Below are 110,723 nucleotides of genomic sequence, written 5' to 3'. Positions count from 1 at the left end.
TTGGCTATCTTGCTGTTGTTTGTGTTTTGAAGAGGAAAAGATGGAGGAAGTGATCGATACCACAGACTAACAAACCAATCATTTACTGGGAGCGAAGCTGCATCTGAAGCACATGCTTGGTCTTTCAGTAACACAATAACAAAGATTTGGAGTTGAACACTTCAAACACATGCTCAGAGTGGCCACTTTGAGTTTAGCTTAGTTTTGTGAATGTGTGGCTTTTGTTTATGCACAATGGCATGTGTTAAGTATGTGTAAATGGATACAGTGCAAACTTTTTAAAGGAAGGAACAAAATGTTTCACTATATTTTAAGATATTTGTTCTGAGTATCTTAGAGGACACATCTTGTCTTTGCTGTAGGTTCTGCTTCAGTGTCTTCTCACTATTTATGTAATCCCAAATATTACACAAAGTTAAGATTAGATTAGGCCTATGTGGGGCAATACTATCTGTTGCAAGACCTCTAGCTAAAGACTGTGGATGTATGTTACGGGCTCATTGTCATGCTGCAAAGTTTTGAGATAAAGATTCTGCAGTTTCTCAGATTAAGACTGCTGTTTATAATCAGAATAAGGAACATAGCTATGTGACTAAAGTTCTATAATAGTGTAATAAATGTCAATTATTACAAAAATTCCATCATTTATATTGTCTTTTTTGTGTGTGTTTGTACAGTTACGGTTACAGACTCTTTCTCTACCAACCTACACTTTTGTAGTATAACCGTTTTGGCTAAAAAATGAACATGCAATAACCAGTAAAATATTTTTAATTTCAATATATTGCAATAATATTAGAAATAACTGCGTAATGTTAATATATGATTTGTTTCTTTCTTTTTTTGATGAATCTGCAAATCTCACTCATAATGTAAGGGCATGAAAGAGATACAGGAAGAGCCATAAAGAGAAGAGAAAGTAAGAGGAGAAGAGGGGAAGGGGAGGGCGCTTGCACAAAGGAGAAGCCTGGATTAAGTCATGAGTGGCAAGCGACATAGGTTGGATTTTTAACGAGTGAGATCACATCCTTTTCCCTAAACAGAGGAGGAACTCATCCTCGGGTGGACAGGACAGCCAAACTGAGCCCCACCACTGTCTGTTTGTCTATCTTTGTGTGTGTGTGTGTGCGCGCACGCAACAAACGGGACATCCATTACTGAGCTGAGACAGTGGCATGCAGCCCTGGCCCTGCACACAGGAGGCTCTACACATGTCAGCAAGCTGCACTACACTAAAGCACACGAGGGAGTGTGTGTGTGAGTGTGTATGTGTTTGGGTGATCCTGAGTAGGACATACTTTGCATCCATGACCGTGGGTTTTCTTTGAGTATGTTTCATACATTTGTAAGCATGCATTATAGCACAAGATTTCATAAATTAGCAAGTAGATGTGCTTTAATACAGTGATGTGTTCTTTAAGGTATGTGTGACTGCAATATTTTATACACAATAAAATAATTTATACACTATATGAACATGGCATCTACAGTTGGATTAGGACCAAAAAACATCATGTTTTTTTTTTTTTTAAAAAATGTCCCTTTTTGATGGTTTATGCATGCCATTCCTTCTCTTGGGCTTGACATTGATATAGAGATGTGGACATATAGGATACCTAGCGAGAGTGTTCATAGAAACAATAAAACTTTATAAAGGACTCATAAAACATGATGCAAGCCCTATGTCTGCTTCCCAGCCAAGTATGTTCCTGTAGACAACAATTTAACTTGTGTTTTCCCAGTTATTAACCAGAATAGACATGCACAATTCTCTCACAATTCTTTGGAAAACCAGTTCAGCTATAATTCATACTGGACTAGCACCAATGAATAATGGGGGCGGTCTACTGTGGGAAAGAAACCTAACCAAGCATCCGAAAAGTTCTGACTGATATTCGACCATTCACGTAACTGTTCCGACCTGGACCAACTGAATGTGCAAGACAGATTTCTGTGTCAGGTAGACATGCTAACGACAATGAGAACAATTTCATTATCTCAAATAATATGGCCTAACCATAGGAGCCATATGCGCACATTCTTACTCAGAACTCAAAAACAGAAGAAAACTATGAAAACCGGATAAATAAAATAAAGATCTTTGCATTCAGCAGCACCTGTGCCTATAACTCTCCTTTCTTGTGGGGATTCTATCAAAAATACTAAAGGATGCAGATTTTCAAATCTATGAGGAGTAAAGTCTTACTTTTGTCATTGAAAAAGACAGAAACTGCAAAGTACTGAACACACCATAAATGCAGGTTGAATGTTGATCGATATCATACATTTCAGGTACCAATATCTATTTTAAGAACCATGCTTGTTGATAAAAAGAATCAGACACTTCTCTCTCTTCTGATGTCATTACAAAGCCAATTCATCCTTCACTCTACCTCTAATACCAAACCAGACATAGACCTCAGTGTGCAGTAGTAAAACTCTGGGCTTTGGTGGGATGGTGCACAAATTGGAGATTGGAGAGGTTTCAAACTCTAGTCTGTAAATATGAAGTTAAAAAGAGATAGAGGTTAAAGGAAGAGATGGGGGATGAATAGAATAGAAAAATCACATTTGCAGCTTGTTATGGGAATTTTCTTCCCTTTTTCCTCCCTTCCTTCTCTCTCTCCACTCTCTCTCTCTACCCTCCCCTCCATCATCCCGCTCCAGACTGGGCTTTCACTTTGGGGGGCCCTCAGCTTCCCTCTCGGCTGATCAGGGAGCTTTCAAGGTACCCTGATGGATGCTAATGCCGGACTCTTTCAGATCGTTTTACAGCCGGAGCCTTTGATCTGCCAGCAGGCCTCTCTCCACGGGCTGCCTGTCCTGAGAAAATGTAAATCCCCGCCTTACAGACACCTGTGAAAAAAATACAGCAGAAAGGGGGACAGAAAAAGAAGTTACTCTAAAGAAAAGGGGGAAGAAAAGATACAGTATTGTGATGTTTGGAAAAAAGGGGGCATAGTTTAGATTGCAGCAGAGTGACAAAGAATGAGATGGAAATTGTGCGGAAATAAGAGCAAGTGGCAAAAAAGGGGACAGAACTGCAGAGTGGAGAAACTGAGGCAGCCATGGCAGCCAACAAAGAAGGAAAAGAGGAATGGGTACCAAAACAGAGAGACAGAAGGGACATGGATGGAGGTAATAGAAAGAAAGGCTACAACAGGCAAAAAAAAGAAGGAAAGTTAATCGAAGGACCCAGCATGAAGACAGGAGGAGAATGGCTGGGAGAGAGCAAAGCAAGATGAACATAGTGGACTAAAAGTCACTAAATACAGAGACAGATGGACAATTTAACTTGGGAAGAAAGAAAAAGAAAGAGAGAAAGCCAGCCCAGACAGACATACGAGGCCTGCTGTGCAGTACAAGGGGCGGATGTGTCTGTACAGTTGAAAATTTAGGACAGAAGAAGTGAAAAATAAAGTATGGTGAAGGGGACTCCAAACAGCAGTGAAAGAGGCCTCCCTTACCAGGAGCAGCAGCGCTCTGAATAGTGAGGCTGCTGCTAGACAGCTGGGTGCAGCTGATCTTTGGACAGACTGTGGAAGAGCGCTTGTCTTCCTGCAGCCAGCTGCTGTGCGCAGAAGCCCGCAGTGACAGCACAAGGCTCAGAATTGATTACCAGACCTGGCAGTTCAATGGGGTGGATGGATGGAGTGCAGTGAGGTTGACTTCTCTGAAGTAGTGTGCACTGTACAACAGCAGCAGCAACAAAGCACAGCTGCCACTAACTGTAACCTCTTCCAAGAAACAAACACAAAAACAGACGAAGCAAGAAGCAAAGTTGCTATTGTTGTGATCCTCTGTGTTCCCCTTCTTTCTTTCATTTTGTTTTTCTGTCCTTCTGCTCTATCAGCTACTTCTTTTCTTTTCTTCCCCAAGAGAATGGCAGAGGAAATGACTGTCTTGCAGATGAGATAAATTGCACTGAGAAATGCTGTTGGTCTCGCTATATGAGTAGGTACAGAGCTGCTGTACACTGTATAGATGGGGCTCTTCCTGTGTGAGACGCAGGCCTTGCACCTGCTAACCCTGTGCAACCTAGCGCTTTGTGTTTGTGCCTGACGCATTTATGTAATTTAGCAAGAGGAGGTATGAAAATAAAAAAAAATCTACCTCCTGATTTCTCTCATCAACAGTTGAGTTTCCTTTTGTGTCCACATACTACTTGCTACCCACACATTCCGCTAGCTTCCACCCCCCCCCCCACCACCACCACCACCTTCCTGCTGTCCTATCAAAACAGGAATGATGTCATTCTCCTTGTAGCACCGGATGAGAAGAAAACCAAGCCCAAGGTCCACAGTAGCAGCAGCATCCTCCGGTCTGCCTGTCTGTTCCTTGTCACTCAGTTTGTCTGTCTGTCCGTGTGCTTGATCAGAGCACATCCGGCCATCCTGACTCCTCTGTGACTCCCCCAGGCCCTCTGTGTCAGGAGGAAGGAAGGAAGGCCCTACGGTCACACAGGAGGAGGGAGGGTTTTTGAGAAAGAGAGGGAGGAAGTGTGAAAGGGTGTCTTAGCTGGAGCTGATCCACTCCATTGGAGCCTCTCACTATAGAAGGGCTGTTTGGACAGGGACAAGGCCAAGCACAAGTGTGCATGTGTGTATTTATGGCTATGGACCAAGATCATCACGGAGAGGGAAAGACAGCTATGTTATGCTGTATTTACTGATGGCTCAATTCAAAACATTCAGCACGTAATTCTAGCAGGCCTGTAGGCCTGTTAGGGACATTAGATGGTGTGTGTGTGTGTGATGTGTGTGACTTCTGAGTTCACTGTTCATCAGAGAGTGACAGATTAAGTCAGTGGAAATTTAACTTAGACATCATGTTCAGTGACTCCACCGAAAACAGCACTTCCATATAATGTCTACAGAGGCTTAAGCACAGAAAGTTTCATCATTTTAGTTTGTAAAACGGTTACCTGTGGTGATCTGAGAAAACAGGAGTTCATCTATGCAGCATGAGAACGACCTCGAGAATCAGCTTGCAGATTTTGCTTAGTGGTGTCATTTTCCAGACTGCAAGTGTTGCAATTGTGGTATTAATACATACTAAATAAGAATTTATTTTTAAAACTCAATAAATAAAAAAAAAAGAGAAGGAGAGGTGGTGGAAGACAGAAATGCTAAAACAGTGCTACCAATTGCCAGCAACTAATCTCTTTTACTTTTGGCTTTGTCACTGGAGAGCAAGGAGCGATTAAGTACTTTGGAGAATGTGTTGGAAAAAGACATTTCCTGGTGTGAGGAGAGGAAGACCATGCACAAAGGCCACCCCCACAATCCTGAAGGTGCTGCATGTGCTAGAACCCATTTACTGATTTGATTCTTTGAGAGTAACATAGGGGGTTGGGCTGGTAGGCACACAATAGATATATAAATGTGCATTTGATTGCATGAACTTTAATGGTTTCACCTGTGAGAAAAATGCAGTGTTTATATATAACAGTTGCAAACACAGCTTTAGACCATTTGAAACTAACATGGGAATGTATGACATCTTGAGTTTGCAGTTCATCAAGGAGAAAAAGAAAAAAACAGGCAGCAAGACAGCATTCTTTCGCTATGTTGAAAAAAGTGGCTCCAGTATTGTCTGCCAGTTACAGTTAAAACTTAAACCATGAATCAACACATCACTTCCTGTATTGGGTCATTATTGTTTTGTTTGACTTATAATTTTCTCTTTTTTCTGTGTATTCAGCTGATAAGACTTACAGTCGGGGCTTGAAAAGGCACACCCTTGCCTGCTCTTGTTCAGCTACTAAAAATAAGTGGTGAAGTAATGTGAAAAACACTGCTCTATTTACATTCTGGTAAGTTACAGCCTCTACACTGCCTGCTTGCCTGCCTGCAGTGTGGAATCTGGGCTAAATGACTGAAGGGGAAATTTCACTGCTTTTCTTCTGGCCAGGGGACAGGGAGAAATGGTGAGAAACCGTAGAGAAAATGAAACTAGGCAGGAGGGATGACTGAAGTCACCTCTTAAAGAAACATTTAACATAAAAGATTGCATTAGTTAAATAGAAATAAATCAAATCATGGAAGACAAACAGCTGTCAACACCATCAGACAGCATGTTTGTATGTGTTCTGTGACATCTCATTCCTTCCTAATAGCCAAAGGGAGGTGGGGGACAGCGATAAGAGACACTGCAGGGCGGATGGTGGATACAAATCTCTCTGGCTGAATTTATGAATGATTGGGATCAGAGGGGCACGTGGACAGATGTGCACGCTCAGCTCAGAGCCTGCCAGCCATCACGCATCCCCTCTGACGACAATGTTGTCCTCGATAGAGAGAGAGAGAGAGGGAAGAGACAGGCGGAAAGATAATGCCAAATGCCAAGAGGATCCACAAACACAGAGCACACACTCACTATACACAGCTGGCATGTTTTTATGACGTACATTAGGCGGAGGAAACACATTGGGTGTATTTTTCTCATCTGATTAACTCATAGATGTATGTGTCGATACCATTTACATGTTAATAGTTTTGATATTTACAAGATGACGTACAGGGAAACTTGTACATTTAACAGGTGGGGTTCTACTGCAGGATAGTGCAGGATGTTCCAGGATGTCTTGAGGGGTTGTTTTGTGCAGAGATCTATGAGAAGCAACACAAACAAGAACATAAAAAAGAAGACGATATGGAAAAAGAGAAGTGGAGTGGAGAAATGGACCAACAAGAATTTCCAAAGGTTCAAATTGAGGCAACTGAAGATGCTTTGCCACTCGGGAGAGACTATGACCAGGATGAATGAGAGCTTCCAGAGACAACAAGGAAGTTCAGGGCTTTAACTGAACGGATGGAAATATCACCTGTATCAGATTTGTAACTGCTGGGCGACCGTTCCTGCACCACTTTTTGGCTATGTACCTCCAGTGGAAAAACAGCAAGAGGAATCAACCCGTTAAGGGGAGGTGAACAGTCCCCATATTGCATAGACATGAATTCACACTGACATTACCTCCAGTTTGCTTGAGAATGGGGGTCATGCAATAATGTAGCAGGTGACAGATTAAATCTGTGTCATTGGTACACCAAATAAAATAAATACATATATGTTGTTTTGCACTTGCAAATGCAGTTATATTTGTCTGTGTGTGGCATCTGAGGTCACCAACATGTTGCTGAAAAAAATGTCACTTCAACTTCAAACTCACAGCGATTAATAGATTCTGCCATAATTATCAAAGGACTGCGAAGACTGCCAGCACGTTTAAGTCTTGTACACTAGTTAAGGATAGCACGTTATCGTAAAACAATAATCTAAATAAAACCTATGACTATAGCACATTTCTGCAACCTTTATCATTGTGTGGCATATGTAACATATAATATCATTTGCCACATATTTGTGTTACTGTTTTAGAGATTTTGTCCCCAAGATGGAGATTAATAACTCTTGTATGCATGTGAGTACCAAATCCTAATTGCTTAATATCTAGCATTTTTACATTAAATGTATATATTCACACACAGTTAATACATTCAAAGACAATGTGTAACCACATAACTGAAAAACATTTCCATCCAGCATGAAAATCTCCAACAATCTTGCTTTAAGCTGGAAACAATTTAGAAAGTCTTGGGTGAGTAAAATAATCACGTTACACAGCCTTCATTAAACCACTTAGGGACTGATGAAGGCAAAATGCTTTGATACAGATAACTAGTTCTGTGCCAATTTATATTTCATTCCATTCAGTGTACCATGCTTTCTGGATTTAATATAATTTGATAGCAGCTATAGTGGACACTGAACCAGCTGATGATGACAGAGAAAGGACTCAATCACCTACTGTATTTTGCTACTGCTCACCCTCCTTTCACCTCCGAAACCTCTGATGAGGAAAAAGAAGTAAAAGGAGCTTGTTTGCATCTTATCTGCAGGAAATAGCATTAGCCAAAATTGTACTCTTGGGTTGGTGCTTGAAAGGGATGGCATCGCTGCGGCCATCATTAGCCCTGTCCCCTGACGTGCGCCCTGTCTCTGATCCAAAGCCAGGGCTGGGCAGGAAGGCAGAAGGTGGGCAGCAGAGGCTTGGCAGTCCTGGGTGGGCTCCACCACTTGGGCCACACTAATGGGCTGGCAACCATCAACCTGGTATGTCGGTATGCAGGCCACCATGGCTTGTGCTGACGTCAGGGGATTTTAAATCGGCTGCAGTAACTGACTGATGAGTACAGCTACTCGGCCCACCTTGCCACACGTGCAGCTGCTGTCACTAAGCATCTTTTTTCATCTTCCCATCTTTGAAAGAAGTGGAGCCAACAGAGCATTAACTGTAGTTAGTTCTGCTTAGTCTAATGGCCTTATTACTGTGTTTTTTTGTGCCCATGTTTCCATGTTTTCTCCTTCTCACAGGGAGCAAAACAGACTCTCTCACATCCCACAATGCCCTGCACTGCTACCAATGAGAACCAAGTCTTTTCCCAGCAGTTTCCACAACGACAGCTATTTTTCCCATGCTTTCCCTTTAGAGAACCTATTTGGGGCATTTAAACTATCAAACCAGCTGAGAATTTAAAAAATCTCTTTGAGAATCTAAAAAATAAACAAAAAGTCAATTAATATATCAATATCCTTTCCACTCTTGTCTTTGTAGTGGCCTTTACCAAAGGTTTTTACACAACCTATATATTCAAGTGTTACATGAGGTTTCCTGTGCTTTCAGAAACAATGAAATAATTGAAAAGCAGCATTTACAGCCTCTTTTGTGACCAATGTGTCAGGGTGAATGGCTCATCTGGCCCTGAGGCAAACATGCAGCGTAACCATTCAGACTAACAACCTTGTCAGTGCGAGAGGGATATCACTATTGCTCTCTCCCATTTTACGATAGAAGTCACCAGTAGTGACACAGGGCAGTGGCCAGCATCACACCCTGAACAGAAAGCTGAAGTGTCAAGTGTCTACTGAACACTTGACTGGAACACTCAAGTTTCTCTTTTTGTACAGTCAGAAGGTTGTGATGTACGGTGGAGCGCAGGAGGCTGAACAAAAACAGGAAGAAGAGGAAATGTATATTCCATGAGAGCTCTTTGATACTATAACAAGACGAAATTGCAACAATGAGACGATAGGCTGTGACACCACACAGAGTTCTGGATTGCTTATCAGGGGACTACTATTAATACCAGTGAGACTTTGTCCCCATGTCCCTTGAGGGAGAAATACAGAGGAAGTCATCGATTCTTCCCACCATAATCTCTGGGAAGGACAGAACTTTGCCTTTTCCCTTTTGGGTGACGAGGGTTATTATTCTAAAATTTTGAAAGGGCCCACACAAGAGCTATTTAGAGAGTCAGATCCTCTGTAGCACCAACAAACCATCCTTGCTACAGTCTCTGATTCCCAAGACTGTGGCTTGATCTACGGTTGTTATTATTATTAGTTGTTCATCCTGTCTGCTGATCTGTCTAAACACAATTTATCGACACTGTACTCAGAGAAAAATCAACAGATTTGTTCGTTTGTTTACATGCCTAAACTTAGCTTTATGTTCATTGAACATGGCCCTCTAGTGGCAGGTTTTGGCAGGGATTATTTTTTAGAGGCGCAATCGCGAACTACACAGTAAAAATCACACAGGCAAATGTCAGGGTTGGTTTGTTTGTCAGAAAACTATAACTAACTTGCCAGACGTTGAACAAACCTCTGCCTCAAATCCTCCTTAGACTGGTGGTTTCTAAAGGGGTAGTGCCACGGACTCTAAAACACTTTACAGAAACCGAATCAGTTGAACCCAAGAGGCACTAAAATTGCCACACCATCTGAATGCATCAGGCAACTTCAAAGGATGTCTGTCTAACTTTGTGTTCACAGAGGACTGGTAGTGTCTCTAAACCACTTCCCAAATACTTGGAATGGGCTAAGAAATACCAGATGATGAATTACAAAGGTTTGCGGCACTAACAGAAGGGTGTGTAGGCAGACAGGAGAGAAAATGTTACTGCAGCACCAGGGTGGAGAGTCTGACACCTGCAGTCCCATGAAGACAAAAAAAACAAATACAAGACATTGCCTGGTTATAAAAAACAAGTTTATGCAAGTTTTACATGAGTTGATGCCGCCCTGCCATTATGCAAATAAGGGGCAAATTAAACAAACACGCTGCTTGCTTGTCAAGTTAGGAGAAGAAGCACAAAGAGAACTGACAGACTAATAAGAAGGACAGATAGATTAGGATGCCAGAGCAGCTGTTCGTGCTGTTCATGATGGCAAACATAGTGGGCTGGAGAATAAACTGTACAGTGGTTGTGACAGGACGAGGATGGGGGTGAAGTCAGGCAGCATCCGCATGTCTGTGTACTGCTGTGTGTGTTTAACATTCTTCCTTGCATGCCAAACCACTAGGACTGCCTTTATGGGTGTGGGTGTGTTTGAGTGGGTGGGTGGGTGGATCTGGAGCAGGTAAAACACGAAGAACATAAAGAAAACAAAGACCTAACCCAGAAGATTCATGCTTATTATATTATAAACAGCAAAACTGCCAATAGAGAGATTTTACCTATAAAAAAAATAAAGGCTTTTTAAAAGCAGCATATTTGGATAGAGTTAAATATAAGTAGGTTTGCCTTACAGGTTTACACTAAGCACTGGCAACACATTATTTATACAATTGTACAAAATGACTCAACAGAAGCACCACCTCTGTCCTACTCGTTCCAGGTTTGGTCAGATGTGAGCAGCAGAGCAACTGCACAGACCTAATCCGAACAGGCAAACTTTGTGAACAAAAGTGTTCTACTGCTGCTGCTCAAAAGCAAGCCAGATGTCAAAAGCATCCAGTCACCCTGTGAGCACCCACTTAAGCTGGGATTCCTCTTTCACACTGAACTACACTGTATGCATTTTTTTTCTTGGCTGACCTTGACCAAATACAGTACACTGTGAAGGAATGATGACTATTTACAGGATTTTTAAGCCACTGCAGAGTAGGGCCAGTGCATAAAAACTCCTACTTGTATGTTAATGCCTATTAATGAAATATTTACTAAAGTGACCAGAATATGGTTTATATAGTATGGTATTGGTTTTTTTTTTGTTTTGTTTTTCATGAATATTGCATGTGGCAAACTGTAAGATGGACATTTTGCAACCATTTTGCACACTCTAATCATCTATTACTTCTGCATTCCCCACTTTACTTTGCAGCTGTCTTTGCCATAACCTTACATTCCTACACTGTCCATAGCTGGTAGGGAGGGCAGTGCCACTTGTGACTTGTGGTGGCTTTCCCCATCATAGTTTGTGTTGTAAAAAGCATTATTAAAGTTACATTTAATACATATTTATTTCACTTATATTTTACCTTTACCTAATCTAAAGCATTTTTATAATACAGATAAGAACCTAAACATTTATATGCTTATCTCAAAAAATGTTAAAATTCAAAAAATCTCGTACTGAAATTTCTGCACGTGGTGCAAAAAACATTTAGTTAGAAATTTACAAAGCAAGTCACTCATTGTGAGCAAAGATGATAGAGGTAGAGAAACCACCTAAAGCTAACATTTACAGGAATCCATACTTGCATGGTTTCAATGGCAGAAAAAGACAAAAAAGTGGTATCACATCATTGTGATACTGAAAATGACAGTAACAAGGTCAATAATAGAATCCCTGCTGACCTTTACCTTTACTGAAAGCTACAGCTTTCTCAGGGACCTATACACCTGCAATGTGTCAAAATAGATGCATGTCACAAACATGAGCAGTGCGACTGTAACTAAACTGAGAAATGAATGTCAGCATCTCCTACTACAAGTTACATTTTATGCTTCATTTCTAAAGCAAGATCACATTGAGTGTAATGAGCAAGTATTTCCACAACCCAGAAACACCCATGACAGAAGAAAACTATCAACAAGCACAAGAAAGCTTTTGAGGCTCCTGCAGGAGACAGACAAGCCAGCGAGACTGGTTTCAATCAAAACAAAACTACAAGCCCAGCAGTGCTATGATCTATTGTTAACAGAGATGGTGGCATCTGGGGATAGCAGGGCTATCCACTGAGACAAACTACTCTGTGAGAAAGAGTGCTTCTTTTAAAGTTATTTCAACATCTGATTAATTCTTTCCTCTCTAATATATCATCTGTATCAATGTAACTGAAGTGTTTTCTGAGGATACACACATACTCCCAAGTTCCATCTGACATATGTCTGTTTACTGCAAATCTCATCATCTAGGCCTATTTGAATGGCTACTTTGGCTTGAGATTGAAACAGGTGAAAGCAGCCCATCTTCAAGGGCTGGAAATAAAGCCAAACACTGCAGTTCTTCAAATGGCCACTGGAGGATAACAGTTTTAGTGAGTTGTTGTGCTAAGTGTTCATTCCTTAACCTCAGCTCAACTAAATGTACAGGCTCTTTGACCATTTTTAGATTTGCTGAGTTGAAAGAATCAGCCGCTGTTGAGATGACTACTGCCTCTACACTAAGGTTTTTAACTGCTTTTCAGGATATCTATAAGTGACATCAAAGAGGCTTATCCATCCTTATATAGTCTGTTTGTAATTTGCCCACCACTAAACATTAACTAAACTATTCCTAATGCTAACCATGTAGTTCGATTGCCCTAACCTTACCAAACCATGTCACATTAACTACTCAGTCTCCTATATGCATACTCTCACATACTATGCTGATTTTGAAATAACTGACAATCGACCCATTCTGTTGCCTCTGCATGAGAGTGTGCTTTTGAAAACATGAAAAAACAACAGTGGAGTAACAGACCACGTCTATCAGCTGAAACAAGGTAATTTATCTTACCTGTGTTCCCCTCCTGAGTACATCACACTGACAAACTCCCACTCCTATAAGATACAGGAAAAAGGGGATATTGAGTAATGATGACATAAAATGAGATAGCACTGTGATGATGCTAATAATTGAAAATTCGTATTACTGACACTCAGGTTAAATATGCTCTGACGCACTTTCCACTGTCCTGTTGAATTGTGCATCTTTACACTTTTTTAGTTCAGTTGTTCTAGCAAAATGTCTTCCTCCCAAGTGCACTTCTTCTCACAACACTGGTTTCATGTAAAGGGATCACTGAAGCTGGGTTCATACATCACTCTGCTATTTTTCCTCCCCTCAACTCAATCAAGGCCTTATCACTCACCACAATGACTTAGATGAGAATAGCTGATTATTCCACAAAGGAGCCGATTGACTTTATGCTAAGTCTCCTTCCTATCAGGTGTAATCTCCTGCCTTCCTCATAGAGATCATCTTATGTGAGCAATGCAACAAAGCCTAAGGGCCTTTCACCATGGTGGGTCAGGGAGCTAGCTTCACTTCCGAAAGGTAATGCCCCACCCCTCCCCTCCCTCCGGAGTTCCTACAGAGCAAGGTTTAATTCACATAGGGGGAATGAAGGAGTGATGGAGCAGTGAAGGTGGAGAAGCTGTGGAAGTCATTGAAAAGTGAAGTTGTCAAAACACATATTTGCACACTGGGAATATAAAGCAGGTGAAAAACAAAGACGTTTGAATTAGATCCCTCGATCTTCAGAACTCAGGAAATGGGATCAGATGAATGAAGAGCAAGGCATCCAGGACTTAAGATCCTGTATTGTCTGAGATGGCTTTTTAAATATCTTTCTTTATCCATGCCTGTCTTTGAAACCTGAGCTTCTGGCACAGTGCAGCAGTTACCCACTTCCTGATAAACAAATCTAAAACAACTACACCAGGAATTTCAGTGGAACCCGACGTGACTGTATGCATTGTGCTGGAACTCTATCCAAACCAGTCTGATGACATCTGATAATATTTATTACAGTTGATGAATGACAAATCCCACAGCTCTAGCACAGGAGTTACAACTTCCCCTTTCTCTCTGAAAGCTGGTCTTTCCCTTTAGGTCTACATCTGAGTGTGCTGACTTGTGAATCAGTTTTAAGGTCTGCATTAACTCCTAAAATGACAGCAGCTGCTGGGAGAGGCCACACCAAGAGCGACCGAATGCTTCTGTGGAACGGGAATCTCCCACTCTGAACAATGCTACTCTCATTAGTTATTCAAACAGCCTTTTATGACCCCTCCTTCTCTGAAGCAGGAGATCAAAACAGCTGCGTTTTTATCAGGGTTTTAGAAAGTCACTCTGTGTATCTATTTGTGTGTAACACAATGTTAACAGTTCATCCAGGTGGGTGACAACAAAGAGACAAGGATGCAGGTACAATCCCAGACCTATTCTGGCTCCCTAATCTCTCCGTTTTGACACACACTTTGATTTGTGTATCTGTCCAAAGCCTGTGCAAATAGCCAATCCCATGTGAAGTAAAGACTGAAAGTAACTTTCAGTCAACACTTTGGTCTCCTCAGCATTTGTTCAGGGAGGTTCACCTATCTTTTCAACCCTAGGTTGATTGGGGGAAAAACAGTTGACTGGGAGACCACAGTGCTCCCACCGCTCCTTTGTTTGGGAATTGGGGCTTGCTTTATTTGTCTTCTGCTGGTATGATGAGGCAGATGTTTCTACACAGAGGTCACAAGACAGGTAAATAAATGAAAAGACACAATCACAAAGATGTTTCAGATCATGAAAGATAAAGGTAGGATAAAGAGAACATTCAATGAAGAAAAGAAAGGCGAGAGAATAACAAAAAGGAAAGAGAAGGTAAGAGCTGCATTCACTTAATGGCACAAAGCACTGGATTGCTGTGCTGTTTTTCAAGGTAGTATCACTTGGTCTTAAAGAGAAAGGGAGACTTTGTCTCTTTTTTGACTTCTTTATGATAAACTATTATATTTTGTTTAGATAACTTATTAAAAGAATTGAAAAGAATTAATTTCCAATTTATGTTCCGACACATCCCCACCCAAAAACCCACAAATCAGAAGAAGAATGTAGAATGGGAATAGCACGAATGGGTGAAATTTTAAGACTGAGGGTGGATGTTAAAAGTGACTTAGTTCTTATGAAAGAACCCCATAGTATCTTTTAATAAAACTAGAAATGTCACACTTTATTACAGTATTCATCACAAGTACAGCTACACTGTCAATGATCTAGACGAGGAGGAAATCTGGGGGTGCGGAAAGGTGAAAATGGATACGTCAGTGTTACAAATATACGTAAATCTCAATTAGGTTGACACACTGGGAAAGCATTTTATCCCAACATGAAGGACAGGTGTTAACATAAAGTCCTAAAGAGAGAAAGGCAGATGAGACGAGAGGAGTGTTTTGAAAAAGTGAGTTAAATAACATGGAGTTTATAGAGATAAAAGTAATAAATCAGATCTTATGTGACCCCACACATCGATTTGCCGTCTCTCTGCATCCCACAGCCATCCTTCACAGGCCCCACTTGAAAACATGAAGCCAGTGCTGACAGCTCAACCTGCTAACCTCTGTGACCTGTCTACCCTTCCCCCTGGATTGGGACACTGCTGAAGAGAGGAAGTGACATGGTCATGAAGGTGAAAGGTCGACTCAGGCGATGCATTTCAAATGGGAGTGAACAAGATGGATGGTGACAGCTGCAGTAGAAACAACATGTTTTTACTAGTCAAAGAATCTCAAATAGTTTTTGTTTCACCAAGTGCAACAAATATGACCTGTTGAAGCAGAGTCACAGTGATAACAGCATCAAGCAATTGAAGATAGGATGTACACCTGTGATCACACAAAGGTTTGTATGGATGATAAAGAATGGTTTACATCCACATATGTCCGCCTCATATTTTAAGGATTTTGGAGTAATTTCATTCGCAGAATCATCTGCACTTTAAATACTCCCAGTGAGAAGCATGCTTCCTTCACTTGGAGACTGTATTTATCTTTATGATAACATTATTTTTAGTATACATTTATTGACATTTAGGTGAAATTTTGTTATAATAATCTTCCAGAGTTTTGAACAATAATGTGTGAGGTCGCTGACACTGACCTTTGAACTAATAAGTGCATCTTTGAGGGATTTTGCCATGACAGTTGAAACATCAGGTGTGCTGGAACTGAGGAGGAATTACAGATTATGTCTAAATTTAATACCAAATAAAAGCAGTACCCATGCAGTAATGTCTGGTGATAAAAAAACAAAAAAACAAAAACAAAGCAGCCGTGTCACAAACTGTCATTTAATGGTCACTTGCGCTAGCTCCAAAAGCAAGTCAATCCCAAAAATATATGTTAAAATAAATATGTTAATTGATCTGGTTCTGGATAATTTCTGCATAGTTGACAACTGAAGAGGGGGATCATTTGTATGTAAATCATTCACTGTAACATTTTTAAGCTTAAAGGTATGCATAATTAAAGGTATGTTAGCAAGTGGTTTCAGTAGTTCTCACTACACGCCATCGCTTTGCCCATTTTTGCCTTGGATTGAGTTCACTTTTGCCAAAATGGTGATAGTTAAATTGAGCTTCAAAGGAACTCAAAAACAACTGGGTAATATAACAACATCTAAATGAGCGGTAACCAAGTACTGATGCCTGTAGAACACAATAACTGTGGGTGAATAGAGAGGAAGAGATGCTCTGCTCCAGTGTGTGAATGTGTCAAAGTCACTAAGAATAACATTATACGCATGTGAACAAACAGTGAATAAAGGACTACTAGGACATGTGAAAAAAACATGATCAGACACAGGAATGTGTCAAAGAGAGTACATTTGAGTATGTAAGTACATCTCTAGTAAATTAAATATGAGGAATGGTTAACAGTGTACGTGGGCTTTTTTCCAGAGATTGGGCATCATTAACGCCCAAAAGCATGCCTGCTATTCCTCTCTCTCTCTCTAACACACTGAATGATCAGAAGCTGAGTCTGGGGGCCACATTCTTGCCCTCTCCACACTCAACTGCCAACACAGCACGTGGCTTTGTGCTGGCTTCGCCGATGGTTCCTTTTAGGAGTCCTTAATGGGCCACACGCACAATGCTCTTTGTGTTATCGAGCAGGGAACCTCCACTCATGAAACTGGGGGTGTCACCAGAGTTCAGGTGAAGGACAGAAAGAGAAATCCACAGAAAGGGACACATGAATTGACAATATATTGGGCTGGAGTTCTACCCTATTGAATACACTCCTCCCATGTGTCACTCAGGGTGAAATGAGTAATGACATGTCAAAATATTCTTAATTAAAAAAATGAACTATTGTATACTTACAAACAGATATACATCCCCTGTATTACAAAAATACACTCTGACATTTATACACATGTATCCCCGCAAACACAGGCATGCACACACATGGATATGACCAGCAGTGGTGAACAGCTGCATGGGTCGTTCTGGATTGAGACCAGCCACCTCTTGGCCACAAAGGGCTGCTTGTGCCCTTGGCTTGCTAGAAACATAAAACACAAGAGATAAGACCAGACACTGTTTGCCAGGAGCAGCAGACCTCCCTAACAGGAACTGCAAGTGCAAGTGTTTGACACACACCTACCCACGCACACACACAAACACATAATCACACATACACACACTGGGATGCAGGGTAACACACAAATGTAAAGTGGATTACATTCAGTAAATAAATAAAAATGTGTTTATTTGTAAAACTCCACATATGTTGTTGACTTAATCTGACCACCTCAATAACAGTGCAACACACAATTTACTAACTTCTAAACAGGTGAATTAAAGCTTTATTAATTTTCAGCATAATTCAGTTGCCATTTGCTACTTGCTAAACTTGTTTATCCCTGAAGGGATTAAGAAACCTTTTAAGATGCATTTCACTATCATTTTCAAAACCAGAACTTGTTTTATCTTGGATCATTTTTCTTCACTTCCTTTTAAAAAAAGAGGTTTTAGTGGTCAGTGTCAGCAAACTTTATATTGTATTTGTTGTGTAAATGACTGATCACTCCTCGGAACTGAAACTGACTAAATGAGCTGGCTTTGTGAGCTGTTTTAGCATATATTAACATATATGTCTGACACTTGTGGCTGCAGTGGCAGAAAAGTTACATAAATTATAAAACATGCTGTGACAATAAACAAGCAACAAGTAATTTCCACGTGCTTTTGTCAGTAGCTAATAGAAGTGATGAAGAAAATGATGTGCTCGAATCGATTGTGTTTTGAATACAGCTAATATGTAGCCTGCTTTAAAAAACTATTCTATGTTGCTTGATTTCTGCTGAGTCATGGTTTGTCTAGTCACCACTTGCAGGCCCACACGGACACAGGGCCACACACACCATGACAGAGTAGAGTCTGTGTGGCTTGGATCAAGGTCCACTCACAGAAGGGGAGGAGGGAAATAAAAAAAAAACCCTAAACGTGACTGATGTCTTTGTCCTTACCACAGCCCTTCTTCTCTCTCTCTCTCTTCATCTGTCCATCCATCACTAGCCCTGTCTCCCTTTCTTTCTGTCACCTCCCCATCTCTGTCCATCTGTCACTATCAGCACAACCCTTATTGCTAACATATCTTTTTGTGGTCTGTCTAACCACCATATTTTCTCCTTTTGCTTTACGCAAAGCATGTTTCCTGATGTTTCACAAAATTAGTATCAATTCATAATCTCATGGGTGTTTCTACTGAGTGCATAAACAAATGTGGTTACCTATGTTTGAATGTGTCTACTGCATCAACAAATTTTGCATCTTTGTAAAGCCAGATGTGTGAAAAAGATATGGGTGAAGAGACACAGAGGTCAAGCAGTTTATTTTAATAATTTAAACTTCATTCATCAACTGTCCATACTGACCAGTGGGCCATGCAGCTGCAGCTCATTCATAACATCCACTAGCCACACACCACACACACACGCACACACACACACACAAGGATACAGTATCACAGCTAGGCAGAATTGGAGAAATCCGCACCAGGCAAGAGAAAAAAAGTCTATATTTTAGAGTATATTCAAACAGTCTCAATGAAATTTCAGGTTGTATGGCTTAGAATGAGGTTTAGGGGATTTTACCCAAGTGTTAAGAGGGTGGAAGCTTAAACATCTGTGTACGCAAATAAGAGCGAGAGGGCACTATAGTGTCTAAAACACCTGTGGGTCTGTCCCTTTTGGGAACATGCTCCACAGAATCGCAGATGAGCCTGCTGACATAAAAGGCAGGGATGGTCACACATGCATACACAAATGTAACTGTTAGTGGTGTCAAAAGTACACACATTTATTACTTAAGTGGAAGCATAGACACAGGGGTTTAAAAATACTTTAGTGAAAGTACAACATTTCTACTTATTCTATTGAAGTACAGAAGCAAGGGGTTTTTAAAGTATAAAAGTACAAAGTACAAAATATTTAAGGGCAAAACTAGGATGTGACAGCCTGTGTCACAGTGCCCTGTCTCACCTGACGTCTCACACATGACATGTCTGCTGCGTCTTCTTAACATAACAAGGTTTAACAAGGTGTAGTTTAATGTTAATCAGCCCGCCATTGATGGATGGACTTAGGTTAGCTAATTAATTAGCTAACTGCCAGCACACCGGCATCATGATTGAGGGGCATTATAAAAACACAGCGCCAAATGACTCCATCACTCTTCATCCACATCCTGAGTCCAGCAGTAAAGTCCTGTTTTTCCCGGTTGTTCTCATGGCCCAAAAATGTGTGTGTTGTTTAAAGTTGTTGTAATAACGGTAAGAGCTCTCACTCCTTCGATCATTCACGCTATTACATACCATTGACAGTAAAAACTATGGACAGAGCTTCCGTGACGTCACCCGTTTGTTTCTGAAGAGCCGTTTCGAGGCTCGGTTGGAGGTTTCGGGACGTGATGACCGCCGCCATGTTGGCAGCGTCACGTCCACCAAAAATCCAAATATGGACAAAGAGGGGGAGCACGAGCGGGGTTTAGGGGGGCGGGCGATCATGGAAGCAGGAAACTCACGCTGTGATACGTCAACTGTCTGTCACTCAAGTGGCGTAATTTTAAGTCCGAATACAATTGAAACGAGTGATTTGTAAAAAAATTCACCCCCCGTACAATTGACACTAGAAGAGAACCTATCATCTGAGACCAGAGTGGTTATTTGTAGCAGGCTGTAAACATGTATTTTCTGCTGTGAAGTCGGCCATTTTAACATGGGAGTCTATGGAAAATTACTCGCTTTTGGAGCCAGCCCCCAGCAGTTGCGGCATGAATTACAAGTTTTGACACTACCGCATTGGCTTCAACTTTGTGCCCCGAAGGTTGCCGCTTGTTACATACACACAAATACGCAATAATGCGAGCACTCGGGAGACAGTGGGACATCAATGTTATAAAGGATCTTTGGAGCACCGTGAGGAAAGATGATAGATGAACAATTAGTAGAAAGTACAGATATATGTGTGAAATGTAACAACAAGAAGTATATAAAAAAATAAATGGTGGAGTAAAGTAGAAATACCCCAAAATTCTACTTAGGTAAGGTAACTAAGTATTTGTACTTCGTTACTTGACACCACTGGTACTCAAAATACATGATGTTTTATCTTTGGTTCCTTTAAGGGCAAAATACTTCAGATGTTAAAAGATGTGACAAAAGTTTATTTTATGACCAAGACAGGATTGTGAATGATTCAGCCAGGGAACATGCAGAACATGTATCCATATAGGGTTATATTCACTTTATTGACTTAGAGCAAGACTCTCACAATGATGGACCGTCCAAAGGTTTATTCATACTCTACTTTCAAATTCTACTTATTCATGGTATGAAGGGAAGTTTGGACAATTTATATTAAAAAGGGAAGTTCAGAGAGGTGAACCAAAAGGCCACAATCTGCAGGACAAGCTCATGCTTCAAGTTTAACTTTATATTGGCCTAACGTGATATGATTGATCACTCATTTGGCATTTGACCAAAAAGACATCTAAAGTATAGCATCAGACAGAATAATAGAAGCGTGTTAAAAATAAAGAGCCATGATTTGATGATGACTGCCCAATAAGCATTATTGGCTGTGTGGAAAGAAGTTTGCTTTTTTTTTTTTTAATAAGTATTGCATGTTTAACAAACAGCAAGGATGTTTTCTAACAGTGCTGTTGTTTCAGCACTTGTGATAAAACAATAGATTTTAATTGGTTGTATACAGGTTTATGATGGAGGTTTTACACCTGCAATGTGTGGGTTGTGTTCAGGTGTGAATACAATAATACACTTGGGCGTGGACCAAAAGACCTTTAATCCTTTAAGAAGTGGTTGTCTTGCTCCCAAACAAAACACTGTAATGGTCTGTTTGTGTCAGGTATTGGCTGAGTTGAGCTGAACGGCTCCTGTCGCCACTGGCTCACCTGTTCTGCTCTGTCTTCCAGTCATTTTATGATTTAAATATCTTCAAACTGCTGGCATCTCCCAAAGCACTCATTATACAATGACAGTCAGTGCTAGGAAAGAGGGTAAAAGGATGTGTCAACACAAGGTCATAGATTGATGGGGTATAATACATTTGATTAGTGGTATTTTAAAGTCAGAAGTCAGAAAATTGCATCCTGAAGCTCTAATGGATAAATATTGTTGACAACTGCTTTAAGAGGACTGTGGCTGTAATTGAATGAAAATTCTTTTTGTGAGATCAATTCTCTGGCACAAAGGAGCAGCATTCTCACTGATTACACCTAATTCCTACATCACCTCCCGTGCCTTGAAAAATTCCACTGCCGCTTTCTATTTTGGATTGAGGTATTTGTTTTTCTCTTCATTCGGCCACTTGAAAAAGGTCCTGTGATTGAGCCTCTTGTGAAGAACTCTCTTTCACTCCCAGAGGGGTTTGACTAAACTTTAACTGTTGTCGGGCAAAATAAGTCCACATGACGAGAGGGGGACTGATTCCCATGTGATTGGTTGATAATTGCCTTGTTTGGAATGATGGAAAGATTCTTTGAAATCTGTGTCACCACTGTTCATGGGCTATTTACTGTACCTGAAAGGGGAAAGGCGGCATCACTGATTAACAGAAGCCAATATGTTAGAAGACTAACTCTCCCTTTGGTGAACCCTGATCCAGAAACAATACATTAACCACCTATCTTGTGTCGGGTTACTCACACACAGCTTCCCTGAGAAGAGATAGTAACCATGCAAGTCAAAGTATGCAGAAGTTAACACCCTTAGAACTGATAAGATTTCAGATGTTTCCATTTCAATGCTTTCGGGTTAGTCACATTTTCATTTAACTGCCATTGCTATGACTCATAATCTAAAGGGTGGGTCAGTTAAGATACAGTACTGTGTAGCTAACTGCCTACTAAACTGTGCCTGGTATTACCATGATATTGATAGCCACTGATCTGCAGCAAACAGGATGTTTCTTCGGGTTTGCCAGAAAAGGATGTGAAACAAAAGGTAAAGCGTGAGGTGTGGCGAACGGCAGTCTGCAGGTTTAGAACAGCTGAGTGCTCTTGCTTTGACTCAGCATGTTTATATATGCCACATTTCTGCTGCATCATGCACTGAGCCAGTATACTGTTACACAGTTATAGCTAAAAACAACTGAAGTAGCTATATTATGTTTTATTTTTTTCTTCATGAAAGAAAAAAAAATGAAATTCTTCTTCTTCTTCTTTTTTTTACTGGTCCTAATATTCTCTTTCTTAAAAGTGTGAGAATGCCCCTAAAACTAATCATGCAAGGCTACATATATCTCTACATGTTCTTAAAGTTCAGTTTAAGATATTAACTTGTTGATCTGAATCAGCGATGTTGTCTTCTGCTGCACTGCATATATGTGTCTAGTTTCTCTATTCATCCTGCTTGCCTCTACTGCTCTCAGCAGCAGCAGGCTCTAAGTCAGGCTCTTTCCGCTATGCCTTCCAGCAGCTGCAGCCAGTCTGACTAGCGCCCTCTATGAGCAACAAGCTTCTGCAAAACAGAAACCAGCAGAGCAGGGCAGGCAGCTGGACAGGGACAAGTGCAGCATGGCCCCATCCACAGCACAGTGGTGTGGCCCTCCGCCCACCCCCCGCCCCCACCGGAAACAGCTGTCCTGCTATTAGTCACCCTCCTTCACTGACACAAAGTTTCTACAATCATACTGTAAATCGCTTAAGAATGTTTTTGCATAATTAATTAGTATGAACAAAACAACTTAGCTTAGTGAGTAACAATGCATGCCTATGTGTAATCGGCATTAAAGTGGATTCCTTTTTTTTTGAGTCCTCTGTTTTATTGTGTATGCCAGGCATTCAGAAGTTAACCACAGATCAAACAGACAACAAAACAGCAGCATAGAGCAGTAGACCAAAGCAGTCCAGGAAGTGTTCAGGCCGGCAGCACACAGCGTTTAGACCAAGTCAATATGATAAAGTGTGAAAATCACAATTAAAAACTCAATAAAAACAGGAAAAAAAAACTTAATGAGACAACACCCCCATCTTTCCCATATTAAACAGCCTGTCATTTGAGCTGTGGCTCTGGTTTCTTTAATAGTGTCCTTTTAATAGTGTAAAAGGACTTAAAACTGCATCACATTATCCTTTGAGCTCTGAGCTTGAACAACCTTTAATTCTGCAAACTCTCTGCTTAATAAAACTGAATCTTTAAGGGGGTATAAACAACTGAAAAATATGAGGGTAAAGTAGGTGGGGAAATTTACTACATGAGTAATTCTGTATTAAATTACTCACAATGAAACCCAATTAAGGTATTTTGAAAAAGTTTATGCATGACATACCAGTACATGTGTTATGGGAATTTATGAGCTCATGTATCTGTAACACTAGCAGCAGTGTAACACGTACACCCCAGAAGAAGAACCACATTTGAAAAGATGAAAGGTTACATGCATATTTAAAGACTATGTGTTTATGTATGTATAGAACATCTTTCCTTTAAAAAACAAACAAACAAACAAACAGTTGCCTTAAAATACAAGGCTGGTAATTAAAATTTAGTACCTGAGTTGATACTAACTGTGGTGGCCTAATCTTATCAGCTCATTTGGAGAGAGGAAAAGAGAGGAGGGACGGCTGGTGTTATTTCCGTTGGCACTATTTCACATCAGTGTTTGCACTGCTTTGACCATGCCACCATTCCATATCAAACATGGCAGGGAAAGGTGAACACTTATCAGTGTGAATAAAGTGCTTTAAACTAGGAACGTGAGCACAAATCTGATAATAGAAAAGTTTAAAATCATTGCGTTAGATGTGGTTACTCATCAGGTAACATGTATTTTATGGATAACAAGCCTCTTTACTTGAGAGCGCTTGGGAATGCGGGGTCCATAGTTAATTTCACAAGGGCAGGTGGGGAGAAGGGGGAAGCACAGCAGGGTTTCATATCGTATGTCTATAATGTCTGTCTGACATTCCTGCTTCCCAAAGCCCAGTGTTCCCATCCATCTTCATGCACAACTGTCTGCCACCTATACCCACAACATGCACAATACTGCATTTCTTTCCCTACCTTAGTTTCTACCCATGCACATAAAAACTACATGTGCTTGCATTCACACACACACACACACACAAACACACACGAGAGAGCATAGTGCACAGATAAACCATGTAAAATAATACTAATGGCCAAAGTGCAGTGCCTCAACAGTATCACTGGCAGGGCCGGATATTGAACTGCTCACACACAATGTCATTCATTCAGTACTGATAACAAATTGCTGTAAAGTCACTCCTTATTTTAAATTGTTGTTAAATATACTTAACCCCCCCCCCCCCCCTCTATTTTCCCCTAAACCTCTGTTCACCCCAGTATGGCCTCATGAAGGCCCACACCTTACTTGTGGGCTTCCTGGCTACTGATTGCAGTCTCTGACTCACAAAAGGCTACAAAAAATGCTCCTGGTGTCTGTACCAGGTACCATCTGGGTCCGGTTACCCAGTAGAGAAGGATGTAGAGGAGGTGGGGGCAGAGGATGATGGCAGAGAGGAATGTGTTCCCTTCAAAAAAAATAAATATGGAGGCCACGAGGACCCACTAGGACAGCATTGTAAGCACATGACTTTGCTTTGATTAATGTGAGGCATACTTTCAATGACACAATCAATGTCTGGAACATTTTAACAGTGCCTGTTCTTGTTTCAGAAGTTAGTTGAGCAAAAATGTCAGTGGATAGATTCTTTAAAGGGTATATAGTTCATCTTTTTCATACTATTTTATGTTTTTAAGTTAATCCACCCACATATTGAGAAGCCAACCATTTAATAACTGAACGAATCACACCATAAATCAACAATGTTGGAGGAAGAATGTGATCTACTGATTTGAAAAACATCTGAACAATTGAACCTTGTTAACAATTTGCAGTGTTTGACAAAAAAAAATGTTCTTGGTGTATTATTCGCCACAGGGCTAACAGTGCTCAGCACTATCTTTTGAAATAAAGAAAGAAATCTGTCAGATATATCTTGTACAGAGAATGAGACAGCTCAACTGAGGAAAGCAAAACTTGTGACTAGGATGATAAAATAAACCAAACACACTTGCATTCTACCTCATTTCCAATGACAAGTGTGTCCCAATTAGATCAATAGCATCAATGTGCCGTTTTTTCTGAGTTTTGCCTGATTGCACATAAATACTTGAGTACTTTGTTCATGCTGCTTTATACTGCAAATTAAATTATTAATGGGCATAATGCATACAGTATACCACCACCCACCATTACTGGAGGAACCACACATGTAATGTGCTAAAACATGCACATGTTACATGATCCACTACACTATGTTAATGTGTGTGTGTGTGTGTGAGAGACAGAGTTACACTGACATGCAGACAGAGAGACAGAAAACAGACAGCACTTTCCTATAGTGTGTGCATTCTGTGTCAGCTGCAGCACCTTTATCTCCCAGTCATGCTGTCGGGTGACATTACTGTATGAAGGATGTCCTGGACAGAACTGATAACACATTCCCAATCATTGAGGTTATTTCCTCTACCCACAATGCATTTTAGCCAGCTGGTGAACTAGTTTGTGGGTTAGCAGTGGGGTCAGCCGGTGAGCCGTTACTGCTGGAAAGCTAGATGTTACATGATGAGTTGTTTGTATGTTTTAGGGTTAAGGTACAAATTAGCTAAATGATTTTCTATCACACTCCTCAATATTACTCATTACTAAGTCCTTACCTTTGTCAACTAGTTTTGTTTGTTAAGGGAGTCATTGGCAGTTGACCTATTCTCTTGTATTTGTGCAATGTGAAACCTCAAATCTGCCATATGGTAAAATGAGAATGGAGGTTACATTTACATTGTAAACAAGTTTTCTATTGTTGTGAAGCAGAGTACACTTCCTACCCTTTGCCCACCTGCTGAATTGCAGTTTGTCTCAGTCAGTCAAACACAGAACTGCCACAACACTTTTTAGGCCAGGGAGAGAGATATTGACATGCTTATCAATAACAGCATGTCTGTGTGCTTAAATTATGTAGTGCTAACTGGACTTACTGTACAGACATTAAGGCAGCACAGAGGGGCAGGGAAGGGTGTGTCTTTGAACCAAGCATGGCCAGATCGGCACTCAGTTAAAAGTTTGGAGTGGAACTGCTGCTGTTGGCTCTGAAAGCAGAAGCCCAGTTAGGGTGGCTGAAGATGATTCCCCTTTTGTTCCATCTCTGTCACCTAATCAATTTTCTTTGGCAAGTCCTAAATAAAGTCATATAGTGGTACTAATGCTTTAATATAACGCCATGTGTGGCACAGTTATAGCCCTCATGATTCCTACCCCCCCATCCCCCAGTCACCTACTCCCCCACCCCCTTTTTTATCCTTTATCCTAACGGGGCACAAAAGAGGGCAATGAAGATAAGCAAGGAAAAACATGTATAAAATGAAGGAGGCAGAGGCGAACGAAACCTGTAGTGAAAAGACAAAGAAAGCAAAGACATACAGTTGATGCACACTGGCATTAAAAAACTTTTGACATGAAGTAAAGTAGGAATAGAGTGAAGAAGAAGGAGGAGGTGAAGATGAGTGGAAGATGAATAAGAAGCAGAGGAAGAAGACAATGAAGAAGAATGGGTGAAAAGTAGCATCTGAAGAGGACTGCTGGGCTCAGCAAGTTAGTGATTACTGATTAGCCAGCTTGGTCCTGTAGGGAGGCCTGTCTGTCCTTGGCTTGGGAAAACAACATAAAAGGGAACCGGCTGTTTTGTGCCGGGACTTGAAAGCTTGGTAGCTATCGGGAGACATTAGCCTTATCAATAGCCGGTCACTAGAGCTGGGCTATATGAAGCAACAAGGGCACTGCTTTTCCAGGAGATAACCAACACATACTTCGGCCCACAGTTTCATGCAATGGGGCAACAGCCTGAGAGAGACACACTATATGACAGAAAGAAAGAGATGGTTATTGAAAAAGAATAAATCTAGTAAAGGTGGTGAGAATGTCTTTGCCAACTTGAGGCAGCAATGCCAGACAGCCAGACAGCCAGTAACTGTGTCCTGCTCAGTGCCCAAAAGGGTGGGGCAACCTGGCAGACGAGTAGTGTGCTGTACTCTATGTGCCTGATGCTCCAAATTATAAACCAAATTATCCTGTCTTATATTCCTACTGTCTTATATTGCATTTGAATGGAAGGAGAGGTTAACAAGTGCAGTGGCACCTTTCAATCATTGAAAAGAACACCTTGACACCTCGTGTTTGTGTGTGTGTTTAGCTGGTTTGTGGGAGAGTTTTCCATTGGGTCAAGTCCACTAGTCCAATCTATTGAACTTGGGTTTAGTGGAAAAAGTGAAGGGATGTTGAACTGTGACAATATGTTAAAACATCAAAGCATTTTTTGAAAAGAATCCTATTTTATCTGCATCACCACTGTAAACAACACATCACACCGCACACTTTTCTTGTTATGCCACTCCTCTACCCCTGCCTTTCCCAGTATGTTTGTGCTGATTGATTTTTGTGGGGTAAGGTCATTCTGAACAGCTGCTGGTAGACCCGCAATTCATTTAGAGTTCAAAGAGTGCTTAGTTCTGTCAGTGCTGTTACTGTTTGTACTTTACCTAATGACAACGTCATCAGGCACCCTGTCTTGTCAACAGTGTGGGTGGCAGGGCAGTATGTCGGCCTGTCATTCACTTTGTCAATCTGTTATCAGTCAGCTAATCAATGCTGTAAAGTCATAGAGTGTCTTTTTTAATCTTTACAAGGGGTATTTATATATTTTTACTGGGGAAAATAAATGATACTATAATCATTTATTTTATATGATCACAAAAAGTCTCACAATGCAATCTTTAAAAGGGGATGCTTTTTTTACCCTAGAAATCCATTCACAGCTCAGCTGTGTATTCAGACATGCATGAGGTATAAGCACAGTGTAGTCAGCAAGATCATAGACACAGTGAATGAAAGTTACCTCGCCGTAATGCACCTGTCATTATCTAAATTCTAGCCTTATCCTGCGTGTTCCTGCTATGTTTGTGATATTTGCAATGCACAAACATCTGGAACAAGGTTCAAAGCAACATCAACACTCCGGCACCACTTTTCTGCATTCGGCCGTATCTCTCTCTATTTAACAGGGGTTCTTGTTTTCTCTCTCGTCTTTGTCCCAGTTCTAACACTATAGCCAGCTTCAGATCTTGTTTTCCTCTCTCTCGCTTTCTCTCAGCTGACTAGCTGGCACACCTATCAAGAGGACAAAAAGTCCCTGAGTGAGAAAACAGAAGAAAATACATGCATGCATGCACATCAGAGCATTAGTGCACACACACATAATCAAATGCACAACACAACCATGCGTACTGGGATGCAAACACCTCAAACACACACACACACCAATACTGATGAATACACGTAGAGGGGTAAAGCTGCTGCACACACACAAGCACTCACTTCCAAAGTCCTCCAGCGTCATGCCTTCCCACCCCACACTTGATAAACCCTTGTGTGAGCCTGACAAAGCAGGAGAGGGCACTCAGCAGCCTTTGAACACTGGAGCAAGTTGCATAAGACAGCTCAGTGTACCAGTGGACTATATTCACACACAGTGAAGAGTGTAGAGTATTGTACCACACTGACTCTGTGATAAAACATTCAAGCAATTAGATCTAAATAGGTTGAATTGTTAAATTATTCATCCTGATTATTACAGGGGTTGATGTGTTTATGTGTGTCTATGTGAAATCTGAGGCTACAGCCAGCATTAATTACCCATGATCAGAGCTATTACCACCCACTAACCGGTGATGGGAATAACAGAGTTATAAATAAACAGAGTTACTTTTTCAGTAATGAGTAATGAAACGAATTACTGTTTTCAAAGTTACAACACCATTACTGTTACTGACAATAAATTGCAGCGTTACTGTTGAGCTCACTGAGCTCATCCAAGCAAGCTGTGTGAGAGCTGCAAAGTGTTTTCTGTGATGAGAGGGAAGGGCGAGAAAACAAGTAATGACTTGATAAAGTAGTGGATAATTTCATGGTAAACCAATCAGCAGAGTGGGGTGTTCAGACACATACACACACATTCACAGTCGCACGCATCAATGAAGAAGTCACACATGCTCCTATGGCAAGTCCAGCAAATCCAAAGGTAGTATTTTTATAAACTTAAGGAACAACCAATATTGCCCTGCAAGAATGTATATGTGACATTACATTATGTCCAGGAACAACATGTGTTTCCATGTTGGTTACAAGCAATTCAAATCTCATAGAGCACCTCTTATCGTCACACACTTCAACAAATTAGACACTGTTGATAGCAGCCCAAACCCAGGTGATAAATCTGCTAACAAAGGAGATGGAGCGACCACATCCAAGCAGATCAAGCTTGATTTTTCTGCTCCACAAAATCTTGTGACAGACAGAACTAAACAGACTGACGGTCAGGTATGTTGTGGAAACGTGCTGCTATTATAAAAAGTTCTAAACCAGTAATGATATACTGGTGAAATTTGATAGGAGCCTTGTCTCACATCATCTCACAGCAATAATAAAACAGTGTAGAATAGTGTACAGTAATTTCATTTTTTAAAACATATTTGAACATTTGTTAAAAGAGTGACACAACAGTAACTTTCCCTGATAATTAGTTATTTTTATAATAATGTAACTCAGTTACTAATTCAGTTACTCTTTGGGAGAAGTAACTAGCAGCGATAATTAGTTACTTGTTTGAAGTAACGTGCCCAACATTGCTGCTAACAGATGTTAGTGGGTTTTAATGGCCTTTATTGTCCACTGTGAAAGGGGCAAAAGGCAGATGTCTTTTGTCTTTGGTGGGAAAAGGTACAATCAGCATTCATACCCAGGTGAAAAACCTCTGTAGTAATCCCAGGTAAGTAAGCAGTGATAGAAACAGGACACCTGGGTGGACACAATAATTTGCAGCACATCTGTTTGTTCCATCTGTCTCAGCTATTGTTCATTCAACAGGTTTTTGCCTAATCTGCAGGCTCTCTACAATTTGTAGAGGTTATAAAAATGTTAAATATCTATAGCATATTTTCCACTACCAGTACCATTTGTGGGCACTTGGAATGGGGTAAATGATATTACACATACTACTTTATTTGTAAAATCAGTAATGAAATAAAGTGTAACATTTTTTTACTTCTAGTAACACCTGTCCCAATTTCCACATGAAAAATGTGAAGCAACAAAAATTGTGATGAGAGCAAAAATGCCAGGAAACTGCCTGGACATCAATTAAAGTCTGCCAATTAATGCTGAATTCTCTACATTTACATACATCTACAATTATCTACATTGCATCAAGCAATACAAATGAAACACAAATATTTCGACATTCTGTTGTACTGTTTGTGTCGAACAATAACAGATGATCACACAAGTAAAAGTTTAAATCAAGGAAACCACAACGTATAAATGGCATGGTTTACGCTGAAATACAGGTGCATGGTTAGGGCCACTTGAAGTGAATGCTAAGAGCTAGCAATCACTCTTTGTTAGTTGATTGCAGATTCAGTTATCAGATCTACAATGGATGGCAGAGGATGCTGGGACATGTTGCAGCCCCCTGTGACCATGAAGAGGGCTTTGTTTGAAGAAGAACAATGAATGAATGACATTGTCTTTGAGGTTTAAATGCAGAGTGTTAGCTGTAATTTTAGGGTATTATCAGCTATATCGGGTTAACGTTAAGGCATGTGTGACATTGGCGTCCCCCAGTCTGAGTGTTAAATGCATTTGATTATGTTAAATCTTATATGTTTTGAGATTTATGGGTAATATCCTCCCATTTTTGCACCAGTGTATATACCACAGGGAAATAATTTTTAATAGCTTGTGTCTGTTAGTGCTTAAAATTTCCCAAGACAACCTTTGCTACAAACAGGAGATGTGGTGTTTGAAATATCTCAACAGCAAGCACAGTAATACATTTGATTGTTGGCTTTATTACATATTGTCATTTTAACGTCTGCTTGGAACGACTGAATTCAGCCTTTGATGACACCAACCCAACCTGTGAAACACCAAAACCAAACTTTTATTTTTATTATTCCAAAGCATTTTAATAATCACGGTTTACTGGAGCATTCTGGCATTTGTACAGATTATGCTGGACTAGGTTGTTCGCATCCCATAAGGAATGAATGGAGAAGTTGTTTAAGTTCAAAGCACCAGTTTCCATCCCTGAAGAGGAAACCAGAGCGCTCTGTTTGTCATTGATGTCATCGCCAGCAAACCACACTTCAAACTGGTAATAAGGAAGCAGGGGTATTCACTCCAAAACACAGAGGGCCTTATTTGTTCAAGCTGCACACCCTGCATGTAGCTCAATACTTCTACCAATGCTGTGTGCTAACGGTTGCCACATCAGACTCTCAGTGGCCACAGTCACATATGACTACCATGCCTCACCATCTCACATCCACCTCACCTCACCTCTAATGGGCAGGGCAGTAAGTAAGTAGTGTGGAGAGGTTGAGGCAGGCTTCTGAAAAAAGGTTTCATGTGCACAGACAGTCCGTGGAAGGAGAACTGCTTTTACTGAAATGTGAATTAAGAAAGCATTGATAGCGATCTAGCTGTAATCTAACTGGTGCACTGGGGATGTGAGTATATGCATATGTGCTCATACAGTATGTGTGTATAAAGCTGGGGGTTTGTGGGAGCTCCGCACTAAGTAATTGAGACCGTATTTTCAAACAGCCAAGACCAGATCTTGAGTCAATCATGTCTGGCCCCATGGTTGGGGTAGACCAGGGTCTACATCATTGTTTGACAATGTGTATGCTGCAGATTGATTTTCTGGTTACAGTGGAAGGGGGCAAGCGGATGTGAAAGGGAGTTACAAGATTATGCATTAGAAGGGAGGAAGTATAGGAAAGCGTAGCATTTGGACCATGTGCTGTACCCTGCATTTTGTTCAGCTCTTATGGATAGCATGAAAACATACTGAGCATCCAAAATAGTCTATTCTAAGTATATGGACATAGAAGTAATGCACACACATTGACTGTACTGTATATCTGAGAATTTGACAAATAGAAACCACATCATTTAATACAATGCAAGGAGCTACACTGAGTGAGGCAGAGACAGAATATCAATCAGTGGTAGCCTGGTAAAACTGGGAATGATGGATGCCTTCATCTTCCATAAAAAAAGAAACAGCTGATCATACTTGGCACAGGGAAACAGCTAATATCTTATAACACATTTGTGATTATTTACTGTTAATCTGAAACAGATGCTTACAGATTTTGCCATCTGGAGATTTAAATAAGCTATTGGTCTCCAATGGCACACTGGTGAATTGACATGATTACCTTCAGTGTCCTTCTGGCGCCACTTAAAACACAATCATAGTGTTTGTTTGACTATTAAAGCACATGAGACACTAAACCTACTATGATCAACACCGAATGTTGAGAGAGGGTTGTCTGTGAACTGTTTAATCAATATAATAAAAGTGGTTTTGCTATGTTAAACTGAGAACATCCTATTACATAAATGACAGAAAAGATCAAATGCCACTGAATCGCAAACAAATACATGCCGTGTCCACTGTATAAACATTGTGTGTAAACATATTGATCTTTAGGAATCAGCCGTGTAAGTACCAGTACTATGATAATTTAATCTTTACAGCGTGGTGTGAGTCTCCTTAACCCTAAACACATCACATCACATTTACATGTTTTAAGTTGGGGTTTTCTGCACTGCCATAAAGTCTTTTTTTCAAGAAGCTGCTCACTCACAAACCAATGGAAGGAAGGAACGATGACCTTTAGCCAAAGGGTATACTGTTTGCATACAGTTTGTTTACATATAGTACTGTAGCTAAAACTATAGTAATATGGACACAAGATAATAGGCACACCTATGGTCACTGCTGGACTGAAGGTAATATTATAGATTATTATATTTCCAACTAACAACAAGGGCTAGTATTTTATAAAAATGGTTGTTATGATATTTCCATTAAGTTCTCTGAAAAAAAAAACACAGTCTGTGCAATTACAGTATGCATGCCTTCTTTGTCTCAGTAATTTCTCTTTGCATCTGTTTTTGTTTTGTTTTATTTTTTCTGATGCCATTTCCACAGCAAAAGGAAGTGAAGCGCTTGCTTTCTGTTGAGTTTCTGGAATGTCTGATGTAAGCACAAAATTAATAGCATGCAACAATAAAACTATGTCTTGAACAGTCATTGTGATTAATATTGTGAGTGATGTCTTTTTTACAAGATGTTAGTTGCACTGACAGCAGTACACAATGAACTTTAATTTTACTCTTAATATTAGCATGTCCATATACAGCGATATAATAATTTCACCTCTGCATTTTTAGTACTTACCACCTTTCTACCATCTGATGTCAAACCCATGATCAAAACAAACACACACACAACATGGTTTGAGTTTCACATCTTTAGGGATCATCCCACACTAGCTGGGAAATTGAATGTGGGTGGGTGGGAGTTTCATACTTCCTGTTAAACTGCTACTCTACCTGTAAACTCTTTTTTTGTTCCCTCCCGTCTTGGATCTCTGTCTTATTGTAAAGAAATGATTGACCTCAGTCAAAGCTGATAAAACATTCCCCACCTACAATTATTCTTGCAACACACATGAAGAATATGTTATTTGCTACAGGATGATCTCAGGAGTCACATAAAAGCTACATTAAATCCAGGCGTTGTATTGGATTTCAGCTTCTGGGTTAGAATTTGTGATTCTCTTTGCACTCCAGGAATGTACCACAGATGCAAGTACTCAATGGGGTAATGTATACAATATGAAACCAAAAGAAACAAACTTATTATACGAACCTGGTTACCGGTTTTACAGGAAGTTAATTAAATAAAACTACAAGCTCTAACACATGCAAGATGAGAATAAATGCACAAATGCATGAGTTCAAGTTTTCATAATGTCAAGTAACATATGAAAACTGTTTTCCTACACTGTGACGACAGATATTATACAAGAAAATACCATAACATCCTGAATGTGCTGCACACTCAAAATGTGGGTAGCTATACTAAAGGGAGGGGAGATCAAACGTAGTGGCCTGGGGTAGATTAGACCCAATTCCACTTTGTTACTAAGGTCTGCATTTACTTTCTGACATTTACCATAAAGTTAAAATCAGACATGGCCCTCGTGGAGGAGGCCCCTTATTTAAAGTCTCCTAAACCTATCAGCGGATGAAGAAAGGAAAGAGGCTGATTTCAGACAGCAAGAAAGACCATGTGAGCATCTGCCTTCTATTGCCGAGCTCAGCTTGTGTGTTCCACTTAGCCACTGGTACTTTGAGGAAATGCACAGCAGTGTTAACAAACCCCCAGACTCATGATGTCATTGAGGTTCTATCATTACAGACTGCAGATGATGCTATGTTGAGCTGTGTAAGTTCCCACGCTTTGTAAACTTTGCTTTAGAATAAGCCAATTCAGTTTCCAGCTTTTGCTTAAGTTGTGAAGAGGAGAAGAGTATGATTTATAAAGAAAAGTCTTTAGACAATCTTTAGACAAAACCCTTTTTTTTGCACTACTGCTGCTCTTGTGTAAAAATCTATTTTGCAGCGTATGTCTGAGAGCCTCTTCAGTCCTCTAAGTAGTTTCAAAGGTGAAAGCTAGTTTCAGTTGCTACTGCACAAGTGAAATCTTTGGTGACAGCTCATATTTCCGTTCACAAATGTTGTTCCTGCAATGGTAGTGACATGCCTTTTCTACTGCTACGTTCAAAAGACCAGTCCTAAACAGATGTCACTCTCTATTGCAATCACAACACAGTGCTTAAAATGTGATAAATGGATGAAAAGTTGTTTTTCATACAGCTGGCTATTACAAGTTTACAGTATACTGTGTAAGTGGGTGTTAACTTCCAGATAAGCTCAACTGTACCACACCATGCTCACAATGTGTACAAGCCGTTTTCTTGAAACATCTGAGCACTTGGAATTAATTCTACACTTAAGATAAAACATACAGGTAATCTGTTCCAAATAGGCCATCTGCTGTTCCCACAGCAAACAACAGAGTCTAATAACATGCTGCATCCAATCAGATTGTAGCGGAGTCAGACGAGATAAAGGCAAAGCAATAAAATGAAACAATCTGGTGCTTTGACACTACAAGCAAGAGAGCTTGCTTTTTCGCTGCTGGGCTGGGGGCAGGAATGTGCTCTTTGAACCAGCTTTATTTAACAGTGGAGCAGCATGCGCACAGCACGCCCTGAGTCTCCGAGCTGGCCCAGGGACTGTTTGCTCCTGGCGTGGGCACGTTAGATGCAGGGCCACTGGGTCAGGGAGCTGGCATCCTCACCCCTGGCACAAGTTGCTCCCCTCGGGGGCGTAGGGGTTGACACCGGGCCCATGGTGAGCACCAGACAGACAGGGGCCTACCAAACAGCTTGTGACCATAACCAACAGTGGCAGAGAACAATGAATGCAATTATTTACAAGAACACAGTCCAAGTCTCTTTTAGTCTCTCCCTATTACGCCTGTTTACTCTCACTCTCTTTTGCGGGGGCAGCATGGAGGGGCTGTGACCCTGTCGGTACAGTCGTCAGCAGGACCTTTTCATAGCGCCCAGGGCTACCCTGCTATTCATGCTCTCTTGCCATCAGGCCTGATAACTGCCCAGCTGCAGCCATTTTTCCAAGCAACTTTTGATGAAGGGTCAAAATGTGGTAGACGCATCAAACTGAGTCAGGATCTTTTATTAAGCTTCATGCAAAACCATAATAAAATGAATATGGTTGTCTTTAGGTAGATTAAGAAGGAATCTCTTACTATTGGTTTTAACTACTAAGGAACAGGCAGGTATAAACCAACAAGTTTCTGTCAGCACATGGCAGAGCAGCAGGGAAGAGGCTGGAAGAAAAAGAACACATCGTCTGGACATAACTTTTTTCGTTTGTCGTGTCTGAAACTATTGTGTGATTAGTCAGAATTTCGGAGTGGGCTTGGTGAATGTGAAGAAGCAGAAAAGCTTATTCAGGTGCACAGAATCCACACAGGTCAACCAATACTGTCTGCCAGTCCTATTGTTCAAATTATTATAATGCTACGAGCATGTACAAGCCTACTTCTCTGAACATTATTGGCTTGTTAACATTTCTCTGTTCTCGTAGAGTATGTACCAAGCTTAAAGCGGTACTGCCTAAGTACAAATACTATATATTCAGCATGTTGATGAAGATTCTCAGTCATCCAGGTCATAATACGTAGAGAAGACTGAAGAAAGGCATCTGGACTTGTAGACTTTTCTTGAAGACCTTTCGCTGCTCCTTCAAGCAGCTTCATCAGTTCTAAATGTTGGTAGAGAAACATCGTTTATATGTGGTGGCAGCAATGTCATATATGCAGTCCAGTGCAGTGAGAAATGCTCTGATCTCTACATTGGAGAAACTAAACAATCACTCTAGAAGAATGGCTCAGCACAGGAGAGCCACCTCCTCAGGACAAGACTCAGCTTTTCACCTCCACCTCAAAGAGAAAGGACACTCCTTTGAGGACAACAATGTCCACATCCTAGACAGAGAGCAAAGATGGTTTGAAAGAGGAGTCAAGGAAGCCATCTATGTTAAGCTGGAAAAACCTTCCCCTAACAGAGGTGGTGAACTCAGACATCATCTTTCTACCACATACAATGCAGTGCTTCCATCCATTCCCAGGAAGTTTCACTCCTAGCCTAAGAACAATTGGCTGTCAACCAGCCCCCCCCCCCCCTGTAGTCTCATAGTCATTAGCCAGTCATTAGACACACCTGGCACAGCCAGCCAGACCAACACAGGTAAGTAGGGAGACATTTAGTGCTATTGTTTGGGTGTTTCATCCAGATCCACCCACTGAGGTCTGCCACAACATATAAACCATGTTTTCCCACCAACATTTAGAATTGATGAAGCTGCTTGGATGAGCAGCGAAACATCTTCAAGAAAACTCAAGGATTCAAGAAAAAGTCCGGATGCCTTGCTTCAATCTTCTCTGCGTATATATTTAGCCACATAAAACAACTAAACAACATAACAATGTGTACCCGTGCCTGATGTAATGACTTTGTTGTGACTAAGACCCCCATGGAACAAGATGGCACCCCACCACCTCATCACTGCACTGAGTCTAGGTGATAAAACAACACACATTGAATGTGGAAGCTGCCGAAGAATAATAGCACCCAAGATAAGCGTAGGCTACCTACCCACTGAACATAAAAACACAAAGGCATACATGCAGTGTCACACATGTACTCTGAGAGGCACATACAGTAGACATAGAGACTTCCATTTTTCTTTTCCCCTGTGGCTCTTGGCTGTGGCCCTTAGGAGTCTCCAGATGAAGAGAGCATGGAGTGTGGCAGAGGGTCCTTCCATAAACAATAAACAACAGTTATCTTGTGTGCAGCCGTCTGTGTCAAGTGGCACATGAAGCCAAGCCCAGCATCTGAGAGGCGTCTGCTCCTCTTTCCGCCTTTGGTCTTGTCTCTTTCAATGGCTTATAAAAGTGTGGATGTGTGTGTACGCCCATGGGTGTGTGTCTGTGTTCAAGCACAGGGCTCCTCTGTATTGTATTCTGAGGCTGGCTGGAAGTAAAAGGCAGAATTAAGAGTGGCAGGGGTAAGAGAAAAGGGGGCTGCCAGCACACTGCAGAGCTGCAGGGAGCCCCCCCAGATCCCAGCTGCCCAGGACTGGCTGAGACCTTCAGGCAAGTGCCAGGCTTTCTTGGCCCTCATGGAGGAGGGCCAGAAAGAGTGGGAGGTACACATTAGAAAAAATGCCAAAAATAATGTCTGGGCCTATATAAAGAAGGCCTTGAGAGACACACAATGCTGACATATGCAAGAAAACTCAATGTATTGGCAGGTAGAAAACAAGGGTTTTTCAAGTTCTTTCACAGAGAACCAAAACAATGTTTTTCAAATAATAAAAAGTTATGTAAGGTGCTGGAACCTAAAACCAACTTCCCAACAACTTCCTGAACTGACCACTTGAATTGGTCTTCCAGTATTGGTGGCCTAAGAGCCTCTCTTTCCCTACTCACCTTGGCAACGCAGAGGTTTATCTGGAACTGTTTAATGCATTATTTGTCTAACAATCAAGGAAGTGAGTTTATTTTGCAGATAATTATAGCTTTTGTTGCATTGATGGCCAAGATAAGCCAGAGTTCCGAACCATTAACTGGTTGTGCTTGTTCTGGCAAATGCCAGAACAGAGTTTGTAATGCAGAAGACTCTGTAAGAGTACTGGAAACAAGCTAGGAGATCCTGACATTAGATCCTTCAACTGCACAACAATCACTCAATCAATAAAACAGTTGGGTTTTTCAGAGCTACACTTGCACTTCTTTAACTTAACATTGAACTCACAACAAAAGAACACTCACCAGCCTACAGTATCTCTTGCTTCACTCACATCAAATAACTTAAAAAATTGAGGCCATTAATATTACAATATTTGAACCATATGTAAAGGCGATGTCTGACCCGACTCCCACCACACTCTGAATGGAGTAATGTACAACTGTTCTGAGTGGAATGTGGGCTCTGAGAGTTGGGGCTCTACTGTAAGCAGTAATAATTACAGCTCTGCCTGTGGAAATCCCCCGGCTGGTCTAGACACTTTTGCCCTCTGAGCTGACCCAGGAACCGGCTGGGGTGCTAATCATGGCACTTGGCAGACAGCAACATTTTTCCATAGGTCCTCAGAGAAAGCCCTTCCTCTGCAGAGCCAGGTAATCACAACAAGAGCACATCCCGCCCAGGCGGCAGGCCAATGAATGCAGGCCTGCTTTGTCCACCCCAGGAGGAGTTGGGAGACTATTTCTGTGCTTGTGACAGAAACAAATGACCCCTGTATCACCCTGCCTGTCGGCCTGACTGCCTGCTAAGGGAGCTAATGTGGGTGGTGTTCATCATTGTGCGCTCTCACCCTGGGGCTAGTGACAGGAAGTGAACTACACTATGACAAGGGAGAAACCTATTTATGTCTGTGGGCTGTTTACTTATGAACACTATATAAGGGTGGTGGGAATACTGATGTGGTAATTGTTCAGAAATGGGAAAAGAAGGAAAAAGATTCATGAGTATAAAACTAATATATCAAAAATCCCCTAGTGGTCTCTGCTTCCCGTGTCGTGACGTACACTGCTGTAATTTCCATAGCCAGGCCTTTTCCTTTGGACACCTGGACTTTATGTATCATGTCCAGAGGGAGAGATTTGGATACATTTCATTACTACTGCTGACAAGCTGTTTTCTCTGACACCTTATTGCTGCTACAGTAGCTACATTGGGAGCTGATTGACAGGGATGTCAGAGACACTATTGTTGGTTCCATTCCATTAATATAGGAGAGTAGAACAACAACCCATATAACAAAATACATATATTATAATATTGTTTTAGGTTTTAGTAACAATCTGTAACAGAATAAAATCGACAGGTTCAGTTGAATGTTAAAGGCAAAGATGTTTGCAGAGCATTGTAGAACTTGTTTATTTCACTATGATGAGCTGAAACATTGGTTAATTTGGTTGACTGTCAACAGTTCCCACAGTCTAAACAGGAGGTCCCAATTTCAGTGGCCACCAAATAGTTTGGAGACATAAATGTGGAGGACTTAACAACAGATCTCATGCCAGACCGCCCTTCCTCCTCTCCATGACTCTGACTGATCTGCGTGATAAATGTATTTAAGCACACACCGACGGAAAATCTTATTTCCTCCCACGTTGAACCCTAGAGACAGACACAGAGCAGGTATAAAGTCCAGGTGGGCTCTGGCAAAGATGGCCAATAGTGTCTAATGTTTTTCACACTGTAGTGTTTCCATGAATCTACACACAGCTGGTCTTAACGCACAAGTAACCGGTAACCACAGTTATAAAAGATAAAGTGATTTGACTTACATTAAATACTGCCCATAGCTGGGCTTAGATCTCTCCTGGTCATATCAGCTGTGTTTATGATGTCACTCAGGTGTGTCCAGAAAGAGCCTAACCAAGAGGTCTGCCCCAACCGGCTGTTTGGTGTTGCTTCTCTTTGTTTTTCTGTACATTTTTCCTCTTGTCACCATAAATACTTTCTGATTAGCGTTGTATTTCAACATCTGGATGGCTCTCTGTGGTGAAATAAAAAACAAACAAAAAAAACAAACAAACAACAAAGACATCAAATTCAGAACACAGACACAGTGGGAATATCAAGAAACAATTATGCCTATTCATACACTGAAATGTTTCTTTTTAATGTGTGTGTGCCATTTCCGCCTGGGCATTTTTGTGTGAGCGTAATTGCCTCTGTGTACAACCTTTTCTTTTCCCTCAGCCCAGTGGACTCCTGATGCCCACAGTGATCTAGTCTGCCATAGCCAGACCCCACAGATATAGCCCACCCTGGCACTGGCAATAGCACAGGCAAGCTGACAATTATTATCTACCTCACTGCCCTTGCTAGCAAGCTGACGGGACGGGCAGCATTTGTCTGGCTGGAGTATACAGTATCTGTCTCTTTGACCCTACAGAGACAGACAGTATCTGTTTGTCTCTGTAGGGTCAATGAGTGCATCTTGACACCCCCATATCACACCACCACCACCACCACCACCTATATTTGACTGGTGAATAACATCTTTTTTATACATTTGAAAACATGTTAGATCAAGTCATGTGTGTAAGACACTGTAACTTTCTATAACTAAAAATCTGAAAAAAGTCAACAAAAAGTCACATTATAGACAGAGAATAAGATCTACACAGTGGCAGATGTGTGTTTGCAGGAAACCCCAATCTAACTGACAAGGCCTGTGGTGTGACTCATCCTGGGATTTTCTGATTATGTGGTTGCCTCCAAATCCTCCTCCACCTCCCTTCTCATTACTGACTGGTGTTCACCCACCAGAATACCTCACATTCAAAACCAATTCAAAAAAAATATTTCCCAAGTGTCCCAAGTGTTGATGAAGTTTAAAGAATTAAGTAGCTACTTCCTGAAATTGACTACAGATGTTTCAGCTGGATCTGGCATCAGTGAATATACAGTACCCTTATGACTTATTGAGAAGAGGCACACTAAACAGTCAAAAGAACTCCCTTTAAAATGTTACTAAAGACAAGCCAGCATCTTGGTGGCATTGTGGTGCTGAGTGCAAAGTAGCGTCAAGCGGTATGGGCGATACTACAGAGAAAACAATAAAATGCAGAATAATAACAGATAAGGCCTGTGATGCAGATGGCCCAAGACTGTTTTAGATAGACACCCTCCTCATCAGTCTGAAATTGCAGAGGTCTCTTGAAGGAGACATTACGAGAAATGGAGGATCAAAGAGAAAAGCCCTATGGACTTACATTACAGCCTACAGATGGTGCAAACTGATGTTTTGGTGTGGTGATGACTGTATACAGTAAATCATTCTCTCAGTCATGTGTGGAAATGGTTTTCTATTTATGCAAGCATTTTTCTGTTGTTTGCCATTTGCCCTTGTGTAACCTGTCCCTTGCTCCGCCCACTGGTATCTAACAGTTTGGGCCAAACTATTAATAACTTAAGAATGGACCAACACTCTTGACTTCTGAACTGGAAACATTTCTAAGTTAAAAATAAACACACTAGCTGCAAACACACTAAATGATCCCAACTGTTCTTTGAAACATGTTGCAAATAGTCTTTGGTGGCCCAGCCCTGACCCTCATTCATCTCAGTGAGATACAGTGGGCTAATTTGCGATCAAAGGCACTATATCCCACAGAAATGAAATGTATGCAAAAACACTACATACACAAAAACAGAGAGGTCAAGAAGCAGGCTAACCACAGTAGCAAGTTGACCACTTATCTACATGCCCATCCATCTGTGTATGCACCTAATTTGAAAGTGAATTCTAAGTAATGAGAGAGAGAGGAAGACATTTGTTTACAGCGAACAGTAAAAGAGGATCAATCTGCTCGACTAATTTCACTCTAGCAGAAAACAGCTGTGCAAAAATGTTGTTTGTAAGCTGAAGAAAAAGTGCACCCTACGCCCACCTGCCTGTAGCACACCAGACCTCTCCATGTGTTGCAGGTATTCATATTTTCAACAGAGAATTGCCACAATAAAATTGGAGGGTTAGTGATAAAAATTAAGTTCTTCAAACGACTACAGCACAATCATAACATGAAAATATTCTTTAAAACTCAGCACCCTTGATAACCCTTTTTGTCTCCATCTACAATCTGTAAGAGCTGAGACTTCAAAGCTTGGAACAGGGCCACATTCTCAATGTCCAAGTGACCACTTGCCTAAGCTTGGATGTGATCCTAGAAGTTTTTGACATCGATGTCAATGAGACAGGCAGGCTCATTCAGACAAACTTCTTCCTGGCTCAGTTCTCTTGTTCTCACAAAATCCAATACATTCATAACCAAACAGTGGTCAACAACACAAGAGGATCACGGACATAGAGGTTCTGTGATTCTTAAGTGGTGCCAAACGGCTTTCTCAACACTTAAGTTATTCAGTTACAATAAGTCAGTTCAACTGCAGCTGGGGATCATAATTCACAACTTTAGGCAACTATCATCCCTGTTGCACAGCCTTGTGAACTGAATACCCTGTAAAATATGAATCCCTCTTCTGATGGCTAATTATTTGTACAATTAATATGAGTTTCCAGCCACACCTCATGTGGTCTCTATTGTTACAGTAAGTTAATTCTTCTAACTTTACAGAGAATAAATTTGGTGCATCTCTAGTTAAATACAGTATATGACATTTTGCAGCAGTCTGTACTCATATCCAGCAAAACCTTCAGAAAAAAAACCCAAGGTCTAGACACACCACATGAGTACTACTCAGAGGAGCTTAACCTCCATTGTGATCCTTTTCTGCGATAAACCCCGGTGGTACACGGCTTGATAAGTTGATCAGCAGCTGATTCATTGTACTAAATTTGAGTAAAAATCAGACACAGACTTGTCTCTGATCAGTGACAGTTCACTACAAATCTATAAGCTTGCTGTGGCACAGCCCTTAGAAGCTTCCTTGTTTGTGACATACATACTGTAGTTCTCCAAGGCTACTTATCATATGATATAGATGTGATAAATATCTTTCAGAGTTCAAAATGTTCTGGTTTTACTTTATTCTACTGGGTATCTCGGGCTACTTTATCATCTCTTCTTTTAGTTCCACCTCTATTTTGCCTACATTAAATGTTTATTTATAATTAAGGCTAACTATTCTTGTCTAAATCTTACTAGAAATACTTGAAAACATCAAATCTTTGTCATTTAAGCTGTTATTGCTTTTTTACTTCCTCACTAATACTGATGTTCCCTTTTCTTTCTCTCTTTGTCTCACTTTCTCCCCTTTCCTGGACACACAACCTCTATTATCTGTCATTCTCATCTCTTCCTTTCGGCCTCTCACTGGTCCCTGGCAACATCCTGAATATTCATAACTGTCCTCTGATGAGCATGCTAAATGGGTGTCAAGATGATTTGGCCACATGACAGAATTGGATTGTCTTTGATAAGCCCCGACTTGAGCCAGAACAAGGCAGCAAGGAGGAAAAGAGCGACAGAGAGAAAAGAGACATTGACCCAGAGGGTTTTTTAGGTGCTTTGTTGAACCAATCAGAACTTGGGAGCATAGCCGTTGAAACTGGGACTGGGCAGCAATGGAAAGGTCAGTGGGGGGGCGGACCCCTGTGGTGGCCCTGGGGGTGAAAGTCATTGTCACCAGGCTTTAATGGGTCCCAAAATTCCTCAACTGACCAAAACCTGTGAACGATTGAGAAACGAAAAAGACATTTGTGATTCAAATAAGACCTCTGGGGGCTTCACTGTGAGGTCTGCAGTTGGAAAAGCTTCTCAGAGGAAACAAACACTCTGCCATTCCTGAAAGGATAAGCCAACCTGGTCTCCCCTTTATATTTGCTACAATTTCACATTTTCATAATTTTACATCACAAAACTGTGGGATTTAGCTTCATTTACTTTGACTTGGTAACAAAAGTAGCTTCTACTTGGGAAATAAATTATTTAATTCATTTGGCCATATGGCAAAGTAAATACTCTATCAGTCAAAGCTTGTGGGAAAAAGAACAGTAATATGAATTGATGTTTTTAATACAAAAAAGTTCTATTATTTCCAATATAAAATAAAAAATAAATATATTTGTTTTCAGGGATTCTGTATTTTATGAAGAGAAAGACCAATGTGGAATATCAGAATATTCCCCGTTTTTTTTTATTTATTTATTTACATATTATTGTAATATAGATATAAACCTCCCAATGCAATGTGCATCTGGTACTACTACATGGGTTTCTTAATGATGGATGAAATAATACATGGGTGCTTTTGTTCATCAAACCAAGAAGTTGCTATACTATTTCTTTTGTCAATCTTCCAGTGTCATATGGCCAGTCCTGTCAAACTATGAGCAGCTTTAACAGTGTACCAACATCTCTGACTACTGTCTCAAAGTCTGTTAACAACCAACAACATTTACCAGGGTGCATAGTAAACATGCATACACATGTCAGAAACCTCCCCCCCCCCCCCCCGTTAGGCTTTATCTGTCTTTTGTTATCAGTGCTTGGACTGGAGAATGGCAGGGGGTCACAAGGGTAAGACATTTTTTTTTCAGCATCTGCTTAAAGAAAGGGGGGCAGGAATGGAGGACAAGGGGCCTCTCCTTACTCAGCTTCTCAACCCTACACACACCCTGCCCCCCAACTCTGATATTTTTGGAAGTTTTTTTTTCCTTTATTTTGCCTTTTTTCCCTTTTCCCTTTCCTCTAAAAAACCCAAATAATGTGTGAGATGGATGAGTGAGCAGAAGCAACACCTCCCCCATCAATCTACACCCAGGGTTATAGGAAGGAGGTGGGGGGGCTGGGCTCCACAGCACCCACTGGACACACATGCACAATCCATTGCAATACATATCTACATAGCTGATATACACAGCAACCACAGATACCCTAAATGCAAATGCAGATGCATGTTCAAAGCATTTAGCCATGCAATGACCGATAAGCAACACTGTGAAAAACCCCAACCTCAGCATGTATACCCCTCCATACCACAAATTAAATTGTGCCATACCACAACACAATCCATTTACAACAGCAAACCAAAAAATGTAAAATTGCAATAACCTACACAGGAAAGAGAACAAGTGAAAGAAAAATAAAAAATAAAGAAAAAAAAGAGAAAAAGAAAGAGGAAGAAAAGAAAGAATAGCGAGAAAGAAAGAAGAGAGGCATGAGGGATAAGAAAGAAAGAAAGGAGTGTGGAGAAAGGAGACACCAAATGGTCCTGGTTAGTGGCTGCAGAACACAGAGAGATCTGAACAACAAAGTCTGTCTCTCCCTCTCCGAGAGCACTACCAGCACAAGGAGAGAATTCCAACAGAGTGTCGTCACTGTGAAAGGGGTAAAGGCAGGGAAGTGGTTTAAGAAGAAAAAAGAAAACCTTGGTTTAAGCCTGTGGGTATGTTTGTGGGTGGTGTTGTAAATATACATTCGGTATATACTGTATGTGTGTATGTATGTAGACACAGCAGGTGGGCTTTGGGAGGTCCTATGCTTGATGGTTGTATTGTACATATGTTAATTGTGCACTGAATTAGGCAATTTGGTGCAAAAATTATAAGCTGTTGCTATCCTTAGAAATGCAGAAAGATTTCATGCTATATAAAATAATTTATTATGTTATTTTGTTTAATAAAAGCTTGCACAAAATGTAGGTTATCCTTATTTAGCCAAACAAAATGATATAATTTAGATGCACCTAGTAAACTGCATGTTTGTGATCTGCAACAAGCTTCTCCACATTTTTCCTGGTTATCACATCAGCATGTCACACACTGGCCATGCACATGTTAGCATAACTGCAGGAGGACATACAACTACATTAAAACAATTTTATGTCAATCACCTTGCCACCAAATGTGACCACTACAGGTCATTTATTTGTGAGGATGTGCAGATAGTACAAAGACTTCTGCGCATACACATTGTCTTTGTTACTATAGGACAATGCAATAAGTTGACACATAATGAGGTGTCCATGTGGATATAGGAAGATATGTTTGTGCAAGCTGAAATGGATTCAACATGATGGAACATTGTGCACTAACTGCATGACAAACAGAAGAAAAATTCACCAAGGAACACTGGGAGTTCCAAATGTTTTAAAATGAGTCAGATCGAGCACACCTATATGCCTGCTTATTTGGATTGAGTCTTTTATTTTTTTCCTTTCTCAGGAAGAGTGGCTGCTGCTACTGCAATGTGTGTGTAAGTATAAACGGATGAATTACGATACATGACCCAAATGCACAAATGCACACATGTAGTTTACATGTTGGTGTGTGTGGCAGGCAGGCACATCCTCCAAAAAGCAGGAGCCTGGGTTCATTTGCAGCCACTAAACCTCAAAACTGTGGAGGTTCAATTTATCTGCATCAGACTCCAGACAGCTTGATCTTTGTTGCTGCTGCTGCTGCTGCTGTCCATTTTTGTTAGTGGATTGGTAAATGTCTGGTTTCACAAACTCTTCTACAGAAGAACTGTAGGTCTTTCAGTGTCCACATGACAAGATCAGTAATATAAGTAATATGTGTGAAGACAATGAAAACAACATGTCATTGATGAACTCACAAGAACGCTGTTAAGATATTTAAGTCTGAATTAAAGAAAAAGAAGGTGGCCACAATGACTTCAAACCAAGCTAAGAAAACCACTGACACAGTGGGAGAGAGAGATTGATAGAGATGAAGAATCAGAGTGAGAGAGATAGCTTAACTAGCAGCTGTGAACATTTTCCATTTGAAGTGAAACATTCCTGTGTGCTCGTGGACCTGCACACTCCAGCGGGCTTCCTCTCAGCTCCATGTGGTATTTGTCCCCAACTAAGATCCAGAGAGTGGGAGAGTGAGCTGCAAACTTTCCCAAGGATACCATCCAGCCACACGCCACTCTGGCCCTACCTCTCAGCAGAATTGCCTTGCTTTCCTCTCTTCCCGCTCTCCTCCTACACACCCTAACTACCTCTGCTGCCTCCTCACCACCAAAACATGATTTATATTTATATCAGAATTGACTCCTGATTAGAGATTCACTCTGTTCTACTACCGCCACCCATATCTAAACCAAGTAGCAACCTCCAGGCCTGTGAAGTAAGATCAATGTGAAAGTGTCAAAAATGACAATTCCCAAGAGACCTTTATATAATGTCCAGCTTTACAGCAGAAATAAACAGGACTACGGTCTGGTACAAAAAACGGTTTTGTTCTATAGATTAGTTCTCTTTTTATGACAATAACTGTATGGAGGTGATTTTATTTAACTTACTCATTGCCATTACATTAAGACTTAAAATTGTGCATAATTATGGGCATGAGTTCTTTGAGTTGCAGGACTGTGGCGATTCATAGAGCAAGATTCTTGCTTCTGATGTTTTCGCCATTAGTTGCCGGGACAGTTGCTGAACTTCGACTTCTGTTTGGATTTCAGAAGAAGTGGTGTAAAAATGTACCGCAGAAAAGTGAAACAGTCCAGCAGAAGCTTTGAAAGTAGACACAGTTGGCAGGGACCATCCAGAGCCTGCCCTGCCTCTTGAGCATCTCTGCTCCTCCACATTATGTGGCATTATGCAGGCTTTGAGTTTGTGAACAAGCAAGGGGAGAATAAAGGTAAAATGAAGAGAGTATCTTCAGTGGAGCATTATACCAGTCTCCATGTAAAACCAGCTTGTGTTGATGATGGCAACAATGAATGAGTGTTTTTTTTCACAAATTATTCACTATACAATTTAATTATTTCCATTGAAGACACTGCACACTTAAAGCTACCTTCACAAACTGGGTGCTGCACAATGCACCTGGTATGGGTGGGCATTTTAATAACTCAGCTTTCTCTCTGAATAGCATGCATGGAGAAATGTATTGCTTCAGTTGACTAAATTTATTATCAACACTGACGCAACATTCACATAAAAAATAGAAAATGGAAAATTACTTTTCTCCTCTCTCTGTCTCTCAGGATCTATTCCCTGCCTGAACTTCTCTTGGCCAAAACCGACTCACTAAACTCTCAGCATTTGTTTCTAAATGTTCGACATCCTTCTTTGTGCATTTCCTTCCAGGAGCACTCTGCTGTCTGATCCTACCTGTGCTGTATCCATATGCACACTAAATAGTCAGGACCTCTTTCTGCTCTCTTTATGTCTTTATGCCCATCAATAACTGCTCTGTGTGTGCGTCCCCTAAAACTTTTAGCTATGCTTGTGTGTCCTCAGGATCTTAGTTCTCCAGTTGTGTGTGGGGTAACATGATGCTTTGGCCTCAGCCAGTTGCCGCAGATGGCAAGGCACAACAGCTAAGCACAAGAGGGGAGTAAGGAGGAAGTGCTGTTATCTCCAGCTGGCTCAGTGGCTCAGCCAGAGCAGTCGGTAAGACGAGTGCAGAAACAGGAACACGTGGGTGTACATGCAGGCAGTACAGAGGCCCCTGAAGTCTGAGAGGACAAGTGTTAGGAGAGTGTGCATGTGTGTACATGCATGCTGCTTCTTCTTGGTACTGTGTGTGTATCCAAAGCTGCATGTGTGTTCACATGTAGGTGCGAGTGTGTGTGTGTGGCCTTTAATGCCCCTCAACGTAGTGGCCCACACATGATGTACTTGTAGCCCAGAGAATTTACTATGACCTTCATCTTGTTTGTTTGTGCAGCCTTCTGAGCCGCCGTGATGCTTGTGTTTGAGGCTGTGTTGTTTTAGTCCTGATTACCCAGCATTTAATGTCTAACTGTTACAGCAATTTGTAAACATCTGAGAACAGTCAACTGCCAGGAAATATCGCTACAACATCTATACTTTTCTTACTTTTTAAATGACTGGACAGTCTGAGCTGCATTTTTGTTTATGTTTTGAATATTATACACAATGGCATTAATGGGATGAGCGCAAATAGGATTCAAACCCTGGTAGGTAGCTTATTTGGATGCTTTAAATTATTGCCTGTCTGAAACTATGCCTCTTGTGGTCTCTGAGGGATTCAGACCTAAAGGAACAAGAGCCTCTGACAGTTAGGAAGATGCAGCCATGAGACCTCGCATACCAGTAAAACTAAAACAAGAACACGTTTCCCGTAACATGCAGCGATTCCCCCTCTCATTTTTAGTGTTTCTGTGTGTGCAGTGAATGTCTTTGTGTGGCCTTGTAGTGTTGCTGAGTTCACACACACTCACTAGTCTGCCTGGGAAACTTCTGTAACATACAGTTTTAAAGCTCCTTTGAAACTTATCATTGCATATATTTAAAAGTCTGTTTACAGATTTAGAGTAGTTGGGACTTTGCTACAGGCCTGTAAAGATATGACAACACATCATTTTCCAAGCACTCTTTTTCCAAGCAGACTCCTCTCTTTCCACATAAATCTTTCCATATTTACATCTCCATTTGTAAAGAGCCCAAGGCCAACATTCCCTTTCTCTCATTGTGTCATCCCACCCTTTCCTAAAAGTAGTTATTGTTGGCCCGTGGCATCATCACAGCCAAACAACAAAAGGGATTGTCTGCTACAACACAAAAAGCTGACATCATCCCTTCCGTGTCTCTTTTAATAGCTTTGTGATGTCCAAATTCAGCTGCACCTCTGCCACACTACATCTTTAAGAGACTAGAGCTCCTGTTAGGGAAGGCGCTGTTACATAACTGAGCCCCCTCCTTCCTACCACTACCCCCACCACCACCACATACCCCTGCCCCTTTCTTTGCACATGTTTCAGAGTGTGATTGCCATGAGTTCAACACTGAGAAGGGGGACAGAGGACCCTCTGAATGAGCAGATTTGGAGCGTGCGTAGTAGTGAGACCCTCACACCACATCATTCCTCCTCTCTCTGTGACCATCCACCCTCTCCCCCAGGCAGTCAGCTATCCTCAGTCCATGAACAATGGGACTGTTCAACCAAAATAGTACCTTGCTTTAGCCATGCTTCCTGCTTGTATCCTGGCCTTGCAATATTTCTTGTCCCTTATCTAAAGGGCATTCCAGTGGATTCCTTGGTTCAAATGATGACTAGGATTGGGTGTGAAGGCTAAAAGGCCTGTCCAGGCAAAAGCAGATAAAGGAGCGGTGAGAAGTAGCAGTACGGCTGTGAAGATAGGTAGACTCAGACTAACAGAGGTATCACACATTGCAGTCAAGCAAGTGCAAGCGTGTGGCCTAGAGGACATGTAAGTGTGTAGTGACTATTTCCTGTGTAGCTCACTGTTGGTTGAGAGCAACACATCCATACACTGACAAACTTCTCCTCAATCTCACAGCTGGCATAGACCCCTTTTGAGATTAGTCAACTTTAAAGAAATTAGAATAAAGACAACAGTGCATTGTGTTGCAGGAACAACGGACAAGCATGCTGTTAAAAACAGGCTATGTATGCCCACAGAAAAAACAAATGACACCTTTAAGTAAGCATGGTGACTGAAAATTCCCCTAAAATCCTAGGCCTCGGCAGAGTACACAAAGTAAAGAAAGTTCTGTAAGCATCATTACCATACACAACTTGAGAAACATTATTATTATTATTAACATGACTTTTTTAATTGATAATTCATTGACATTCAATGACATTGTAATTTGAATATTCATATTTTGTTTTTAGTAAATGTAAGTATCAATAGGTAATTATACAGTATATTTGTTATGTGTGATTATTATTATTATATGTGAATATTAGTACATAAACATTTTTTTTCTCCTTTGAAATCCTTCACAAAAACAAATTCTGGGTCAGGAGGATGACAATAATGATGAAAGATCATGTGAAGAAAAAGTTTTGTGCTCATTTATGATGAGTTACTTGGCTTTCATTCATAAACTTAACTGCAATCAGGCATGTTCACATAATAAAGCCCTAATTGGCACTGTTCATTCCAGTCAAACATGACCAAACTGATGGGAGCTCTAATCTCAATCACTGTAACAGCTTTTGAATGTTTATCAAAATAGAGCAACAAATAGCAGTTATAAAAACAAAAGTAAAAGCAGTATTGCAGTAGACAACTCTGCAAACATGGTATAAAAAGACCACATGAAGGACTGAGGGTAATATGACATTGCTCTCCAGATTTCTGAGAAAAACAACCCATCTCTTTTTCACTCTGAAGCTTTTGCAGTCTGAAGACAGACCCTACCCTCCCCAAGGGTTTTGCTCAGCACAAACCCAAGAAAGGTTGTTTTTTTTCTGCATTGTGTAGAAGACATGTTGTGAAAGGTTTTGGCTCTGACTGTCTGACAGCAGTGGGGGGATGTCTGTGTGTGAGGGCCTCATTCATGGCTGTAGAAATATGATGTGGTGAGTAGATGCATATGGAGCTGTACATCTCTCCCTGTTTTTGTCTGAAGTGCATTCAAACCACGTCTTCCTACTGAGAGCTTCATTATACTGCCCAGGAGAACACATCGTCTCTGTGGCTGCATCATGGATCTCTCAGTGGACTCTGCCTCACTGGTTTCTTCCTCTCTATTACACAGCAGAGTGAAAGAATGGGAAGTTACCTTCTCTAGCCCTAGAAGACCACCAGGAATGAAAAGCACACGTCCTCCCATCAGCAAATATCCCTCACTCTTCCTGCTGCCAATCTTTTTGTTTACTGTGGGAACCCTTTGAAAATAATATCCATCTCCTGTTATCCATATGAATATATCTCCCATATAAGTTGCAGTAATCCCAATACTTCCAACAGCAGGTATTCCCTGGCACAATACCAAGGGGAATTTTCTAAGTGAGCACTAAAAGGTATCAATATATTTTCTCAGGTGCATGTAAAGCTATGTGAATGCACACATGCCTGCAGCAAAAATTTAAATGAACTGTGTGAATGTGTACAATAATAGACAATCTCTGAGCAATGTGAACGTGACCCTGACGTTCTTACATATGAGATGTAAGAGGATTGATACAAACCCAACTGAAGAAAGAGCAATCCACAAATGACTCAAAAGAACAAAACACATGCATGATCATCAGTAAGTATACTTGTCTCTTCTATTCAAAACAAGTAACACATACCAGCAGCACTTGGGATAGAATGAGGCCCCATACAATTAACAACAATTGGTTGCATTCCCTTAAGGATTTTCCCAGACAAAAGTGCCTGCCGTATCAATACTGTCCCTTGCTCCCTCCCTCGCCTGCAGTGCTGTGGTATCATATCTGGCCTCTTTGTGCACAGGGGGATTTCCAGCCGCTGAAACGGTGAGCCGGTTGGGAATGGGCAACCGACCTCTGGGCAGCATTTCTTGAACGTGTGGGAACAGAGAGCTCTGTGCAGGAGTGAATGACATGGTGACAAAATGTGGCAAACTCACACATACTTTTCTTTGGGCATGGACACACGGTGACATAGTGACACAGCAGGTGTGACTGTGTGAAAGCGACATGGAGGATTTGAGATGACACAGGCCAAGCTGTTGGCTCTTGTTGGTATCAGTCTAGACTGTCAGTTTTACTTGACCTTCATACAGACCTAGGCATTTTTCTATGGACATGACAGGATAGGGTTGACAATGTGTGTGTCTGTGTGGGTATGGTTGTTAAAAGGATACCAACTGGGTGACAAGGATTTGACATCACCTTGTCAAAGCCAATTAATAAGACATAATGCAGCTGTCCTTCATCCATTTAAAAACATGACTGTTACTTTGATGAACAGTATGAAGCATTCCCTCTGGGACAATAAAATAGAACAATAAGAAATAAATAATACACTCAAACTGCTTTGTATGTCTTTACATCTTGCGCCTATTTGGCATCGAACAGGCAATATTACTGGCTGGTTTGACAGTGAACTCATTTAGAGTTTTGCACAGGACAATAAACACCCTCTTTCAGAATACTCATAAAATATACTATGAGCATTCTCATACATATGTGTATGAGTATGGAAATGAGCAACAGACAATCAGTTCAATCCATCAAGAATTCAAGCAGGGAGTTGCTGTGCACACACACACACACACACACACTCCTTAGGCACCATGGACAAACATGCAACACCAATAAATTTACCAGCAACTTCATTAGTGAAGGCTATGGCAAGTCCAAGTGTTTGAGATTCCTTAGGGTTTTAACACTTCGGATTCACTAATATCTTCAGCAGCAAGCAGTTCACTATGGACTCTCTTTCAGTGACATACAGAAAAATGTAATGCAAAGAACTTTTGAAAATGAAAAAAAAAACACAAAACAGGTGACACTAACTTATCTGTCTCATAATTATTTTTTAACCTGAATCTGTCTAATCACTATAAAGGTAGACTATGTAGTAAAGCTCATTAAAAGTTTAAAACATAATGTAATTCATAGTGTGTGAAGACATATTACTACATGCCTTTCTGCCAGAGAGGTGGGAGGATATATAGCCCCTAAAATGTGCACTCTCAGTAACTGGCCATTGCCTGTAATCTCACTTTCTCCTAGGGATGTCCCGATCCGATCACGCGATCGGAAATCGGGCCCGATTACGTGATTTCAGACTCGATCGGAATGGGACATTACCTCCCGATCAGGACTCGGATATATTTTTTAGGGCTGTCAAAGTTAACGCTTTCTGTGCAGGGTGGCTCTGTGTGTTGTAGCGCAGAGGTATGACAGTTGCTTTTGGTGCGAGAGGTTCTGGGTTCGAGATCTTGATGTGCTGCGTGTGTGAAATCTCCAAGTGTGGACACACACACACACACGTTTTGCCGCAACGACTGCCTTTATAGAAAGTGTCGGATCGGGACTCGGGACTCGGTATCGGCAGATACTCAAAATCAAATGACTCAGACTCGGACTCGAGGGCAAAAAAACCTGATCGGGACATCCCTACTTTCTACTGCTAGATGGTATCATGAGCATCTACTTAGTGTTGTCGGCTCACAGACCAAGAAGAAGCAGACAGGAAGTGAAAAGGAGAAGCAAAAACAACAGTGTATGGATGCTACAACAGCAGATTAATTTAGCAACTGATCATTATCGCCCACAGTTCATGCTTTGGACAAACGGAAGGAAGGAAAGAAGGGATAACAAATACATAACATCTATTATGCATACAGCATTGATGATGATACAACTTTCTAAGCTGCCTTTTTTTTACAGTTCCCAAGTTCGACTTTCTTCACTTACAAAACGATCTTTTAAATTGACAAAAAATAATCCCTGTATAAATATTAAATTATCTCATGATTGAGTCTGGATTTAAAATTATTTGTTGTTCTCTATTCAAGAAGTTACAACTTAAAAAAGGTTTCTAAAAAGTATAGTGGCTAGACAAAAGATAAACTTCTGCTTAATATCAGTAACCTATCACATTTATGTATGAGCATGCTGCATCTGCATAATAAATCTATAACATTTAATGAGAGTACTCATTTAAAAGAGTATTAGGGACTTACTAAACCGGATATTTGTAATTACCGTTAACACAGCTTCGACAAAGAACCTGTATGTGACCTTACATAGTGCAGCTCTTGTACAAGCAAAAATGTAATCTTGTGTCTCAATGACTGAATCACTAAAACAACATGTCTGGCTAGTGGTCAGTAATGAGCAGACAGAAGGTTAATCAGATCTACTCGGCAAATGCAGAAAACCCCAGCTGCACAGAAACCATTCTTCTCCTAACAGACTTGTAATTTTGTAGACAGACAGACAGATGCGACTTACAAAACAACTCGTGAAGAGGAATGCCCGCCATTTGGCATGTACAGTCCAACAGATGAATGGCTTTTGTTGAGGGGTTTCACCGGGCCCAGTTGACAGAGGGCTAAAGTCAGTGCTCCCCAGCGCAGCAGCAGACGGGACAAAGACAGCCCAATGTATTTCACCCACAGTTTTTCTCTAGGGGCCTTTTCATAGCTAATCCACCAGGCCTGAGAGGAGCAGCAGGACAGGTCAGTAATGCTGCTCCACCTCTGCAGAGGCCTTAGTCTTTGGCAGCATTATGGAGGCAGATAAAGGAGCTAGACGCTGCCTGTGTCTCTGAAGTCACTTTTGTCAGGCTGATCCTGTTCCCTGACATTGGGCTACTGGGAGGAAGACTGGCAGGTCATTGGCTCAGTTTAATAGCCAGGTAAGCTGCTGTAGAGCCTGCTGTTACTATAGTCTGCCCTGGCTGGGTGCTTACATTATGACTGTCATGAGATCAGAGGGCACATATCCCTACCTTTCATAACCATTTGTTTCTATCTTCCTCTGCCTCTACCTTTCCCACCTTGATTGCCCTATTTCTGGATGTCCCAAATCACCTAGGCTACCCTTTTATTAATAGTGGCTGATGCCTGTGAATCAAAAGCACTTTAAATATGTCACATTCCACATGGTACCTATCTCTGTGGCGGCAGTACTTTCTCACAGAACTTAAACCCTATTTTTCTTTGAATGAGAGTACTCTATTGTTGTTCAAATTGTCCATCCAAACCCTAGCAACTTCCCCAAATCGGTATGCTGCAGGAATTTCTGGCTCCACTGCCAACTCTAGCTACCTGGTAAAGGGGATTAGGGCTGCTTTATCCTTTAGTCAAGAATGCGGAATGGCTGAACTTCTGACCAAGTCAGACAGGCCTGACATTCAAAGCCTGTGTTCCAGGGTGATGCCTCCAACCATTGTTGTCCTCTCTCAACTTGAAATTCCATCAGGACAATTCCATGTCAATGTCACTTAATATAAGCATAACCTACTGTATGTAATGATAATAATGTAAGCCATGAACAAGAAAGGGATGTTGACACAAAAACCTTCAAAACAACACCCTCACAAATGCTTGGTCAACAGCCATAACCTTAATTATAATCCTAACATTCATGTTTGAACACTATCCATTCCCATCAAAGATGTTGTGTTAGAACAGGTAAAACCATGTGCCCACCCATTTTACCCACTCCTTTGCCTCTCAGCTATCATGTAAAAATAGCTATCATTGATAGCATTCCTAAGTTATGACGCCATGTTCAAGGTGACTACCACTCCCCATAATGACGTGAAGTGCACACCTTTTCTCCAGAAAACAGCTGCTAAATGAATATGGCTCTATCAAAACATGAATTTGCACCATATTGCCTGCAGAATCTCACCCAAACACTTCCAACCTCAGCTAACTATGCACATGTCAACATCCTATAAAAGTAACTGACTGCTTGACAACATTTATGTGATATTGCTATTTATCTCTCCGTCTTTTTTTCTGTCTGTACAGACTCCCAAATGGGAAATGCATTTTTGTAACATTACCTTCGTTACCTTCAATTATTTAATACTTTTACAGTCAATTTAAAAATGTAAATAATGTAGAGTAGAACCTCATTACAATACAATTATACTTTTATTATGTGCATCATATTACATTAACTGTCATCTGAGGTGAGAATGGTTTGGAGGTAAATTCTGAGAAACTGTTGCTAGGCCACAGCCCAAACTATGATCAAACACAAAAACCAAATCTTGTATTTATCTCAAATCAAAACTCTTTTTTCATTTTTAGTCGCTGCCTGCTCAAGTGATACCACATAAGACGAGTGAATGGTGTAAAAAAGAGAAACGAATCATACAAAACAAGGTGTGTCTGGGTTTTGGCAAAGTAAATGTACCTTTCTCAAGAGACAAAAAAGAATAAACAGGAACTCTTACAGTAAATGTTTATTTTAAAGATAAAAAGCACCTACATGGCTGCTACATGGCCTCCTCTTCTGTTTGACAAAAAGAAGAAGAGGGAAGCCTCTCTCTTCTTTGCTTAGCTTCACTACCCAATATGTCCTTTGTGGAGGATAAGTAGCACCTGTGAGGGGGATGCTATAGTCAGCCTTGCCCTTGTTTTCCGTACTGCAGACCAGCTTCTCTCACAAGGCCAAGGATAGGGACTTATAAACAGAAAAAAATATATTCCTCAACCAATCACTAAGGATCCATAAATGGACACATATCTCTGTGTGTGAGTATTTATATGTTCGTGTGATATTGTGTCAATAAATAAATCTTTTAACCCACTGTTCATCATTATCTCCAACCTTGGAAATTGTTTATTCCTCGAAAACCCTATGGCCGCCAGAGAAGGGAGGACAGAGGCTCTGGTCTGACACCTGAAGCCCTCCTCCTGGCACCAAAGGCCACTGAAAGATTCCTCAGGCCTGTGAAACCAGCCGGCTGTGCACAGGGTTCAAAGATTCAACAAATTCCAGGGCAGCTCTCAGGGGAGAGTCAGTTTGTGAACGACCACACAGAACTAAAAACCCTTCAAATATTTGACAATGGTAATTATAGATACACTAAATGTAGGAGAAAATATATTCCATATTCTTTTTATGAATACAGATTAGAGTTATATGTTATTGTTTACATTACTATGTCACAATGTTCAATGTGTCAGTCAGAACATTATCTAGTCATTTTTGATGTCAATTTGATGTTGATGTACCGTAGTAACATCTGCAACTACCAAACAGTAAACGTACCACACTAAAATGATCACCATTTTAGTGGCCATATGTAGAATTAGATGATGAGGAAAAAACAAAAATCTGGGAAATATCCTATTGGGGTGGGAAGCTAAGAATTAATAAAGGATGGTGTGTAGTTAGCATGTGGGGGGGCCTGTCCAGATGGACCGAGGGCCAATATGGACGGAGAGGGGTCATAACAGAAACCAGAGTATCAAAGCTAAGAGGGCTGATTCCAGAAACTTGGCACTTTCAAGTAGCACTTATCCAGGGGTATCATATAAACTTAACCCTGCTGTCAAAATGGGTGCCTGAAAGGAAATGAGCTGAGGGTCATGACCTTGAAAGCACAAGTCAAACGTCGCTGGCCATGGCGCACAGAGAGTCACAAGGTAAGCTGCACAGCTCCCAGCCTCTGCATGCCAGATGGCTTGAAAATCTGAGTCGACGGCTGACAGAAATCTCTGAAGACCCTCGTTCTGTCTCAGCCCCCTTCACAAGTGCGCCAAACTGATATATAAGTAACATGGCAACTGTCACAGGGTGACCACACACCACTTTGGACCAATTTTCTTCCATTTGTTTCCCCACTAAATTCATAAACTCATAACTGTCTTTTTTTTAAAGAGGAAGAAGTAAGTTAGTTAATGAAAATGTGAAGCCATATGCTTAACTATTAGCCTCACAATGACAAATGTTTCTTCACTTTTAGTTAACTATATACAACCTGTGTGCTATAAACCACAGTTTCAACAGCACAAGTAGGTCATAATGATGCATCACTACTTCTTTCCAATATCACCTTGGTAACAACAGTAACAAATAATTGGTGTAGCTCATCTGTGTTTCACACATTCTCTCTCATCTCATACATCAGATATGTATCAACACTAATCTTCACTAAAGCTTTGTCTCAACAGGGACTGTCAGTAGCTATCAATGGTCTGATGAATGTGTTGCATACACTGTTAGTTACTTTAACGAATTAGGCTGGCTGAGAAGGTCATTTCTGTACTTTTTGCAGCAGTTGATGCAGCACACGTCTTTTCAACTTCCCCTTCACCCTGTTTGCAGTGGAGAGTGAAATACTGCTAATGACTGTTTTTGGCCAGACCTCCATAACTGACAAGGTAGGATTAAAGGAGACTCACAGTGTCTGCTCTCATTCTCGGTCTGTAATATTGCATGATGCAGCCTCTTTGCTCAAAGAGACAGCATCCTGGTGTGGATGCATTAGTCATTACAAGAGTATTTTCTACTCTTTACACCCTATAAATAACTACCAAGTGTTTACTTTAGAAATAAAAATTGAAAACTTTTCCACTCTCAAATCCTTGGTTTGTCCCACCAAGCCTGCTGTCTACACACTTCAAACCCTTCGTTGCCAGCTAAACCTGAAGCCTCCTGGTCACTGCCATTACACCATGCACAATAGCTCGTCAAGGTGTCTTGTTTCTGAGTCACATTCTTGAATGAATGCTGCCCTGAAATTAAATCATGTGGAAATGAATGGAGACTAGCTGTTCTCTGTCAAGGTAAATTGGTAGATGTGTGCATTCAGTATTTTGAACACACACAATCAAAGCAAGCTTCAATAAACTGTCACTAAAACAAACCTGTCCCTCTCCAAGCACCATAGGATTAGAGTTTAATGTCTGTTCTTCTTTAGTCAGCAACATTTGGTCTTAAGATTTTCCCATAATCAGTGGATTGACTACAAGACTAGCCTATGGACAAGGACATTCTCCATTGTGTGTCCAACAGTACATTTGAATGCATGATTTCCACATCATTTCCTCTGTTCATCTTGCTGTGAGTTTTCGATATGTAGCAACCTATCTAATGAAATAGTCTCTTATGAAATAATCTCTTGACTGATAGCTTTTCCAGCAATGACTCTTAACTGCCAAGAGTGAGCGCATTTGGATATTATCACAAGTAAGTTGTTGGTGGATGTCAGGTTTTAAGACAAGCAACTTAAAATATGACTCCTGACGACATGTGGCAGGCTGTACATTTTAATGTTGTCACAACCACACCTGACTGCAAACATTTGTAAAAATAAAATAAATAAAAATAAAACCAAAAATCAATATATAAACAAAAAATATACATTCATATACATGTGTATCTGCAGTTAACGTGTCCAAAATAATATTTTTACAATGCAAATGGGAGTATTTGTACTTCTTTACTGTACCTACCTAAGTAAATGTTTGCATATTTATACTTAAAAAAATAATAGTGCATACTTTTGACCTTTTCCACTACATTTTGCAGCTATTATCTATACTTTCCACTCCATTTCTACAACATTTGTTTATGAATACAGTTTTGCCAAAAAAAGTTTAATGCATGTAATAATGCCAGTATGATCTATACGTCTACATTAAACATTATAGTTCAAACTGCATTAATATATGCTGATTTTAACCTATGGCTGGGCTTAATTTTCTCTATGACTTTTTTGTTGAAAATTGATTTTAACGTCCACCGCAGACACACCCTGCTGTGCTCCCGTAGTTCAAAGTGGGCTCAGCCCTCCTCCACCTGTATCCAACAACATGGCAGCCAGCAGAGAAGAGCTCGCCCCTAAAAAGGCAATTTGGAAGTGGTTCAGTTTTGCGGCATCAGAGCCAGAAGCCAGCGGCCTTTCAAACTTTCTATCATCTATGCTGCAAAGATCTTTATAATACAGACGTCTCACTCTCTCCCGATCCCGCGTCACTGCGTGTTTGCGTGTGTATGTAGTAGCGTGAGTAATCGAAAGAGTGAGAGCTCTTACTGTTAATACAAGTTCTTTAAACAACACGCAGGTTTTTGGACCATGACAACAAACCACGCACACAGCTGAGTGCTGAGAGACAGAGGACTGTAGTCTGATGCTGGACTGAGAGTGTAGACTGGATGCTGCTCGCTTTTTTTTATAACGTCCTTCAATCATGATGCCAGTGCACTGGCTCGGTAGCTAGCTAGCTGGTAACATAAGTCCGTCTAACATAAGTCCGTCCATCCATGACGGGCTGATTAACATTAAACCAAAGTATGAAAACTATGCATGCTGTCTGCTAGTTTTATCAGCTAAAACATATGGTTCAAATAGGGATTTCGACCTCTTCGAGAGGGAGACAACCGCTAAAACAGCCTACATTGGGCAAATCATTTTCAAAATGTGTTTTTGTTATAGTCATTTTCTATATCCCACAGGGGGCGAGCCGCGATGTATCGCGTATATTCGTTATATCGCCCAGCCCTAGTTGCTATCTCTGATGTTTAAACCAATCAGGTGGCTCTATCAGCTCCAATGATAGCAGAGCTCACATTTGGCAGCAGCACACTGTCACTGGCCTCGAATGAATCCAGAGTCAGCCTACACTGATCTGAGCCACCCATGGGCGTATTTAAAAGATATGTTTAAATTTGACTTTGACTTGAAAAATTTAGAGGGCCAACAAATGATTCATGGATATACAGCCTTGTATAGGCCTTGCTGGCCTCAAAGAAAAGAGTTGCTGGCAGAGATTTACTACTTTTACTTAAGTAAAAGTACAATTACCCAGCAAAATATATACATAAGTACCAAGCTTCGGTACTTCCCCCACCACTGCTCTTACATATTACATTCACACATTTAGTTATGGCCAGTATCTTTGATTTAGTTTACCAACTGAACATTTAATCAGCATATGCTCAAGTTCATGTAATTTTTTGAGCCACATTTGTAAAAATTCCCTCAAGACACTTTTAAGATATTGATTGTGTTCATTTGGGATGGGCATGGGGCATACTGACCCTTGACTTATAGACACCAAAGCCTAACAATTATGACTGCATTCCAGTGTAGAAACCATGTATTTTTACCTTGAGTACATATTACAGCTGCCCTAAAATACTGTGTCCTTTTATGTAGAGTATGCATCCACTTTGCACAATTGAAACCCACTGGGATGTCACAACATGGCACCTCTAACTTTTACCCTCTCCCTCACATAATTTAAATATTAAAAATAAAATGAAGGCTGCTTCTCATTTTATCTGAGACACTACAAAAATAACACTTAGTCAGCTCACAGTGCTCAGCTGCTGTCACTTATGTGCCTTCTTGGCAGCTCTGTCATGTGATGGATCTTCCTCTGTGTGGAGGATTGTGGGTAAGAACAACCAGAAATGTAGGCTGGTTTGCATACTAAAAATGGAAATAGCTGTGATAGAATGTCCTGAAACCTTCAGAATACTGCATCTGCATCAGCAAGTAATTTCCACAAGGTGTTCCTTGGAAATTTCATTCACAAGAACAGGACATTTGACAAAATGTGTCAAGCCACAGGTGTTACTGCTGCAGATGTATAAAAATGGTTGGCCTTAACCAAAGTTATTACACTGGCCTTCCAACCTTCAGTCACCAACTAAACCTAAAGGTTCTTTCTGACAATACGAAATCAAGTAGTGGACTAATAAACCATGTTCAGACAGATGTAAAGAACATAGAAGCAGTTCATTGTGGCTGTATAGATGATTATTCAAAAACCACTTACTCACCAAATTTTCAGTTTTGGACATGTGTTTTTGTGTGATTAGCCACCTGGTGAAGTGTTGCGATTTTGTTTACAGCAGTTTCAGATGCCTGGTAAAGTTTCATAGATAATGCCTGAACTGAGTTTTGGTCATCTGTTTCTTACACATACGTGTGGTGAGTTGATTTTATTTTCATGATGCAAGATAGTTTTCAGTACTTAACTACCTTAAATAACTTTTACTCATTCAAGACAAAAAGGTTATGCCATTAAACCCAAGTAGTGATGTCAACTGATGACAACTAAAAGAAGATGTTAACTACTGTTGTATATAAATTGTGTCATAGAGTTGTTAAAGAAAAAAAGAACTAAACAGGAAATGGAAAAAACAACCCCAAAACACCAATTGCCTCACATTCCTAGAAATCCTCCAAAAATGAATACCAAGAACAGGACGTGCATGCAGTCTTTTTGCGTCACTGTGTTTCCATTCTGCTGTTTAGTAGCTTGACAACGGCAGCTTTGTTGCCCCTTACACACGCCATGCTTCAGCTTTTACATGATATATGAACTGTGACGACAATGAGGTTAAGAATTACTGGTAACATATAACATTACTGTGCATTACTGCAAGATACTGACTACAAAGGTTTTTAAAACTGCTGAAAACATGATGCGGCATATTATGACAACATACTGCAGATTAATATTAAAGTGGTGCTGTTAATCGCACATCTGTGGCTTCAATGTAAGACAGTAAACAGTGCTGTAAGATAAATAAATACTTAGATACACAAAGGCAGGTTAGCAACTGACCGTGTGGGGTTCTAGTAAAATGTGTGGTTAACTTCAGGGAAACTACCCTCTACATCTGCCTATCAACGGCTATATAAACAAACATGTAAACATGAACATTACATTTTACATAAAACCACACTATTCCGTCCTCACATGCAAATACACACATGCTCAGACATGACACACTGTCATTTCTCCCTGTGTTTGCACGCAATTATAGTAACTTAATGCTGACTGCAAGGAAACTGGGATAGCTGTAGAGTAGGCAAGGTGCGGCTGGATCAAAGTGAATTGTTGGTTTGGCTGGCAGAATGGAGACTTTCTTTCAAGGGACACTGGTTCAACGGTTATGTCCCAGATGGCTGCACACCTGTGGGGCTCAAAGAACACCCAGCCCCTAAGAGCATCCAGTGCACCAAAAAGTTCTGAGTGCAGCAATATGATCAATTTTATTCCCACAGATTGGGTTATGAAAATGTTGCATAAATATGGGGATAGGAGATTCACAACAAAACAATCTAAAATGTAGCGTCCCCTCATTCAACACTCCCAACTGCTCAAACATAGCTTTTGTTAGAAAGTTCTATACATACATATGTCAAATGTGAACACACTATTCTGTGCATTGTATTTACTGTAAAGTTTGACGCTATGTTCTCCCTTTGGCTCACAAACAGAATTAAAAAGAAAAGAAAAAAAAAAAAACAGCACAGGCGGTTGAGTTAATGTGCCATATGGGGAATTTAATGCGTATCTACTTTGTTTGGCTTTAATATTAAACGAAAATCCACAATGTTTTGACAGTTAAATTATCCCAGTGTTTATGACCCCACTCTTTGTTCTGTTACACCTGCTAAATGCGTGGAGATAATTGGTCTCAATGGAGTTAATAAATGGTAATGCATTACCAGTGTTTTACTCCACATGGTGACACATTAAAGAGTGTAAGGCTTCACAGGATATTAGAAATCTTAATTGTTTTAATTTGTTTTGACCATGACTGTAATAAAGTAATAAACATTTTTATTATTTTATTATTATTATACCAAAAAATAACTCAAATTCACAGAATCTTGAGTGTATGTTACTAGAGACTTATTATGACTAATGTTTATATTAATTTGTATCTTGATAAATTAATTAGTCAGTAACTGTTCATTTTACATTTACCTAAAAAGTAGGGACATTAATGGGTGGCTGTAGCTCAGGTGTTGTCCACTACCCATGAGGTTGGTGGTTTGTTCCACCACCCTGGCTGCACAGTGATGTTTCCTTGGGCAAATCACTTAACCTGAAGTTGCTCCCAGTGGTTGCACCATTGGTGTGTGAACGTGTGATCTTGTGTGTGTGACAAGGTAAATGTAGGTAGTGGTAAAATGATTTAACTGCCAAGAGTAAGTAAACAAAGCACTACATTAATGAATACATAGGGCTTAAAATGTAAATAAAATAGTAAGTAGAAAAAAGGACTAAGACAATAACCCCAGAAATTAGATTGGAAAGCCAATGTCAATTTATCTGCAAACTCTACAATTTACAACACAGAATCCATGATAGATTTAAATAAATTAAATTGACATAAATATCCAGGACTAAGACACAGGCGACTGGAAATGCTTTGTAATGCTACACAACCCCCGGTGGAATATCCCACAACTAATACAGTGAGATGTCTGGGTACAAAAATAGCATCTGGTTCTTACAGAGGCAAAGATGGATTCACACTTTAGGGTAAATGCTGATTATGCTTCTATAGTGTTTTGCTGTATCTCTGCAGCAGCACCATGAGTCAATCTCTCTGTTGATGTGAAGCGTATTGTACACATGTGATTCCCTCCAAGCCCCAAAGCATCCCATGGTTTTAATGCATTGTCTCTGTTAGTCACTGTATACTGCAAATCAGATGGTGCTATTATATCACCAGTTACTGCAACTCAACATAGTACTTTTAGGGTCACCCATTTATTCATTCAGTCCATTTGAAACCATGTTTGTACACATCAGGATCTTCAAGAATACTCATCAAGGCATGTGAGCAGCACAACACAACCAGAAGCATTAAAATCAGAAAGGATTAAAATGAATGCAGCAGTTCCATCTTAAGGTCAATAGTAGGTATTACATCTTTCATTGCTGGTCTCTACTATACAGAGTCTCTTTTTCTTTCTCTCCTATGCACACATACAGACAGTCTTTTTCCACCGCTTGTGAAATTCAAACAAGAGTATATTCATTATGTGTATGTAATGCATCCAGAGGGCAGTGGAATAAAAGAAAAAAATGAATTATCTGCACAGGAAAGCTCCATCATTGAGACTATTCAGGGACTTGTACTTGGGGGAATTTAAAAGGTCTGCATGTCATTGACCAGCGGGTTCTGTTACACTACGTGCCCAGTTGGTTTGCTGAAAATGGAGATTTTTTTAGTGAGCAGCTCCATTATTATCAGGCACACGTCTTTCCCACATGAAAGACAGGAAAACACATGTACCCATGCATAGATGCATAACTACAGGCATGTGTGCACACACACACACACACACACACACACACACATACACAAAACAGTTTCGGTGGGATGTTTAAACCTCTGTTGGCATCTAATCAGACTGAGTTTCCCATGAAGTTTTCTGTGGAGCAAAAGTGATTGCTGTGGATAAGTGGCCTGAGCAAACAGCACTTCCACTGTGACAAGGGAGTGGAGAGAGCAATTAGCGTAGTCTTGAGCTCTACAATTCCATAACTTTAGATAAACCTTCTTGATTACCCCATAAAACTGGCCTTTTTTTAATGTTGTGTCTTAGAGGAGGAACAGGGCCATGTAAAGTGCAAGGCTGGCACAAGTCCTGAAGTTCAGCAAGTTAAAACTTAACAGCATGGGAATTATGCCAATCGTATATATTATAAGTTGTGTCAGAGATAGCTCTGGGAATGAAAACATACCAAATGGACACACAGAAAATATTTATATGCAAACACCAGCAACACGCCGTTGGCAGGTGCAAGGAGCTATCTGCCAAAACAAAGATGACTGCATGCTTCTTTTAACTGCTTTTAGGCATTGACACCTAGTGATTAACTTTATTCCAAGCCTAAAGCTTTATGTGGTTGCTTAAGATAACTAACTAACTCTCAATTGGGTTATATTAGATTAACACATCACAGCTGCATGATACAAACTGCAGGGACTTTCTTCCTTTTCCACTTAAATTACATCTTTCTGATTTCTGTGAAGAAGCTTTTGATTTATGATCCACAGGCTTCTCCCCCTGTTAAAGTTGGCAACAGAATTGCAGCTAAGAAGGCAAAGAGGAATCACAGTTACAGTAGACTACAGTATATCCCAACAGCTGATGGCATTGCAGTTCACAAAAGACAGCTCCTGCACGTGGCCAGGACGCCATCACTGGCAGAGACACCGACTACAGTCAAGTACAGAGAAGCTCAGTGCAGTGAAGTATGAGCTAACCAGCAGACTCCTACAAATACACTGGGTGCCTGGTACAAACACAGTACACCACAGTAAGGCTCAGACGGTCTGGAATAGCAATAGAGTTCAGCCAACAGATACAACACTATTATGGAACATTACGGTGGAAAACTAAAGATTACTACATTGAAGTGTACTGCAACATGGCAAACTGAGTCAAGTGCAATGCGGTACAGACACTAGTAAAATGCACCAAAAGTGTAATCTAAATGGGATGTAACCAAAAAACAGCCCAGTCTAGGCTCAGTAAAGTACAGTAAAGGGATTCAAGATGAGGGGGCTGAAAGGATAGAGGGAGGGAGGAGTGGAGAGATTGAGTGTAACAAGCAAGCACACATAAAGCCTGTCTCATTCTTTTTTCCTCCCCTCCCTCTCTCTGTCTCTCCCTCTCTCACCATTACAGCAGCATTAGAAGCTGAGCTGCTCAACTGTTCCAAGATGTCAGAACTACAAAGCTCCCTTGAATAAGGGAATGTGGGGCCCAGGGCAGCAAGGGAGTCTGGAACAGCTGGCTCAGTCGTGGGGCCTCCTGTTCCCTCGCTCTGCAGCCGCTTGCTCACTGGGACAAGACAGGGATGTCTGGCTGGGGGGGCTTGCTAGTGTGTGCGTGAGAGTGTGTGTGTGTGTGTGTGTGTGTGTGTGTGTGTAGGGAGGCTGGATAGAAAAGATTCAGGGAATGTTTCTGTCTTTTCAAAACAGGAGGGATGACAGAAGATTCACCAGCCAGGTCCCCCTGACCAAGGCGAGGACTGGATGGATGGGGGCAGTGTGTGGTCATGTGAGACTGAAGAACTTTTGAACAATGTTGGGTACATCATCAAAAAAGAACAAAGCAAGGAAAAGGGGACAAAGTAGAGATTCAGAACATGATTGTATTGTATATTTAAAAACACATGTACATGCTCACATATGGACAGAGAGCTGCATCTCCATCTGCTCATGCTCTGAGCTTAGGGAGACATGGAAAATTACAGGGAGAGCCCTTGTGGCTTCCATCCCGTCTTTGGTGTCAGAGAAGTGTGACTTAAAAGGAAGGAGGATAAAAGGAGACAAACTATTTTGGAAAACTGTAAACAAGAGAAAGCTCGGAGCTGTTGAAGGTTAACACACAGAAAGACAAAAAAAGATAACATATATGGTTACAAGAGAGTTCAAGGAAGGAATCAAGAATAAGTAAAGTTTACAGTAAATTTTCCCAGAACATGAACCTAGCATACGTATGGGTGTTCATGTGAGCTTGCTGTAGGCCACCACACATGATGCTGGGAAGGAAGGCACAATGCAGGGAATGGAAAAGGACTTAAGCAGCTACACCAGCACTCATGGATATAGAAGACCCACAATTACTAGCTGCAATGGAAATACAATTTTCATAGGACAAACTCAAGGCAAACTTTTAATGTAAACCACCATACAATAAATGTAACCAAATGATGTTGGGTCCCATGAAAAGGCTCTGTTGTTCATTTAAGATGTGGCACCATTCAAGAATCTCACTGTAATTGTATTGTTACTTGTTCTTTTTATTGCTGTTTGTTTTTTTTTCCACGCTTTAGGGGTGTTGTCATCTGCATTAATGAGATACATATGAATTTGTGGGAACATTTATACTGACACACATTATAGATGCACCCAGCCACACAAAAACACACACAAGCTTTGACCCAGAATCATACAGAATGTAATAAACAAATATTATCTGTATGTTGCACAATTACACAGAGCATTCCAGTTAGGGTGTGAGCACTGGAGACCTCATAGACTGTGAAGCACACAAACAGCTAAGTAAAACATCCCCTTTTAAAGAGAAGACTGGATTATTTTATAGGAGTTTCCATTCGAGGATGCAACACAGTGGACTGTACCACTCACTCTGCACAACACCATAAAACACAGGCTTTGGGGAGCACACAGAAGTATCTAACTAAGATTAGAGCTGGTCTCAAAACATGATCTTAATTTTGTATGTTAGTAATTATACAATGCTTTGCCTCTTCCCTTTATAATAATTTATATCTGGAATTGGGCATGCCAGAGGCTTTTTTGCAAGAGAAGAAACAGTGAAAGAAACTAAGAGAAAGAAAAAAGCGAAAGAGAGAAATCAAGTGGTAAAGAATTAGCTGGTAAATGTGGGGTTTCCTTTCTATTGTGCAATAATATAAGATATGTGCTGGAGGAGGACACAAAAAAAGATCCCTGGAGTTCCTGTTTTTGGCCCAGAACAAAGCAGCGACCAAGCCAGGCAACTACTCAATCAGCCAGTCATCCCAACAGTCCAAGCTAAAGGAACTACTGGTCCTGAGGTCTCCCAGCAGCTTCTTGGATTCTGTATTTCGCAGAATCCCAGTCACATGCAAGCCTGAGCAAGCACACACATGAAACCTTCCAAAAATGAGACTTCCTCCTACTTTCTCCATTGCTATAACAGGAAACAAAAATACAAAGGGGATGACGTTTATGCTCACCTCTGAGTGCCTGACTTGCCAACTACTAACCCTAACTACTTAATACAGCTTTCTGTCCTGAGTTGCATAGTAGCCTATAATTCATTCGAATTTATCTAACAGTCAACTTGGCATGATTCATTGATTCACAGTAGGCCCTGACTATAGCTTACTAAAGATCTAGGGGTGTTACTGTTAACAGGGGTTGTTGGATTCTTACCTTTAGAAGGGAATACAATAAACCATATGCAATATGTAAAAATGTAACACATGAACAATTAACAAATATTCCAGAAATACAGGGGCTTGTCACACCAAATGTGGACTGAACAATATATTGTAAGCACACTGTATGTGTGGAAGAAAAAAGGCAACACTGAACAGAACAAATCCTCTTTGAAAAAAGACTAGACTAGACTAGGTTTTGTAATGGGCTTCATGATCAGCATCAGAGGTTATATATAATTGTATCTGGACATACAGAAGTGCAGTCCCAAACATCTGTCTGGTCATAGGAAGTACCTGAGTTGTGACTACAGACAAAGCTGAATATTTTTTTTAGCAGTACAATGTGCTGACTGACTTATAATGTATCTCAGGTATTCCACACACAGACTGTTTCTGTTGGTATTCATTCAAGTAAATCACTGAAACAGTATTCTCCCTGGTGAATTTAAAAGAAAGTGTTTATTTAGACAGGGGTCAAACTGTGGTTTGATTGACATAATGGCATGGAAACAACCCATTCATCTCTCCTATAAACTACTGCTTCTGACAGCATGTACTTTGAAACCTGAACCAGCAGCAATCTACCTCCTGATATGTATAATGTTAAGTGAGGCAATAGCACTCATTTCCTCAGTTTATTATTGCACACACTAGTTACACAAAGACAGCAATCTTACACAATTCACTTCTGTGAGGAAAAAAAGAGGAAGCTTCCATTGGTGGGAATGGGAAAGACAAATACCAAAAGTGACAGGTTTGCCAGTGGTCATTTGAAAATTGAAGACAAGGCAGAAAGCAGCTTGAGTTGTTCATAAGCTGTTGATTCAGATATGTGATTGAACACAATGCATTTTATAGAGGAGCTTTGCTGAACAGAGGAAAGGAGAAGGGATGGCAGAAATGATGAAAAGATCAATGGCATGATGGCATCACTATGTAATGTTCTTGTCAGGCTTGCAGTTAGCCTGAGAGCCACATAACCATGCTCATTTATTAGGTCTAAATATGGTGAAATGTAAGGGCAGATGCAAGGGAAGATGGATGTAAGGAAGGAGGAAAAAAATGCGGCCACTTTCATTTCGATGAACTCACTTTTCCTGCCAAGTCTTTAGTTATATATACAGATCAAACAATTATCTGTCCAGAGGATAATATGTCTAAGTTACACACTAATGAAGACATCTGCTCTGAGTCTTTCCTAAAACCTAAGATGAAAGAATCTCATAGCAGACAGATTGGCTGACAAAGACAAGTGGCACCACAACCACATTTAAAATTTCTTCCCATTTTCCCGTCATGGCTGACAAAGAAAGACAACCTTTCCTGCGTCAGATGAAACACCACCAAATGTCACTTGAGGATCCCAAATCCCTCCTATGAGTCAATTATACTTCTCCTCAAACACTGGCAGAGTGCATAAAGCCAAGACATTTGGTGACCTCAGACTGACTTTGGAGAAAGCAGGCACAAACTGACAGTCCTGCTCTGACTACACTGTCTGTGTCACATTAAACTGTCTTTGTGGTATTTTCTTTAATTCTCCTAATTCTTCTAAAAGACACTCAGCTGTATTGGGACCTGAGAGAAATTACATGTGACTATTGTAAATACTGAGTGGTTATAGAACTATTTTTTTTTCAAGAATATAACTAGAAAATATCAGGTGTGTGCCTCCCTTGCCAGTGGACCCACATATACCGTGTTCTCTGCATGAGATGACTCACATGCTGTGATATCTGGGTAATGTTAAATACATTGTTTGGGGCAGCACACTGTTTTAACACTGCATGACGGAAGGAAGAAGAAAAAAAAACATGGAATAAAGTATATTGTTATAGTATTAGACCTTGGTTCTACAATGTTTTTTCCTCTATTAACAATGGGGCTCCTTACTGCCAGCACTGGGGACAACGATGGATTAACTAGTTTCAGGACAACTTGCCCTCTGGTAAGGAGAAGTTAGGAGATGGAAAAAATTAGAGAGTAAATAAATGCTTCCTTTCTTCAAATACTATACACACTCTTGTTCACAAATTTGATAGCTTACTGTAGGACTAAACAGAAAGACAGACATCAGTGCACAGTTTGTTGATAGGTATAGTGTAAATTACACTTGCCAAGAAGACAAAAACAATAGTTTTGGTTGTGTATGGAAATGAGCTCAAGCCAGATTGAAAGCAAAATAATCTGAAGTGAATTTATCCTCTCATTCCTAATTACTGCATCCCCCCATAGCTTCATCTGGGAGAGACACTGGTAGAGTGAGGCTGTTGAAGATACCCACCTCCCTCTTCTCCCAGCACAGCCTCAGGAATGCTTTTCTTCTTCTCCCCTTAGCCCCATGTGTAGACGCCCTCTCTGCAGGGTGTGTTTTGCATGTAAAGCAGGCTGCAGATGCTGTCCGCAAGAAAGGGACCAGGAGGGACAAGGGGGACCGGGACACAAGGAGGCCCCACTGCCATGCCACCCGCCTGGCCTCGCCTCGCTTTTCTGCCACCCCCTCCGCAGCTCCCCTCCCACAACACCTCTCATTACTTCACCCCTCAAATCCTCCACCACCACCACCACCACCTCCCCTCCCAGCCCCAGTTCAACATGCCACCCCCTTCCATCCCCTCCATCGGCCCCTTCGACCATCCCTCTGCCACCCTCCTAGCACACGCAGTTGTGTGTCTCCTGGGAAACAAGCTGTAGTTTGAGTATGGAGGCACGCTGAGTTCACACAGACACACACATACACCATACCACTTCAGCGGATAGAAAGACCTGAGAGACGGCATTTGGACAGGGACAGAGAAAGAGAGAGAGGAGGGAGAAAGAGAGTGATCACCTCTAATAAAATGGTTCTTTACAATCCTGTTATGCATATTCGGCTTGACATGACTACATTCAGGGGGAAATAATTAACAAGTGTATGGCGTCCATTAATATTGCATCTGACAGGAGACAGGTGGCTGGCTGGGAGCAGATGTTAGGAGGCAGACCAGAGAGAAAGGGAGAGAGAGGCAGACTGCAAGGAGGATGGAATGTTTTTTTTTTTTTTTAACAAAGTTTTCTGCACATGAAATCACCAACTACAGTTACTGATTTTAATGCAGCTCTGTAGTAGGGAAACAATCTTAGCTGACTGTCAAATGCAAAACAATTCTCAGCTTCACATTTTAATTGATTATGTTGGCTGAATAAAACAAAATGTAAAGATATCAGAAATATTTATTGCTTTGAAAATTCAAATGATTTAATGTAAAATGTCTAAACGCTGTCCATAAATAATGAAAAAAGTTCCTATTTGTACATATGGCAGTATCAGATACAGCAAAGGATTCGTCCAATTACTCTGACTCTTCTGTCTGCTGCACACAAAGCACCACAGTGTGGCCAGTTAGGGAGGGTGCAACTAGGATGACATAATGGTGTTTTCCATCCAACTTCTCCATTCTTAGGATCTGTATTGTGTTAAACTAGGAGTGTTGGTGTGTGAGGGTAAATAATTTTAGTGACACAATGGTATATTTGGATAAAGATTGTTCTCGTTTATGAAGCACCTTATTGGGTTAATCCTTAAGGCCTAGTAGTGACTAAATAATACTGATATACAATATGACAGACAGTTCCAGAACTGGTATGTTTTTCTTATGTGTGCATATTTAAAGAACTGCAGTGAAGTAACTTGTGAAATTGTTGTGTTTAAATGAAATTAATTAATAAATTAATTAATAAATTTCTGCAGGGCTCTAGAATTTCTCAATGGTGCAACCAAAAAATATTTGAGGTAGCACTGGTGCGACCAGCTGTTAGAGGGAGATACATTCTCCGCGACTCTGTCCAACAGACAAACATCAGGCTTAGATCGTGGTCTAAAACAATCAGAGACAGTGAAGGGCGGGACCCCGCGTGTGTGTGTATACATTTGCAGTCAGCTGAGACTGTCTGCCAAAAATCCAGAAGAAGAAGAACAACATGGACATATGCTGTGCGGAGCTGATGCTGTGTGATAAAGCTTATTCCATACTCCACGAAAACAGGGAAATCTGTTCGTGTTCCTGAGGTGCTAAGAACAAAAACAAAGTTTGTTTCGGCCCGGACTTTTTGAAACGTGTGTGTAGAGACAGACAGGTATTAAAGACGTTTCGCTGCAGAACAGCAGAAAGCGCAGTTTAGGTGAACATGTAGCGGAGGAGCAGGATTTGTTGCTACTATGCAGGTTTTGCTAATTTGCTGTTGACCCGAATGGCGGATTATAACGAGCCGATAATGTTCAGGGAGGGGGCGTGACGTGCTCGTAGCATTATAACAGAACAACAGGTCTGACAGACAGCATTATTTGACCTGTGTGGTTCCATCCATGAAGGCTAATTCACTCTGACTGACAGCAGTCAGCAGGTTTTAAGGAGTTATAGTACATGGTTAAATGATGAACGCCCATTTAAAAAGTATTGTTATTATCCTGCTATAGTGGAGCATTGTCTGCCAGTATGATATCTGCATACAGCTAAAACTGTAACAGACAGAATGAAAAGTCTGTCAGCTGGAGCTCAGCTTTAGAAAGAGAGGAGACACAGAAGAAACTAAGGCAAGAGAGGTGAGGAAGATGAGAGAAAAGATACTGTAGCTGCATTAGAAACATGTTGAAGAAAACAAAATATATATCTCAATCACAACTATCAAATAAATAAAGATGTATATGATCATTTTTAAATTTCAATTCCCATTGGCAGATAGATAAGTGAGGAGCGACAGCCAGAAAATACAGAGAGAAAGCAAACAGGGAACTGAAGAGTGCTGTAACTTTGAATCTTCATTATGGATTTCTGTCAGGCAGACTTGTTGGCTAGTTTGTCCATAATTTAAATGAGTACTATCAGTATTAAAATATTTTTTAATAACTGTTCATTATACAAGGTCCAAATTCATTTTAGGATGATATGTGATTATTAAGCCCGTTATAAAATGTACTGATGTGTACAAAAATATATGGACAGTGATTAAGAACAAATTGCAGTGTAAAGTGTGCAGGTGGGTGTTAAGATGTGGTGCGCCGAAATGTTGTGCTGGTGCGCCTAAAGTTTCTTAGGTGCACCAGTGCATCAAGTTAGTCTAGAGCCCTGTTCTGCATTGATCAGGTACCTGACCTGTTTCCTATTACCATTCATTTAGCATGAGTGTTTTTAAAAACTATATGAACTATTACTCAGGACATTTGCAAAAATAGTATACAATCAAAATCAGGATTGTGGTTTTAATGCAAATTTGAATTCAAATCAACTACACCCATTCCTCACTGCAATTTCCCATTGACTCTGCTGCTCCTGTCAACAGTTGTACACTGTACTTGGGTGTCTGAGTCTGGTGGCTCAAGAAGCCTGTAGGAAACACATGGGTCAGGAGGCAGGAACTCTGGGAGACTCCATGCTTTGCTCTACCATTTGGAACCACTCTCAACCTATCACAAATTCCTCCTCCTTGGCAGCCACACAGTTTATCCTCTCTCTCTCTCTCCCTTTCCTCTTTTCATCAGTGCTGGCAGTAGAACTGTAGTCCACATTCTGCTCTAATTAACAACCTTCAGAGGAAGACCACCAAACTGGTGAACTGGCACACTCAAAGCACACTTACAGTTAGACTCTCTTTCATTCTGTTTTAATCTTTCTTAGTACCCTGTCCATCCCTCTAAAGGTTGTGTTGTATTAGCCGGCGCAAGATTCAAGCTAAGCTGGATCTCTGTGAAAAACTAAGCCTCCTTCAGACAAAACACATGCACATTTATTCAGAAAAAATACACAATGATTTTTCAATTGGCCATGCAACAACTCCTCTTCACAAGAACCAAGGTGGTATCTCTTGTACCATATGCAACAGTGAACAACACTTGTTGCAATATCTAAACATGCAACAAATAACAGAGTTATATACTCATACTGTGTGTGTTCACATATGTTGCCCTGTTTTTAATTTAAGATAAGATAAGATAATCCTTTATTAGTCCCCCGCAGGGGAAATTCACAACTTGTGTGTGTAACTTCACAACGTATCTTGGATAATGTTTCTTTACATTCTATTGATAATTTTACTTAATATTCCAATTACAAACTGCTCTTTAATGACTGTCCACCAAATACTATATGACTATTAATCATCAGTGCCCTTAAAAATCCCAATGTTTTATGCATGTAAGTCACATTGCGCATGTGGTCCTAAATGCAATATATCTGATATGTGGGCATATAAATTATAATCAATTTATTTTAACCACTCAAGTTAGAATCTGTAAGGTGTTTTGCCAATAAGCATACACACCCAACGTGCTGTCAAAATTTTAAACAATGGAGGAAAGTAGTACATCAGTGCCAACAGCAGCCCCAGCAAATCCCAGCCATGTAGCTTTTATTGGCCTTCTTGTTTTCCTGACATACAGTACCTTGACTGTTTGCCTCTTGCATTTCATTAAAAATGTGCTGCTTTCACTTCCATTTCCATTTTTCATGACATGAGCCAAATTTTAACCCTTTAACACCACCCCCAATAGTTGATGAAACGCCTGTCAAAGGCATACCCAAATTAAACTACAAGCTGTTTGTGACCCCTTAGGAGTATGTGCAAAAGCTTGGTCTCATTGTGAAGGTAACACTCTGAAATTTTTATTTTAGCTGTGTGATTTACTGCAATTGCAAATGGTTAACAGTGAGAGAAGTCTAAACACAGAGAAATAAAAAGATTTTGTAGCTCGCCTAAATTTTTTTTGTAAAAAAAGGCTGCTTGACAACTGGAGCATGGTGATGTTGATTAGATGACAATATAGTGACACAGGCTGAAGTCTTACCTATTCCCAGTTAAAAGTAGATAGTAATTGGACAAGAAATGACCATTTGGGACAGGTTTTTCTGTAGGTATTCCCAGGCGCTCTCCAAAAAGTGCCATTTGGAGTCTCCAAATGGACACTTTGGCACCAAAGTGCATAACTCTGGAATGCTTCAACATACAGACATCAATGAGAGCTCTAATGAAAGGTGCCACTTAGAGGAACCTCATTCCATATTCAGATTCACTATTAGTATGATTGAAATAATGTTAGTGAAGCAAAAACACATTGAATGCTCATTATTCTACTGAAACTGAAATTGTGCATCACAAGAAAAGACTCAGAACAAGAGATATGGTCAAAAACAACACCTTTATCTAAACAAATACCCAAACTACTTACAGCAAACTGTTTACATGTTTACAATTCCACAGGTTTCACAGCCACATGTTGTTCTCAGTATGCCACTGTTACAGTCACGGGCTGCTACAAAGCACAGCTAGAAAGCTTGATGGGTGTCTTACTGTCACCAGAGATGTAGACTGGCTTGTGATGTTGTACACTGGGAGTAGGAGGCTGCTCTGGCTCTGGTGCTTGGCTCCCACTCTGTATCTGAATCAGTTTGCCTAAAATGCAAAAAATAAGGTTTTCATTCACAGAACAACTGTATCTGCATTCATTGTTCACCTCACAAATCAATAGTAAAAGTGCACACCACACAGGTAAACAAAATAGAACAGTGTTTGCCTAAAATGCAAAAAATATATATAAAACAAAATAACTATAGATGTATGTATGGTTGTATGTATATATCAGATATTCATTCACAGAACAACTGTAGCTGTATTCATTGTTCACCTCACAAATCAGTCCTCCACAACTACTTTTGGAGGAATAGTAAAAGCACACACCTCCCCCACACAGGTAAACAGAACAAAGGACCCACACAGGTAAATGAAATAGAACACAGTGTTTGCCTAAAAATGCACAAAATATATATAAAACAAAATAACTATAGATGTATGTATGGTTGTATGTATATATCAGATATTCATTCACAGAACAACTGTAGCTGTATTCATTGTTCACCTCACAAATCAGTCCTCCACAACTACTTTTGGAGGAATAGTAAAAGCGCACACCTCCCCCACACAGGTAAACAAAACAAAGGACACAACACTGTATTCACTAATTCTTTGAAACGTCTACATTCTATTTATAAAACTGCAACATGTATAAAAGTTACTTACTTGTCATGGACAATATCTTCTCCTTCAATGAACATGTCCTCCTCCACCGAGTCAACAGACGACACATAACTTTGCGCATCCGACACATCCTCGTCAGAAAAGTCGCTTTCCCGTCTCGTACACTCTTCAATAACTTCTTCAACAGTGTAATTCTTCTTTTCCATGCGTTTCGCCATCTCTCTGGTCACTGGAAATACCACTGGAATGGAGATATACGCTCACTCTCACTATTACGCATTTACGCATGGACAGCCGGCATCCATTGTTCATGTTTACGCTTAGGCCTGTAGCCCACCCTCCTTCCACAACCCCTTCATGTGGGACATCCCCGTGACGGAAATCTTATTGGCTATACGTCCATTGCATCAGATTCAGCGTCAAATATAATGGGCTGAAAATACAAGCGTAAGAGTGGGGGGAGGTGCTTCGCTCGATATAGTCGCTCATTGGATTCTTTTGGCTAGGGACAGGCCCTCGATCCTTTTGTATGGTCAAACGAGCTGTCAATCAATAGAGTAGGGAAGTGGCTTTCCAACGAGGTGTAGGTTGTCAACAAAGAGCACAAAATGGCTGCGCCCAGACGGAGATATTGCAGTGAAAACATGAACCGTCCCGTCCTCGGGCCGCGTGTACTTAAAAGGTTAAAGTCTTACATATTTCATGATGTTAAAGAATCAGATGACGTGCAACAGAATTGTTGTGCATGTGTGGCCTTTGAGAGGACAGCAATGTCTCTCTAATGTCCAAAATCCATAGACATATGGATCCAAAGACATATCAAAGTTTTATTTACTTAGATGATGGCAAAGATATGATTTCCATTAAGCTGTTGTTTTTCCCCTTTAAGCATGGTAATATTTTCTAAGCCCAACATGTACACAAGAGTTTACACTGTGTGCTGCAATGTACATTAAACACATATGCATATAAGCTCTCTTCTTAAAAAACCCAAACTGCTGGAATGGAGCATCAATTAAGTCTCTGTTTTCTGATCTGTCTTCTTGCTTTCATACTTGCCATCCTTCATCACCACGCTGCATAATTTGTCATAGGCCAGTACAGGCGTTAAGGAGACAAACAGTCTTCAAATAATGCTTTTGGTACCTGCTAATATTCAACAGCTCAATATACTGACTTGTCTTGCTCTTTTCATTCTTAGTCTTCCCTTGGGAAAGTTATTGAATAAGAGCACAGAGCAGGGAGGTCACTGGCTGTCTCAATCTCTTGCCATGGAGTAAATTCTTTGCATATCTCAGAGTTTAAATTCCTTGATTGCTAATGTTGCAAGTGAACAGTAGCTGGCAAGTGGATGGAGTGCTTTAATCAGGGTTACAATGCCATGAAAATGGGACAGAAGTTAGAGAAGAGGTCTTGTGACAAAGAGGTGCTGTTAGTTCAAATCCCGAGCAGCTGGAAAAATGTCTGGGCAAACAGAGTGACAAAAGTTACAGACAACTTCTGTCCATGTGGCCTTTATTCTGGTGAAGCTGCCCAGTACTCAGTGGTAGACTGCAAAGGTGTTTGGTTCTGAATGCCACTGTTCGTAAAGACTTTCCACTTTCCCTCGATAAATAATTGGCATAAAACATCTATGTGTTCCTGAAATCATCCTCTGAAGTTTTAGAAACTGAGACACAATTACAAAAATCAAACAACAGAGGGAGAACATTATGCAGCATCAAGGGGTTGAGGCTGAAACTCTACCAAGGGTCAAAAGCCTGACAAGATGTCCCAAACATATAAAGCAAGAGGCGAGGGGTAAAGAATGAAGGAATTCCAAAAAGACAGTGAGTCCAAGGAGACAGTTTGCCCCGTTTCCCAAAGAGATGTGCTGGCATGCCAGTGATCACAGAGAGCCTTCCAACGTTAAGTGACTCTGAATAGAAGTGAGAGAGCAGCAAGAGCACAGCACAACAAGATCGCTGGACCAAAGCAGGGCAAGTGGTGCTGGCAGGGCCCAAGCATTGTTCTGGGAACTGAACAGGAGGCTATCACGGCCCAGGCCAACCGCTAGCCACGTGCTTCTCACCGAGGCTTGCATGAATTATTACATTTCATTCTGTTATCTTTCATCATGCTTCATTACAGACAAACAATTGAGCTTCAAGGGAAGCACCACGCTCAGGGGTCCCCCCAGATGCCCTCAAAAAAAAAGTGAGAGAGTGGAGCAGGAGAGAGAGCAGGAGAGAAAGAGAGAATCCCTGCACTCTCCACTGAAAAGGATGGAGGAGGATGGACAAAAACACATTGTCCCTAGATTTAAAAAGGAGGCTTATGGCAGCTATGAAAAAAGAAATGTGCTTTTAGAAGGGGAGAAGAATGAATCTGCCTGCTGATGCACACTCAATGAGATGTACGCTAGACAAGCAATAGAAAAGAAGTGAGAATTGAAAGGGATGGAATCTGAGGCAAATGACACTCGAGTGTTTTGAAAATAACTGACAGCTGCACAATAGCACACCAAAACAGACTGCAATCTGCCCGTAGATAGATGAAAAGACAGGGACTTGAAAAGAAGTGTGACCAAATACATACAGAGATACTGTCCTTTCATAGCAGAAGTGGATAAATAGACAACCATGAAAATGGACATGAAAGGTGAAGTTTGGCTGTAATAAATGAACCAAACAAAGGGATAACTACAAAGAGTTTGTAAAACAATTAGGCTTGAGAAATTTTAATTTACTCTTAATGTACACAAAAAATATTTAGATACACACAAACGAAGCAGAGCCCAAACGCAAATGTTACATTTACATGGATGTGAGTTCTTTAGAAAACCTATTGTTAGACCCAATCATAGCTGATTACAAACCTGTCAGTATCAATGATGTATCCATGAATGGATGAGCCAGAAGCATCCAGAGGATGTGCATGTGTGAATTTGTGTAATCGCTGTGTCTTTCTTCATGGAGCTTTTGTTATATGTGCCTGCATGTGTGAGTGTGTTCTCAATACATTTGTGTGTGTGCACAGAGAGGTGAGTATCAGAACATACTCCTCTTGTCACTTGCTGTTCGCTGCATAACACAGACATTTTCCATTCTGTCAGCGCAAGCAGCGAGCACACTGGCTCCTTCTAAACTCAGCCGCCACTTCATTAAATGACTTCAGACTCTTGGCAGAGTCAGTGGGAAAAGTCTATATTAACTGTGTGTGAGATCCACAGGGTGACCAACAAAGGCCATAGTTGTTCCTCTACGCTGGGTGCTGCTTGGGGAAATTCTGGGACCTATCAGGGTACCCCTCCGCTGGGCCCTCTGCATCATTTGTGTCTCACACTTCTTCTTATCCACTCTAGACCTCACATAAATATAAACAGACACAAATAAACACACAAGGATGCACACCACAGCATAAACCACCACATAAAGCCCTCCTGACCCTTGCCCTACTTTCCAGTAAATGGTCCTGAAACTGTGTGAGAGTAAAACTAGCGCATTTGTGTCTTTGTAGAGAACATCTCTATGCATTGTGTAGCCAAGGTATGGGTTGAATGAGTAAGGGGTGGGAAGACTGTATGTGTTTAGAAGTGTTGATGACTCCTTTTACAAGTGATAGCTGGCTCATTTGTGTACAGTAGGTTCAGGAGGAAAGAGGCAGCCTGGTGGTACCTAATGCCCAGGAGGGGCTGGTTGATGAATAAAATCATTTACTTTTGCTCAGCCTGGTTAAAGAGCTGGGTCATTTGAGAGCAGATGGGCAGAACAGCCAATAGATCAGCCATCACATGACTAGTAATGTAAATTCCAGAAAAAACATTTAGTGGGCAAAAAACACACCGCAGAACAGCATTCATTGGGAAAAAGGGCACAGCATAGTGTCTTATTGCAAACTGTTTTTGTACCAGGCTGTAAATATGTTTATTCCTCTGTTAAAGCTGGGAATTTTAAGATAGAGGCAACCATGATACGACTGGCTTTTTGGCCTACCCTTAAATGGCCTCGTGAGGAGTTTATAAACTGTATTTCTTGATTTAGACAAGGTTTAACAAGAGTCATAGTCTTCCAACTGATATAATTTCACCTATCACATCCAAAATAAACAATGAGCAGAGCCATAAATGTAGATATATTAGTACATGGCATTACAGTTGTGGAGTAATTGTTGCCATGGCCATTATTGTGCAGGAAAAGTATATTCTAGATACTGTAGGGAAATAATATTACTCACTATTACTACTATTATTGCTTTATGTACTGTATGTCATTGTCAGTTCATAGATAATTGAGAAAAAATTGTAAATCATGCATCTGACCTGAACATGCACAGCAGAGCAGAAGTCATATGGGGAGTGTCTGACACAGACAGACAAGCAGTAAAGTGTGGGAAAAAGAAAGACAAAGTATTAGGGGTAAGAATCTTAAATATTATTACTGCTTCATCTGCAGTTTCACACCCAAAGATGAATAGATGCAGACATGGATACAGGCGCACCACTCATGTCTTTTCAGTTCAAGTATTTTTACAGTATTTCCTTTCCTGATGCTAAGGAAAAAGACATGCACTCACTCAGAATACTTGAATATCTCCACTGTAAAAGGGTGCAAGATATAGCAGGATAAAACAAAAAAAAAACATTTCACAAAACACAACATTTCAGAAAGGCTGGAGTCATTGTGTTTTGATCTTCAGGGCCATTTTGTAAGCGAACTTCACTTAAATTCTATGGTTACCTTTACCCAATCTGCTAGATTTATTTGTTCTAATTAAGCAGATTAGGGCCATATGCCTTCAGGAATTAAGTCATTCATCTTGATGTGACAAGCCAGAAGAGGAAAGGCCAATTACACTGAGGAAAAGGAGCAATTTCTTCAATACAGCGCAGTGAAAACCATCCTGTTCAGTTGACATTAACACCTACACATAACCAAACAAAGCACATTACAGTAGCATTACACATGCTCTGCAACTCATATCTACAGCAATTCTGGTAAAGAATTGATTTGCATGTAGGTTTTGTACAATATACTAGTAGGCAGGTAGTGTCCATCCACTATCAACATCATTTCAAATTTCTGACTTTGTATTTGTTAGATCCACATAAGCACACTTACACAATGTAACAAACAAGGTTTTGAGGAAAAAATATATGACTGGCCGAAATAGCTTAAAGTATGGTCTTGGGGCTGAAATAATCCACAATGTCTAGATCAACAGGGGCTGGAGCCAGTAGGGGCTTGGAGGTGGACTGAGGCAGCCCAGTAAGAGGCCTCCTCGGCCAGCCTGGATAAACACAGTTAGTTGGGGAACTCAGATTGTTTCTCCTCCTGTAATCCCACACACTAGAACCTCTGTGTATGTGCAGTGTAGTGATGAGTTTGTGTAAATTTGCGCATGTTTGTATTACTGACCAACACAACCCAGCTATATTAATTCACAACCTCTCATCCTCCTTATCCTCCAAGCTTCCATTTTTACAAATGTACTGTCTGACACACACCAGTGTACATGTGATAATGCAATTCATCCTTACAACACAAACCTCACCTTTCCCTGGAAGGTCTTCATCAGGGAAAGTTTACTTTCAATTAAAATACACCACAAAAATGTTCACTAACCTTTATGTGACTCCCAAGCATCCTGAGCCATCCACTACATAACAAGAAGAGATTCAGAGTACAAAATGAAGGAATAACACTAGGCAACAATATCGCTCAGTTCTGTTCCCTGTGAAATTTCACTCTGTTTAGGGTTTCAAAATACTACATCCTTCCTACCACACATAAGCATTCTGAATAGGTCTCTCTGTCTCTAACTGGCCTTTTTACCTTTTTATCAGCATTAACTTCTCTTTCTCGCTCTCCCTCTTTCTTTCAGTTATGCTCTCCATTTCTAACACACATACAAGCATGCACAGCCACACACTCACAACATTCCCCTCTAATCCACATCCATCCTCTCTGCGGAACATAGTCTAGATTGGTTTTGCTTCTAGTATAAACTTCCAACTTGAGGTCAGACTTTGGGGGTCACAGGGCCCACAAAAGGTCATTTAGCTCAACTTCAAAGAGAAACAGACCCACACAGAGGAGCTGGATTGTTAGTTCTTTCTCTTGCCATCAGCTGCACCACTCACAACCCTAACATGTCTGCTTCCTATTGTTAACACTAGACAGTCAAGGCTACGATAACTAGCTGCTGCATTGAAAAGGTCAGACGACTCCCGCAGAAAACCAGTGTACCAGTGTGTTTATTTTAAATCTGCCTTCTTTGAAAATGTTTGCACTTCTGGTATTACATATTGGTGTGAGCCATTTTTTTTTCATAATGTACACGTTTGTACTACATGGTCTTGACCTCAATTACTGATCTGAATAAACTGATTATGGCTGGATTTGAAGTCTTACTACAACTTTTTGGTGATATAATTAGATAGAAATACCTATTCTTTGATTGCGTGGGTCTTTGGAAACTTGTATACAAGTTCTTGAACAGCAAAACGATTCGATGCTTCGATAACTTCGGCATCTTAGGTGAAAAATACTGCTTTTTCCAATAAAATATAGACAGAAACAATGTCCTTTTGTGTTGCATTGTAAATTAACTTAAGAAAGCCCTTATTATTATAGTCCTCAGATTGAAGTTGACAGATGTTCTTTTACATTACAACCACTGTGATACAATGATTCTTTGAGTGAGCCATTAAAACCCATTAGCTTGACTTTTCTGCTATCTAGTGGTGATAAGTGAGAACAGCAACCATGATGGTTGTGAGCATTAAAATAATTGTCAGTGTTCCATATTTCATTTTTTTGTATGTGCCTATGAGAAAAGTTTATAGTTTATAACATTATTATCCATTTGTAGAAATCAAACATGAATTGATTAAAAGCATTTTCAATTTTCATAAATATTTACAACAAATACATGTAACATTGAACAAATTTCTGATAATCCAACAAAACATCATAATAAAACATAATGATCAGTGTTTACAGTAACTATATACATTTCCGTAAAATGCCTTTTGAGGAAGAAAAACTTTAATAAATTTCAATGAAACATTATTTTAGATTAGATTTATAATAAGCAATCATCCTACATCAGGATGTCAGTACTAGACACAATGTAAAGGAAGTAACTGCAGTGGGTTTACAGTCATGCCCACCTAAGTTTAGATCTTCAACACACTGAGTACAATGTCACATGACATTTGTTGTGTTGTGTTAATGTTTCTTGACCACTAGAGGTCAGACTTTTACCACCAATAAATTAAACTACATAGCTACAAGCTGTTGCCAATTGAATTACTCTCCCTCCCATGGTGTCAAAAACAGCACAAAGCAGCAGAATCAGACTGCAAAAACACTCATAGTAATGCTTCATCAAGCGCAGATTCTTCTGCAATGAGATTAAACACCAGCATTTTCCCAGCAGTGCATAAGAGGATAGGGGATGTATTGTGTACAGTAAAATTATTCTTCAGTAACAAAAGCTTCCTCAAACAGGAATCTACATGGGTGTATTTGGTTTTGTAAATAAACAGCGGAACATCTATTGTGCATGTATGGATAGGTGACTCATTACTTTTGGGACTTGCACTGCCAGGCCTTGACTTAAGCACTTAATTATTCTCAGCACCACAACTTTACAATGATGCCAGTCGATATACAGTACCTACCAGACAACAAGAAACACCCAACAACAACTGTTTTGACTACCTTGCTGTACAAGCTACAATTAAAAAAAACATCTTGTCTTTTTACTTCACTGATCATAAAAAACCTGCATGACATGCCTCAGAGAGTAGGCAAAGAAACACAGTGTACTTCTTTAAAATAAGGCACAGCTGTTAATTAGATTACATTTAGTATGTAGCAAAAGGCTGTACTAAAGTCAATGCATCACTCATTATAAAACCTTTGGATGGCATTTATGGACTAAAACATAAAAATATTACGTTCTATAAACCCATGCATGCTGAATTCTAGTAAAATTAGGGGAAAGGGACACTTTTGTAAGACGTATACTAAACAAACAGCATAATCCAACACAGAAACAGCATAAAATTAATTTATGAATGGCTGTAATGTAACAAACCAAGTCCAGTTGATATGGATACTTCGATGTGTAGCCCATGTAACTGCATTCCTATAGTATGTAAGATGGCATAATAAGCATCACCAAGATGTTCATTTCTGCAGAGCAGCTGCAAAATATCATAGCTGATCCTGATCCAACTGAATAGGAGACACATCCGGACAGGCAGTCTGACAGTGCTCTGCTTTCTCCTCCTCCTACTCCTCCTGTACTGAAAACATGCCAACAGTCCTCCTTTAAAGAAAAGCCTAATTTTTAACTTTGGCTCCATTTTCTTTCCAGGCTGAAGTCTTTCTATCAGTCTTCACTATAGGCTCTGTTTTCAGGGGCTTGTTAACACCTGGCATTAACATTTGCCTGAGTGACCTCATCAAGTGCAGACAGTTCTGAGTACAGAGAGTTTGTTTATTGCAGCTGGTTTTCAGTCCCTTTACATATGGCAGCAGGATCCATTTGAGCATCTCCAAATGAAGAATGCACTCTTTCTCCTTCTAAACTTCATTAATCATTTACAATTACAAATTACCCATGACATGAAGACAGAATCAATCAGGATCTTCTTGCAAATGACACTGTGCAGGCTACTTTTCCTCACTTCAGACAGGTAAGCTGTCACACAGTCACATTTGATCAGTTACAGTCTAATCATGTGTTTACACAGCAGGCATGCTCAGGTTGAGTCCTGAGCTCTATCACAGCTGTCGGGATATTTTTATTTTATTTTCAGTAAAAGTCTGATCTGTTTACTAAAGTCAAAAATATTTTTCTATCATGCCAACTTTTTTTACTGCAGATATCTTTCTCACAGCAGGATTTCTGCAGTAGTGACATTAAACAGTGTACCTGGATGCTTTCCTAATGATGTACCGTATGTTTTATTTGCATATAGAGCAGCAGGGAAGTGAGATCCAATCATCATTGATCACAGGAGATGCATGTGGAGATGCATTTTAATGCAAGGTGTGAACTGACCTACTTAGAGCTGTCCACTTGTGATCAGGTCACATGTTAATGCCAGGTATCAACTGGGCCAGACACACAATTTCTGGGTCTTACTTGCATCATCTCTGTTGTATGTAGTAGTGTTCAAGGTACTTGCGATAAATACTTTCAAGTTCATGGGGGAATATGAGTAATGTCAAGAATGTTATCACCTAATGTGGAACCACAACTTCATACTATAGCTGTTAAGTGACATCAGATGGTTATCACTGTTCAAAAGTTTCACTTAAAAATAATTTAGTCTTTTGTTGTTAAGATGCTCTGTCCTGGTCACACCCACTCATGTTCAATCCTCTTATACTCAATACAGAAAGTTGGCAACTTATGTTTTCTGTTGTGTTTACCAGTGTCTTCTTGTGTCTGTTTCTTTTCCACATTGGTGGTACATGCAACAGCAACACAAACAATTTAAAGCACCCTAACCACCAAAACACTGTGGTCTGTCTGTCACTGCTGCTGACATGCGTCTTGTTTGTGTTTAGGTAGTGTGACAGGAAGCTGTGACGTCAGTGAGTTTCATGTAAGATGGCAAGATATCTGCGAGAGCAGCTCGACGTGAAAACAAACTGTTCTCATCTCTACATGGTGCCATCAAGGCTTCATATTAAAACTTTTTTTTGACTGATTTTTTGAACTCTAACAGTGATGATTACACAAGACATTTTCAAGACAAACAACAGTTTGTAAATGGCATGTAAATGTAGCAAAAACACACTTAATCTTATGAGCTCAGCTGTTGTCACAAAACCTAACATCCGTAGTGAGACAACTGAGCCTGTCATGCTCATGACAGACTGAAACTGTAAATGATTAAATGATTACAACCTGCTATCATTAGTAAAATTGAAAGTAAGAGTTACAATTCTGAAACGCATCTCTTTCCACATCTAATTTTGTTGGTGACTCAAATAAGATAAGAGTTAATTCACAACAACTAATCATAACCAGACCACAAAAACCAAACAAAGAACTTTTGAGATGCAATTACAACTGACTGCAAAAAATATTTTGTTTAAAGTGGATACTGTTTTGAACATAATCTTACTGTAACAATTTTGGATTTTGTTGTTTTGTAGTTTCCACACATATATATATATGAGATATCTATTTTTGTGAAGCAAACACAACTAATAATTAAAATTCTTTATGCAGAAAGAAGGGTAAAGAAGTAGGATGCAGAATTAAGCCCACTTCCACAGAGAAAACCTGGCCACCATCACTATACAGGAGAATATTAAGAAGGAGTCATGACATGATGAGATTGACAAATAACAACTGCACCAGACAACAGAGCTAGAGGTCTCCCGGGAATGTGCCAATGCACTTATTCAACAACAAGAAGCTTGAAATGAACAAGGTGTCTTCTCACAGGCCCCCTAAAACTCCATGGATCTAATCAAAATTTTTACAGCAAAATATCATGGGACAATCTGCCATTTTCCAAAGAGATTTGTCCAGTAACTAATAACAATAGATAAGACTTGGATGCACATTTAAAACACGAAAGGACAATCACTGCAGCAGAAAGCCCAAAAGATTCTGAATAAATATAACTGGTTATAACCTTATATAAAGGTTGACAGGAAACACTGACATTTTTTAGGGTACAAGGGGAGTTTGCAGTGGACTACCTGGAGAAGGGTCACACTGTTTCAGGCACTTGTGACACAGACATTGTGGAGAAACTAGCAAAATCAGAGCTTCTCCACCAGGGAAATGCTCCAGTCCACCGTCTCTTTCACAAGACGCTTTAATGGTCACCATCACTGCTGCTATGGACCACTGTCTGGAGGTCAAAGATGCCTAATTCTACAAAGGTTGTCCATATGCCCCAGGACTGCTAGAATACAAGTGTAAATATAGGATGAGAAAAAAAAACATGCAAAGTTTTTTATGTTTGATTTCTAAAAGTGGGACCACAAATATATCCATTATAGCCTTTTGAATAAAATAATAAAAACACTCCTACATCTACTTTTGCATTGACCCTCTTAAAGAGGAAACATTAGCAGTTCAAACGACTGAAAAAACAACCACTGATTTTATTCCCGGAGTGATTTATTCTTAAATGTCACTAGAGTTAAAGCTCGCAGCTTTCATCCAAAACAATATCAATGGGCCAAAAGGCTGCCAGTAACAGAGCCAAAATTTCAGTAAGTGTTTTTTGGTCCAAGGACTTTTGGAGATGAGTAAACACACCACCTGTTTAGCATTTACTGAAAGTTGTTTGGCTACTCATGACTGAACATAGTGGCTGCAGTAGCCGAGACACAAAGAACAATCAAGATTAAACAAACCACTAACAAAGAAATGTGTCACATTTCCAGAGAAATTACAGTGAAGAACACTGTGAGCTCATGTATAAAGTCAACCCTGCCTCCCCTCTAACTCTCCCCGCCCCTCCCACCAGGCCAGGTTTAGTTTCTCAACCATTCTGACAGGAAGCTTTTCCCTCCCCCTTCTTCCTTCAACCCCTCTTCAGCTGAGGTGGGCGTGCTGAGGGAACACAGAGCATGCAGATGTTGACGTTCCACAACGAAAGCTGTGCCCACATCCGTTTAGAACAGAAGTGTCTGTAGCCTATAGCGGAGTGACAGTAAAACAGCAGGCAACAGAAAACACATACGTGCATCCACAGTGCGGTACACTTTCACAACAACTGAAGTTTAGAGAATGGCAAACAAGGAATAGATTACTTAGGCTTTAGTCTGAGTAAGTGAGTTAGAATGTGTCACACATCCAGACTGAAAATTCCAGGGAATTAATTTGCCAATCTGAAATTTAATAAATAGCTGCCATTAACAAGATGTCTGATTTTGATTGATGCCTTCATACATTAGTAGGAGCATTAACACTTTAAAATGAGAACTTTTTTCTGTCAGTGTCTACCTGCTGGGAAGACAGATTGCTGCATTTTCTTGCTTCACAGTTAAAGCAGGTCTTAAGTAGCCTAAGCAATTCTTGATACCTTATCGCTCCTCTGACACACTCAAAAGGCTACGAGGCTGCCTAATAATAGGTCCGTGTCGTTGAGTCTGCGGGCAAATGGTGAGTGATTTTCAATGGTCCCTTCTCCATCATTCACCTGTTCATTGAAATTACTCAGAAAAGCACCCAAATTGGCTTGTTAAGTTCTTTGTATAATCCATAATATGCCTTACATATGCTTTTCAAAAATGCAAAAAAGACACAGAATGAAGGTGCAAAACGGCAGGAAATGCTGTGAACGTTCTTTTCTGGTTTTTTCCACGCACTATAACATGGGATTCAGACATTTTAAGTGGAAGCATCCCCATTAATGTTACGCATTTAATAAAATCGCCTGCAAATTAAAGGTGTAAGAAGAGAAATTTTAGCAAACAAAACAACAACAGTCCAGCGTGAATTTGTGTGTTTCAGTTCTCAAGACAGGAATTTCAGCGTACACTGGCGACGTCATTTGTTACGTGAAGGCATCCTTCGGTGTCATATCATGAATTTGTAAGTAATAAGTATTATTTCCAGCTTTATAAAACGATAAACTACACTTCTCTCCTTCGCGTGTTTAGCTAGGCTACATGACAGCTGTTTGTTCTACTACTACTACTACTACTACTACTACTACGAGTCACGAGAGCAGGCATAGCCTTCACACACTCGGCTCGCGCGGACACACACTTACACACACAAACACGTATGTGCCTTACCTGTTTTAGCACTTTTGAATCACTCGGCTGCAGCACCGTGGTATCTTTTTCGTAGTAAACACAACAGTCGAGCTTTAAATCGGCGTGTAAGAGTTGTTTACAAAGTTTCCCGTAAACTCCGATTGGTCTGAGAGGAGTTCAGTCGACGCCCCAAACCTCGGTCACGGGCCGCGTTTCAATACGCTGTTTTCTGGAGTCGCTCCCTTCACGCGGAGAGCAAACACAGCGAAGGAGGCAAAGTAACACACTTTAATGCTGGAATACCAAAGATGTGCAGTCTATAATGTTGTGTTTTCCCTTTCTAGTTGGGAGGAAGAAAAAAAAACAAGACTGCTGTGCTTATAGTAATTGTATGCTATCTACTTTTGTGTTTGTTTTGAAAAATAATAGCTGTTCACAAAATATTATCTTCACACTGGATTATTTTTTTGTACTCCTTCCACCACTGAACACACATGCAAAATAGCCATACTGCATAATTAATGGTATGAACAGCAAACATATTCTAATTAGCCATACCATTCTGTTCACTGACAAGTGAATTCAATAACACTGACTATCTTGTTGCCATAGCACCTGTCAGTGTGTGGGATATATGACTAATTTGTCCTCAAAATACATGTGTTAAAGCAGACCTAACTGTGATGGCTTGATGACAGGGTGAGAGCATCTCAAACACTGCAGCTCTTGTGGGGTGTTCCCAGTCTGCAGTATCATCAAAAGAGGTCCAAGGAAGGAAAAGTGGCAAACCAGCCACAGGGTCATGGTCAGCCAAGGCTCACTAATGCATGGTGGGAACAAAGTCTGGTTGATGTGGTACAGTCCACTGAGCTACAGTGGCTCAAACTGCAGAGGTGTCAGAACACACAGTGTATAGGGATGTGTAGCTGCATGAAGACCAGTTATTGTTCATAAAGTTATAGCTGCTCAGTGTGGGCAGCTGTTCTATTCACACTTCACTGAACCTAAGGAGCATCTTGTTGATGAAGACACTCAATCATCCAAGTCATTATTCATTTAAGGAAACAGAGCAACTGGACTTGTCAGGGTTCCTTGAAGACATTCAGTACATATCATGCCTTCATCAAAACTGATTCATGGAACTCTTACAAACCCAGCTGCCCTGCTTCATGCTATTTTACTAAAGAGCATCTTATGACTTTAACCAGCTCATCATATCAGGTCATGGTGTGAACAACAATGAGAAACTTCTCACCAGTTTGCAATTAATTTCCTCTCTAACAGCTGCCATTCATCCATCTATATCCTGGTGCCTAATAGAGCTGTCACTGGGCGAGAGGTAGGCAGGTACAGTACAGCCAGGACAGGCTACCAGTGTATCAAATGGATGCTTTTTAATCCTTTACATTGTTGACCATAGATGACTTCATAACTCATTTCTAGGGACGGACAATAGGGGACAGAGAAACTCTCCTGACAAGACAATAAGAACTCTCAACCACACAGCGATAACCCTCCTGCCTGTATGAACATCAAGTTCTAAAATCCCATTTGTTATTGATTCAATCTCCTTTTTAATTAATGCTTATCTGCTTATACAGACAGCAGAATACAAATGAAGAGCAACCAGTATTAACAAATTCTATTTGGAGAAAGAAAATGGTACACTGATCCGATATCTCCATAAAAATTGTAATGACAATTCACACACATATATGAAGCATGCAGTATGAATGGATTCACACACACACATTATACCTAAGGATGCCATATATTTTCCTTATGATTCACTCAAAGTTACCTATCTAAAACCCAAAGAATGTTCTGGTTAATGAAAATAGACTTCACAGGCATAGCCAGAAATAGAATTGGCTACCTTAGTGGGCTCACGTAATAAGCCTATTAAAGTAGTGGATTTAACTGAAAGACTGGCTTTGATAAGACAAAATAATAATTTTAAAGATAAGAAAGGGTAAAGAAGTAGTGCACTTCTTAACAGGCGTCATGCTGTTCATGTGTGAACAAGAGTGGTGGATGTCAAAAAGAGGAACGATGACATTTAAAGATTTCACAGAAGCACTTCACATATTTAGACCTTTGTGTGGTTTGTTCCTGTCTTATACACGTAATATTTAAAAAAAATACAAATACAAACATACATATAATAATACTGATACCTGAGCTTTTTATATGGCCACAAACCATACTGTATTGTGATGTTTGTGGATGATAAACCTTGGTGTCCACACACCTTGACAGTGTGGAGCAGTAACAACAATTTTGGATGTCATTGAGGTCATTGTGGACTTCAGGATCTCAAGAAAGACCACAAAGAGCAAGTTCACCAGCAACATCACGTCACCATTACATAGAATCTCAGTTAATCTCTTGCATGGTGTCACTGCTTGCTATCTTCTGTGAGAGACTGTGCGACTCTTACCGATGTGTGATTTGCACATACCCTTGTTTGCTGTGTGATCAAACAGTTCCTCAAAGAAAAAGCTACTAAAATCATGTGTTTGATTGCTGTTATCCTGCTGTGCTGTTGCTGTATGCTGAGAAAAGGAAGTTAGATGTTGGAGTTCACCATTTCCTGAGTGGAGTGTACAGGTCTGGTACAAGTACAAATAGCACAGTGAAGACTCGTAAAAAAAAATGAAATTATTTACAGTGTTGCCAAGGATTACAAATATTTAGGCAAATATACATAAACTACTGTTGACTTTGTTGATACTGAATACACTAAAAAAACGTTTATTCCATTGTATTGCAGTTTATTTATTCAGCTGTAATGGCTGTGGACAATTTCATCATGTAACAGCTCTGCAGGCCGTATTCCCACCTGGAGAGGTGGTTGCACAATGGCAATCATGGTCTTTGATTGCACTGCTTTCATGACCTTCCAGCCCCTCTGGGTGAAACTCAAAGTGAAGCAGGTGGACAGCAGTATGGTGCACTGGCGAAGGGACTATTTAATTGACAGATAGAGCAGGCTTGCCTCCTCCAGAGCATTTTTGTTGGATCTGTCGCAAAACAGGGAGGAGCCTTGCTGGGAATCACACTTTCACCATTACTCCACACAGCAGGCTTCGGATTGGGCTTAAGCTGATGTCATTGCCATGTTTTGATGGCTCTTTTGTTGTAGGATGTGTCACGGCCAATGAAGAGGCGTACAATTTCAAGTGAAAACCAGAAGCAGTGGAGGACTTGTATGAGCACACTGGACAAGCACGCGGTCAGAGAGAGCCCTGCTTACACGAACGTCAGAAAAACTGAAGAAAGAAAAACACAGACAATGTCATTCCATTTTTGTACAACAGACAAACTATTATAGAATAACCATTATGTTTTTTCATTTGCTTTTGATTTTTGTTTGAGTTTTGTAAGTGCCTGTATGTTGCTGCTGTAACTGTAAGTGTAATTTCCCAGCTTGTGATGAATAAAGTACTTCTATTCTATTCTAACAGTACTGACAAAAATGTATTAAACTCACATTATGAAATGAAACTCTTCCTAAATTGGAACACTGCTGAGCCAAAACACCTTCATTCACCCCCGCCTAATATTCTCAGCTTGTGTTCCAGGAAGACCATGCCACTGGAGATTGTGTCCTTCAAAGGATGCAGCCCTCAATTATTGTAGGGATGGATGAAGGCTGTATTGTGTATGAACTTGTACAAGAAGTAAATAATAACATTTTAAAACACACATGTTTAAATGCAGTGTGTCTGAATGAATGCACCGTTTAGCCTCTGTCTTGTGTGTGGTGTATGGTATTTCACCCTTGGAAAAAACAGTATTGAAGTGATACACTGTGAGTGGTGTTACTCTTGTAATATATTTTTCATTACAAAATCTGCCTGAGTCATATTTACTTTTATTATTGGTCATGATTTAAAAGTGTTTTTAATAGATTTAATAGAGTCAGCAACTTTTAATTCATACATATTTCTTAATCAAGGTAGAGCTCCCTGCAGGATTCATTCACCTAATTTGTAGAGTTTAGCTCAATTTTAACAGAATGGAGTCTGCAATATTTTTAAATCTTTTTCTGTATTCGTCTGCTGCCTGGTTGTCTTATTAAAAATTTGAATCTTTGTCTTCATTTAGAAAGCTTAGAAATAACCCGAACAATTAAAATTGCAACACTGGCCCCAGAGCTACATATTGGCATAGTGAGTAATAGAATTATGAATGTTCATCTGCGTTACGCATTTACTTTCTGCAAGAAGCATTAACGGCTGAGAGCTGACCACTTCTCTCTGAGACATGTGTATACAGGTATTTTAATTTAACTGGAAAATATGAGAATAGAAATGAATTGTTTTTGCCACACTTATCCAAAACTACATGCAAAAAAACACTGCTTATAACAAAGAATTGATTGCTTAATTAAGCCTTACAGTTTTGATCTTTAGCTATAACTCTTCTAAGTGGATGCAGCAGGGATTTTTTTCTTTGTTTTTTTTGTGTGAATTTGCTTAATTATGATGCTTAATCCATTGGCTCTCCTGAGGGTTAGAAAACAGCACAGCAATTAAATCAAAGAACAATGGAAATGAGGAAATGTTTTTCTTTCTTTATTAATCTTTCTTCCTGAAGTAGAACAACATAGAAAAATCTTATTATGCATTATTGTTGTTATGCTTAGCCAATATAATTCAATTAATTATTTGCCAATCCGAAACTGAACCGAAGCAGTCTTGGGAAAGAACCAATCACAATGCTAAGAACAGAAATCATAGTAATAGTATGTGTGTTTAAACGCAATATATAACCTTGTGGACCGAAGTGAACTTTGATCATTTAGTCTTTCTAATATTTGACCACTTTAATCTTCAGTTTCTTTTCCTGAGGAGAAACAGTTGTTTTCCTTGAAAATAAACAAAGAAAGCAAAATCAAAGGCCAGAGTTCAATCTGATGAATGAAGCTGAAAGAAACTCCTGCTGACCTGAATCACTACACTCCAGTTGTGAGTTGTTCTGTTGACCCTTACCTTTACTGATTGCCAGCATGTAAGACAATAATTAAAGTAGCTATGAAACCAAGTAGTTTTACAGCACATTAACAACTTTTAAACAGTTTTAAACAACATTTAGGTCAGGGAAGTCAAATTCCTCCAGGACTGAATTATTCCACCCAGGATTGCTCTGTTACCTCTCACCCTGACCGGATGCTAGATTGTAAAGAGCTATAAAGACTTGTGTTGTACAATGTAATACTATTTAAAACCTGTTAAACAAAATGAAAAGGTTTAATAATCATGCACAATATATCTGTGAATGGAAAATGATCTGTGTTTATTAGTCTGTAGTATGTTAATGTATGTGCATATATAATAAGATCTGTGCCTTGTTCCATTAATAATTAATTTTTCTAACTGTAGTTTTTTACTGTAAGAACTCATTAATCATCTTAATATGTAAGATTTAAGGCAACCATCAAAATAATACAAAGAAGGCATAAAATAGCTCCACCACAACCAGTGACAGCAGGTGATGATGGCATATCCTCAACAGAGACTGAATAGTTTTAGTTCATAATACTCAGTACTTTTGATTTTTTTGTATCTGTACTTAAATACATCTATCATTTATGCATACCAGTAGGATGTCAGAGGACAGATAGGACAGTTAAGGGGGAAAAAAAACAACAACGCCCTGCCCTGGTTTTGTCTGAAGCTCATGTTGGGATGCCCAGGGAGTGCTAGCAGGCTAATTAGCACTGTGCCAAGTGCTTAATCCCCATCGAAGTCATTAGTCTGTGAAACAAACTGTGGTGCTTAGATTGAAGGTAATTAAGAGAGATCCCTGACACACAGGCTGGAGTGTTACTCCTCTAAGCTAAGCCTCACTGTCAAAGCAGCTATTTGGCCTTCATTCTGCAGCTTTGCAAGTGTCCACCTCTTCACTGTCTTTAAACATTTAAAGAAGTCTGCTTTGATTTATTGATTGGTGTTTTTTCAGCACTCCTTTTAAACCATAATCCATTTTTTTCTTTAATTTATTTTACTTATTGCAGTCAAGCCTGACATTTGGCACAATTACTGCCAGGATATCTGAGCCAGTCATGAGCAGGCGTGTATAGGAGTGCATGTTTTAGATCACTCTAACACTAATTTATGATTCACAATGAAAGGCAACAAGACTCTCCTCATTCAGTTCTTCTTATCATTATTCAGATAACAACAATAATCTCATGTTACCACCTTGATATTAGTGCCCAAATGTCAAATTGCTGTGGACAGATTTCATGTCATAGCATTACTCATTTGTAAAGGAGTTATGTTGGCAAACTCCAAAGGTTTACATAGCATTGCACCAGAGTATGTGGTGGGTCCAGACAATATATACAAATATATACATATAAGGATTTATAAGCCATGCTTTTACTATAGTGATAATAAATCCCTGTTCTGTATTGGACTAATCTATTCAAATCTTATTACATCACCACCAATAGGGGGAGGTAGAGGACACATGATGCTTCAGCCACCAAAACATAGGGCAGCTGAACTCATTTTGAATGTAAAGCAGCAATTCCTTCTCTATGTACTTGCCCTCCTCATCTCTTTTCCAGATGGGCTAGGAACAGAATGTGACTGCATCAATCATGAAAAATCAAATGAAAAAAGTACTAAAGCCTATTAAGACATGTTGAGACACATATTCACGTGTCGCACAAGGCTTCACACAAAAGAGATGCTCGAGATGCCTCCCTGATGTAAGCCTCTCTTCACAGCAGATAGACATGATGTCAGCCACCTTTCAAAGGTGGTCTGTTTTTTTTTCAGTAAACACAGTCCTTCATCTCACCAGGGGGTTCCAGTGCTACAGCAAAACTCAGGTGTATTCAGACCACCCACTGATCCATCTGTAAGGATTCACGTATTACATCCTTGACTCTTTACAAATGGAAGAGGGGGAGGAAGGAGGGCGGAAGAAGTGCAGGAAGCAGCAGAAGGAGCACACTCGGGGAGGCTCTGTTTGTGTAATTTTGTGCTTCATACTGCTTTTTCATCAGTTGCCTCAGTGAGACAAAATAGATAAGTTGAATTAAAAAATGATAACACATGTAAATGTGTACAATTCACTTCACAGAGAAGGGATCTAAGCCCCAAGCCGCAAATAGATGCATGACATCACTTTTCAGGTTTACTGATAACATCTAGCTCCTATAAAGGGGAGTGAGGACTGTTCTTTAAAAGAAATAGACATTCTGCACATAACCTGTATAGTCAGTGATTCAAAACAAGGAATCAAATTAATCAGCAATCAAATTGGTAACACTGATCATGTTAGCTTCTTTATACATAAGGTCAGCTTGCAATATGTTGCAACCTTTAATTCAAGCAACACTCTGCAGATGTGCAGGTTGTTGTCATTGACACATTAGAGACTTATATAAGCAAATAAATGTTTGCTGCTTTGAACAAGCGACAGGCTTTGGGAGTGTGAGATGAAGCGTACATGCAAGTGTCAAAAAGGTCATAAAGTGCCATGTAAGGCTGTCTCTAAAAGCAAGTCAGTCCCCATAGACAACAAACATATGGATGATGTGGATGTTTGTTTAAATAACACTAAAATAGTGCCACCAAATCCCAGCTCGACTAGAAGATCTCTAAGAAGGCAGTGTCCATATAGTCCATATAGGGATTGCCCCATAGGAAGATCGATACACCAGGCTTCATTCACTGAGGGATAGAAAAGCAACATTGTCACAGATATATCATTTGCTAAACAAAAACAACAAAGACTGCTATCAGAAGTCTCAAATCAGTGGTCAGTGGTGAGTCAGATGCTTCAGGTTTACTATGACATATCAACAGTTTTCAGGTCCTGTCACCTACATGCATCCACATGAGAGATTTTTGGCAGAAAGGTGTGTGTAAAGGCACATTACCTTCCTGCCAGTCACATCTATTTCTTTAATTATTCATTAGCCTTATAGAGAAATTAAAGCTGTAAACATGTCTATTTCTACTGTGAGCTGATCATTTTAAGGTGTGTGGGGATTGGTTCACTTTCTCAAGTGGCCACTTAAGGAGTGAGGAGGGGTTTTGGCACAGTACAGTGCAATGTTCTACATTGGCCACTTCTGTTCTTTTACAGTATATGCATTACTGAATCTACATATATGGTAGATTTTTTAGATTGAATTACTAACTTCACTAACATTTTTTTGACCGTTTTCAAAAAAATTACAAAAAGTCCAAAAATTCCTTGTTTTCATGATTACTAACATGCATTCCTGCAACTTAAATATTTTCGGTTTTACCTCCCTGCGTGTTATTTTTTGTGATGCTGAAAAACAAACAAACAAACAAACCACAAGAGTCCAACCTCATGCTGTATCACAAATTGCCCAGTTGTGCATTTAGTGTGTCTTCACAGCAGCAGATGGAAATGTGTGGAAAACACACACAGTAAGAAAAGAACTGGTTGATTGATTTATTTTTTCTTAAAGGATGAATTATCCATATAAAAGGACATTCAGGACAGGTTTAATACTATCAGTAAAACAGGGTTAAAACAATCACAATTCTATTTACAACATTTACACATCCCAATATAGCGCCATATTATCCTAGCACAGATGGTAACATCACTGCTCCATTCACACTGTTAAACTGGTTATCATTGTTTAGATTGATAATACTTTTAATTTATGCTAACTATACAGTCAGATACTTCCTCTTTTCTGTGGAGATACAAGGAAGTAGCAGATAACATAATGGAGGCAACAAATTCAAGACACATCAAAAGTCTTCTGAATGTTCTTTTATCTCCTCAGGTGACAAATATGCAAGTTTCTCAAGTACCTGCTCAAAACTGTCTAAATCTTTGGCTTTGTGCACTCATCAGTGGGTCCACTGAGGTTTATGTGACTGATTACTCTTCCTGTCCTATTTACCTGGATAGTGTCTGTTTCTCAGCAGGTTACCTTGTTAGCACTGTTCTTGTGGCTGCAGGGTCCAATTTCCAGTTCTGATTACACCATGCTTTGTTAGTCATTGTGATTGTCACTATTATCACCTTCCTCATCAGTGGAACTGTGGAACCCAAAGTAATTGTAATTGCCCGCTTAGTGGTTGAGTATGTGCCTCCTTGGGTCCTCCATGGCTGTCTGTTGTCTCAGATAATATGTAATTAGCTGGATAATCTTCAGTCTTTAGAGCTTGTTTTGGAAATTGTAAGCTTTTTGTTCCTTGCAGTGAAGTACATGGAAAGCCAGAGCATTTGGTGTTTTTTTTGAGTCACAGTTCTGTGGAAAAGACAGACAGGTAATTAAGAATCTCAAAGCAGCATGTTTTAGGCAAAAGAGTTGGTAGATAATCTGGTACTCACTGCTTTCCTCTCAAAGAAATTCACAGTTGGTACACAGTTTATCAAACCTAAAAACCTCCAACTTCTCTGAAAGGCTGCAGAGTAGATAGAAAGACATTTTATTTCTAACACAATTTTCATTAAAGGTAAATCTCAAAGGGCGACAAGGATAAGATAAAAGTGAAATGTACTTATATTAGAGTAGGAACAAGTGTTAAACTTTGATAAGACTGAAGGATAATCGACTCTGCACTATCTAATGCAATTTTAAACTACTCCACTATAGACTTTTATATACTTATACTATTCCAGTCTATCATTTTTCAGTATGCACAAAAAGAGAGTGATTTATGGCAACAACGATATAAACATATGTTTTTTCTTTGCAGTTATTTTTTTTCTTTTACTGCCACGCTTTTATTGTATTATGCCCTCATTTACATCACAATGTACTTGGAACCTCCTGAAAGTTTAACGGTGGCACATAAAGAGAAGAAAACTCCTCAAAAGAATTACATTTAAATCCCAGTGGAAACTGACAAATAAAGCCTTGCGCTTGGCTGACAGGGTCATGATTTGTATAAAAATGTTGCAGCTCACATTTCTTCAGTCGCTCTCTGTCACTGAGTGATTGAATAGCTATTTAGTAAGCATTGTATGCAAACTGTTCTCTTGTTGAAAAGAGTTCATAAATAAATTGAACAAACTGGATTGGCTGTGCCATTTTACAGCTGTAAGTAAAATAACACAAACAACAAAAATTATCTATTAAATGAGTCTTACCTCTAATTTGTCTAATTTGTCATGTGAAGCCAGGGTAAGCTGCTAGTTAGCTTAGCATTGCATAAAGCCCAAAAACCTATCCAAAGGGTATATGTTGGAATTTTGTTACTTATTTTTTGCAGAAAAAGATCCATGTGTGAGTGGCAAAATGTGTGAACCTCCCAGATAAGAAGTTTATTTAGAGGCTAAACTGGAATCATCCCCTTATGCTGACCAGCTGCTCGTATGATCTGCTTTGTTTTCTTCACATTTAAGGAGAGATTGTTTCCTCTGCACCACATGGCCAGCTGATTCACCTCACTCCTGTAGCTTGTCTCATCATTGCCATTGATGAGACTCACCACAGTTGTGCCATTCCCACAGGAGGATGAGCACACATCCTCGTGGGGCTACTGTGCTCACCCTATTGTGCTTGATGTGATATTGCTGACCTCAACTGTCTGTGGTCTCTCCATGAAAAAGTCCAGCAGCCAGTTGCAGGGAGAGGTGTGCACACCCAACTGGCCTAGCTTGTGTATCAGCTGTTGGGGGATGATTGTACTGCAGTCCAATGAACAGCATTGTCAATTATGAGTTTTTGATATCCAGGTGAGTGAAGCCTGAGTGGAGAGCAGCTGAAATTGCATCATTGGTTGATCTGTTTGAATGATTCGATGTGTTGCATGACTAGCCTCTTGAAGCACTTTATGATGATAGGGGTCAGTGCAACAGGGCAGTAGTCATTGTAGCAGGATGGAGATGCATTCATTGGTACTGGCATGATGGTTGGCAGCTATGAGATTTGTGGGCACAACAACCTAGCTAAGGGAGGTGTTAAAGATGTCATTGAGGGGGGACGGAGTCTTTTGTGCAGGTGTAGTGTTCTGCTGATCAAAGCATGCAAAAACAAAGGTGTTGTGGTTGCTCACAAGATAGATGTCACTGTCACAGGTCTGTGGTGGGGTTTGTAGTCTGTGATGGACTAATTTCCCTTGCCACAGAGTCCTTGTGTCTCTGCTGTCTCTGAAGTGGCCCTAGGAGAACTCAGATGCCTATTTTTGTTTATTGGGTTCTCTTTGGTCAGGATGTGTGTTTTAGGTAATGTTTTGGGTCATATTTATGCAAAGGCATGCCTCACAGTAAGGAGGTTCCTGGTTCGATTCTGGCTGGGGTCTCTCAGTGTGGAGTTTGCCTGCGTGGTTTTTCTCCAGGTACTCTGTACTTACAGAGTTACGTGCTTGTTAGGTCAATTGGTGACTCTAAATTGCCCATAGGTGTGAGTGTGAATAGTTTGTCTGTGTATGTACTTTTCGAAATGTCTCAATTTTTTAAACAACTCTTTGAGAACAGCTTATAAGCAGACTTTTCCATGTTTTGTGCTGCATTGCAGATGAAGTTATTATTGATATGCTTTTCACCCATTTCGAGCTGTGAGAAAATGAGTTTTATAGAATGCTGTTGCAGTTTATACTTCAGCAGAGGTAATGGACTGATGGCTGTAGTTTTGGACATGAACTATTCAACCAATAATCTACACAACCCCATTATGGTCAAAACAATCCTCTGTATTTTTAGCCAAATGTTTCAGATATGATCTTGTGGAGATCTAACTTGCATTGAACTTAAGTCACTATTTGAATGCACTGCCAAGCTAAAGCCAAGTAAGCTTTTCAAGTAAGCTTCCTGTGGTAAACTGATTAGTTATCAGTAAATATACAAACAAAAGTCAGATGAAAAATATCAGAAGCATACACAGTCTGATTAAAGCAAAACAGACTCCCACTGTCATCCGACTTGACAGCAGGATTTGTCCAGACCACATTAAAATCTTGTATAATGCTTTGTTATTCTCATAAAGAAGTGAAGAGCAAACAGTCTCCAGATTTGTACATTTGTGACATCAAACAGTACCTCGGGCCAGGACTGGATAATTTACAACAATTTTCAGGACAACAGTTTTATGGATCAGAATTTAGATACATTTTAGGCACAGAAAATTGATGGTTAGAAAGAGGCCTTTAAGTGTCTGTATGATGGGATGTTACCCTTAGATGGCACAAAAACAAACATCCCCTCTAAGCTTGTGTCTTCAAGACAACTTCTGCCAGGAGGCTTTTAATCTCCCTAGAGATAAATGATTATCCAGCAAGAACAAAGACGGAGATAAAAAGTGCAACATTTCTGACTTAATAAAAGCAGTCCAGAAGAGGGTTTTAATTTTGTTTTGACATTTTACTGACAGCCTGAGATGAATTGACAGCCATTTTGTGATAAATTACAATGTGCAATGCGATACCTGGGACAGTCTAACAAGTGGCAGTAATTACAGGTGCAAATGACTAATGATTAAAATGAATAAAGACTTCTGTATCAGTCATTTGCATGCATAATAATCAAATGTCTGAAATCATTATGAGGTCAACTTTCTGTTTAGGGCCTTTGTGAGCAGCAAGATCATTTCATGCAATAAATAAGCAAAACTGCAGAAGTCTTCTAATGCACCGCACTGTCACATTATATGGTTGGATTTGTATCGATTATAAAAGAGTCCCTGATGCATTCTGCAGCATGTCCACTACCTTGGATATACTGCCATATGATAAATCATAGAGAATGATCTTTAGTAACATAAATAACAAGAAGTGCAGCGACAGATGGTGTGGGCTTTTACATAGCCCTGGTCTTAACATCTTTCTGTCAGTCTGTGGTGGAGACACAGATTTTTTTTTTTATAGTGTGGAAAAGACCACGGCAGAGACAGATTGTGACTTATTTTCAGGATGCCATGATGCTAACCAAGCTGCTGCCTGATAAGGTTGACCATTGCTGTATACGCGTCATTATATAAATAAGGTATAAAAAAAGAAAAGAAAAAATAATTAATTACAAATCCAAACAAAATATTTAATGGAATTTCTTGGTTTATTTTCCACAAATTATCAGGACTTGGATTCTGTTGCATCTTGTTATATTGTTTCTATGTTGATCTAGTATGTTGTCCTCTTAGGTTTGGTCTCTGGGTTAACCTGTGTTCTGTTATTGTGTCATTGTTAGCTGTAGGTTGTTTCCTGTTTTACTTTGAAAGTCCTGTGTTGGTGTTTTCCCTTGTGTCCCTGTGAGTTTGATTCTCTTGTGCTCTCCCCTCTCCTCCTGGTGATTACCTGCTCCTCCCTAATGTGTGCCACCCGTGTCTCATTGTCTTCCCTGATCCTCTGTATATCTTGTGTGTCTTCCCTTCACACGGTGTCAGTGTTCTGTGTCTTTGTGGGTTCATGTCACCCAGCTACGCCTTGCCAGCCTTTACGGCTTTTGTCCTTTTTCCTGGTAAATCTTGAAATCAATGCTATGATGAACTTTTGTATTTATCTTGAACTCTTAGTTAAGCCAAGCCATGAAGAACTTGTATTTTTTGAATTAACTCCATGATCCGGAGTTATCTTTGTTTTTTGACTCCGCCTGGAGAAAATAAAAGACTGTTGATTGCATACCGCTCCTGTCCTGCACTTGTGTCCTCACCTTGCCGCTGAACCCACAAATGTTTTGCTGATATTTGAAACTTTATCAGAGTTTAAGTTCAGACTGTTTAAATCAGAAGATATAAAGTAAAACTTCTTTAATCATGTACACGGAGGACACTCCAAGCAATCTACATACATTTTAAACTCTACAGCACATCATTAAAGTAATAATTATATACTTTAACATGACATTAAAGCTTGCTTGTTACAGTTTTATGTTCATTAGTTTCATAGTTCTATACGTTTTAGAAACGTTGTCATTATCTTTATTATCATCATCGCTTTCAACGTCACAAACATTAATACATCCATTAGGCTGCATTCCAGCCAACCCCAGAGACAAAAGATAATCTCAAGAGGGCACCTACCTGTCACACACGTAATCACATTCAGACACCAAGATAATTTATGGTTTCAAGGTAAGTCTAACCTGCATGTCTTTGGATTCTATTATGGAAGTTGTACACAAGTAGAAAAACTCACAGCCTGGCATGTTAGATTCTTTTTGCTTGAAGTGGTATCTTTATTTATCTTGTGTTTTGAGGGTCCTGTGATTGGGGAATCATCCTAATACATAAGTTTGATCAGTAAAGTTGTATCTTGATTTAAAGGTGTGTCTACCATTGAGAGCGATACTTGCATAGAAATGATCCAACAACCAACCAGCAGAATGATCTGCAGATGACAATTGACAACCTTCTTTTAGTCCTTACAAGATGTAAATGTCAGGGGTTGCTGACGGACCCAAGCGCAAGACGGGAGACAGGCAGAAAGTTAAATCAAAGTTATTTTATTAAGCCCGGGTTCCCAGGAAACACAAGTCATAAGCACTAAGTGTCCTGCTAGATGACAGGAGGGAGAAAAAAAACACCGCGTGAGGGGAAGACGTAGACTATGTACACAGGGATCAGGGCAGACAAAGGGACACAGATGAGAAACATTAGGGAGGAGCAGGTGATCACCAGAAGAAGGAAGGAGAACACAAGGAGGGGCAGTCAAGACACCTGAAACTAAGGCAAGACAGACATAATCAAACAAAACACAAAACAACCTCCCTGGCTCACACTGGGAACCTGACAGTATGTGAGGAAATGATGCTTAATGAACAGCACCAAGAGTGAATGGAGCAACATGTCAGCATGTTTAAGCATTTGGAAGAAGTAACGTCTCTAGCTTTAATGTGTTTCATGACTATATTGTACATGAAAAGATTATTTTTCAAAGAAGGTAATATAGACAATTAATGCCGTCTGTGTGTGTTGTTGCTGTAATTAACTATTAAACTCTGCTGCTCATGGAGTCACAGTTTAGTTAATAATAAGTTGAGCGGTTTGTACAAATTGCCATTAGAAATATAAAAGGATGTAATTCATTTTGTTGACATCTCACATGACCTTCTTGCACTCTTGTGCACCAGCTACAGGTCCACAGGTGTAACATCGGTCCCTGACATGAGCTAGACCATACCCAGCTTTTCTAATAGTAGCAGCAGTACATTGTGTCTGTGTGTGTGTGTAAGAGAGAGAGAGAGAACAGAAAAATAAGAAAAGATCCATAAATAAATAATATTCTAATATGAATAAAGAGATGTGTGAATATATGCAAAGATTGAATATTGGTATATGCTTAATTTCATCTGTCTACTTAAAGCAGATAATATATGGCAAACAAACGCCTTTGATGTTCTGCTGGGTTTTTTTGTCTCTTTATGTACAGTGTACACATAGAATGGATGGCTGCATGTAGCTGTTGCTTGAAATAGAAACAATAGCCCACATTTTCTTTTTGTTCTGCATCACTCAAAACAAATAGGATAATGCAAAACCAACATTCAGTAATAATGAACAAATATAGAAGGAGGCAGTCTTTAGGTGGGAGTTGTGTGCAAATAGACAGTGCCCATCTCTGTTCTCTTTTGCCACTCTACATCACTCCTCAGTTTGTCTGACCACATAGAAGAATTAATGTGATGAGGGAACAGGACTGAGAGAACATAATGAGGTTTATAATTAGCCTCTGGGTTAGAGGGCTGGCCACTGGAGGTCAGGCCTGAATGCTTCTCTGCTGTCAGGTTAATGCATTTGTGTGTGTGTGTGAGGGTGTGGGTGGGTGGGGTGATCATTCATACCTGGCTAACAATGAAACTTTTTCTCCCAGAATAAATTTTCAGTTATTTGTATATACAAATATATACAATACAACCACCAATCAGCAGGAACAGCTTTAGAGTATGCAGAGATATGAGCGGTGGGTTTGTGTGTTGGAATCTATATTTGAACACAGGAGCCACTCTGTGACTGTGAAATCATCTCCTGAGTCTGCATTTAGATGGCTACCAGCCACTGACTGCTGTTTCTCAACAGCTTGTATCAGCCTCATCTTGGAGAAAAAAAAAACATAGCTCACACCTTCTGCTGTCAAAATGGAGCTTTTTTTTTTAACAGTGGTATCATTAAACATGACCTGAATTCAGTGGATTGTAAACCTTAGTGCCGTAGCTGTTACGACTTTACAGGGGATGACGTGTTTGATGTGCAGACTCAGCTGTTAATGGGGGATAGAACCTGGAATTATAGCTCTGTGGTGCGGGGGTTATGAGAGCAGTAAAAATAATAGAAGGTAAAACCAGGGTTATGTTAGTTGGTCACTTCTGCCACCCTTTAAGGGAACACCTCAAAGCTGCGAGTGTGTAACAAGAAAAGATAAAAGAGATCATTCTGGATCAGATTGAAACTGTCAACCTCAGTATGTTACTCCTGATTTGTTAGTTGGGATAGTTTGCAGTCTGCTGTTCCTGAAGACCAGACCATTGTTATATATAACAGACCTGCTATGGATGTGGCTCTGATCACTGTATGGAGGATCACATTGAAGTGTCTTTGTACAGGGGTACAAGGATGGTATGAGGTGGATGATGTGTTTTTTCTGTCCATTAAAGTAAATTGCATAAATAAATTCTTTTAAATCTCATCTCTAAATGGAAAGTAAAAATAGATCTTCACATTACCAACATTAAAATTTCCAAACCAGACATGAAAATTTAGCATCAATTCAAAATAAACAAAGTAGAATAACTAATAAGCTACTGCCAGTACTGATTCTATTAAGGTTTGAGTTAGTAGAAGTGGAAGGACCCTTATGCAGATAACAGAACAGAAGGAACCAAAGAATGAACAACGCTATATATAGCGAAAAACAGATACAGAAAACTGAGGAGTAAACAGACAAGAAAAACTAAACAGGTGTTTTTCCTTTTAGGGTAGAAAAGAAATTCTTAAAAAATAAGTAAATGAGACCTCCTTCAGTTTTGATGAAAAAGAAGAAAGATTATAGCTGCTGTGCCGATCAGTTATGTGGTAGCACTTTAGCAATATACGTAGCTAGGAGATTGAAGGGTGTGAGTCTGTGATTGTATCCACATGTATGGGAGAGATCCAAATTAACATATGAAGTAAAAAATAACAAAAAAGAAATGTTGAAAAGAAGCTGGTGAACATAGTCCCAAAACATCTAAGTTTATTGAAAGGCGGATAAGGGATGGGATATTGATTGCTATTGTCAAACAGGAGGTTATCACATATCCAATTTGGCTATCATTTCATTTCAAAAGCATACATTACACGAGAGCAAAGTGAGACAGCATGTGCAGATGGCAACAGAAGAGGGAGTAGAACAGGTTTTCTCAGATTTATATGAACTTGCATATGTGTAAGAAATGTTAAAGCTCCATTAGGGTAAATTTGGACCTCTAGAAGGCAGAAATACTCTAAATACAGAAGAAAACACTTTGCTGCTTCAAATGCTAATGTGTTGTCAGCTGGATGTGTAAGTATGCCTGTAACATATAGCCTTTCAGAATATAACATTATGACCCAATTATAACATGAAAGGAACCTTTTTTCCAGTCTTCTGCTTGTCTGAACAAAATAAGTAAACTATAGCATCACATGGTTAATGTCAATGGCCAGACATCTATCTGAGAACTCATTCTCTTTCCCAATGGTGGTGAAAATTGACAATTCAACATTTAATGTCATTCTACCAGAGTACAATTTTCCAAAACAGCTCCAGGCTCACTGTTTCTTTGATATACTCTGATTTAACAGCTTCAGTTGGAAGCAGAAGCATGAAAGACTTTTAACTTAATAGCAGCATAATATAACAGGAGTAGTACAGCACTTTCCTCATTACAGTTACAACAGTGTGTGGTCATGTGTTTCATTTGTCAAATTAGTTCCAGTGTTGAAATCAGTGCTAAATTAAGTCATTTTTCCTAATGCTGGCACCAGAGTGATGTTTTGGTATGTAGTGAAAAACATATCATTGTCGGAGTAGAAATTTGTAGTTTTTCTTCTGGTTTCACCTCAACGCCAATGCTTTATAAAGAAGCTCAAGACTGCCTTATTGCAGTTTTACATAGGAAATTAAATAAGATTTGTTTAATCTTGTAATTAGAGCTGAATGAAACATAATATGGAAATATAATGAAATCTGAATCAGGCAAAAAAAAATCAATTTATGATAATAGAAAACTCTCCTGTGATATTTTTAAGCAACTATCAAAATGAGTACAACTGTAACATTAAAGCTCTGTCTGTCAGGTGACTTCTGTTCATCCATGGTGATCAGAATGCAGCAGGGATGAATCAGTGGCCCTGCAGAAGGCTTCCAGGCGTCTATGATACTCTGCTTCTGTCATCCTCTCACACAAAGAAGGAGCACGAAAAAGGGGTTTTGAATTGGAAAGAATTGGAAAGGAGACATGCACATTCACATGTTCTGTTGATAAAAGGCACTGCAGTAATGAGCGTGAGCTAAAGAGAATGCTTGAGAGGGAGGCAAATGAGACACAGAAGAGAGTGCAAAATGTACTCTTTTCATCTAGGGATCTGTTTTTCTAGTAACACACAAAAAGGGTTGTTACAAGCTCCCTCTTCCTAGCAGCCTCCTACTTCTCTTTTTCCTCCTGCGTTCTGCCATTTTCTCTGTGTCTTCTTTGCAGTTATTCTTCTGCACTGTTCAGTGATGAGATCAGAAAGCATCAGGCTAAGAACAGGTGGGAACAGAGAGAAAGCAGTGGATAAAGTACACTATCAAACACTGAGATGGCGGTGATTTGCTGGCTTGTATGCCTCCTGAGACCCAGTTAAGGCCCTGTGTGTGTCTCCCCTACTGCAGCGTAATGCAGTTGGATGGCCTGGCACTGAGAAGGCTATGATCTTTGGTCAGCAAGGCTGCAGAGTGACCACGCAGACGTCTCACTTACTTAAGCAGTCAATGCCGTCAAAGGTCGCCCTGTGCCAGGTTGGCTCACTGGGCTGTCTCTAGAGAGGAAGTTTAGGATAGAAATTCTAGGAGGAGAGCAGAGTAGCTATGCTGACTGAGCAGAAATACTGAACATAGTCCTAAAACTGCACAAGGCATAAGGACTAAATGGCATTACATCTGTCTTCGTGTTATTTGTGCATTAACTGGTCCTACAAATTCCTGTGAAGGGTAAACTCACAGGAATGTAACTGTGAGTATGTATAACTTGTATTGAGCTCACCCCACCTTTTCTCAATATAAATAAAGCATCAGTAAAACAGCTGTATGCTTCTTTGAAAATCTATGCAAGAATATTTCAGCATATTAAACTGTATGAGGTCAATAGCCCATTAAATTTTATCAGTAAAGCACGACATATATATATATCACCACAGTTCGGTTTATTTCCAGAAATATAATTTGATTGAAAGTTGTAGATTTTCTGTAACAGAAAAAAATGACACAGTTTCTTAAATTCTTGGATGCTATAATGGGAATTTTCTCTCAAGGAGAATCAAAGTCTTGCTAAATTATTTATGTTGTGGTGTGCTATCACATTACTTTACAGTTATACCACGCAGAATATACACATTCACTTAACACAGAAATGAGCACAGACCACTCATATTATATAAAAAGATATAAAAAGTGCACAGCAGGAAGGTAATTACACAGATTATATGTTAGATTTCTGTGCCATTGTAAGGCAGATTTTCTAAACATTAAAAGAGAACAGCAATAAAAAACAAGCAGAGTCCATACATACATGCAGAATTGCAGACACTTAATGAAGCTCTGTGAAACAAGTAGTTTGCAGTTACGCCGAGGAGAGGCCATGAAAGGTCATTTATTAATGACTATGGTTTACTACTGTAACATTATTTAAAGAGACAATGTCATCAAATTGTAGTGACACTCCATACTGTTTCTGATGACTAACTCTGAGATACTGAAGCCACTTTAATCATAAGTACAAATATTTGTGTAATTATCTCTTTTTAGGAGCTGAGGAAACCTAGATGTACTGTGATCCAGTGGCAACACTAAGCAGCAAAAAAACAGATGACGCAGTATATTTAGCAGGCACATCAGCAACCCCATACTACTTATTCCTCCACTGATGGACTGGGGTCAGACTAGTCACTGTATAAGTTCAAAGTAGTATTACATTAGTGAACAGTCTGTGGCCAGCGGGTTAGCAGGCTAACTCTAGGAGCTATTGCAGCAACACAACGATAAATAAATAAATAAATAAATAAGTAAATCCCGATCTATACATCCACTTGATAATAATATATTTTAAATGCAAAGCTGAATGCTAAACATATGCAAAATAGTCTCCACCCTCACCAGCTGCAGCCAAATAGTCACAAAGGAGACAAATTATACACACATTATATGTTGTCCTCCCACAAGTTCTTTAGTCTTTGACAAATTTGAGAAGAGTGTGTGGTCTCCCATGCACACACTTGTGTGTTTGTACAATACATACAAATGGAACAGCCAGGGAGACCATCTCTCCTGGTAGCATTGCCAAGACTAAATAGCTCATTAGCTACTGAGCATAATCCTGTTGTACCCTCTCTGCTTTGCCAGATAACCAGAATGACATCTTTGAACTTTAAAAAAAAGAAGAAAGAAGAAAAAAGAAAGAAGAAAGAAACAAAAATAAAAACTGCCTCTTTGAAACTAGTCCTTTAATCACCTCTCCCCTCTTCTGCTCCTCTCTCTCATCTCTTCGGCCTGCCTGAATGAAAGCTCAGTCAAACATGACGGAAACTTTATTTACAAAGGAC

At 40.1% G+C, this 110,723-nt stretch overlaps 1 long non-coding RNA gene across 1 annotated transcript; it reads right to left on the bottom strand.

Annotated features, from left to right (window-relative positions):
- Window positions 1–2,529: 2,529 nt before the first annotated feature.
- Window positions 2,530–90,184, bottom strand: LOC114437563 (uncharacterized). Its single transcript, XR_003670915.1, has 4 exons — window positions 90,053–90,184; window positions 40,238–40,449; window positions 12,793–12,836; window positions 2,530–2,856 (listed from the first exon to the last, which is right to left on the bottom strand). It is a non-coding gene; the product is annotated as an uncharacterized LOC114437563 (long non-coding RNA).
- Between the last annotated feature and the right edge of the window lie 20,539 nt (window positions 90,185–110,723).

This window comes from Parambassis ranga, chromosome 6 (assembly GCF_900634625.1).
Source record: "Parambassis ranga chromosome 6, fParRan2.1, whole genome shotgun sequence".
NCBI lineage: Eukaryota > Metazoa > Chordata > Actinopteri > Ambassidae > Parambassis > Parambassis ranga.
Note: the sequence above shows the minus strand (reverse complement) of the source record. Positions and strands in the feature narration are given on the sequence as shown.